General features: G+C 39.2%; 2 protein-coding genes across 5 annotated transcripts in view; both read right to left on the reverse strand.

Moving 5' to 3' along the window:
- Positions 1-6,035: 6,035 nt before the first annotated feature.
- On the reverse strand, positions 6,036-90,371 carry DPYS (dihydropyrimidinase). 2 transcript variants are annotated; one of them, XM_032251519.1, is made up of 10 exons: positions 89,985-90,371; positions 75,205-75,363; positions 71,420-71,599; positions 68,715-68,904; positions 54,589-54,745; positions 53,020-53,161; positions 49,312-49,454; positions 19,275-19,482; positions 7,818-7,935; positions 6,036-6,433 (listed from the first exon to the last, which is right to left on the reverse strand). In XM_032251519.1, exons 1-9 carry the CDS (start codon positions 90,246-90,248, stop codon positions 7,819-7,821), a joined length of 1,560 nt encoding a protein of 519 aa, XP_032107410.1. In that variant the 5' UTR covers positions 90,249-90,371; the 3' UTR covers positions 6,036-6,433; position 7,818. The 2 variants fall into 2 exon arrangements, with proteins under 2 accessions (XP_032107410.1, XP_032107420.1); XM_032251529.1 differs by having other exon boundaries at positions 7,805-7,935.
- An 18,191-nt stretch (positions 90,372-108,562) lies between these two features.
- LRP12 (LDL receptor related protein 12) overlaps positions 108,563-144,179 on the reverse strand; it is a 98,079-nt gene continuing 62,462 nt past the window's right edge. For 2 of the 3 annotated variants that reach the window (XM_032251558.1, XM_032251548.1), the window contains 5 exons: positions 129,341-129,476; positions 119,092-119,294; positions 116,731-117,835; positions 114,390-114,522; positions 108,563-110,881 (listed from right to left, as the gene is read on the reverse strand). In XM_032251558.1, coding sequence (XP_032107449.1) covers positions 110,015-110,881; positions 114,390-114,522; positions 116,731-117,835; positions 119,092-119,294; positions 129,341-129,476 — 2,444 coding nt within the window. In that variant the 3' untranslated portion in view covers positions 108,563-110,014. Of the gene's footprint in view, positions 110,882-114,389; positions 114,523-116,730; positions 117,836-119,091; positions 119,295-129,340; positions 129,477-141,772; positions 141,803-144,179 lie in introns of all 3 variants that reach the window. The other variant, XM_032251541.1, reaches the window with a different exon arrangement.

Genomic DNA, 144,179 nt, shown 5'->3' on the forward strand with positions numbered 1-144,179 from the left:
TCAGTCAGGGAACCCACAAAAGTAAGCAGGAGGATAATAATCTATCTCTAGGGAACCTCTTTGTCTGAAGGGTTTATTTTGCCTTTCAGCTTTGGTTTGTAATTGTACTATTGAGCAGCAGTGGCCATCAGCTGTGACTCAGAGGAGACTGGAACTTTCTAAGATGACAGCAGATGGTTTTGTCCTGCTTTGATGCAGAGCAATAATGCAGTCAAGCTCAAAGGAATAATAGTAGCTGTCATTGATTGATAGCTCGCTTTGTGCTCAGGACAATGTTCATTGCTTACGTCTTAGTTTCTCCCCCAAACCCAGGGGGTAGGTTAATATTATTCCCCTATTTTACAGATGAGACCTGTGAGGCTGAGCAAATTTAAGTAATTTGCCTAAGTTACACATGTGGCAAGTGACAGAGAGAAGTTTTGAACCAGCTAGTTTGATTCTAGATTTTGTGCTCTTCACCCTTCCCTACATCACAGCTGCACCTCCTCCCGCAGAGGTGAAGACAGGGAAGCTCAGAGCAGAGCTGTAACTTGCAGGAGCCCTACAGGCAAATAGTCCAGAGTGAGGACTAATGCCAGGTTTCTGGGGTCAAGCCAACTCTGCATCATGGTAAGTGCCCCTGACAGAGGCTCTGATGGATATGGGACAACCCAGTAATGGTGTGTCCTCATTGACTCTGCTTCAAGTTCAGTTTCCAAATGACTGGAGGGCCAGCATGGCCAGGCCCCCACTGGTCTGTGGTACTTTCTTGGCAGCAGAGTGACCCCCACCTGGAAAAGTAGCCCACTCGGAGGTCATTGGCACTGTGGGTCCCTCCCACCCACCACTCACCAGCCGCCATTTCCCACTTGTGCTCTTGATTTTGTGTTCAAGAGGGGAAAACTTCAAATCTGGACTCCATTCTGTAAAATAAAATGTATAAAAGAAAACAAGACAACCAACCTTCAGACTGCTCCAAGAAAGACGTCCATACCTGAATGCTAGATTTCTCATAAGGAATCAAGCCTGCTTCCATGATAACTGCCACTGATTCAGAAAATCATTTCTTAAGCTTTGGCTTTTTGTGCATTAGTGATTGGAGAAAGTATTTAGCAGGACTGTAGAGATGAGATGATACCCTATCACTGGTATTGTTAGGGGAGGCTTGGAAACTCTTTTTACTGAAAATGGTTAATACGCCTTGGAAACTCCTTTCCATGTCATCCTGTGTAGCCTGAAAAGTTAAGTTAATGGACCTCCCTGTGCCTCAGTTTCACCATGTATAAAGTGAGGATAATCTCAGTGCTTGCCTCCTATTGTTGTTGGAAGGATCACATGAACTAATGTTTGTAGAGTGGTTGGGGCTCATTAGGCGAGCCCTTAATGATTGTGAACTCCTGATATTTTCTTCTGAGCTCTAATGATGTTCAGGCAACTTTACATCATTCAGGAGTGGGTTCTTTCCAAACTCTTGACTAAGAGATACATTAGAGGGGTGTTGTGGGGTCAAATGGACCAGAATTCATCTCCTGGGCCACCCACTGACCTGCTGAGTGCCTCTGGGCAATTATTCAACCTCTCTCAGCTTTCATTTTCTCATCTGTTTAATAATAATAATTAATAATAATATTACCCTCATAGGGCTGCAGAGAGAATTAAATAATGGCATCTATACAGACCTTAGCACAAGTCTGGGCACTTAATAAAGGTCTAATAAATATTATCATTAAGACTCTATTGAGCACATTTATAGGTTTTATTAAAGAAAAAGCTAAGGTCCTATGTTCTTGTGAAGACTGCATTCTATCATAAGGCAGAAAAACAAAAACAAAAAAACCACTGCTCGAAAAAGCCCTGAATACTTTCCCACTCCTGCAGCTGGTTATGCAAGCTCGCCTAGGCCCATAGAGTCTCAGAAGGCCACTCCCAGTGCCATTTATATTTTTACAATCACCATTGACACTAGGATGGCTCTTAAGACAAATGCAGTCCTGACCCCTGGACACAAATAATTTGTTGTAGTGTTACTTTTCATTCATGAATTATTCCTCTCCTCCTCCTCTGTCACCTGCTGTTCCCAAGATTAATTCACTCCCTCATCAAGGATTTACTAAGCACTGTTCTGTGCCATTCCCTGTGCAAGGCATTTGAGGAAGAGTGGCAGCTGAACTAAGGAGTTTGCTTCTGTGTTTTACAAACAGCTGGTGTTTAATAAATGATGGGCACGCTGCTCTGTTTCTTTTTTTTAAACTTGTCCACAGATATCCTCCAAAAAGAAGTACAGGGAGAAAGTGCATTTGACAAAAATAAACCTAATTAAATATTTGCCTTCAGGGGGCTCTGTGTGGGATAGATGGGTACGAAAAGACTGACAGTTGTCGTGGGGCAGGAGAAGGAGACAAGGCTGACTGTCTACCACTGAGGGTGAGTTGGGGCTTTGCATATGCCATCCTACTGGGTCCTTTCAATCATCCCGTGAAAAGGAGGAATTATTAATTACTCCTACTTTTTCAATAGAGAAACTGAGGCTCAGGAAGTTTATCTATCTTGCTCAACTGGTTCAAATCCAGCTCTGTGACTTTAAAGCCTCTAACAAGCTCTTGATCATTTCCCTACAGAATGCTGCATCATGCACAGAGAGAACAGAGAGAAAAAGGTCTGCCGTAGTTGTCCTGGATACTGACATTGGGACCTGCTGCACCTGCATGGGTCACTTGAGAGTGAGGCTTTACCCGCCCCCCTATTTCAGCCTGTGCTCCTCCTCACACATCTCACAGTGCTAGCGCCTGGGCCCCCTGCCCACTGACCCTCTCCAGGCCCGCCTGACACTCTCACCTTGTGCCTGGGCTCACTCATCCTTCCCATTCTTGGCCATGCTTCTGCAGCACCAAAGGAGTTGGAACTACAAAGCATGCTGAACTTCTCCACAGAAAGAAGAACTGCCAAGTCAACTTTGGCAGTCTTTGGGTAGCACATCATTTATTAACTCACCGCATGGCTGTTAACCCAGTAATCACAGCTAACACTTGTTGACCATACAGACTGGCCTTCGTAACCCTCACAGCGTCCTTCTATATTGGGCAGACACCCTTATCATTCTTCTCTTATAAATGAAAAAATAGAGGCTTAGAAAAGTCAATTAATTTCCACAATGAAAAGGAGCTCAGCCTCATTAGCGATCAGGAAAATGCAAATTCAAGCTTCAATAAGATCCCTTTTACATGGATCAGAATGGCAAAATTAGTAAATTGGACAATATCTGATATTGAGAAGAATGTGGGGCAACAGAAACTCGTACACTCTCTTAATGAGGGCATAACTCCCCACTTTGGAGGGCAATTTGCCAGCATTTCAGTGAGGAGAGAAAGGGCCCACCTTAGGATTCACCAATCCCACTTCTGTGTGCATGTACCCTGGAGGAGCTCTCAGACTTGTCCACAAGGAAACCTGCACAGAAATGCCTATGACAGTCTTGTTTGTGACAGCAAAAGAATGGAAACAATCTAAATGTCTATTAAACAAGAGAATGCGTAAATAGATTGTGATGTAGTTATTACCATGGGATCCTACATAGCAGTAAAATAAATAACCAGAGCCAGGCCTGTGAAAACAACTCCCAAACATGTTGACTACAAAAAAGCAGGAATCAATACAATACATACTATGTTGTGCTTTTATAAGATTTCAACAGTTGCCAACCTTTTGGGCACCATGGACTGGTTTCGTGGAAGCCAATTTTTCCACAGAATGGGGTTTGGGAGAGATGCTGTCTGGATAAAACTATTCTACTTCAGATCATCAGGAATTAAATGCTCATAAGGAGCACGCAGTGTAGATTCTTGGCATGTGCAGTTCACAATAGGGTTCATATTATGAGACTCTAATGCTGCCACTGATCTGACGGAGGTGGAGCTCAGGCAGTAATGCTCTTCCGGTGCTCACCTCCTGCTGTGCAGCAGACCGTTGTCCAAGGGTTGGAGATCCCTGACATAAAAAACAATGCTTAGAAATATGTACATACGCAGCAAAGGTATAGGCTGGGCGTGGTGGCTCGTGCCTGTAATCTCAGCACTTTGGGAGGCCGAGGTGGGCGGATCACTTGAGGTAATGAGTTCAAGACCAGCCTGACAAACTTGGTAAAATCCTGTCTCTCCTAAAAATACAAAACTTAGCTGGTCATGGTGGCAGGAGCCTGTAATCCTACTTACTTGGGACGCTGAGGCACGAGAATCACTTGCACCCAGGAGGCGGAGGTTGCAGTGAGCTGAGATCAAGTGACTGCACTCCAGCCTGGTTGACAGAGCAACTCCGTGTCAAAAAAAAGAAAAAGGCACAAATGATGGACACAGGAATAAAACAGCAGATCAGGACACTGGTTATCTTGGAACAGGACAAATCACAGGGAGAGAAACACAGGGGACTTCAACTGTATTGGTAAAGTTTTTTCGCACTGGGTGATAGGTTCAGAGATGTGGTTGTGTTAATTTTGATGCCTTTCGTATGTTTCAATAATCTCATATTTTAATTTTAAAAATTTCTCAAGGCCTTGTATTTAGTAAATAGAAGAGCCAAGTTTAGGGCCCACACTAAACATGTGATTCCCTCCCAATCCACCACAGTACCTAGGGAAGGAGGGAGGCAAAGTAAGATGAATACAGAAGGGGAATGTTACTCATTCCACCTATTCTTTGTGCGGACCTTGAAAATGCAATTGTTAATGACAGATCTTTCTTTGTATAGCAAGGCAGTCTTGAAAACTATGGTATTAAATATTAATAGCTTGAATCATGTTTTTTCCATTGCTTTATATTACTATTTAGACCTGTCTTTCCAAAAAAATGTTGCGATAAAATCTAATAAAAGCAACAAAGGGATTCCCACATTCATTTCTAATGTCCTTCTTGTTCATAAAGAATCCGATAGCTATTTCATTCTCCCACACAGATCTATCAAATAGATAATGACCTATACATTCCATTTAAAGCAGCCTTACACTAAAATGCTCCACAAAGTTTGTCCCTATTTTGTCAAGAGTTCTTACTAACTTCATCTATGTGAGTTTGAGAACTGAGCAGAAACTCCTTCACTTCCTCCCTTATCTGAATATTAGTAAATATCCATTGAATACCCATCAATTGCATGGCACTCTGCTAGATGCTGGTGAAATAATAGTGAACCAGACAGGCCCTGCCCTGAAGAAGCTTTCAGTTTCCTGCAGGAGACAGACAAGTAGAGCAAGTATTATAAGGTGCAGCAATGGGTGTATGCTGTATGTGGGGCCTTCTATGGAGGAGCATGTTGATCTGGGTAAACCTCTTAGTGGGGTGCTATTTCAGCTGAATACCAAAGGATGAGTGGAAATTGACTTCAAAAGCAATTTAAATATTTCTTTTGAGAGGATTCAGTAGTCTTATTGTAGAGTTTCCATTGTCAGCCAAAGCAGAGGAGAGAAATAAGTGTTTTAAGGTATCTCTTAACCTGAAAAAAAAAAAAAAAAAAGAGCTGTAGTTTGAACCAGAAGGATCTTCAGGTGCAGCTCACCGTCCTTTCTTTGTGTGCTTAAAACAAATCACACCTGGGTAAGCTGAATTGCTACTATCCTTTGTTAAATGCACAAATATACTCCTAAGTGAGTGTGTTGGGGGCACATGCATCTGCAAGGAGAGCATAATTGCCTCGATTTTATTCCATGTTTTAAAAGTTCCTCTTGACCTAGTTACCCAGGAGAAGAAATTTTAGCTTCCCTGCACACACAGAAGGGTCATACCATAAACTGGGAAGTGTAGGAGAAGGAAGGCATTAATGCAGCCTCTTTCAGCCATGCTGATTCCATTTAATTCTCTCAAATCCTGCATTCATCATTGTGATTGGTTAATTTGCCTTGGACTTATTTTTAACTTGGGCATCTAATTTGATTAGGTGGGATTTGCTGAGACCAGGTTTCCAAAAGTTGTGGAAGAGATGCGGCCAGGAACTCATGCTCTCAAATGAAAACCAACCTCCCAGAATCCCTATCCCACTAATTAGGAGACACAAATAAATCAGATAACACGATATAAAATAAATATCTCAATGTTTATTAATTGCAATGAAAAGTAGAATCACAGAGCTATTTTAAAACTAATGTAACCATTTTTAAAAAGAAACCATTTAAACAAGAAAATGATTTTTTTCATTCAAAGAAATCTAGTACAAGCGAAGATGACATTTTAAAGTATCATCAGTGAATTTCAACACAGTCTTTCCATCACAATAATATAAATTTGTACCTTCAATCTTATGCAGCAACAAAGACACAGTGAGAAAGATAGCAATTGCTTCTGAAAGAAAATCAAAGAAGCCTGGAGCGGTGATTTTTTTCTAAAGGATCCCGGGGAGTTGAATAGGGCCTGCTTCTCCATGGGCTGATGTTTGGCTGTGAAGGGAATGCCAGCCACCTTTCCTCTGATTTTACCTTTGAAGAGAATGAAAGGAACTCACTGTAACATCTTCCCTCACAAAGAGATGCAGAATTCAAACCTAACCCCCAAGAAATGCTATAATCAAAGTAAACACTAATCCTGCCCCTATAAATGTCATTAACAGCATGTTATAGCATTCAATCACATGTCTTTCTCTTGCTAATCTTCCCCTGAATTTTTAACAAAATCATCCTGGATTAGAATAATTCCGGTACTCTGAAAATGACAAGGGGGTGAGACTTTGGGCTGGATGGCCTTGTTAAGGAAACAACATTCAATAATGAAAGAACAACGACATGTAGCACAGAGGGCTTTGCCATTCAAGCCCTCATTATCCTAATCCCTGCAGGAACAGGATTTATGCAGAAATCAGAGATTGTGAAAATGTGAAAAGGTGCAGCGCCTGAATATGTAGAAAGCCAGACCTTTGTCAACCCATGCCTCTCATCAACACAAATGTCTAACCAGGTCCATTAGGTCAACCTCTGGGGTTAAGTCTTGTGCAGATGGCCACGTGTTAAATGTCTGAAAACATATCACACGTTAAAAAAAAATTAAGAGTCTAGTAAAACTGGCAAAACATGTAGATTTCATGAAGTTACCGGAAGCGATGGGTTAGGAAGATGCTAAAGTTAAAGCAAAGCCACTGTTAAATGGGGATCTGGCAGAGCAGGACTAGAAGACAACTGAAGAAAGAAAATTGATGAGGATGATGATACTAGGCACTTCAAAAAACACAGACCTGCATGTCAAAAGACAGAGAAAACTGATGAAGTGCTCAATACTTTTGCAGAAATGACTGTATCAGAAAACTGATGAAGTGCTCAACACTTTTGCAGAAATGACCGCATCTGTAATATTATTCCAAAAACTAATTGTGAAATAGAACTATCAAAGAATTTTCCCGAAGGATTATAGCCCTTGAAGCAACACTTTATTCATTTTTCCTTCATTTTGAATTCTGGAACACAGTTCTATTTAAAATATGAATATCCATTTTTTCTAGATAAAGTCCTAATCCATTTATAAATTCTGACCATGAAATTGTACTCCCTGTCTTAAGTAGTTCCCTCTGTATATCACCAGCCTCCTGACTGCATCTTGCTCATAGTTGATTCTCCAAGGTTGTAACTGAACGTTTCCTAATATCTCAAAGAATGACTCTCTAGCAAGCCCAAGGCCTTCTACAATCTGGAAGGCTTATCTAAGTGCTCTGCTTTGATCAGTCTTCCCTTGGCTCAACTGCCCTTGAGTCTTCAACGACTGTTAAGCCTCTGACCTTGTTCTCTTCAACTCTTATGAAGAGAGATGTTAATTTCATATGCTTTCATGCAGGAATACCTTTCTTGCCCTCAGTCCTTTACCGACAGCACACACTTCAGGGGTGGGCCTGTGTCCTGGTCCCTGCTGTGGCATCTTCCTTTGTCACTCTGGATTTCAGTGTGGTGACTTCTCCCTTATAGGGTGCACGCTCCACGGGGGTAGGTGTGCAAGTCTGAAAGAGAAGATATCATTTCTCTCTTGTGATTTATTTTCTTGAGTTCAAAGTGTAGCTCCCTTATGAACTGTGAGAGCAAAAAATAATCTTGTAAATTTATCACGTGCCTCCCCATCCCCTTGCCCTTTCACAGAAATTCCTGGCAAACTTGAGCATCTGGATTGTTCCACTTTTTGTGGGTATTAATCGGACAAAGGACCAGGGACCCTCATCGGGGCCTCTGCCATACCCTCACGCCCCTCTGAGTCCCACAACGTTCTCCTATTGTCCTTTCCAATATCCTTTTCTTCTAGTTTCAAACCTACTCGCCTGAGTTTACAATGGTTCTTTGTACCTTTCCTAACACTCTCAGGGCAATTGCTTTAGGTTCTAGCAATTTGTATATGCTTTCCACTTTCCTGACTGTCTCTGTGTATTGTGGATCTTTCACAGAATCTCACCTCTTCGGTGACTGACTATGCAGCAGAACCCTCTGATGGATTCAGCTAGAGCTGTCAGTGCTTGAGCAGTTTTGAAATTTAGACACACACACACACACACACACACAGAGACAAATAACAAACTATTGTGGGTCGCATTTTGACCACCAAAACTAATACATTGCAGTGATCAACAGTATGACCTTTATAGTGAGACAGATCTAAGTTAGAATTCTCCATTTGCTGTTTACTACGTGTAGGAAACTGACAAGTTAATTAATACCTCCAGGCCTACTTCCTCATCCAAAACCTGTCTCTCAGATATTTGAGAATTTCCAGAGCCAAAGCATTTTCTTCACTCATTCAGCAGATATTTACTGAGCTCACACAGGCCCAGACAGTGTACCAAACACCGAGGATACACACAGAACAAGGCCACAGCCCCTGCAGCCACAGAACTGGAGGCACAGCGCAGTGTGCACTGGGCGCTCAGGAAATGGAGGGACCCCTGCCCTTCCCTCACCAGGCCAAGGCTCTGCCCACTTTCTGTATCTGTCTAAATGCTTTGCTGAACTTCCATTTTGGCTCACTGTCTGCTCAGTCCTTGAGCTCTGTCGTCATTTTGAGGAAGACAGACATCATAAATGAAGTGCCAGCCTCCCATTTCTGCCTTGGACCACCACATCTGAAATCTTAAGCTCACCTAGTACCCCACCCTCTGGCTGCATCCTCCCTTTCAGGTCCTTGGTCCGTGTGTGTGTGCATGTGTGTGTGTGTGTGTGTGTTTTCTCCTGGCTTTACTTTCCAAGCCCAGACTGCATGATATATCACTTAAACCTGGGGTGACTGTGCAATTTATCATCCAAACTAGGACACTTCTGAGAGTGAAAAGGGCACTAAACATAATTAACATAAGTATAATCCAGGCCTGTCCGAGCAAACCAAGATTATGTCCTTCTTTCAGCTCATTCCTGCCTGTCACCTAGAGGGGCTTGCATTCTCCCTGCTCCTCTTGGCATGTGTACTCAGCAAAGCCCATGGCATATTTCAGTTCAATCTTCAGGGTCTCCTGCAGTGAGCACCTCTGGCGCATGTGACCTAAGTGAGCAGACTTTTGTGCCGCCCACTGTCCGCTGTGCTGCCCTCCTCAGGTTCCCACTCCATCTCCCTCTTCCTACAACACTTCCTTCTATCTACACTACTTGCGCTTTTCAGCTGTTCACTTTTTGTCTCTCTTGGACTCCTTCCTGGGAAATGACTGCCCATGCCAGTGACTCAGGTGGGGCCATCACACACAGGGCCCGTCCTCCTCACTCAGGGCTGGACTTGCTCTACAGGCTGCTCCATCACCAAGAGGCTGCTTCCCCAGAACCCAGCCTGCAGGCTCTGGGAGCATGCACCACCCACACCAGGCACATGGGAGCTTCCTGGTAGCTTCCGGTCAGGGCCATGCTTTTGCATGGGCTGGGCTGCTGCTCTCACTTTTGTGGAAATATCTCTGACTTCTCTTTTATCACTCAGCTCAGCTAACCATCAGTCTAGGAAGCTTTGGCCCTCTGTGCCGTATCCACTATCTCCCTTACCCCAGGTTTCTGGAATGATCTGTTCACTTGTCAGTCTCCCCCAGCAGAGAGAGGACCCCTGTGCTGCTCTGTTTCTCCCTTACAAACCCTCAATAGATATGGGTAGAAGGAAATTTGGGGGAGGGAGGTGTGAAGGTGACTTCCCATCTAAGCTTGCTTTCTTCTTTTTATGGTTTGGCCTGGCCTGGGCTGACTCAGTTTCCCTCACGCTCTTTTGCTGTGCTGCATCATTTATCCGTTCTCCAGGCTGTATTTTTCCTTATCTTTTCTTTTTATTTTTGAGACAGAGTCTCACTCTGTCACCCAGGTTGGAGCGCAGTGGTGCAATCTCAGCTCACTGCAACCTCCACCTCCTAGCTTCACACGATTCTCTTACCTCAGCCTCCCAAGTAGCTAAATTACAGGCGCACACCACCATGGCCAGCTAATTTTTGTATTTTTAGTAGAGACACGGTTTTGCTACATTGGCCAGACTGGTCTTAAACACCTGACCTCAAGTCATCCACCTGCCTCAATCTCCCAAAGTGCCGGGATTACAGGCATGAGCCACTGAGCCTGGCCTGGGCTATACTTTTTCTGTGGCCGGCTGTCTATAACTGCTTTCTGGTTGTTCAGTCATGGAGCCAGCCATGACTGGCTTGTCACCCTGGTCACGCTGACCATCACATGTCTCTGATCTGACTGGCTGGGGTCTAACCTGTGCACAGTCTCTCTTGCTTGCCTCTGAGGCTCTGGGCAGACCAGGTCTGCTTTTCTCTCAAAATGGCCGTGGTTAGGAGCCATGCCTGCATGCACGCCTCAGAAACAAGCAGCCTCCTCTCAAGAGTCGTGTGCTGTCTCACACTCCACAGTCTTTCCCTTTGATAGATAAGTTGATGGAAATCAAAGATAACTTAAGTTCTAGTCTCAAGCCTCTCAACCCTTTTCACCTCTTAATATTTGCTCATCCTTAGAAGTGGTTTACATAAGCTCTATGATGGCTAGACTCACTCCTTCTTCGCCTTCTTCATCTTTGTGTTACCTGTCGCCCCTGGCAGTGTTCTCTGGGCATGTTTTAGGACATCACTAGATATTCACTGTGACAAAAGGGAAGAGCGATGGCACTCTTTCTGCAGACTCTGAAACCATCACTGCTGTTATTCAGAAGTTCAGCTGCACGTTTGTTTTCTGAGTAGACAACCTACAGCTCTTAGCAATCCTAGTCTTATTCCTTCTCTCTAATGACAATGGCAAACCTCCGTCTGAAGCATGAACTGCCCAGCATGACGCAGCCCCCAGCATATGGCAGAGCCCTTGCTTAATGCATGTAGTTGACACTAGCAGTCAGGGTAAAAATAAAATGAGCCTCTTTCTCTGGCATCCCAGATGAGTATGGTGATAATAAAGACTCCCTGCCTATTCTCCTGGCTAAAAGCATGCTAATTCTTAGAGGACATTTATGCAGCATAAGCACATAGAAAAACGAAGATGAAGAAACAGAGTATTCTGGGTTGAACAAAGAGAGCACGTTTCTTTTCTCACCTTTTGGGACTCCATGTTCTCCTGATGGTCTTCCTGCCTCACTGGTCAGCCTTCTCAGGCTCCACTGATGCTTACTCTTCTCCACCTCTGAAGGTTGGTGGGCCTAGAGCTCTCTCTTAAGCCCCCTACCTTCTCTAATACAGTCTCATTGGTGACCTTAGACTCGCAGTTTTAAATCTATATGTTATGATTCCCAAATTTTACCTCCAGCTTTAATGTCTCTTGTTCTCCAGGCCCCTCTATCTCCTTTGTGCTCATTGACTACTGCACAAAGAGGTGTACAATTGTCTGAAACACAACTAGAGCTTAACCACCATGGATCACAGTTGAAACAGGTAGAACATGAGCTCTTCGTGATTAGACTGCTGTCATATTAATGCCTGTATCCTCAGCATCTAGAATAGTGCCTGGTGCTCCAAAAACATTTGTTAAATGAAGGGAGATTTCTTGACTGTAGGACTTTTTGAAACTTTTTTTTTTTTGAGATGGAGTTTTGCTTTTGTTGCCCAAGCTGATGGCATGATCTCAGCTCACCACAACCTCCACCTCCCAGGTTCAAGCAATTCTCCTGCCTCAGCCTCCTGAGTAGCTGGGATTACAGGCATGTGCCACCACGCCCAGCTAATTTTGTATTTTTAGTAGAGATGGGGTTTCTCCATGTTGGTCAGGGTGGTCTTGGACTTCTGACCTCAGGTGATCCACCGGTCTCTGCCTCCCAAAGTGCAGGGATTACAGGCGTGAGCCACCGAACCCTGCCAAAACATTTTATGCTATTGGGTGATTATATCACCTGAGGGTAACATCATCTAAAATATTTGACAGCTTTCTCAAGAAATACTTCAGGAGACTCAAGTCCTGTTAACATGCTATTGGAAGGCTAATCTGATTATGGCATCTTTTTTTCCCCTAGTACATGCTGGTCAAGATTAGTTATCACACGTTGACAGCACTTATTTCCATCTTGACAGTATCACAATCAAATAAAATGGCTTGAGGGTAAAACCACAGGAGAGGCTGTTGCTGTGGTTTGACTGTTTGTCCCCTCTCAGACTCATGTTAAAATTTAATTGCCATTGTAACAGTATTAACAGGTGAGACTTTAAAGAGATGGTTATGACGTGAGGGCTCTGTCTTCATGAATGGATTAATGATGTTATCTTGGGAGAGGATTCCTTATAAAATGACAAGTTTGGCCCTTTTGGCTTTCCCTCTTCTCCTCTCTTTGCCCTTCTGCCATGTGATGACTTCCTCTGTGGGATGACACAACAAGAGGGCCCTCTCTAGATGCCAGTCCCTCATTCTTGGACTTCCTAGCCTTCTGAAACGTGAGCCAATAAAGTTGTGTTTGTTATAAATTACTCAACCTCAGATATTCTGTTATAGCAGCACAAAAGGAAATAAGTAATACAGAAGACATAGATGATGCCTCAACTAGCAGGCCATTGGCGGTTTACTTTGGTAGATGAGAGTTGAACTTGAATTCTCAGTATTTGATAATACTTGTCACTGTGACAAGTTAACAGAGAGACAGAAATGAGAATTATATAATATGTGGTTCTATAAATAAACAATTGCAATTATCCTTACACTTTCATAACTGCAGAAATGCTTTTTGATGAGGTGACCAACAAAAAAGAAAGACATAAGTTGACAGAAAATTTAATCATATTGAGCTGGGCACAGTGGCTCATGCTTGTAATCCCAGCACTTTGGGAGGCTGAGGCAGGCTGATCACTTGATGTCAGGAGTTCAAGACCAGCCTGGCCAACATGGCTAAACCCATCTCTACTAAAAATATAAAAATTAGCCAGGTGTGGTGGCCTGCACCTGTAGTGCCAGCTACTCAGGAGGCTGAGACAGGAGAATCACTTGAGCCCAGGAGGTGAAGGTTGCAGTGAGGTGAGATCATGCCACTGCACTCCAGTCTGGGTGGCTGAGTGAGACTCTGCCTCAAAAAAAAAAAAAAAAAAAGAAAAAAAAAAATTAATCAAATTGACTGTCAAAATAGAATGTGCTGGGATGCTAAATTTTCTTTTTTTCTTTTCTTTTTTTTATTCTTTTGAGATGGAGTCTCGCTCTGTTGCCCAGCCTAGAGTACAGTGGTGCAGTCTCAGCTCACTGCAAACTCTGCCTTCCAGGTTCAAGTGATTCTCCTGCCTCCGTCTCCCAAATAGCTGGGATTACAGACGTGCACCATGACACCCAGCTAATTTTTGCATTTTTAGTAGAGAGGGGTTTTCACCATGTTGGCCAGGCTGGTCTCGAATGCCTGACCTCAGGTGATCCGCCTGCCTCAGCCTCCAAAAGTGCTGACATTACAGGCATGAGCCACCATGCCTGGCCAAATGCTAGATTTTCTGAGAATAGCAAGATCAACAGAGAAGAATCTCAAAGATATTAATGACAGAATGCTGTTCATGGAGGCTAAGATATTAAAATATCAATAAAGACAACAGAGCTTCCAAATACCAAACAGCAGATGCTGGTCCAACAGCAAACAGACCAAATGAGCAGTTACCCCCTGAGAATGAAATCCACAGCTGGCCAGGTGAATTTAGAGGGCACTCACTACACATTCAACTGAGATACCCAGGGGTCTGTGACTCACTGGTACATGAGCAAGCCCTAGGTTTAACAGAGGTGATCTATAACAATGAAAATTTGCATTTTGATGTGGTTTACAATTTACCAAATATCTCAATTTAATCCTTAAAATGTCCTGGCTGGAGTTGGAGAGGGAAAGATTTGAAGCAATAAATAGATAAGTAAAAAAAAAAATTCTGTGAGCTACTTTTCAAGGACAGTGAACAAAGCTGGGCTCTCTGGCTCCTCGGGTAAATTTGCCACTCCAAGAGGAAGTGAGCCCCCGGTGCAGAGGGGAGATTGAGGGAGTGATATCCTGAGAATGGGGAGTGGGTGACCATGTGTTTGAGCAGGGACTAAACTTTATGGTTAGCATACTGCAGTGGTACAAGTTAAAGAGATTGGCTTTGGAGGCAGACAAACCTGGGTTTGAGTCCCAACACTGCCACTGAGTAACTATGTGAGCTCCCTGAGCCTCTATTTCTTAATCTCTAAAACAGGAATACCACTTACCTCCAAGGGTTGTGGTAAGAATTAAAGTATGCTTGGAACATAATTGGTGATCAATAAATATTTACTGAATGAATGTTGACTGATTAGATAAAGCATGAAAAAGAGTACTTAGAAAGTGTCCTGTGAATAGTGATGTGTTGGTAAATATTAACAATTATCTCCACTTTCCCTTTTCCTCACCACTCTTAAAGATCTAACTTAAAGCACCTGCATATTTCTGTGGTGTAAATAATTCTTCCCTGGCTGACTGCAAGCTACTAAAGGCACCACTGAATAAAGAATTGGGCAGAGATGCATACGTAGGTCTCTTGTGAGCCAAAATGAGCCAGCTCCAGCATGTGTATTACCTTGTATTGGTGGTAATTAATCTGAAGAAATTAGGATTATATGGCAAGTGATATGTCTTACATTATTTTCTCTGAGCTACCACCTCGAGAAAGACATTGACAAATGGTTATTTCAGAAATGGAGAATACGCATCTCAAGGACCAAAGCAGCCATCCACTCAATTTTATCTTATCAATAAGGCAAATTATGCTTATCATTGCAAAGATACAACCCAGTTTAAAAGCTTTGGCAGCAGTATTCTAAAACTATACGTTACTCCATGAAGCTATTCCTATTTCTCTATAAAATGCAATGTGACCCTGATTTTCCAGAAAAGGTTGGGGTTCTCTATTACTGGAAAAAAAAAAGAGAAAAAGAGATGGCTTAACAAATGTCTATACTTTCACATTTTTTGGAACTTATAACACTCTAAACACATAAAAATTTCAGAAACATAATTCATTTTAACTTAAAGAGCTATATATTTTTTGTAAAGAATTAATAATATATAATTTTGCTGTCAGGATTCTCTTGAACACCCAAGTTGCTGTTACCTTTTCCCCTCCCTCTTTTCTTCAGAATCCTCAGGGAGGATTCTTCCCCTCCCTGCTACGTACCAACTACTGGCAAAAAAGAATAAGATGCTGCCCTGAAAAAACTAACACTCTAGCCAGGAGACCAGATGAGTTCAGGGACTGGCAAATGGTGATGTGACTCTGTACGCTGTGCTTTGGGAGTCCAGAATAGGAAGTGACTAGTTTTCTTGGTAGGGATAACAGATAAGCAAAGAAATAGTATTTGTCATTCTTGCTTGCCCTCAACCTTTTATCCCCACTCACAAAGAAATCTGAATATTTGAAATGAAAACCAAGCAAGAGTTTTGATAACCTCATGTCAGTTTAAAAATACAGAGTTTGTACTATTCTTTTTCTTAGCCTTCATGTGATATTTTTATCCTATAAGTTATCTTTACCTAATGCCTTACTGAACCATCTCCAGACAGTTCCCAAACCTCATTTCCTTCTATCTATTTTATTTAATATCTTTTCCATACCAACATTTTTTGAATAAGGCATTCTCCATGATTTGGGTTTCATGACCATTTTCTTCCTTTTATTTTATTATTATTATTTTTTGGTCTCTACAGAGGTCCAGTGGTACAATGGGAATAAAAAAGATTTTATCATAAATCCTGGCTCTTGTGTTTACTTACTGCTTAACCTAGGGAAAGGTACTTAATATTACTGAGACTCAGCTTTCTATTCTGTAAAATGGGAATGATAATACCTATCACTTGGCTTGCTGTGTGGATTAAGTAATCAATATAAACCACTTAGTACAGAGCTTGGCAGATAGTGCTTAAAACAACACATTATAACCATCATTTGCTGGTATTCTTAAAACAATGATGCACTAAAATGCCTAAACATTTGATATCAGAAAAAAATACTAAGACACTAAAATAATTCACAAAATTGATAGTGAACTCATAAAAATTACAGTTGGCATTAATTCTGCCAAAAAAAATCACAAAACAATTTCTGAAGAATCGATGAAACCAGTGATTTGATGATCTCTGCTGCCTCAAAACATTTTTTCTACAAGAAGACTGAGGCAAAGCCAAGCATTTAAATATGGTCTATCAGGATTCCCTGTTAGTCTAGCACCCCTGTGGGAAGCAACTGGAACTGATGCCCAGATTGGCCCTGCCTTGGATCCACTTCAAGTGTCATAATCTATCACCCAGTTCTATTGCTTTTACCACTTTATAATATCCTTACTCCACTCTCTCTCTCTTCATCTCCTAGATTACTCCTACAGTCTCATGAATGCACCAGCTGCCATCAGTGCCTCCAACTTAATTTTTCCAGGAGAGACTTTTTTCCAAAATGGATGCTGAGTAACTTATCCTTCATTACTTCATTTAACTCAATCTTTATAATTTACAGAATCAATTATTACTTAAGGATAAAGTTTTTGGAATCAGATAAGCAGGGTTTATATTCCCCTGCCATACACTTGCTTGTGTGATGTGGACAAATTCTCAATTTCTTGAAGCTTCAATTCTCTAACTTTTTTCTTTTTCTTCTCTTTTTTGAGACAGAGTCTCACTCTGTCACCCAGGCTGGAGTGCAGTGGTGTGATCTCAGCTCACTGCAACCTCCACCTGACAGATTTAAGCTATTCTCGTGCCTCAGCCTCCCAAGTAGCGGGGACTACAGGGGTGTGCCACCACGCCCAGCTAATTTTTTGTATTTTTAGTAGAGATGGGGTTTTGCCCTGTTGCTCAGGCTGGTCTTGAACTACTGAGCTCAGGCAATCTGCCTGCCTCGTCTTCCCAAACTGCTAGGATTATAGATGTGAGCCACCATGCCTAGCCAGTTCTTTAATTTGAAGTGAAAATAAAATACCTCCCTCCCTCCCAGGGTTTTTGTAGTGACAGAGACCTTGGCAGTGTTCCTTGCATTCAGTAAGCACTCTCTAAATGTTGGTGATGCTGTTATTTATCACATACATCTTCAGAAACACCTAGGATCCTAGGATTCTTATAGTTAACACCTACTCGTCACCCATTAGTATTAACATTTATAAACGAGCTCCCCAGAAATATTAACTGTAACCTTAAACCATCTATGTTGACTGAAATACAGCATATAAAGAACTGTGGCATTTCTAAGAATTTGAAGCACACTAGAACACTTGTTTACCCAATCAAAGCCTTAGGAAATGTTTGAAAATGGATAAATCTTGGGTAATGGACTCTGGGATTCCACAGGTAAAAAATTTTCATAAGACATTAGAGGAGAAACGGAAGAGCCTACAAAATCCAAATGAATTGAATAAAAAAAAACAAAACAAAACCAGCCAGAGCACTCTGGAAAAGGAGATGTGCATTTGAAAAATGGAAAGAAGAGAGCCAAACCTTAGAACCAGTAGAAGGGTTGCAAACACTACCATCTACATGGCCAGGCAAGTAATGCGTGAAGCCTTCTGAGTGAAAACCGGAAATGCCTCCTAGCTGGGTGCCTGCCATCCAGCTCTGGCCTATTGGAGTCATGTGGGATTGAGAACACAGGATTGCCTCCCCTGACCCCCAAATCCAGAAATCTAGATTTTTAAAATCTAAAATTCCCTAATATTTTAGTGTATTTGGTGTAGAGAATTTTAAAAACTATTTCAAACTCTGTGTGAACTAAACAAAACTTGTGTGAAAGCAAGCCCAAATATTTCTTTTATAATAACAGGGGTTTTTTATATAGATTTGGCTGTCAAAAGGGGAAAGCAAAGAGACAAAACTGACATTTATTGACCTCCTACCTAACTGCTGCCCAGGCTGGAGTGCACTGGCATGCCTGGATAATTATTTTTTATTTTTAAATTTTTTGTAGAGATGGAGGTCTCATTCAATCGATTGTCCAAACTCCCAGCCTCAAGTGATTCTCTCACCTCTGTCTCCCTAAGCGCTGGGATTACAGGTGTGAGCTACTGCTTTCGGTCATGCCTTTCATTTTAAAAACCCATTTGATTGTCACTGTTTGTCAGGACGGAAACATTGCTGTCATTTTCCAGATGAGGTAATTGAGCCCACGGAGGATTGAGAAACTTGCTCAAGGCCACACAGCTAGGAAATGGTGGTGAGGGCAAGACAGAATTCATATTTAGATCTTCTCCACCCTAAAACTCCACATTGCTCTGGTGGGCATAAAAACGAACCTTGCAGATCTTCAGCTAATGAGAGTGCAGTTTTTCAAGGGGCTGGTGCTGAGCTCTGAAATCCATTATACTTTTGCACAGAGGTTACACCTCCCACAGTGGTTCTCAGCCAATGACTGGGCCTGGTCTGCAGCTGGGAGATCTGAGACTTGGCTCAAGGACTCCCTAAAGGCCTTTCTCAGCCTCCCCTAGACTGTAGGGTATTCTAATATGCTCCTACACATTGTCTCTCTTTCTTTTCTTCACCAGTGTCAGACTTAGCTTGCAATCTGAGGGCTTTCCCAATCTTTTCCAGCCAACTCCTGGTTTCTTTCACAGATGTTTCCCCTAATAAAACTCATACCCTTTATCCATCTGGTTGTCTGCCTCTTGGAGGACCCTGACTAACACAATTGCCAAAAGCCCCCACCAAAGGCCCTGAACGTGCCTGGGAAAACGTGACCTAGTTCATCTGGAAATCCCGAATAGACCTATCAGTCTGCAAGGGGAAATGCATCCATCCAATAACGATCCTTTCTCTAAAAACTGCCATCCGTAATCTCTCATATCAGTTCTGACATCCCAGGGATATATTAAACCAGGTGTTATGTATCAACACCACCAACAACAACCAGCCAGACATCCAGGAGCAGGTGACAGTCCGACCTGTGGCAGTAACCCACTGGGGCACACTCACCTGGTCACGCTGCTTTACTCGTTTGTAAATATATTCAGCAAATGGTTTTCGAGGAATAAACTTCCCATCGCCTGCCGTGACACTGAACACTCCAGCTTCATACACCACTTTGCCTCTTGAAATAGTCACAAGGGGCACCCCGTGGCAAACCATACCCTCGAAAATGTTGAAGTTAACAGCCTGATGGTGAGTTTTTGCTGAGATAGTCCTATATTTGTAAAAACAACAAAAAAGTTCTGGATCATCACCAGCTCACTTGATGAATATAAAATATCAAAAGAAGAATGACTTAGAATAAAATTTAGCAACTCTATTAAGTCATAGCTTCATCACCATAACAAGTGACTTTAAGAATAGAACATAACATTAACATTTCATTACAAAGTAATTACATTTTTCTGGGAGAAAAACCCAAGAGATCATTCTTTAAGGTAATTAATGAGGATGGAGTGGGTGGAAGGAGGGCATTATCTTTTATGTTCAGGTTTTAAAATTATTTTTATTTATATGCTGACAACACATTTTTTTCACTTTTAAATTATAAAATATTTTTAAACGCAGATGACTGATGAACACAATGACCCCATATCCAGCTTTATGAAATTTTAACTTTTTGTAGATACAATGGAGGCGTATTTAATACCCCTTCCCAAATCCCATGCCCGTTCCTGCCTTCCCAAAGGAAATAGCTATTTGATAGTTATCAAACCGGATTTGGTAGTTATCAAGGAAAATTATGTATAGAATTTCTTTCATTGTCTGCAGCAAAACTAGAAATTTGAAGATAATAGGAATAACCAAATATGTTGAAATATAGTATCTTAGCATATTCTATGTCATACATTTGTCATCATCCTCAGTAGTTTATTAATACTTTTCAATCTTACACAATATGATTGACGATTTCCAGGCTGGGTATTTGAAAACGCTACATGCCTCCTTTCTTAAATCTCATTAAATAAAAAAGAGAAAAAAATGGTAGCAGTGAATCATACGAGCATAATCTGAGTCCTTTTTTTTTTCTTTTAAATTTTTTATTTTCATCGGTTTTTTGGGAACAGTGGTGTTTAGTTACATGAGAAAGTTCTTTAGTGGTGATTAGTGAGATTTTGGTGCACCCATTCCCCGAGCAGCGTTCGCTGAACCCAATGTATAGTCTTTTATCCCTCACCCCTTCCCACACTTTCCCCCTGAGTCCCCAAAGTCCATGGTGTCATTCTTATGCCTTTGCATCCTCATAGCTTTGCTCCCACTTATGAGTGCGAACATACGATGTTGGCTTTCCATTCCTGAGTTACTTCACTTAGAATACTAGCATAATCTGAATTCTGGTAGAAGGTTCTACAATCCCTCTCAGGATTGGATTGAAGAGACACATTTTGCTAAAATCCTCAAGGCTGAGTGAGTCTAAGGGGGAGCAGCCCAAAGTCCCCCCAGCCTTATTTAGAAGGACTGAAGAGGAAGCCCTGGCTGCTGTGTGCAGCAGTCCTAGAAATGAACAAGATAACACTGGCCTAGTCCGTGGTCCGACGGCTTACTTGGTTTCCAATCCTAACATGCCCAGTCAGAATTCTTGACTTTTAATGCTGACCACAACCCACCTACTCGAGTTTGCTCCTCCCTTGAGTTCTCATCTCAGTAAATGACATCACAATCTATCTTTCCTCACCCTTCAAACCAGCATCAAGTTACTTTGTCTTACCTCCTCCTAAAATAAATTCCTTCACCTCCTCTCCATGGCTCCCACTGGAGTCTGTACCATCAACTTTCACCTGAACAACCCCAACACCTCTTACTGGCTTCTTTGTTTCAGCTCTTCTGCATTTCTTACCACTCTCCACAAAGCTGCTCAAATTATCTTTTAAAAATGAAAATCAGATCATGTCACTTTCCTTCTTGAAACCCTCAGTGGCTCCAGGCTGTTACCCAAGAGCCAAATAGCTGTAAAAAAGCACGGTGATGATAATAATAAAAAAGAATCTGCTCCCAGTGAGAAACAGCCTTCATGGAAAAGAGAAAGAGGAGCATCTAGTATGTCAGGGGGATCACTTATAATATCTCATTCCATCTTTACAACTCCTCTCTAAGGTAGAGAGGATTTTCCACATTTTAAAGGAAAAGTAAATTGAGATTTAGAAAGGTAATTTCACTTACCAAAGGACACATGACCAGTTTGATGAAACTGGGGATTCTTTATTTTTATTTATTTATTTTTTTGAGACAAGGTCTTTCTCTTGTTGCCCAGGCTGGAAGTACAGTAGTGCGATCATAGCTCACTGCAATCTCTACCTCTTCAGCTTAAGCGATCCTCCCACCTCAGCCTCCCAAGTAGCTTGCACTACAGGCACGTACCACCACACCCGGCTAATTTTTATATTGTTTTTGGTAGAGACAGGGTTTTGCCATGTCACCCAGGATGGTCTTCAACTCCAAGGCTCAAGCAATCCACCCACCTTGGCTTTCCAAAGTGCAGGGATTATAGGCATGAACCACTGCTCCTGGCTAGAAACTTAGACCTTTTTATATTTTTAAAATTTTTAATAAAAATGACTTTTTGGTGTACATTTCTATCATTGTTTACACATAGATAGATTTGTGTTACCATCACAACAATTAAGACACAGAACAGTGCTACCACTCCTCCAGACTCATACTATCCCTTTGTAGTCATGCCCTCCCCCAATCCCTAACACCTGGCAACCACTGATCTATTCTTCATCACTATAGTTTTCTCTTTTCAAGATTGTCATATAAGTGGAATCATAGAGTAGGTGATCTTTTAAGATTGACTTCTTTAATTCCACATCAATCCTTTGAGATTCATCAAATTTGTTGTGTGTATCAACAGTTCCTTCTTTTTTGTTGCTGCATAGTATTCCATGGTATGAACATACTACAGTGTGTTATACATTCACTCACTGAAGACCATTTGCGCGGTTTCTAAATAGTTTTTGGATGAATGTGAATAGAGCTGTTATAAACATTCAGGTCTATGTTTTGCATAAGTATTTCTCTAATGGAAATACCCAGGAGTGAAATTGCTGGGTCGTATTTTAAGTGTGTGCTGCAGCAAAAAGAGCTTTCAGTGACCTTAGGAACCAACTTACTGATACAAAGAAATGTTAAAGAATCACCAAGAAGCAGGAGGCAGGTACAAACACAACAATAATTTCAAACACTAAGGAGGAGGGAAGGGTATTAATCAAGTGGTAAGTAATGTCATTAAAACAGAAAAATGAAGAAAATATTTAAAAGAATACTAAGTATAGAATGATTTATGTTGAATTATGGTAATGAAAGGTACAAACTCAAAGAACATAAAGCTGGAAACAATACAGAGGGGCTTCAGACCTTCAGGGTGAAAGGACTTTTTATGGTCATTAAAATCTGCCAAATATTTCCATAGCCTGAGTTGCTGCATTCCTACACATCACAGCTATATTGATGGCAGGGACTCTTGAGATTGTATTACAGCGTGCTATATAAAGATTTTTGGACTGATGCATCAGTAAGGCTGTATATGAAGAAAGTGAAATGAATTAAAAATTTGTGCTGAAATGGTTATTTGAAGTACATGAATCGGAGGAAAAAAGAAATTCTTAAGAGTTAATGAAGCTCATAGGAAAAACATCTAACAGAATAAATAAGCTTTATACACAAAGATTGTCATTACAAGGTTGCCTAAACTATTTAAAAACTGAAGCATAACTATTTTCCAATGTCTATCCTATAAATATTAGGCATTTATGAAAGACTAGAATTAAAAATACTCTGGGAAGCAAAAACCCTGACAATTATGTAATATTAAATGGAAAAACAGTGATGTACATTATGTCTACCAGAAAAATTGATATGCATATGGGCAAATACAAGAAGGAATATACAAAGTAGCTTTTTGTGGGCTAAGAAAAGGAAGATGGCGGATTCCAAGTATTTTCAGAGTTCTTGTTATTCTGTTTTCTTGATGTAAGTTGTGATTTTAAAATGAGGTTGACACAGCAAAATATCAAATCAGATTTCTTTGCCTCATGCCAAAAAAAAAGGGGGGGTCATTACTTTGACTTTCTTAGCCTTGGGGTTAGCAAGATAAAGAGGACAATTAACAATTAGTCAACATCTAAGAGATTCTTTATAATAAGTCATTATGGAAACGAAGTCAAATTAACACAAAATGTAAATCTGAGGCATTATCACCAACAGCACAAGGAATGTGCTTCCACTTTCACATTGGAAGGTGTCTGACAGGGTGTCATTCGTCACCCAACTTTTTCCTTCCAGCTAAAGCTGTAATTCTCCAATCTTAGGAGCTTTCACACTTCTGAATCCTTGCACATGCAGTTCTTTTTTCCCTAAATGTCCTCCTCACTTCTGCCTTCTCCCTTCCCTAAAACTCCACCCAAGAATCCTGGTCCCTAGGAGCTGACCTTAATGACTTGGGGTGAAACTGAGCATTTTCCTCTGTCGTTTAGCATTATCTGAATGTATTACAATGATCTCTTGTCAAGGCTCTCTTTTCCTACTTGGTGCATACTTGAAGACACAGACTAGGTTGGTTTAGCTTCGGCATATACTAAATGCTTTATAAATGTGTGTGTGATGATCAAATAAAAAGATTGCGTGATTGTCCTCCTGTTTAGTCAGGTCAGTTTAAATTCCTGCTTCCACTGAACTCAGACATGACTGTGTTCTGGAAATAGATCACTGAAGTAAATGAGAGGTAAACATCCATTCCATTTCTGTTGGGTACCCAATATTTCTAGCATACTGTGCAGGTTAATTAGCAATGAATAAATAAGTAAACTTGGTATAACTATTATTCTTAGTGGCATCTTAGCTTATGTCAAATACTTGTTCATTAATACCTGCAAATACTTGGCAATTCTAATATTACCAACTGTAATAAGCACATAGCTCAGTATTATTACTTTGTTTCCCAGATGATAATGCTGAAATAGAGCTGTCTCAGAATTTGCCCAAGGTTCATATAGTTTAATATTGAATGAACTTTCAACTTTTGAGAATGCTGTAATATTTGTAACCCTGCCATAATAAAGTTTTAAAAATTGTGGTACATTTTCAATATTTAATTATAGACAGTTTTCAACATAAAAATACAATGCAATATCGTCACATGATTTATCAGATTATTACAAAACATTATTTAAAATCCATGTATTTGTCATACAGTATGGGAGACGTGGTCCATTATTGGAACAAACGTTTCAGAGTCACACATCTTTGTAAGGACATCTGTCGTTCCTTTGAACACACTTCCTCTGGGGAATTCTCCCCACAGTAGAAGCCAAAAACATGTCTTCCCAGCCTTCTTTTCAGCTGGGGCCCAGCCATGTGACCTGGGCTCCTTTGAAATGATGCCTTAGCACCAGACTTTGTCTGGCAAGTTGGTAACACAGGAAGCAGCTACCACAGGAATCCATGTGGAAGATAGAGACGGATCAATCCTGGGTTTAGGGCCAGCTGTGACAGAGATTCTAACAGTAGGATTTGAGCTCCACCTCAGTAAGGTGATCGGCAGTATCTGTGCCTAGAATCAGGATCAGAGCTCTTTGATGCCCCGCGGCATGCCTGGGGCATCGGTCCTAGCTGTTTGACCTCTCAGCTTGGTCCTCCGGCCCTTCTGGAGAGTCTATGAGCCACCCAGTATTCTTTGACACATTCCCTTTTTGTCTAACTATTTAGAGTAATTCCTCTTGATTGCAGCTGAGAACCCTGCCTGACACAGCTTTTTCTCTCAATTCTTGCAATGTGTCTATGGGACTTTTAGAAAAATCTTTTTTGATAATTTGAAAAGCACAAATTTGAGGCCTTTCTTGACTGTGAAGGCTGAGCCCAATTGCTCTCCAGGCATTGTCTCTAAGAGAGGACTTGGACAGAGGTGAGTGTTTAGCACAGTATCTTAATACCCATCTAGGGCCATTGTCATAGAACACATGGGAACAGGCCCATCTTTTCAAAACTCACCCTGTGCCTTAATTTCACTGCAATGAAACATCCCCCAGGTTGTTGCAGCTTGCCCAAAGTGGCTTCTCCTGACGCAGCTCAAGTCCAGGTGTAAAGGCCAAAGTCAGACTCATATAACCTCCCCTGCAGAGCTGGTGGGCCTCATGTCATCTGATGAGCAGGCAATGCTTTGAAGGCTTCGAGAAAATCTTGGAAGAAAGCAAGAAAACAAGCCAGGCACAGTGGCTCACACCTGTAACCCCAGCACTTTGGGAGGCTGAGGAGGGCAGATCATTGAGGTCAGGAGTTCAAGACCAGGCTGGCCAAGATGTTGAAACCCCATCTCTACTAAAAACATAAAAGTTAGTGGGTCATGGTGGTACATGCTTGTAGTCCCAGCTACTCAGGAGGCTGAGGCAGGAAAATCAGTTGAACCCAGGAGGCAGAGGTTGCAGTGAGCCGAGATGGCGACACTGCATTCCAGCCTGGATGACAGAATGAGACTCTGTCCCAAAAAACAAAACAAAACAACAAGAAAGCCCACATCCAGGCTCTGACTAAGAGGGATTCAGCTAATGGACTAATACAGTGTTGTCATCAGGCGCAGTGACACTATGAGACATTTGGAGCAGACGTTGTGTATGTTTACATCATATTTTAGCTTTTAGGTGGGCCCCACACACTATCCCATCCTGAGACATGTCGGATAACACGAACTGTAGTTTGGCCCCTTGACCTCCATTCTCCCATCATCTGGTGTCAGCACCCCAGTTTTTCTTTAAGAAACTACTTTCCTGCTTTGGAGATCATCTGACAAGACCCTTAAGCATGGTTGTCTGCTTTTCCCTAACCAAGAGATGGGCAATTGCATTCTCTTTCCCAGGAATTTAGAATCTTTTTCAGAGTGACAAAAATAATTAAAAGTGATTGGAGGGTACATCCATGAGCTCAGACTAATTTCTGCTGCCAGCTGCCTGCGGCTGCCCTGGGCTCCATCCATTCCATGCTGGAGCAGGGACTGTGCTGTCCATCTGTGGGCTCCCCATGGCCTTCCCACAGAGTGTGTTTTTACTGAGGTAAGCACCAGTTAGTTACCATGGTTTGCAACCAAAGTCCCTAACTGATAGACACGTTGTTCTATGGAGAATAATTCCCTTAATTAAGAGCCCATGGATGTTTCTGAAGCAGAGTTGAAAAGGTCTGTGACTCAAAAAGAACCAAGAAGATATTTTCAACTAAATCTTTCAGCAAAACAGATGCAGATGTGGGGTGATGTTCTCACTCCGTTTGAAGGCAAAAGCAAAGAGCTGCAAGATTCATTACTAAATAGTTTTCAAATTTACCAAGTGCAAAGCAGCTCAAGAGAGTGGCAATTGTGTGAAATACCTTGTCTCTAATGACTAATTGGACCTCTAGGATTTTGGCCTGCTCTAGCAGCAGCAGGAAGGATGCAGAATGATGAAAGCCTGACCATCTAGGGAGTGAGGCTGAGTTCCTGGCAGCTGACTTCATTAGCAGATTCACAGAAAGGGTGTTCTTCATGGTCACTCTGCCCCAAGGCAAAAGCTGCTCTTTGTCAAGCTCACTGTAAGCCTATATGCATGTCTCACTGCAGAAGGGTGTCAAGGTTGTCTTACTGAGTCCCAATTATACAATCTCCAAGGCAGAAGCAGATACAGAAGCAGAAGCCCTGAAAACATTAAGCTATTTTCCAACTTAGCCAATAACTTTGATACCACTCATATCACAGCTGCAGAAAAAACATTCTATCCCTTTGCGAATAGCTTTCTGTCAAAGAGCCATGTGCTCTTACAGATGAGGGAATCGCTGAAGCAGAGCCTGCAGGAGACGGCAACACCACCCATATGCATTCAGAGGGAACACTGTGGAGAGGAAGAGAATTTCTTAGAGTAATGTGGGTCTCCCCAACCCCAGAGAAATGACTTGTTTAGGTAATCTGTTACATTCTCTCTTACTCAGGCACTTTGGCCTTGGAACAGATTGATTCTTACCAGGTTGCCATGAGAAACAAAAGACAGTTAATAGAATCATGTCAGGATTATTAGTGGCATCTTTAAAAATATACCTCATCGGCCAAGCGCAGTAGCTTATGGCTATAATCCCAGCACTTTGGGAGGATGAGGCAGGTGGATCACGAGGTCAGGAGTTTGAGACCAGCCTGGCCAATATGGTAAAACCCTGACTCTACTAAAAATACAAACATTAGCAGGGCATGGTGGTCCGCGCCTATAGTCCCAGCTACTCGGGAGGCTGAGGCAGAAGAATCTCTTGAACGCGGGAGGTGGAGGTTGCAGTGAGTAGAGCTCACGCCACTGCACTCCAGCCAGAGCAACAGAGCAAGACCCTCTCTCTCTCTCTCTCTCTCTCTCTCTCTCTAATATATATATATATATATATATATGTGTGTGCATATATATGTACATATATATATATATATATATATGCCTTATCTCTCTACGTTGTGTTGTGTGATGCCTTATATATTCAATGTGAAACACAATAATCATGACATCTTCCTATGAGGTAGGTACTAGTATTATCATTCCTATGGGCTAAATGAGGATGATGAGGCACAGAAAGATGAATAACACTCACCCCATGTTATACAGCTAACAAGTTCATGTAGCCGAGGTATGAATATGATGTAGGATAAACACCTGGGCCTTTGGCTTCAGAGGTTGTTCTCTTAACCCCTAGAAAATACTGCCCCTCAAAAGCTTTACGGGAAGCTTCCTGGAAAGCATGCTGTTAATGAAAACATTTTTAATCCACCAGAAGATAAATGGAAAGTAGCTTGTTCCATACTCCATGATGTTTCTTGGTCTGTTTTCTGTTTAGGAGTAAAGGATTTAGGATGCTATTAAGAATTCCTTAAGCCAAAATTGGCCAGTCATTCTTGATGTAATCACATAGAGGTTTGTTTTTTTTTTTTAAAAAAACGTGTGTTCTGTCTATTTCAAACTACCTCTTCTGTCAATTTCTTAGATGTGACAAGTTATATAAATGGGGAGCAATGCAGCCACATCTCTGGAAATGCTAAATGGTGCTAGTTCAAGTACGTTGTCATTATTAAGCAAAGTTGGCACTCACTGCACCCATCAATCTTCCACCCTCTATTCAGACTTCTGTGCCCGCCACCTACAGAAGAGAAAATGGGAATTGCTTTAGCCACGTTATTAAATCTAAATTGGACAATAACCTGGAACTCTACTGGTGCTCTGTGGGTGACAAAATATTTAATGCAGGTTTATAAAAATGCTCCCCAAACATTGACTTAAAGGAATAAAGTTCACTCTGCTATTTTGCCCTTGGAGGTATGTAATATAGGTCATGGATGGTGGTGTAGATCATGGTGAGATAAACTGGATTTGGACATGAGCAAGCTGACCTTGGATGTAGGTACCATGCCCTTCACCTCTTATGCCTTACACAGTACTGAGCAAACAGAGGCATTTTATATGTGTATTTGTTTATCTGCAAATAAGTTACTAGCAAATTTCTGGATTACTACTTAGCATAAATATTCCATGTTCTATATGGTAGTTTTTAGAAAGTGGGAAACTAAAAATAATTTAGTGTCTTTAAGGAACAGGAACTAAATGTGAATCAGCCAAGCTAGCATGATTCTAGGATGTATGTCTTATGAATATTAAACAGATAAGTGCTTATAGGTAAGGTATGATTATTAGCTTTTGGAAAGCTATGCTATTGGCCTGACATACTGGTAAGAGTTAGAAATAACTTTCTGGGGTGACGTATGGACTTGGTCTTATAATTTTACTGTCATTTTTTCCGGGGAGCTGTCTTGCCTTTGGCAAGCTGACATTGCTTGACAGACTACGGGCACAACTTAAGCAGGAAAAGATGTCAGTTTCCAATATAAAAATATACTGGGTAAACCTCACACAACATCCTTCCTGAAAGTACACAAGAGGCCAGGGACTTATTGGTCTGTTCAGTTCTAGCTCCATATTTTAGGAAGAAAAAGGAATGACTAGACTATGAAGGGAAGGCAGGAAGGAGGGCTCTGAATTTAAGGGATGGAAAAGAGAAGCTGGATAACAGAAATGTCTGGGGGACTTCTAGACTTTACTCTTTTTTTTGAAAGGAAGATTACCTACTTTCCCTCCATCCCTACTGAGGGACATAAAAGGAGTTAGTAAGCATAAATGCTGACAGATGAAACGTAGTTTGACACTGGAAAATTACTTCCTGACAACCAGGGAGTGAGGTATGTTAGTAAAAGAGAGAAGGAAAGTCTATGGTCAAGCCAGACAACCATGAAACCCAGGACACTAAGGAATTGTGTGAAATCCACAAAAATAGGCTGCAGCACCCCCTTTAAAAGTCAGAAAGAACTTCATGTTCCGCAATCCTAAGAATCAAGACCTGGCCTCCAACTTTCCTGAGAAGGTAACAAGGCAAACAGAAACATAAATGCCCCATGATTTGATACCCAAGTCACAACTGAAGGAGCACTCAGAAACTCCAAAGCTGTCACAAATATATTCTTAAAAAAGGCATAACAAATATTTATGGCCTCCTTGCTCTGAGCTAGGCATTAAAAGCATTATCTTTAATCCTCACAGTAAACATACAATATCAATATTATTATTATTATCTCTATTTTATAGATGAGAACACTAAGGCTGAATGAGGTTAAGTTGCCTAAGATACAGTTGGCACATGGAAAAACTAGATCTTGAACTCAGATCTGTGAAGTAAAAAGGGTTCCCAACTCATCTGAACCTCTGCAGGGTCTGTTAAGTTCTTTTGGAAGTGGCCTGTGACAGTCAGTAACCATGCAATGCTCACTGTACTAGCACTAAGCTTATATATTTCTGCCAAGTCTAGGAAGTTTTACCTAATGCTCACTGCTCAAAACCATCAGTTAGTTTTGAATTGATGAAGCCACTTATGATCTAAGTGTTTAAGTGGAATTTGTCTAGAATATTCTAAACTTAAATGAGTGAACAAAGTAACACTTGCGAATAACAAAGTAACTTCCTGCGTCACTGTCTGAAGACTGCAGCACTGCGGAAAAATAAGGCAAAAAGCCTTCCAGTTCCTTGGTGTGAACTGGAGATCAGGGCGTCCATCTGAAGAGATGACCTTGGATATTCAATGAGAGGAGTCTGCAGTCCTCAGATCTCTAAACCAGGGGTTGGCAAACTATGGCCCATAAGCCAAATCTGGCCCACAGCCTGCGTTATAAATAAAGTTTTACTGAAACACAGTCACATTCATTTACATATTATCTGTTGCTGCTTTTGCAGTACAACAGCAGAGTTGAGGAATAGCAACAGAGTCCCTATGGCCCACAAAGCCTAAAAAAATGTACTATGTAGCTCTTTACAAAAAGTTTGCATTTCCTCTGCTCTGAATGTCTTTAGTGGCAAAAACAAATAAACAAACCAAAAGCAACAATAACAACACAAGCTTCCTGAAGAGTAATTGGAAGACCTAAAACTTGGTGTGAGAGAGCCACAAGTGAGAAAAAAAATGACAGGCAAGGACCTAAAGGTAGTGAGAAAAAAAAGGGATGGGAAAAAAGAAAAAGTAGCCACAAAAAGTTGCAGTGGCAGTGGGACACCAATGACTGTCCCCACAGCGTCAGGTGTGGCCACTATCCATGAAGCATCTGCTGTATTCCAAGTACTTTCAGGTACATTGCCTGATGGAATCTCTCAACAATCCACATTTGTATTGTCATTTAACAGATGAGAAAACAGAGACTCAGAGAGCTTGAGTAACTTGTCCTGAATCAGCAGGGCCAGAAATCAAACTTAACAGGCTGATGCTGAACCCACTCCATTCTCCTGCCCCAGTACTCCAGCCATCAGTGTTCATCCCCTGCTCAAAGGATGAAAGCACTATACTCTTCATTCATTCAAATGATTACCTGACACTGGAATTTTAATAGTAATTATCTACTTTCCATCTGGGTGAAAACTTGGTCACAGCTAATCATCTCTTTCAGCTATGGTGCATGCTAGTGTTTCACTGACACTCCTGAAATAGAGCATCTTGGAGGCTCTGTCAGAGCTAGAAGCTCAGCCTCAGGGTCCCAATTAGCAATTAAGTTGTATGGTTCGAGCTTTGCCCAATCTAAAAGGTGTCTGCTTCTAGGAAGCACGATCAGCTGGTGCTAATGTAGTCACTGTAATATCACCTCTCTCTGCCTGGAGCAGACACAAGGCTGAGTCCAAGGTGGTGTTGCTGAAAAGCTGCAGAACTGCAGACCTTGAAACTGACTCAGCTTCACCACGGAGCAAGCCTGAGGGCAATCATGCAGGAGGTGGGTGGGGAGCAGCACCCAGGAGGGCACAATGAGCTGCCTGCCACGACCAGATGCTCTGGGATCTTCTGTCTTGCTCAACCAAGTTCACGGGGTGCTTAAAGTTCTGGGCACTGTTGCAAAGAATTAACATATATCAACTCTTAGCCTTTGATATGGGTATTATAATCATTCCCCTTTGACAGACAAGGAAATTGAAGCAAACCAAGGTGAAGTAACTACCCCTGGGTTACACCGTCAATAAGTGGAGGGACAGATTACAAACCCAGGCAGTCGGGCTCCTGAGGCCAAGTATGAGCCCCTGTGCTGCAAGTGCCCCTTCCTTCCCTGCCCTTCTAAGGGGCTGTAAGCTCTGCAGTGGTTAAGAGTCTAGATAGGTACAGCAGTCAACCAGGCCTGCTCTGAATCCCAGCCCTGTCCTTTCCAGATGTGTGAACTGGGGCAAATGATTTAACCTCTCTGAACCTCTGTAGTTTTCTCCTTAAAATGGTTGCCTGCATTGACAATGGCATCTACACCTAGAGCTCTGGTGGAGGGTAGAAGTGACGCAGCAGCCATTTTGCACACATGATACTTGCTGACTCATCTCGTGGTGTGAGAATGCAGTCTGGTCTGCAATGTTCCACCTTCCCCCTGGATCCTCCTTCATCTGCTCTGACTCCTGGGCCAGGGGTGTGAGGGTGGCCCCGTGACAAAAGGCAGCCACCCACACCACATACCAAGGGCAAAGGCAATAAGAATGGACGAGGGTCTCCATCTTTCCCTGCGGGGCTCCAGCTCATGCTTGGGGCTTCACCTAGTCCTTGCTCTTCCCACTTCACCTCCTTCTTCCCTTCCTGACCACCTGCCCTTTGGCCTGCAGGCTGCAGCATCAGACATGAAGGTAGCAGCCTTGCAGAGAGTCCAGGCCCTGTGACTGTGGAAGGTCAAGTCATACATATGCATGTGTATGTGTACATCTATGCATGTATATATGCGCATATATGCATATGTATAAACACACACACCACCCCCCCACACACACACAAACACACGTGGATCCACTTTTCTGATTGAACCCTGACTAATATATCCTGGCTTGGTTACTTCTGGAATAGTTTGCTGATTGTTCGCTGTGCAAAAGCATTCATCATTGACATTTTCACTTTCTTTTCTTAATAGCACTTCAGTGGTTGGAAGCCATGACCAAGGCCATCTATGATGAATATGATGCTAATGAGTAAAAATATTCCATTGCAGCTTCCATTTACTGCATGCTATTAAACCCTAGGCGACAAGTTTTTCATACATTATTTTATTCAATCCTCATTATTTGTTAACCCTGTGGAAGTAGAGTCTTTTTTAAAACGTATAAATAAAGCAATAGAGGCTCCAGAAGCCAAGTAACTCACCTCAGAGGATAATACAAGTGTATATGACTCAAATACAAAGTGCTTATCACTTATAGCATCTCTCGCTATAAGTGATCCATCCAGAACACAAGTCTAGAGCTAAATGCACATTTATGTAAAACTTTAACCCCTCTTCTTCCAGAAATATTAAAGCACTTTAAAAGGAGAATATAACAAGAGGTAGGATAATTAGGGATAAAAATAGAACAGGAAAAAATTATAAAAAATAGATGGTACCAGGTACCTGTGGGTTGTGTAATTTAGGTCTACATAGGAGATTATACTCAGTAGCCTAAACTCCTATAAACAACCTTTCCCCAAAAATAGGCAACCAAAGAATGAATCCATTTAAGGCATGTTGTCATGTTTTCTTTTATGCTGTGCATACAATTTATTCTCATAGGTAACAGAAAAGCAATAAATGAGGTATGAGAAGAGAAGAAGGTTTGCCATAGTTTAGGAATTGGAAACGCTGCTATATTAAAAACAAAACTACAACTTGATCTTTTATCATTGCTAAAAATCATTTGTGGATCATTAAACTCTTCTTGTCTCCGGTTTCTCTCTTAAATGAGGGAGAATAGTATACTAATTAGGCTTAAAATGTTACCATAAAGAAAGCTAGGTTCCAAGAAATGGGTTTCCTATGTCCAGAATCTTAAGACCACTATTTCATAGCTCTAGCCTATGAAAACTGTACACAACCCTATTCACTTCTGGCTTGAGACAGAAACAAACAAACAAACAACTCATCTTGATGGAAGAATGGAGAAAATCGCTACCATTCAATGGGTTTATCATACATTCATTTATTTAACATGGATTTATTGATCACCTACTCCATGCCAGGCACGGTTCTAGATACAGAGGATACAGCAGTGAACAAAGATAAAAATCTGTGCCACCATTGAGCTCACATCCTGGTCATGTGATTTCTGCATTTGGAAGAATCTCTTTATTATAAATATGATTCTGACATACCTTAGTGAACAAAGTCAATGTTTCAATAATAGTAACATGCTTGTAGTACTTTACAGCTTATACAGAACACTTTCATGTAACTATAGCATTTATTTCTCAAAAGAACCTTAGGGAGTTTGCAAGAAATGTGACAGACCCTTTAAATAAAGACACAAATAATATTATGTTACCAAAAGAAACATGAACAAAGGGGCATGAATAGATATTTCTTCATAAGAAAAAAAACCCAATGACTAATAAACATGAAAAAGTTTTCAATTTCCTGAGTGCTCAGGTGCATGTAATTCACAGCTGAAAGGTAAAAATTTTTACCTGCGAAAGTAGGAAAAATAAAAGGAAAAACAAGAGATTGTGCCGTGTAAAAAGATTGGACCTTTTGAAACAGTAATTTTCTCTTAGTAGGGAACAATCAGAAATTTGGTTTTAAGTTTTAAAATAGCAAAAATTTTTAAAACTCCAAGTTACCTATTACTATGAAACCTAAATTAAGGACCTAACATTAAAAAAATTATATAGAGAGACTTTCCTTGAGGCCACTAGTCCATGCTGTCAGGCAGAGTGCCTTTAGAATCAAAGGATTCTAAAATGTATTTGGATCCTCCAAACATGTTTAAAGGCCCTGTGCAATGAAATGTCTAAGGGGCATTCTACTAAAATTGTGGTTACCACTGTGCCTCACCAACATGTCAGTTACAAGCTAAACGTGCAGGGCCAGGCATGGTGGCTCATACCTGTGATGGCAGCACTTTGGGAGGCCGAGGCGGATGGATCACTTGAGGCCAGGAGTTCAAGACCAGCCTGGCCAACATAGTGAAACCCCATCTCTACTAAAAGCACAAAAATTATCTGGGCGTGGTGGTGCACGCCTGTAATACCAGCTACTCAGGAGGCTGAAGTAGGAGAATTGCTTGAACTAGGGAGGCAGAGGCTGCAGTGAGCCAAGATTGTGTCACTGTACCCCAGCCTGGATGACAGAGAAATTAATTAATTAATTAAAAAATAAAAAATCTTTAAAAAATACAAACTAAATGTGCAGGACAGGAAATGTATAAATAGGGATGAAATTGTAATTGACAACAAACTGAAATTTGGGATAATTGTTGAATTTTTCTAAGCTTTTTTTCTTAGAATGCCCCATTATAAAAGTCATTTACTTTGGTATCTCCCTACTAGTTTATAATTCTCTAGTGCTTTATCACTATATACATGATCATGATATTAATATTTTTTAAAGTCCTACTATATATCAGACACCATATTAAAGGTATTAACTTCTCACCAAGCCCCAAAACTTACTACAATTATTATCATATCTACATTTTACTGGGGAGGAAAGAGGCTTGAGGAGGGGAATAACTTGCCCAAGGTCATGCAGCCGGTACTGGCATAATTGAGATTTAAATCCACTTGCCTAATTTGGCTCTAAATGCCATGTCCCTTAACCATTAGGCCTAATCTTTTACCTTGTATTATAGTCATTTGAGTTATTTGGGGTATCTCTTATCTGTCTAATTCGATCCTAAATTCCTTTAGCATAAATTTTTTCACTCAACTTTGAGTACAATATATTGCATCCAGCTGGCACTCAATAAATGCTTGGTTCATACATGAGCAAGGCTGCAGTTGTTTTGAAGTCATTTCTGACTCCTTTCTTTTACTCCATTTCCAATCTTTCACCAGCCTAAATGAATCCCTTCTTTTTCCCATTTTCCAGGACTTCAATTTGTTTGCCCTATTCTTGTCTTATCCCCTCAGGCCAGACTCCTACAACAGCCTCCTGACCCTTCTCCCTGACTCCAATCCATCCTATACGCTCATCACCCTAAAATACGATGTAGTCAGATTTCCCCAGCAGTTGGTCCTAGACACAAGACTAAAACCTTCAGCCCTAGAGTGATCAGGTATGGGTAGAGCTCCTAGACCAACACCTTTGACCAAAAGCAACCTCCTATAGTGACGGTCAGTGTAAGCTCAGACTGAGAGCGTTTCCAAGGACATGGGAGTTTCAGGGCTAAAACTGGGAAAGTCCCTGGCAAACCAGGGTGAGTTGGTTATGCTGCATCCTCCACCCTATCTCCAAAGCCCCTTCTCTCTACAGCCATGTACTCTACAAATAACACCATTTTCTACTGGTGCCAGGCAGATTGGGAAGCACAGATTCAGATAAATTCAAACCCTCATTCAAAGACATACAACAGCTCATGCTGCCTCACGTAAAACCCGCTATACTTCACCTAACATTCAAAGCCTTTGGTAGTCTGACCAGGTCGAACCTCATCTTCAACTCCTTTCCAACCTGACCCTCTGCTCATTCTCTAGTTTTTGTTACCCCGTGACGATATCTTTCCCATTTTACTCATTTGCCGCCAATTTCACCATCTGGATGGCTTTACTGTTCCCACCCACCTCTCCAGAGCCACCTTCAGGGATTTGGTTAGTGCAAAGCCCCTTCCAAGCCCAAACAAGTTTTCTATGAAGTCTTCGCAGACGACCTCAACTCAGGACAAGTATTTGGACCACCCGTTTGTCAAGAAGACAAGCACATGAGGCCCCTTCCACCTCTGGTACTGATGTGTTGAGCTGATATTTTTCTCTTCCAAAACTTAGTTATCCTTTCCCATGTTTATGTCTTTGTCTCACCAAAATGCAACCTCTCTGATGACAGGTATTACATCTTATATTTATGTCTCCCACGGTACTCAGTAACTTCTCCCATATTTCTTACACACAATGAACATGCAATCAATATATGTTTTCAGATAACTGATTAATACTGTCCTCCTCACCCTCACCCCAACCGTGTGAAGAATTCAGCAATCCTTCCACACAGATAAATTCTCCATTTGTTTTTCTTGTGGGTAAACTGCCTTCTCGTTATTCTGCCTCCAGAAACTTAGCTCTCTTTAAATAAACGCCTGGTAGGAGGACAGAACTGAGAGCAAAATACGAACATTTCCCTTCCCTGGTGAGAAGAAAAGGGCACTGTCATAGCGCAGGATGATAGTGGGGGACTCACGGGAAGAAAATATAACAAAAACGTAAGAAACCACCTTTAAGAACTTTTGGAGAAGGAAAGAGCATTGCAAATATAGAGAATGATAGAGAAAAGGTAGGGAGAAAAGAACTCACAGGAGAGGAAAAAAACAAAACAAAGCTATCTGTTAGAAGACAGCCAGAGAAACAGAGTCCAGCACAAATGCTCGGCTCTACCCTGGGAGGAGCAGCCTTGTGACCCCCCTCCAGGAGGCGCCTCCTCCATGCAGACAGCATGCCTCGAGAACACATTTGGGGAGGCCCTTCCTTGCCCAGACAGCATGTGGCCCCAGTTAACAGGCTGAAAGCAGGTAGGGTGAGCCAAAGGAAAATTTCCTTCAGGCAACATAACCTCAGCATTTGTCTCTCAGCCAAAGAAATCAAGTTAGACAAAGGAAATTAGGCAATAAGTTTAATGTGACTCCAGTTGCAACTGCAAAATAAACCTAATGTACTCTGACTCTCCTTCCCATGTGCTATCTGGTTTGCACAGGCCACTTCTTTGGGAGGGTATCAAAGAGGTGTTCCGCAGGTACGTGAAATCTTTTAAACTTAGAAGTCAACTGCCCGCTGGTGTTCAAAGAAGCCCCACCGCCAGCAGGATATGCTCAGAACTGATGTCCAGGAGTGTTGGCAGATTTGCAGGGATGCAGGCCACGCGCCTGCCAAGTGCACACTTGTAACCAGTGACAGAATGCACAATCTGTTGCCCTGGCGCAGAGTGAGGAAGCACTGACCTCGGACTCTCAGGTTCTATGTGATGAGATCAGGAAATCAAGGGCCAATGTGAATGTTTGTGAAAACGTGTAGCTATAAAGAGAGGTCCTGATTAACAGGAAACAGTTTTATGTCTATGTACATGCGTCCCGGGTGGGTGCCAATATTATATATTTCAAGCACTGTGTGTGCAGTTAGAATGATGAAATAGGTGCAGACTCAAGTCACCAAATAGGTGAACATTTGGCTGTGTCACCTCAGGGGACCAGAAGGGGTCCTGAGCCTGTGTTGTCTCCACTTCCTCTCCCACTCACATTCCAGCTCCAGGCCCACCCCTGCCAGGGTTGCAGGGCCTACCACCTTTGTTTCTGTGGCTCTGGTGTGGTAGATCTGGCCAGAGAAATTTCTGATTGGTGAGCTTACTCTGGCATTGAGAGCAGTACCGGAACCATCAGAATCACAATTCAAAACACAACTGGGGCAAAAAAGCAAAAGGCACCACCTATCTGCTGGCGATGCCTTTACCACCTGGTAAAGAATGGGATTGTGCCTAATCACTGTCGTCACTACCTACTATGTCTCCGGCACACAGCAGGGCCCAAGATATGGTTTGTAATGACTGAACAAATAAATGTGGAACAAGATAAAAGTGTAATAGAGACAAATGAAAATTTCTGCATTTGGTTGCAAAGATCCAAAATTTATATGTTTCTAGTGGAGAAAATGTGCTAGCATTTCATAGAAAACAAATCAGGGGCCAGATGAATGCCCCAGAGAAACTGTCACACATATATACAAAGACATACAGTGTCTGAAATAAAAATTACAAACCACCTAAAAGTCCACCAGCAAAAGAATATATCATCAATTATAGTATATTCATAAAGTGGAATACTATAAAGCAGTGAAAATGAATAAAACAAACTACACATTTCAACATAGATAAGTCTAACAATTATAATATTGAGAAAGTTGCATAATACACATAATACAATTCATATAGAGCTAAAAATACACAAAAATTTTATATATATTATATATCATATTATATATCATGTAAATATATATGCATGCCTTAGAAATGCATCTGTATATAGTGAATAGGAAAAAATGCATGGAAATGATAAACACCAAATCGGGTAGTTGTTGAGAGGGGAAGGAGATACACAAGTATTAGCTATAGTACTTTTGTTACCTTTTGTTTATATTAAATATTGTACTTTATAAAAAATTATGGACATTGTAAATTACTATCTACTCAAACAGACTTAAAAGTGTAACACAGGAAGCAACTATTTACTACAATCCTAGTCTTTTTAGTGACACTGATGTTTAATCAAGAAAGATCCAATATAAGGTTTTTAATTACTCACTGAATAAATGTGGTAAGATATTAAAACCTCATGCAATTGCTCACAATGACTATTTCTGACACACAAGCTGTATTCAAGGAAAATGTTATTTAAAAAATGCAAAGTTTTGCATTTACTTATAAAACTAATCAGCCTTAGATATTCCTGCTCTGATGGTTTTCCAGGCAGGAACATGTCTAGTTCTGGGGCTCACATGTTTGTAGGACATGGACAAGCATGTGTCAAGAGAAGGGTGGGTACAGAATTGGTCAGGTCATTGAGATTTTGCTACTCATGGGCCTAAGGATGTGGTGAAGAGCCTGGGAATGCTTATCTGGTATTAAGAAGGCTTACTTGGAGCCAATAACTTTCTTCAAACATTTGAATGAATAAGTGAAAGAACTATCATATGAGAGTGTAGATCTATTCTGCATAATTCCAAAGGCTAAACATGTTAATGGCTAGGAGGAGGTAATTTTTAATGCAATAGAAAGAAGAATGTCCTCACAATTACAGGCATCCCAGAAAGAAATGGACTGTTTGTTTAAGTAGTAAGTTCCCTGAATTAGCAATAATCAAGCAAAGGTATAGAGAACTCCATTTGGGGATGCCAATTGAACTTTTTGAGTCCCAAAGTCTTATCTAATTCTATGACTCCAAACCAGTGTTTCTCAAACTTAAGTGTGTATCAGAAGCCCCTGGAGGGCTTGTGAAAGCCTAGATTGCTGGACCCAACTCCTAGAGTTTTTGAGGCAGCAGCTCTGAGAGTTGGCATTTCTAGCAAATTCCCAGATGATGTTGATGTTGCCAGTCCAGAAACCATACTTTGAGAACCTCTGCTCTTAAAAAAATAAAAAAATAGTTAATCAGAAAATCTTGGTTTTTTTGGTGTTTTGGTAAGGCCATTAAAATGCAGGCTCTTCCACTTACTGCCTCCAAATAGACTTCCACTGTAGTCTTCTAGAGGGAGGTGATCATTTTTATAGATGATTTCTTGAAAGGCCTTTGTAGGAAGCCAAGGCTCTTTGCTGTACTTCAAGAATATAAGGACCCTGGGATTCTTTTGAGATACTGACATTAAATTTCTTTTGAACCATTTTCACATTGTCCTCTATTTTCTCCATAACCAGTGGCCATAATTTTAAAATAGCTGGTCAGAATTAGAAATGAGCCTGGGTCCAAAAAACAGAGTTGTTTGACCCACAGAAGGATATGACCTGGTATAAACCACATTCACGGAAAGGCCTGGTGACACCAACTAGCCACTGCGTCTGGAATGCATCTTTGTCAAGCATTGCTTTGGGGAAGAAGACGGAAGTGCTGAGAATTCTCTTCTTTTCAATTCAAAGGGGAAAAAAATGTAAAAGATGGATCTTGAACCAGTTCCATGGGCAGATAAAAAAAAGTTTAGACAAAAATGTTAAATCACACATTTGTCCATTAGTATCTGCTTTCTTCACTCAACAAATGACTATTGAGCTTCTATATATACCTGGAGCTATGCTGAAACCTAGGGATACAGTTGTAAATAAGACAGGCAAATGCCAAAGATATAAAGGCATATAATCTATGTCAGCTAGGAAGAAAAATACAGCAGGTGCTTAGTTAGAAAAGCCTATGTCTTTCACACAACCTCACTTGGTGCTTATTTTTTGCCCAATGCTAATGCTGAAAATAAACTGCTTACTCTGGCCAAGGCAAATGATCAATGATAGAATGGGTTACTGTGATTCACTTCTAAGCTGCTTTTCTTTTATAATTTGGGGGGGGAATGCAGCTATTAGTAGTAAAGTCCCCACAAATCATTTCTAGCTCACTTGAAAGGTTCAGTTGCATAAGAACATGTTTAAATAAACAACTTAGAATACAGAGTGGTTAAAATTGTATGCATATGTAATCAGCAAAGCCAGCTTTTTTCATGCGTAGCCCAAACTTGTATTTTAAAGTAAATGTCTTCTGAAGGCCACAAAATGAATCTTAGGAGGTTTGTTTGAACAGTTTCACTGCTAATAATTTTTTTAAAGTGTCAGTTCTTGAGGCTTAGGCTATCTTAGCCGAAATAATCCATCTAAGCTTCCCAATTTTAGTCATTCTAAAATTTAGTGATGAAAATTAAAGGTGTGCAAGAAATCTGGGAGACAGAGTTTTTGTATGAAATATAATTCTAGTAACTTTTGGTGCTGTCTGAATTAAGTCATTATACAAAGATTTCTGACTCACAACTATAGCTAATAACATCTCCCACTCATTCCACAAACTGACCACCTACTACTGGTGACCATCTTTTACCACTAACTGACCACCTACTACATGTCAAGTGCTACTGAACACTATGTACCAAGCACCTTGTGACATTGCCTTAAAACTCACAGCAAAGCTAGGAAATAAATAGCATCATCATGCCCATTTTACAAATAAAAAAATTGAAATTCAGAAAAATTAAATGACATACCCAAGGTCATGTCACTCAACTCGTAAGTGGCAGACTAGGAACTTAACCCCAAAGCCTTTCTCTTTACTCCATGGTACTGCTCCCCCGTAGCCCAGATGGCAGGTTTGATTTTGTGTGGATTAGTGAAAGATGTTTGTTCCTCAGGGTGTTTTGCTATCATATGCTAGAAAACTGGCATAGTTGCTACCCGCATCTGTATCTATATCTAGCTTCTACCTATCCACACATATCTGGTAACTATGATGAGAAGAGTGCCCCTGTAACTGTGCAAAGGCACAACTTGAACCACCTTAGGCAGCAGCCCTGATACCATGTTGCAGCCCTGATACTGTGTTGCAAGACATCACAATGACAAATCATGGCATACATCATAATCATTTCTACTCATGCACCCAGGACAAGACCCACACAATGCACACTGGGATGCTTGTGGGTATGGGGAGCCGTGGGGGCGTTAGTGACAGACACTGTTAGAAACAGGCATGAAAAGCAGCGTCTTCAGGCCAATCAACTGTTAATGAGCAGGATCACAGGCTGCTGTGCTGGTGTGTGTGTGTGTGTGTGTGTGTGTGTGTGTGTACGTGCACACTTTCTTTGAGGAAGAGGAGGAGGATTATAATGCACAAATTAGAGGATACGCAATGTGCAACTTCAAGGGAAAATGCCTCATAGCTTCTACGAAACGGTCACTGGTGATGTAGCTATCCTAATAAGCCACAACCATCACTCTTTGCCAAAGGGCACCTGACTCCTCCTTTCTTCTCCCTCCTCACATCCTACAATCCGCACTACCCAAGGATGACAGTCATTCTTCCCCTGCTTTATACAGAGGCCCCCTCTAGAATCCAGAGAGACACATTCATAAGCTGCAAGCCATTACTCTTTACTGAATATAAAGTTAAATTCATTTATCTCTATGTTCAATGAGAAAGGAAAGAAAGTTAAGCAGGAATGATGGCACAATGGCTTCAAGAATGGTGTATTCAAGGTCAAAACCTGCCATAATTGAGTTAAAAAATAATAAACGAAAATATGCCCGCTCTGCAGAATACGGTCCCGCTAGAAGTCTTCATTAAATGTTCCAATGCACACAATGCGTTAGCTGTGTGTTTGTGTGCTTGAGATTCTGTGAGATATCCTGTAGCTCATAAATACTGAAAAGGGACAGTTACCATAGTAACTAAGTGCTATTTAATGAATACCAAAGAACTGAAGCTCCAAGGATGGTTTTAAATTGCCAAAACATGAGTTACTGCTGCTGCTGTGGGCTTGCAAGTAACTGACATGTTACTCTCTCTAATAAGATTTTTAACAAGTTGGCCAATTTGGCTGATCTCTGTCTTGACCACATGATACCACAAGATTCTGTCTTAACGCCACATGAAAAGCATGTTCCTGATTTCTTCCCCTGACTCTAAGTACCAAGACATTCTATAGAAATGGGTCAAACATTCAGATAGGGAAAACGTCCTTAAATTTGAAGCTTTGACCCAAGTAGTGAAGCACTAGGACACACACCTCCGTCATAAGCAATAGACACTGGCTCAATGAGCCGTCAAGCTGAATACAGCAGGCTCTTTTATTCCCGAAAAAGGTGAATGCTCCCTTTACATTAAACGCAGTTTGTTCTTTATTGTGCAATGGCACGGAAGAGCTATTGCAGTTGATTTTTGCAGGAACTTTTTACAGGCTAGTGACGTCTTAGGTAATCTTTCATCAGGATGTCCAAACCTTCCCTACTACGCCCACTCCCAATTCTCTCTCGCCATCCATCACCATATGTCAAATTCCTCACCTTGGAATCATCTGGCTTTTTACAGATTTAAAGGGAAAAAATAAGCATGGCTGCCCTGCTTTTCTTTCCACTGGTCTCCCCTGGTAACTTTAACATGGTCCATTTTTAAGGCTACAGATTGTGTGGCAAGCATACTTACGTCTACATGCCATTAATAAGTAACAGGAATTTTAAAAATGAAAACATCTCTGTACCACGAAGCCAAAAATCATTAGCGAATGCATCCGTTCTCCAGAGGCTGGCTTGTTCTTACATAACCAGCAGCTTGAACGGCCTGGCTGGAGCCAACCGAGCTCAGTGTGGGCTGTGGGCGCCCCCTTCAGTATCTAGGGTGCAATGTATGTTGCTTTCCTTTTAGAAACTAACGAGTCAGCTGGTCAATCATTTTTGCTAAAACAGTTTAAGGAAATTTTGTAGGAAAATTTTGGCCAACATCTAACGGTATGGTGAGACAAAAACCCTACACATTGCCAGCCTACATTTAATGTTAAAATCAGGCAGGTAAAATTTAAAAGGGAAGGCTTTCTTGCAAGAAAAAAAACCCTATGGATACATTCATTTATTCAGTTGATTAAATGACACTTCTGTACCAGGTGAACTCTATTTAAAATTGCCCCTGTCTGTGATAAACACAATTAAAAGTGGAGACAGCACACAACCTCTTCACCTTCTCATTTCCTTCTACAGCCTGAACCTGTCCCCTCTGTCGTGCAATGCCCAGACTTAACTGCTTCTTCCCAGAACCCCCAATCAATGCCTTGGTTTACCTCATCTCCATATTTAGTCCTAACTCACAGGGCCAAAGACTTTATTTACTCGCCTCTCTTGTCCGACTTCATGTCGATGAACCTCTCTAACTCCACCATGATCTTTCCTCTTTTAACTTCTGTGGCATCTTGTTTCTGCCTCTTGTGTGATATTCTTAATATCCCTTCTGAGGCTGAGAATATTTGACTTTACATCTCCTCTCATAGACAGTCAGCTTCTTAAAGGTGGGGCGTGGCTGTTGTATAAGCTTGACCCTCAGCGTGCGGCTTGCCAAGGTGCTCCTGTGCAGAGTGAATTTGTGAATGAAGGAGCACACAAAGGCGACTCCTTTGGCTTCATTTCTTCTCCCTAAGAGCTCTGCTAACAAACGCATTGCTCCCAACCTCAAAAATGAAGGGGCACCTAAAGAAAATAAGACCAGCGAGATAGCTCTTCCTCCTCTCCTTGGAAAATCCTTTCTACTTATATTCATCTTTATCCATTCATTCTTCCAACACAGTCATTTACTGATCACATGCAGTAAGTAAAAGGCATGAAATGGGAAGATGTTATTTTTGCTTTTCCTCTCACCATAGCTGGTGCTGAATAAAATCTTTCTAATTTTCCTTTATGCCATTTCTTAGTCTCACCGACCTTCCATGCTGTGTGGAAGGCTGCATCCTTCTCATTCACCTATTTAGCCACATTTACTGTGCTTCTTCTCTATGCTGAATTCAGCTGGGCCTAAGTCATATAGGATCAAGTAAAACAAAACTCGAGAGCATAACTCCTCACTCCTTGAGTAAGGGCTGCACATAGTGACTTCCTTCCCAAAACTACAACACGGAAAGGGGTGGGGAAAAGCTGTATGGTGGAGAAACCTGGCAAATACTACCTCAGCCAATTCCTCCAGGTCAACACCAGTAGTGGTAAGTCATGCTCACAGTATGTCCCTTGATGCGATGTGATGAAAATTGTTCTTTACTTCTGTGGTTTTCCTCCCCCAAACCCACAATCTGAGGCTTATAATGAGAAAAACATCAGAAAAATCACAACAGAGGGACATTCTACAAAATATCTGACCGATATTCCTCAAAACTGTCAAGGTCATCAGAAACAAAGTCAGAGAAATTGTCACAAGTCAGAGGAGCCTAAGGACACATGACCATTAAATGTCATATGAGATCCTGGAACGGAGAAAAACAGGCAAAAACTAAGGAAATACGATAAAGTGTGGATTCTAGTTAATAATAATGTATCAGTATTGGTTCATTAATTGTGACAATGTACCATACTATGGCAGATAATAATAGTGGCAACCAGCAGTGGAGTACATGAGAACTGTCTTGTACTATCTTTGCAACTTTTCCGTAAATCTAAAATATTCTAAAATGAAACATTTATTTAAAAAATGGAACTAGACCTCAAGAATATTAATGAGGAACAAAAGGGAGGCAGATTGTGGTACAGGATTGTAAGTGGGTTTGCGGGATTCAGCAGAGCTCAGGCCGCCAGGTGAGAAAAGGCAGACGGTGGCGATGGTAGGGCAGTGTCTGAGGACAGTGGAAAGCTATGGATGATTCATGGACAGTAAGAAAAGGCTAAAAATATTATTGCACTTCAGAAAGGTCCTAGTTGAGGTCATCAGCATAAATTTTGGTCGGGAACAGCCAGCGCAGATGAGCAACTTTCTCATAACAACCAGGCCAAGAACAGAGAAAGCTGGTGCTGCGATCGACCCAGATAAGGGCTCAGTAAACAGTTTCTGCAACAATCTCTCTCTTTTAACATAAACCACAATAAATATTCTTTCTCCTTGAATTCTTCCAGATTCATTATTCTATGAAGCCTGCTCTTCAACAGCCTCCTCTCATTTTTCCCATATTCTGCAGTGAAAAAGATGAATAATGATAGTGCAAAAACATTCTGATGATGGCTTAGAGAAAAATGTTAAAGGATTAAAGAAGCAAGATCTAGAATAAGTCAAAGGAATCCAAAGGAGGCTCAATCAATTCAATATACTCGGAGAATATTTTTCCACTTCTCAAATAAATAAATAAATAAATAAAACAAGAAAAGAACAAGAAAAAGGTCACCAGCTTTTTAAAAGAAACTAGAGTCAGAGAAATAGAACCCCATGGTTTGTCTGCCTTCCGACCACCATAGGCAAAAAAGCTAAGGACACCTAAAAATGAAAATGTCCTGCACAGAATGAAACCGGTCAAACTAGAGAAATAGAAAATAACCATAATAATACATATCTTGTCTTTGTATAAAACATTTTTAGTTGACAAAGCATTTTCACATGTATCTCATGTGATTCTAACCAAAACTTTGTGAGGTAGGCATAACAGTTGTTAGTGATTTCATTTTACATATGAGAGAGTGGATTTTCAGAGACTTTAAATGGTCTTTGATAGACCTGGGACCAGAACCTACACATCAGGCTCAGGGGCCTATGCTGGTTTTCCTTATGTCTGGCACAGAGGTGTACACAGTTGGCAGACATAGATAAAGAAGAGCTCATACTAGTAAGATAATGCAGAATATGTGTCTTTCCCCCAAAAGACACATATACAAAATATAAGTATTTAATTTTCTTTTATCATTATTGTGATAAATATATTTGATCATTAATTTGATAAGTAATGTCCTTCATAAAGTGAAGTATGGAAATCATACTAGAAATGTGAAAGAACTTATGAGAGAATGCCATACAAAGAAATGTAAAAACATAGAAGCTTTTTAGATTGACCTTAAGTTATTTATTCTTAGACTAGAAATGAGGGAAGCTAAGCAGGTAATATATATAGATCCTTAGAAAAAAATATACACATCTGGATCATTATGTGCTATTCTGAAACAACTGAATAGGAAAGGAAGGACAAGACAATGTTATAGAAATTAGTAGCAAAACTTGTGAGAAAGTGGGCTAAATTTATATAGTCTAAAAACATGACTCAAAGAGACATAATCACAGCCTATATATATCTTCCAAGCAGCAATATGTGGTAAATAAAGTAAGTGAATTATTCACAGCCTTAGGTTCAGGTCATCTCTCTTTGTCCAGTTGTCTAGGGAAGACAGTGCTCTACCCCTGAGCTGGTGTCATCCTTAGAAATTAAAACAACAGACAAGGGCTCGCAAGGCTGGGCCCTGCTGGAGATACTCAGGGGTAGGATTCAAAAGCAGCAGCACATCGAATGGCCTCCTAAGACTCTCCATATCGTTAGGAATTAGACTGAAGAGTCTCACCACACGATGAAGTATTTTCATTTTTTCCCTCACCTTTGATAAAGAATGACAGAGAATGAAATCAAATCCAAAAATGCTTTTAGTTATTGGCCCACCTGATTGGAAGACAAAAAGGAATATGAAAAATCAAGAATATTGTAAAGTGCTCTGCTTTGCTATCAGCAGATAGCATAGTACTGAGTCTCATGAAAACACAGCCAAGTTTATGAAGTCAAAGTCACTAGGTCAGGGTTCTCATAGCAAACCTGTCACTTACACTGTTGTACAGCTATCGTTTTCTCATTGTCATAAGGTAATCAGTAGTTGTCTCTCCTGGTAAACCACATTTAAGACATCAAAACATTTAAAAAACCCACTGAGAGCTGTGACGTACAAATTATTATTGATGATTAACATTAGTATGAGGATCCCTGATGTTATGCTTTAAAAACATCACTTTTCACAAATATTTCTTTCACAGAATACTTTTCTCCCTTTGGAAAATTTCTAAGTTTTCAGATAAAAGCTCATGATCTCCTTCAGCCACAAGTTATTTCAAAAGGTCTGCATGGTCCCAGCCCTTGAAGTAGTCTAAATTGTTTGAATTACAGCCAAGATAGCCCTGGGCAGGCCCCTGCTGGGTGTACAACAGCCCTCTGTACAGTGATATTTTAAATATCAGGAGTTCTCTAAACACAGCATGCTCAATTCAGCCACAGAGCAATCCAAATCCAAGCATTTTTTTTTCCTTTGCCTTTCCAAGCACAATTTTTCTACCCTTGGAGAGAAGCTGCCTACATTCGGTTTTATTTGCCTTCAGTTTGTATGCAGGGAGAGGGACATAGATCATTTGACAATCAGATATTTAGTCCTTAAATAGGTAATACATCCTTATTAACATAAGAAAGATCTTGAGCTGTGTCTTGTTATCTTAAGATATTTATGAAAATAAGATATTTATAATACCCTTTATGGCATCGCATGGATTGTACCCAGCGATGAGGTGATACGCTGAAGTGTTTCACTGAAGGCTGCCTGCTTGCTATGACTACAGCCTGCCGACCATGTGAACTGGTCCCTGGGTGGGAACAATGGGTACCCACAGAATGTCAAGCAGAAAAAAAACAAGTATTTTCTATGGGAATATCTGGGACTTGTTTTTAGGCTTACACCAATGGTAGCTTAGTGCTTCAAATGGTCATCGTTTCCCCACGGGTAACCCACAAGCACTTCAATTGAAGCTGGGCCTTTGTGACAATATTAGCCCAAGAAACTGTAGACTTTTGCTTACTGCAAGAGAAACCCTAATAGACTTTGAATAAAAGCCCGTACAAGGAGGCAGAAGTCCATGCGAGCACACATACATGCAGACTATTAAAGCATATAATGGGATCATCTCCACTATAACTGCAAAGTTCATGAAAAACACTATCCGGCTGCAGGTGCTGCCTGTGCTAACATCCTCTAAGGAGACAATAACAGAGCTCCAGCCTCTATTGACTGCTTTCCTGAGTTGGTGAAATTTGCCATACCTACAATATTAACATAGAATTATGGAAATTGGAAACAAAAAAGCTGGAGTCTACTAGGAATGATAGGCTGAAGATGAACTCAACTGGAAAATTTGGCTAACTGAAAGTGACATCCTTTGTGCTGGAATTTTGCTATCTGAAAGCTTTAAAAAGGCTGTAATTATTTTGAGTTTTCAATTCAACCCTTTTCAAACTAAGCCTTTTATTTCCTTTGTTGCTCTGTACCTTTCTTCCATGTGAACTCGGGAGTTTGCCAGGCACTGAAGTGGTAAATTCATATTGGTTTTATATACAGATCCATTGTCAGATAATGCAACACAACTTCTGCATCCTCTATGCCAAGAAAAACAAAGGAATATTTGCACATCAAAACCTTTATCTTGTGTACAGGCTCAAAATACCTGAGCACAGCCAAGTAAGTCATCTAAGGAGAAATGGCTGATTAATGTCAAAGCATTATTTCTTTGCAAGTTAGTACATTTTCTCCACGATGAGGCCAAGGAATACAAGAACTTAGACTTACCTTGTGGCTTTTGGGTCCCAAATCACGATGTCAGCATCTGATCCTACAGCTATTCTTCCTTTTCTTGGATAGAGATTAAAGATTTTGGCTGCATTTGTGCTTGTGACTGCCACAAATCTGTTTTCATCCATTTTACCACTATGCTGTAAAGCAATTCAAAGAATCATTCTAATTATCAAATATTAAAAAGTATCCTATCAATGAAATGACAAGACTTGCATCTCTTAAACAGAACTTCACCTAATTTCTTATATTGTGGACCATCTGAGGATGCTGATAAGTATTAAACAGTCAGAATGCTAACGATGGAGATGATGGGGTAACACATGGAAGCCTGAAGACGACTTTTCAAAAACCCCACTAATTAGCATCCCCACTAATTCTTCCCCTTTATCCTAGAATCACACAAATTGTTATGGGTGACAGCTAAATTTTGGTAATAGTATTTTCAGTTCTCATTTAAAGTTTGACATCACCACATTTATGATCTGGCTTATTTATTACAGATCTAAGATTTATGAGATAATCATATAGGCATTAAATAGAATATTATGGAGTGAGGATAGGTGACAACACTTTTTTTTTTTTTAGGTGGAGTTCTGCTCTTGTTGCCCAGGCTGGAATGCAATGATGCAATCTCAGCTCACTGCAACCTCTGCTGCCCAGATTCAAGCAATTCTCCTGCCTCAGCCTCCTAAGTAGCTGGGATTACAGGCACGCACCACCATGCCTGGCTAATTTTTTGTATTCAGTAGAGACGGAGTTTCACCATGTTCTTCAGGCTTGTCTCAAACTCATGACCTCAGGTGATCCATCCACCTCGGCCTCCCAAAGTGTTGGGATTACAGGCGTGAGCCACCATACCCAGGTGACAACTCTTTTAAATCAGCTGACAATGCTTTTATTGTTTTGTTTTTAAAGAATATTATAGAGCAAAGATAGGTGACAACACTTTGAAATCAAGTGACAAAGCTTTTATTTTTTTATTTTGAGACAGGGTCTTACTCTGTTGCCCAGGCTGGAGGGCAGTGACGTGGTCATGGCCCACTGCGGCTTTGACCTCCCTTGGCTCAGGTGATCCTCCCACCTCAGCCTCCCAAGCTTTAGGTTGGTGCAAAAGTAATCGCAGTTTTGTCATCACTTTTAACGGCAAAAACTGTGATTACTTTTGCACCAACCATTAGCTGGGACTACAGGTATGCCTTACCATGCCTGGCTAATTTTTGGTAGATATGGGGTTTCACCATGTTGCCCAAGCTGGTCTGGAACTGTAATCCTAACAGTTCTGGAAGCCAGGGCAATCCACTTGCCTTAGCCACCCCAAAGTGTTAGGATTACAGGCATAAGCCACCACACTCAGATTCAACCCTTCTGAAAAGATTAAAAAATCAACTCAAGAGGTTCAATTTTATGGAATTGAAGTTTTACATGAACCAACAATTATGGATAGTTTATTGCAGGATATTTTAATACAGACAGAAATCAGAGCGATGTGGCTCCTCTAAAATAAAAAAAAAAATGTTAGGGGCTTATCCCTATTTATGTGGTAAGAGGGTACTTAAGGTTTATTTAATAATCAAGGAGTCCTTGCTTTAAAAATGACTAAGAACCATGCCCTGAAAGTAATATTCCCATAAGTAAACCACATTAATGTTTCATAAAATAACATGGTTTTCTATATATTATTAAGAACTATTCAGTCACTATAAAGCCATTTATGCTCTTGGGAACTATATAGATTATGAAAATCTGCTATCATAAAGATATTCATTGTAATAACACAAGTTCAAATGGAAGGTTCAACTGTTATCAAGAAAATCTAAGTGAAGAGAAGTCAACTGGGATAGTTCGAGCTGGGGTGCAGGAAGAGGGGGTAAGGAAAATAATCAGCAGAAGATGGGGCTATAGAGGTGTTTTGAATATCTAATGGAAGCTAATGATTCAACTATCATACAATAAGTAATGGAGACAAGTAAGGGGTTTTTGAGAGAACAATAGCACAAACAGAACTTTATTTTTGAATGAGAACTCCCATTCAAAACCTATCCTCACTCTATAATATTCTAAACAAAACAATACAAAACCACAAAAGCATTGTCAGCTGTTCTCAGTACAGAACAAGTGTTCTTGTCCTGGAGTAGAGAAGATATTGTAGCAAGTGAGACCCTGGAGACAGGGATGAGCTGTGAGATTACTGCAAAGGTCCAAACAAAATATGAGCCTCCAACTAGAATAGTAGCGATGAAGAACGAAATAAGGAGGTGCTTTGGAAATAAAATTGACAAGACTTGGTGAATAATTCATTAGAGTTAGAAGCATGTGGCATGTGTAGGGTAAAAGTAATCAAAGAGGATTCTGAAGTGTGAGATACAATTAATGTATCATTTGAGGGAGGCATCCTAGGATATGGGTGAGAAGGGCAGGACAATGGGGACCGGAAGTCTAACCAGGCAAGTCCCCTCTGCTGGTCTTCACAGCTCCACATGTCAACTGGCTGGACAAGTTAACACATAGACATTTAGTCATATGATTCTTCTTTTAGTCATGCACATTTTAAAATTCCTTTTTCACAGACTTTAAATTATTATTTTTGCGACGTCATACAGAAATTTTAAAAATATGATATCCATGGGTTCTTTAAGAAATGTCATCAGGTAGGGTACGGTGGCTTGTCAGCACTTTGGGAGACAGAGGTGGGTGAATTACCTGAGGTCAGGAGCTCGAGACCAGCCTGGCCAACACGATGAAACTCCCTCTCTACTAAAAATACAAACATTAGCCTAGCATGGTGGTGGGCACCTGTAATCCCAGCTACTTGAGAGGCTGAGGCAGGAGAATCTCTTGAGCCCAGGAGGCAGAGGTTGCAGTGAGCCAAGATTGCACCACTGCACTCCAGCAGCTCTGGGCAACAGAGCAAGACTCCATCTCAAAAAAAAAAGTGACATCAACAGAGATTTCATGAAAAGGAAGTATAAACAGAATGAATCTCCTTCGTGTATTATTTTATTTATTTATTTATTTTTGAGACAGAGTCTTGCTCTGTTGTCCCAGGCTGGAGTGCAGTGGTGTGATCTTGGCTTACCACAACCTCCGCCTCACAGGTTCAAGCGATTCTCCTGCCTCAGCCTTCTGAATAGCTGGGATTGCAGCCATGTGCCACCATACCCAACTAACTTTTATATTTTTAGTAGAGATGGGCATTACCATGTTAGCCAGGTTGGTCTTGAACTCCTGACCTCAAGTGATCCACTCACCTTGGCTTCCCAAAGTGCTGGGCTTATAGGCATGAGCCACCGCACCTGGCCCCTTCATATATTTTCTATCATTTCAAATATTTGTACCAGTGACACATGAGGTATTGAAATTCAAGAACATGAGAAATCAAGAAGATGGGCTATGTCATTTCAGAGAATTCAAAAATAACCCTCTTTGTACAATCTTAATTCATCCCCTAATGTCTCTGTAAAATGGTGCAATGCATCCTCTAAACTAAAATAAACTATGCAGACAGAGAAGATTATTTCTTTGCTGATGCTATACTGAGGGGTGGAATGGTGGTGGAGGTGATAGTATTACATTCCTAATATCCTCCCTAGTAAAAACAATCAAAAAGCTTCTGTATGAAAATTTGTGCCACTCTGGTCCTCAAACGGGCAGGATCCTGGCTAAAGAACTAGGCAAAACAAGGTTGGGATGTGTGAAACCCACCACGCCTTTCTCCCATATTACTGACATCCGGTCTTCAACACCATTCACCCCATTGGGGATCTTGGTAAAATCATCCTTCCCAAGAGCTTTCTGGCAAGTGTTGAAAGTACAGTGATCAGTCCCTGTTGTGGTTAGATCACCACTGTAAAATAAAAAAACATGAGAGTGATGGGGTGAGTATACAGAATACATTAGGAGGAAACTGTCATAAGCTTTCCTAATCTCCTGGCTCACTTCTCAGCTGTAGTCAGAAAAATGCAATGGAGAATGAGCAGTTTTTTCAAGAACATATTTCATACCTCTCGTGTCTCTATTCTAGGAAGCACCTTCAGAAGACACACTGATAGGAAACATGGTACAAGACGGGTTAGGAAGCATGAGTTCTAAGCTCAGCTCCATCAGTTAGTAACTGTGATATGCGCTTGTCTGAGACTCTGTTTCTCACCTAGAAATGAATAGTTACATGTACTTGATGAAGATAACTTCAGAATCACCAGCAATAATATAAGAGAAAATTCCTCGTCAGCAGAATACTCCACAAAGACATCACCATGGTGATCTTCATGAATGGAGGGCAGTCCCTAACCACATGGCCACACTGGGATGAACAGAGGGTGAGATTAGCTGAGGATGCTAAAATCACCAGGGACAGGAACCCTGCTTTGACTTGGGAGTAATCTTGGGGATGCTGAATCATGAAAGAGGAAGGAAGCTGAAAGAAACGGGTAAGTGAACCCTTGTATGGCCTGTCATGATACATTCTTAGCATGAGACTGACTATCTGTGAATGGCAAGTGTTGGGATGTCCATTGGGATGATTTTCTTTTCTCTTTCTTTCTTTCTTTTTTTTTTTTTTTTTTTTTTTTGAGACAGAGTCTTGCTCTGTCACCCAGGTTGGAGTGCAGGGGCACAATCCTGCTCACTGCAACCTCTGCCTCCTGGGTTCAAGTGATTTTCATGCCTCAGCCTCCTGAGTAACTGGGATTACAGGCATAAGCCACCACGCCCAGCCAATTTATATTTTTAGTAGCGATGGGGATTTGCCATGTTCGCCATGCTGGTCTTGAACTCCTGGCCTCATATGATCCACCCACCTTGGCCTCCCAAAGTGCCGAGATTACAGGCATGAGCCACTGCACCTGGCCCAGGAATGGTAGAATTTTCAAGGAAAATGATCATACCTTCCCAGAAAGTAACAGTGTTACGTACACAACAACTTAGTCCCCACATTATATCAGCTTACAAAATTCAACAATATTCTGAGAAAAAAAAAAAGGCATAATGAAGAGCCCTGGCTTTGGGCAACAAGAGATGAAAAAAGTCAGAAAAGAGTAAAGTTTCAGTGAAAATGATCTGATTTCTCTGAGTCCAGAAAAGGCTTTGACAACATGTTACAGCATAATTAAGTCAGTGTTTTTTGCTCTGCAGATGAGGGGTATCCAGGGCCTGTCAGGCCAAGTAGAAGAGAATATTGGGAGGTCAATGGAGGGTCCAGATGGGAGGACGAGCTCCCCTCCACCCAAACCTTCTTTTGGCAATATGCTTCCCAGTCATCTGCAAAATGATTACTTAGCCAATAGATTCATGAGGAAGTCGGGCGTTGAAGGGTCTGGTCGCAAGGGTGGACCCATGACATGGTGGGCTGCATGGTGCCATTCTTTATTCCAGTAGTGAGTGCCATCTGTGCCGAGACTGGCTGCAATGGGTTCTCCATAGACCACCTTCCCTGGAAAGATTAAAAGAAGCATTCATCACTTTAATTCACTCTTAAGAAGACCATCTAACAAACACAGAAAAATTAGACTTCTCTGCCCTAGCAGAGGGTAATCTCTACAGTTTAGCAGAATTCCAAACTATAATTTACTTTTGTGAACAGGATTTAAAAACCCACTATGAACATAAATATGAATGAGAAAGAAACCTCTGTAAGTGTAAGCTGTTCATATTTTAGATCCATTTTTATTGCCATATAGCTTAGCAAAAGCTGGCCGGTACAAGAGCCATTCTAATGAAATCTTCTCCAAAACACTACCAGATAAATGCTATTGTTATCTCCATTAAAAGATGAGAATAAAGCTATGGAGCGACAACTTCTTAACATTTACATCACATACACTCCATGTGGCGTGGCGGAGGTAGGATTTGAACCCAGGCATATTGACTCCAGTGGTCCTAACTTTTATGCTTTACTACCCTGATGACAGATAATTATTAGTTAGGTCATATGGAATTCAACCACAGTATATCTCTGCTGCAAATCAATTGATAACCTTTTCACACCCTTGAAAAAAAGAACTTCTCAATAAACTTGTATTAAATGAAAGAACACTCAGATAATAAAGTCTTAGCCAGAAATGCATATTTTAAAAATCATGCAAATGAGGCCATCAAGAAAAAAAGCGTACAATGTTAGAAAAGTTAATAGTGCACAGTGAATTTGAATTTAAAATCAGAATCCTATCTCTGATTAGCATTTGTCAGAATAATAGGTTTGCTGGCATCAACCTGATCATATTCAGGCAATCATTAAGGAGTGTGCACAATAAAGAGATGCTGGCATACCAAATTAGTTCATTCTGGTTCATCAGATGATGAGTTTTAATGAAAATCCTGATATATAACTGAAATTAACAGATTTCCTCAGAGAGCACTGACAGTGGATGGCCACCAGTTTCCTGAGTCATATCAAATTGGAACGTGGCACCCTATTATTTCATAGATCCTTCTCCAAACTAGCCATCTTCCACTGGCTAGCTTAGGAATTTGAAAAATCATGAAAGCAAGGCTCACTGAAGCCTAAGAACTTCATTTCTTAAGTAACCAAGTATCAGTAAAAGTTCTCCCCTAGGGACTTAGCTAGATAGTACTCTACTAGATAGTCCTGTCTCCATCTGGATTCTTACTGCCCTATTCCCAGAAAAGGAGAAACATCATTATCAGCTCTTTCTGAATACAGAATAAGCAGCAATCATTTTTAGTGGATGAAGAGGTAATGTACTATCTACAGGAGAGCTGGGAAGATGGATGCGATATTTTATTTGCAAGTATGAAGAGACCTTCCTATTCCAAGGGAACGCCTTACAGATGCTTGGACAATGAAAACTCAGACTTGATCTGCAATCACTTTACAAGTTGCTGACTCAGGATTTTCCACGGTGCTTTATCATTGAGGAAAGATCCTTATCACATGTTCTATTCAATCACTTGGCCCATCAAGGTGATATGGGAATATGGTTCCAAAAGTTCTACAATTTTAACAGCACTCAGGAAAAATTGAAAGTGTCAGCATCTACCGGGAGTTTGCCAGGACTGCTTTGAACCAGATGACAGGTAATTTCCTTGGAAGGGCTTAGCTCCTTTAAAATGTGACAGGCCACTTTAGTGGTATATACAACAAGCTCTTCATTAACTGGGCTATTTTCAACTTACTCCCCATTTAGTATCTGTTAATATCCAAAGTAAAATTTAAAAGGTAAAATTTCTTAACTGCATATTCTATTTCCTATTTCACAATTTCTAAGGCATTTTCAAAGGACTAAAAAGCAAGCAAGAACTAAAAAAAGGAAAGGAAACAGAAGTCCTGGATAATCCATAAATTGGATAATCAAACTGGATAATTCAGCATAATTATGGGTTCTGTTAGATTTGGGCTAAAAATAAAATAACAATAAAAATAGCTAACACATGCATACCATCCTATAGTTTGCAAAGCTCCCAAATACAATCTCATTTGACCTTCATAGCCACCTTCATGCTGATTTGACAGATGAAGAAATTGATGATCAATGAGAGTAACTAATGTGCCCAAGACACACTGGCACTAAGCGGCACAGCCAGAATTAGAGTCATAGTATTATCATATCACATGCACTATGTTACTAGGAAAAGTGCCGTTTTTTATTTCTTGGGAAAGAGCATGTATTTCTAAATGTTTAAGTCAACCGCAGGCTATTTGTGGATGTGGCTGAGCAATTTTCCAATTTCACTTACTGGTTTCATTTACTACACTTAGATGACTGGCAATGAAAAGTGCTCTGTCTGTCCGGAGCCTGGTCCTATCCTGATTACATTCACAACTGGAGGGTTTCAATAATCCTTAGGAGATAAGAACATCTTCATCATTAATCTCCTACCACTGTCTTAGCAAGCTTCACATTAGGTTATAGCTTGTCTACCCATAGATGTTCTCTCCTTATTTCTCCATTTTTTGGCTCAAAACAAAACAAAGAAAAGACTGCCCTTTACGAGGCAACCTCCCACTTAAATGAATTTCATCCTTTGAGAGATTCTCAAGATTTCCCAGTAATGAAGCAGGTCAAACCAATCCAAACTCCCCACTGACCAGACAACTCATTTATTAGATGACGGTGATAGAGCAGATGTTAACACATTGTCTGGATCTGCAAGCAACGCTTTATTGAGTCCTGAGATCTGCTAAAGAACGTTGAAAGAAGCAGAGAAAAAGCATAGGCATCCAGGAGCAAAAGCACTGGCCACCAAATAGGAAACCAAACATGTTTATAGAAAGAAATCTTCCTAGGCAAAAGGATAGAGCCAAACTTTCCTGGACTGTATTTTGATTCAAAACATTACATTTACAAAGGAAAAAAAAAAGAATTGAGAAGGAAAATACACAGAAGCAGCTTGGTAGAATGGGTAATACAGATCTAGGTTCAAATTCGGATTTTGTTACTTTTTAGCTGGTGACATTGTGCAAGGTAAGTCATTGCTCTTAGCCTGTTTTTCTCATCTGTGAAATGGGATCACAATGTCCCTCTAGTGTAGCAATTTTGTGAAGGTCAAATAAATGAATATTTATGAAATTACCCAGAATCTTCCTGGTACCCTGAGTCATTTCATGTTATGGGCTAAATTGTGTCCTCTGCCCAAATCCACATGTTGAAGTTCTAACCCCTGGTACCTCAGAATGTAACTATATTTGGAAAAAGGATCTTTATAGAGGTATTGAATTTATAGTGAGGTCATTAAGGTGGGCCCTAATTCAATAAGACGGTGGTTCTTATGGGGAGAGGAAATTTGGACACATACAGGGGAAGATAATGTGAAGACACAGGAAGAAGATGGCCATCTACAAGCCAAGGAGAAAAGCCTGGATCACATCCTTCCTCCACAGCCCTCAGAAGGAGCCAGCCCTGTTGTCACCTTGGTTTTGAACTTTGAAACTCCCGAACTGTGAGAAAATAAATTCCTGTTGTTTAAGTGGCCCAGTCTGTGGCACTTTGTTACAGCAGCCGTAGAAAAATCATACACTCCACAAACATTAGTTTCCTAATAGCCACCCAATTCTATTTAAAAAAAAATTTTTTTAATGGCCAGCTTTTAATGTCTATGTAATTGGATATAATGTAAATCATCTTGTTCTAAATTTAAAGGACCATGGGATGTTCTTTTTTTTTTTTTTTTGACACGGAGTTTCACTCTTGTTACCCAGGCTGGAGTGCAATGGCGCAATCTCGGCTCACCGCAACCTCCGCCTCCCGGGTTCAGGCAATTCTCCTGCCCCAGCCTCCTGAGTCGCTGGGATTACAGGCACACGCCACCATGCCCAGCTAATTTTTTGTATTTTTAGTAGAGACGGGGTTTCACCATGTTGACCAGGATGGTCTCGATCTCTTGACCTCGTGATCCACCCGCCTCGGCCTCCCACAGTGCTGGGATTACAGGCTTGAGCCACCGCACCTGGCTCATGGGATATTCTGATGTTCATAGGCAAGAAAGAAGAAAGGCAGCCTGGCCAATATGGTGAAACCCCATCTCTACTAAAAATACAAAAAAATTATCCAGATGTGGTGGTGCACACCCATAGTCCCAGCTACTTGGGAGACTGAAGCACAAGAATCACTTGAACCCAAAAGGTCGAGGTTGCAATGAGCCAAGATGGCACCACTGAACCCAGCCTGGTCAACAGAGTAAGATTCTTTCTCCAAAATAAAATAAAAAGAGAAGAAAGGAAACTTGAGACTCAAAACCACTTTGACTAAGTGGCACATTGATTCTGCCCACAGCACCGGTGCCCAAGCGTCAGTTCGTTGCATGTGAGTAAATGAAATTTGGTGTATTCTTGTTCAACACTGCCAATCAGGACTCAGTGTGACCACTTGGGGAGAGAGGAGCCACTGTGTGGATTTTTCTCCCCATCTTTTAAAACACAAGAGAAATATAAAGGGGACAGAGTTTACATAAAATGGAAAATAGGAATTCTAAAGCCTCTGTTGATAAAAAGAGTCAAACTCTGTAAAATAGTTGAAGCGATTTATTCTAAGGCAAATATGAGTAAGCAATGTCCTATGACACAGCCCTCAGGAGGTCCTGAGAACATGTGTCCTAGGTGGCTGGGGCACAGTCTAGTTTTATACATTTTAGAAAGATATGAGACATCAGTCAAATACATGTAAGCTATACATCGTTCTGGTCTGGAAAGGCAGGACAGCTTGAAGTGGGGGCTTCCATGGTATAGGTAGATTTAAAAATTGTCTGATTGGCAATTGGTTGAAAAAGTTATTATCAATAGAAAGAAATGTCTGGATTATAATAAGGGGCTATGGAAACCAAAGTTTTATCATGCAGATGAAGCCTAGAGCACAGTACCTAGCATGCGCTTGGCATCCAAGAACTTTGTTGTTTATGAAAAGCATAAAGCAAATATTTGTTAAGTTCAAATGAAAATCATATTTTTATTATAAAGACAGGAATGTGGACATGAAGTAGAGGTAAACTTTATTAAGACAAGCTAAAACAAGTTTAACTGCAAACCAAAACAACAGCAAAGCAGAGCATTAACCATTTCAGACAAAATGGGAAACAAGTACTGACAGCTACATAGCGAGTAGAGCACCAAGTTAAATTGCTGTGAGAAACTGCCATCATTCTAAACAAATCACAGAAAGGTATTGAAAAGCATTGAAAGCAATGGCAAAAAACGCAATTACTTTTGCACCAACCTAATAGTTCCTCAACTTGGACTAAAAAACACTTAAGCATGAAATGGACATTCTTTGCAAACTGTCAAAGGAGCACAACTTTCAATGGCTTGGACCATTGAAAATTTTCTTCTCTTTCTAATCTGCTTTTCACTTTTTATTGCAGAATGCTTAAAGAAAATATCAAGGCATGATCAAAAAGAAACCTCAGGCTTTGGATGCACTGAACATACATTCCCACCTCTTCTTTCCCAGTTCACATAAAAATCCTGGTGAAGAGAGACAAAAAGGAAAGAATCCACAGTTTCACTGGGGATGAAAGAAGAATCATGGTTGGCCAGGGTTTTGGTAGATTTTAGGTATATGGAATGCAGATGGGATGGTAATAATTCATAAAGAAAAGTTAAGGGAATGACAACCTGACTGGAAGGAGTCGAGGGAGTCATGAAACGCTTTCCTTGTGGGGCAGAAAAGGCAGTGAAGGGGAGGGGAAAAGGAGGTCTGGGTCTCTCAACATTCACCCTCAAGTCTGCTGGGAAATGAAGCCTCTTAGTTGGTGTTGATGCTCAATTGAGACCCCCGCACCTTAAACTGAAGCTCTTCAGTGACCATGCCCCACTTGCGTTCACACACCAAGTTCAGGAAACAGACATGCTTGGTGGCAGAGCAAATCCATGCCCATTCCCACACTGACCAACTGAACTGTCCTGTCAATATATGGACAGCCAAGGATCTCCAGATGTTTGAAGAAAACACAAACAGCGTGCGCGTGTGTATGTGCGCGCGCGCGCGCGCGCACACACACACACACGGGCCAAGAGTTTTAAAAACTGAAAAATTGGCTGGGCGCAGTGGCTCATGCCTGTAATTCTAGCACTTTTGGGAGGCAGAGGTGGGTGGATCACCTGAGGTCAGTAGTTCAAGACCAGCCTGGCCAACATGGCAAAACCCATCTCTACTAAAAATACAAAAATTAGTTGGGCATGGTGGTGGGCGCCTGTAATCTCAGCTACTCAGGAGGCTGAGGCAGGAGAATTGCTTGAACCTGGGAGGTGGAGGTTGCAGTGAGCCGAGTGCCATCTTGGGCAACAGAGCAAGACTCCATCCAAAAAAAAAAAAATCCTGAAAAACTGAACCAGAAAGAAACAGAGCAGCAAGAGAAACAGAGTAACCAAGGAAACAGAAGAGAATTTAAAAAAAAATCTTCATTAGTATTCTTAGAGAGATTAAAAAGATAGGCTGGACCCAATGGCTCATGCCTTTAATCCCAACACTTTGGGAAGCCGAGGTGGAAGGATCACTGGAACCCAGGAGTTCAAGACCAGCCTGGGCAACATAGTAGTACTATGTCTTTATATAAAAATGAATAAACAAATAAAGTACAACTCAAAAAAAAAAAAAAAAAGAAGAAGAAGAAGATAATGCATCTGTTGAAAGAAAAACATTAAAAAGAATAAGAAACCATGGGAAAAAAGAGTGCTTAGAGAACAAGAATGTTTCCTTGGAAATAAAGGCATGATTACCAAAACACAAGTTCAATAGAAGGGCAGGAAAAAGTAAACAAAAGCATTTCCTAAAATGTAGAACAAAAATTCAAAGATTTTCTTAGAAAGCTGAAAATAGTTAAAGGACATGGAGGATTATGATGGTGTCCAAGGAATAAAAGAACAGAGGAAATGAATATAGAGGAAAATTTAGAAGAAACTTTTTCAGAATCAAACCTCAGTCATCAGATTGATAAAGGCCTCTGAACATGAAGGTGAATTTTTAAAAGGCCTACTGCTAAATATAGCCTTGTCAGAGGTGTTCCAACCAGAGCGACTCCATCTTGGAGAGGGGATGGGTAAAATGAGGCTGGAACCTTCTGGACTGCAGAAACAGGATGCTGTAAAGAAGCCGGCCAAAATCCACCAAAACCAAAAAGACACCGAGAGTGACCTCTGGTCATCCTCACTGCTCATTACACACTAATTATAATGTATTAGCTAAAAGATACTCCCACCAATGCCATTACAGTTTACAAATGCCATGGCAACATCTGGAAGTTACCCAATATGGTCTAAAAAAAGGAGGAACTCTCATCTCCAGGAATTCCCTGCCCCTTTCCTGAAAAACTCATGAATAATCCACCCCTTCTTTAGCATATATTCAAGAAATAACCATAAAAATAGCCAATCAACAGCCCCTGGGGCTGCTGTCTTTGGAGTATTCATGTTTTTGTTTCTTTACTTCTCTAATAAACTTGCTTCCACTGTACTTTATGGACTCTCACTAAATTCTTTCTTAAGCAAGATCCGAGAACCGTCTCTTGGAGTCTGGATTGGAACCCTTTTCCAGTAACAGTGAAATTTCTGAACATCCAAAATGAAGAGTAGGTATAAAAATCTTACAGAACATGAAAAGTTTGTGATAAAAAGACAAGACATTGTATTGGCATTTGCCTGTTACTCAGTAACACTGGATGCCAGCAGAGAAGGAAACTGTACCTTCGTAATCCAGAAGGAAATGTATTTCTGAACCAAGAATTCCACTCCCATCCAAATCAACCAACAAGCCTGAAGACAAGGAACTGGAAAATTTACCTTTTACACACTTTTCCTTAAAAATTACCTGAGAATCTTCAAAGTAATTCAAGAAAAGGGGAGATATGGAAACCAGGAATCAGTATAGCCAACCCCATTATCTCAGAATGACATCTCTACTGCAGGCTTAGCAAGCAGCTATCAAAAATGAAAGGGAAAGTCAGCAGATTCTCCTCCCACAAAGAATCTCTGCAAGTAGAGCTCATTCTATTCAATAGAAAGCATGATGAAGAAGCTAGAATTCTTCATGATATGGTAAAGAAGGCATATCTTTCTTTTCTCAATCTATTTTTTAAAAAGCTTATTGGAAAAAATTCAAGAGAAATGAGAAACTTTACAAGACAATAATGGTCTAAATATGTAGCAAACTAAAATGAGGCATGCTTTTGAGTCCTGTTGGACTAAAGAAAACTTACTTGACCTTGACACTTGGAAACTGTTTCTCTGAGAGTTAATTTGAATAACACTAACTTGCACCCCAAGTTAGTGCTATAAATTTGTCTGAAGTTCTCTTCCCACTAATTATTTCTACAGAGATTTCCATAATTTTACACTGTGACAGTTCTAAATTTTAGACTTAACCTATAGACGAAGCATGGAAGACCTAATTATAGTTACAGAGCCAACTGTAATCTGTAAACCCCATCTATGTAAAGATAATAATACAGGTGGTTGACATCTGGAGGAGGCAGACAGAGAGTACTTAGGGTCTCTAAGTTTCTTTTAGCCTGTAGAGAAGAGATGTCTGGCCGGGTGCAGTGGCTTACACCTGTAATCCCAGTTCTGTGGAGGCCATGGTGGGAGGTTAGCCTGAGACCAGCCTGGGCAACATGGCGAAACCCCGACTCTACAAGAAATTTAAAAATTAGCCATGTACAATGGTGCATGCCTATAGTCCCAGCCATCCTGGAGGCTGAGGCAGGAAGATTGCTTGAGCCCAGGAAATCAAGGCTATTGTGACATGTGATCTTGTCACAGCACTCTAGCTCTGGTGAGATCCTATATCTTAAAAAAAAAAAAAAAGTAATAGATAAAATACATAAAATTAAATATATCATTTGAAGTGACATTTATTACTGACAAAACTCAGGGGGTGAGAAGTTTACAAAATTACTCATTTTTCATAGTTGAGAGCCAAGTGATACTGTCAAAAATTATAAATCACTACAAACTTATAGTTTAGGATTTTAGAGGCTGCCACCAAAAACTAAAGATAGATACATTTACATCACAGGCTCTAAAGAATGAGCTGAGGGAGATAGAAGATATTTACTTTCCATTTAATACTTCATCATTTCCACTCCCGGCATTTGTTAATCTTTTAATAATGACAAAAATAGCGAAATGATGATAATGTCTTAAATAAATAATTTTAATGTAATGCCAAAAACTAATTAAAAATTTTAAAGCACCAAAGCCAGCAGGACATGATGGCTCACTCCTGTAATCCCAGTGCTGTGGGAAGCTGAGGCAGGAAGATCACCCAAGGCCAGGAGTTCAAGACCAGCCTGAACAACAAAGGGAGACCTCATTTCTACAAAAAATTTTAAACATTGGTTGGGTGTGGTGGCATACATGAGTAGTTTCGGCTACTGGGAATGCTGAAGTTGGGAGAACCATCTGGGCCTGGGATCTTGAGGTGGCAGTTAGCTAAGATTGTGCTACTGCACTCCAGCCTGGGTGACAGAGGGAACCTGTCTCTAAAAATAAATAAATAAATAAATAAATAAACCCCAAACCCATTAAACACAAACTTGGTATCCAGGTTTTCCCAACTTTAATCAATTTCTCCTTTAACAGAGTGGAGAGTGACAGAAAAAGTTTGGGCTTTAGGGCCACATAGAATTGGATTTGAATTCCAAGTTTAGCACTTACTAATAAAGTGATCTTTGGCTTAATTTACCAATCTTTCCCAAGCCTCAATTTCATTCAGTCACAAAAGAGTGGTAAAATTGGGCATGAAGCATTATTACGACAATTTTTTGTAAGACAATGTATATTAAAATACATTGATAGGAATCTAGTAAAACCTGAAATGAGATAAAAGAGATTAAAATACTACTGTGTGTCAACAACAAACTGTTAGTTGTTATCATTACTATCCCGCTCTTCTGGGTACAGAGCTGGCAACTGAACAATAAAATCAAATTTAATAGCATTGTATTTCTAGGCTACCACAATAGAAGCAATCAATAATTGGATTTCCTCTGTGTCTCCTGGAGCCATGATTCTCAGGCTTTCATATGCGTATGAATCACCTGGGGTTCTAGTTATAAGTGCACTTTCTGATTCAGGAAATATGGATGGGCCCTGCCTGTCTAAGGAGCTCCCAGGCAATGTGGAGGCTGCATTCTAGGGACCACACTGTGAGAGTCAAGGCCCTTGAAGATAGAATGGGCTCCTGACCTCAGGTGATTCACCTGCCTCTGCCTCCCAAAGTGCTGGGATTACAGGCGTGAGCCACCTCAACCAGCCTGGCCAACATGGTGAAAAACAGTCTCTACTAAAAATCCAAAAAAATTAGCCTGGCATAGTGGTGGGCGCCTATAATCCCAGCTATTCAGGAGGCTGAGGCAGGAGAATCGCTTGAACCCAGGAGGTGGAGGTTGCAGTGAGCCGAGATCGTGCCACTGCATTCCAGCCTGTGCGACAGAGACTCTGTCTAAAAAAAAAAAAAGAAAAGAAAAGAAAAGAAAAACAACAACAACAGAATGGGCTGGCAATGGTATTTACAGATGGGAGATTTTCATATTGTAAATGTGTAAAACCAAATGATTTCTTATTTAGATCTACCTTGCTCTTTTACATTTAGAAATGATGTTGTATAATAAATGAGTGCAGACAGGGTAGATGCATCTTCTGTAAAAGGTCAGTGTGGTCCAATAGCTCTTGTCCCACTGCACTCCCCAGGGATCTGTCCTTTGGTTTGCTGATGCAGTCACCATGTGAACAGCTGGGCACAGTTTATGTCTGACACTTCCTCTTTGGGTCCCCGCTTGATCACAGGCCTTGGTCATGGGATAGGGAATCTTTCAGACTATTTTATTCTGGAGCAATGTTGACTCTTTGACAATTGTGCATGAGGGTATTTTCACAAGTATTATACTGTCACAGTAAGTCTGACTCAACTACAATGTTTGGGGTGGTATTTTAAATATTTCATGTTTACAATTCCTTGGGGAAAGTATGAGCAATATCCCCAAAATTACGTATGCATTTACTCTTTGAACCAGCAATCCCACTTCTAGGAATCTACCCTCAAGATACCCATTTTGTGGTGGGCAGAAAGATGGAGCTCAACAGAGGTCCACATCTTAATCCCCATAACTTGTGAATATGTTACTTAATGTGGCAAAGGGATTAGTAGATAATGATTAAATTAAAGTCCTTGAAATGGGGAGATTATCCTGAATTAATCAGGTAGGCTTAATATAAGGGGCCCTTAAAGTGAAAGAGAGAGGCAAAAACATCAGAATAACGTGATGTGAGAAGATCTCAACCCATTGTTGATGGGGCTGAAGATGGAGGAAGGCAATAAGCCAAGCAATGCGAGGGGCCTTGCAAAGGCACAAAAGGCAAGGGCTTCCTAGGACCTCAGAAAAGGATGCAGCCCTGCAGACACCTTGGCTGTAGCCTGGTGAGATCCATTTCAGGCTTCTGACCTCCAAACTAACGTGTCTTCCACAAATTGAAATGGCTTATGCACAAGGCCATCAATGTGGTTTCACTTGAAACAGCAAAAGATCGGAAACAACCCAGATGTCCATCAATAGGGGACTCGTTGAATAAAAACAGTAGCATATTCTGCAATTGCAAAAAAGAATGAGGGAAATCTCTGTATCTAGTGTGGGCTGACCTTCAGAACATATTTTCAAGTGGGAAAAAAAGCGATGTGTAGACAAAGCATATAGTATGCTACCTTTTATGTGGGAAAGAAGCAATACATTCTTATTTGGTAAAGAGAAATGTGGTAAAGATAGGTTAGAAATAAATTAATAAAAATCATTACTTATACTGTATGGGAAGAAGACGCTAAAGAAGGCAAGTAAAATTTCATTGAACATTTTTATGTACAATTTTGACTCTTGGACCAGGTAAATGTTTTACAGATTCAAGAAATAATATTGAATTTTAAAACAATTTACAGCAAAATTAAAATGTCCGTATTTACTAGTTTTCTGCCTATGATCCGTATTCTAAAACCTTCCCTAGGCTTTTACTTTGCTCCTAGTGGAATTCCATCCCAATGCAAAACAAATACCCAAGATCAAAATACTGCTTCCTGACAGAACTGTCAAAATTGGAGCTTGAGGGTGGGTTAGAAGTGAAAATTTCTGCTGATTTCACTGTTCTTTAAATAATATTCTGACATTATGGACACGGTACACGACTTACCAAGCAAATAATTATAGACCAACTAACCTCATAGAGTTGGCAACAGCACCATCTGGTGGGGAAAACCTATAATCTTAAAATTGCAGCACTTATGAAGGGGTGAAGTTCTTTTACATGTGAGGGTAGCAATCAGAAATGGTTAGTAAGACATTATTAACGTCTATGTGAAATAAGCTTACTCTTAAGACAAGATATTGATGGATTACATTTTAAAAGTGCACATAGCTTGCACAAAAGCATTACTAAACCTTAATGCAACAAGAAGAAATTTTGACAACATTTATTTTGTTATCAATTATATACATGCCAAAACCATGCAGTGGGTCATGCTTATAATCCCAACAGTTTGGGAGGCTGAGGTGAGAGGACTCCTTGAGCTCAGGAGTTCAAGATTAGCATGGGCAACATGGCGAGACCCTGTCTCTACAAGAAATTAAAAAATTAGCTGGGCATGGTGGTGCATGCCTGTGGTCCCAGCTACTTGGGAGGTTGAGATGGGAGGATCACTTGGGAAGTAGAGGCTGCAATGAGCTGTGATTGCACCACTGCACTCTAGCCTGGGCAACAGAGCGAGACCCATTATTTTTATAATGAATCTTACAAAAATACAGCCAGTTTTAATTAAAAAAAAAAAAAAAACAACAACCAGCAAGGTTGAATTATAAGACTGTCTCTGATTATCTGTGTTCCTAAAATTGAGATGACAGAAGCTACCATGGGCCTAAAGTCATTGAGTAAAATACACCTTATTTGTTTTTCATCCTTTCTTTACCAGTATTGGCAAAAGAATTAAATCATTTCTTTGCTCAATGCTTATCAAAAATAGGAGATTTTCTCTTTCCTTTAAGATGAGTATTTACATACTAAACTAAACTAGGGAACTGAGGCAGTTAGGCAGTTTGGGGTAAAAGTAACTTGGGTTTTAAAATCTTGAAATAACCATCATAAAAATACCATTTGGATAGTTGCTTCAATTGCTCCAACACCCAAGTAGCTGTCAGACAAATCAATTCAATTCAAAAGAAATTTATTGAGCATGTACTAGGTGCCTTGTCCTGTCCTGATTCAGATAGTGGGAGGGGTAGTGGAGCTGCCTAAGAGATAGGGAAACTTCTTTAAAATTAACTGAAGAGGGCTGGGCATGGTAGCTCACACCTGTAATTCCAGCACTTTGAGAGGCAAAGGCAGGTGGATGATTAGCAGTCAGGGGTTTGAGACTAGCCTGGACAACATGGTGAAACCCCGTCTCTACTAAAAATATAAATTTTAGCTGGGTGTGGTGGTGCTCACCTGTAATCTCAGCTACTCAGTAGGCTGAGGCAGGAGAGTCTCTTGAACCCAGGAGGCGGAGGTTGCAGTGAGCCAAGATCACACCACTGCTCTCCAGCCTGGGTGACAGAGCAAAACTCCATCACAAACAAAACAAAACAAAAAACAAAACCGGAGAGCTTTGCATTTACCTATCATATTTAAAAGTGGCTGCTAGTGGCATTGAGGGTGGAGCCATGTAGCTAAAGGAAATGTCCTGGGGTCCTAAGGATGGAGATAAAATAATAAATAAAACCTGAAGGCAGAGAGGCAGGGATGAAGACAAACAAAAGGGGGGAAAAACAGACACACAGAAGAATAAGTGAAAGCAGGAGGCTGATAAAAACGGAGCAAGAAAAGTTGTGGAAATACACGTGCACTTTCTCGTAAACGGAACCAGAGGTTACAGACATTGACTTTCCTCTTCAGCTAACACTGAGTTCTAAGTGAGGTTACATTCAGGAATTACCATCTCTCCTTGCATCCGCTATGACCTTAGCCGCAGACTTGCTCATCACATGCACAATGTAGAGAGGACAGTTCACAGCACTGGCTATGGTGATGGCTCTCAGCGTGGCCTCTGCCTCCACTGCCTCTGGGCGGCACAGCTCGTGGCCCTCAGGGCCTGTTATCCCAAGAGCCAACATCTTCTTTGCTCCCTAAAAAGACAGCAGGAATGTGTATATGTGCAACGAAGATTTACTAACGACAGACATCATTATTTTATCATAAATTAAATGCAGCACCAGGCTTTTGATTTGTTAGGTATAGGGCTGTGTGTGTGTGTGTGTGTGGGGGGGTGTCCTTGTGAACATGTTTGTGTGGGTATATATATATACATATATATAGCATGTGTATTTGGTAAAAATAATTTTAATATTCTAATCGTATAAGTTAATTTCCATATGCATATTTTGTAATCATATTTTTTTAATTGGAATGGGGAAAAAGCAACCAAAGCAAAAATGGACAAATGGGATCATGTCAAGTTAAAAGCTTCTGCATAGCAAACAATCAGCAAAGTGAAGAAATAACCCACAGAATGGGAAAAAATATTTGCAAACTACCCATCTGACAAAAGATTAATAACCAGAATATATACAAAACTAAAACAACTCTACAGGAAAAAGAAATTTAATAATCTGATATAAAAATAGGCAAAAGATTTGCATAGACATTTCTCCACAGAAGACATACAAAGGGCAAACAGGGATATGAAAAGGAGCTCAACATCACTGATCATCGGAGAAACATAAATCAAAACTACAACGAGATACTGTTTCACCCCAGGTAAAATGGCTTATATTAAAAAGACAGGCGATAACAAACGCTGGTAAGGACGTGGAGAAAGGGAACCTATATACGCTGTTCGTGGGAATGTAAATTAATAAAATTGCTATGGAGAATAGTTTGGAAGTTCTTCAAAAAACTAAAAATAGAACTACCATATGATCCAGCTATCCCACTGCTGGACATATATGCAAAAGAAAGGAAATCAGTATATCAGAGATATATCTGTATTACCATGTTTGTTGCAGCACTGTTTAGCCACGATTTGGAAGCGGCCTAAGTGACAATGAACAGTTGAATGGATAAAGAAAACGTGGCACATACACAAGGGAGTATGATTCTGCCGTAAAAAAGAATGAGATCCGTCATTTGCAACAACATGGATAGAACTGGAGGTCATTATGTTAAGTGAAATAAGCCAGACACAAAAAGACAAGCATTGCATTTTCTCACTTATTTGTGGGATCTAAAGATTAAAACAATTAATCTCATGGAGATATAAAATAGGATGTTTACCAGGGGCTGGGAAGGGTATTGGAGAGGGATGTGGGGGGAGGTGGGGATGGTTCCTTTGTTAAAAAAAAAAGTTAGAAAGAATGAATTAGATTTAGTACTTGATAGCTCAACAGGAGGACTATAGTCAATATTTGCACCTTTTAAAATAACTAAAAGAGTAAAATTATTTGTTTGTAAAATAAAAGGTAAATGTTTGAGGGGATAGATACCCAATTTTCCATGTGATTCTTACGCGTTGCATGCCTAAATAAAAATATCTCATATAGTCCATAAATATATACACCCAGTATATACCCCACAAAAATAAATTTTAAAAAGAAAAGGTGAAAAAGATATGAAGTTAGTTCTAATCACATTCTTTGAAAAACAATATCTGTATTTAAGACTTAATATTGATTAGGACAAACAAAACAAATATTATGATCCTTATTGAAGTGGTTCATTGTCATACTCTGTAATCAGTTCTACTTTTCTTATGGACTGATCCTCTTCACTTGCTCCCCAATCCAACCCATTAAATGGTATTCAATCTGTCATCTCTCTTCTTCAAAATGTTATTTCTTCCTTAAAAAAGGGGCATGAAGTCAAGACTCAGAGTGGTAAAAAGACTTCCTGGTGTCATGAAACTATAGAATAGAAGAGTCTGATTTAAACCCTGGTCTGTTTTTTGTTTGGTTTGGTTTTTACAGCTTACGCTCTTTTCTCATTATTCCTCTCTGCCTTGTGGCCACTGAACCTCAATCTCACTCAGTTTAATGGGAGCTGAGCCTAGGGAGACAAAAAAAAGTCAGCTAATATAAAGAGCAAGAGACAGCTCTTTAAATCTTGCAGATGGTGTACCCTTCAGGCATTAATAATGGGACTAACATGAGAAATAAATATCATCTCGATTCCTCCAGAGCACATTTTAATATCCAGTTTCTGAAAAGAGCAGGGCTTTAAACAGCTACCTAATACACTGCTGAAGTCATAAGATGACACTGATGTTGTCCACGCTTTGGTATTCTGAATCAGCAGCCTGAGCTTCTGAAAAACAACAACAAAGCCAAAACTGTGCTGGAGGACACAAAGAAAAGTATTTGCGTTTTCATAACAGCACATGTTTGAGATCTAAGAGCTGGTTTGCAAAGGGGAAATTCTCATTCAAATGCGTATACTACCTGCATAAAGCTGAGAGCAGGGACTCCAGTAAAGGAAGTTGGGAGTTTCTGAGCCACAGAAAATCCATTTCAGAGTCACAGAAAATCCATTTCTGGATTTCTCATCTTCCAATGCATTAAATGAGTTTACCTATGTAGACCCAATCATCTTCACCTTAAGTTATGGCTGCTATCATTTCTGTAGAAGCTTTGGAATGCAAATGCTTACCTCTGCAATTAAGTCTCCATTTTCTGCATGGACCTGGGCAATTGCTCCAATCTCCTTGCACTGAGAGAAGGCTGCGTACAGCTCCAGGTCTCTCACCATGTACAGATCTTTATAGGCCATAAACATCTTGAAAGAGTTAACACCTTTATCTTGCACAAGGATTTTCATTTCTTCTTTAACCTAAAAGGCAGCAGCAACCATAATAACATGTTACTCTAATTTAAATGATAATCTCAACATTCTCTAAAACGTTGCATTTGGAAGAGAAATAAGTAAAATACGGACAAGAGTTTAGTTCCACAAAAATGCAATCAAGGCCTTGCTCTTTCTCCCAAGTTATACCCCATTTCATCTGATAAATTGCTGCTGCTCTCATACTTTTAAATCATGAAAAAGCAAAGAGCTTTTCCCAAAGTACTTTATTTCTGTACTTGGATATAAAATTCTCTGCATCTGTCTCCTGGTTCAAGGAAATTACTCTAGAAAATGAGCATGAAACCATGTTGGCAGCAACAGAAGCAACCATAGATCCAGCAGGAATGAACGTTAATGTGAGGTAAGAATTCCAGTTCAAATCTGAAAGCCGCGGGTGGAGTTCTTAGAAGGAGGAGGTAAAAGATGCACATGGACTCAGGCATGCCCGAGAAAGCACGACCTCAGGTTTTAGCTGTAGAGCCAGCCATGGCGGGCATGGAGACCCATTGGCAGCTCCTCAGAGGTGAGAGCTGGAGACCCTGGACCCATTGGAAGCTTAGGGGCCTTCAGGGTTGCCAAGGGTCAGGATCAAGTTAATGTCAAAACTATCTCAATAATTGCCTTTTTTTTTTTTTTTGGACAGATTCTTGCTCTGTTGCCCAGGCTGGAGTGCAGTGGTGTGATCTTGGTTCATTGCAACTTCTGCCTCCCAGGTCCAAGTGATTCTCCTGCCTCAGCCTCCAAAGTAGCTGGGATTACAGGGGTGCGCCACCACACCCAATTAATTTTGTATTTTTAGTAGAGATGGGGTTTCGCCATGTTGGCCAGGCTGATCTCTAATTCCTGGCCTCAAGTGACCCACTTGCCTTGACCTCCCAAACTCCTGGAATTATAATTGCTCTTGTCAGTTAGATTCAAACCTCAATAAGGGTCAAAAATTTCAAAGGAAAAAAGTATAGATTTGACCAAATAAGACTGTTTGAACTTCTATATGTTAAAACATATACACACACATAATGAAAAACGTAAAAGCATAGGATTATTGCTCTTAGCTAATAAAAGTTCTTTCAACTCGATAAGAAAAACATGCTGAAAAATGTTGCCAACAATTCAGGGAGGAATTATAAATGACTAATAACACATGCAAAAAATAAACTTCCTACTAACTCAAAAGTACAAAATAAAGCAGTGTAATCTTATTGAGTCAGCAAAGTTTAAGAATGATAATATTACACATGAATTTACTCACTGCTATAACTGTTTATTCCCTTAGTAATATTCCTCCCTTTTCTTAGTGGTGCTTATCACCTGGCATAGCATGTTCTTACTTGCTGATCACCGTCTGCCCCACTAGGATTTCAGCCCCACAAGAGAAGGGTCCTTGTAAGATTTGTCCAGTGCGATATCCTGGAACAGTGCCTGGTGTGTAGTGCCCACTCAGTAACTATTTATTGAATAAATTAATTACTAATTAACTAATTTAGGAAAAAAGCACCAAGATACTGGAAGTGGGCAAGTGATGGAATGTGCTCCAAGTTAGGTTAAGTGACAACAGCAAGGGACAGAACATGAGACAGTGCCCCTCATTTTTCCCCCTAACAGTTTCAGATTTTTTACAGTGGGTACTTTAGCTTTACAGCCAGAAAAAAAAAAAATGCTTGAAACAGATGGGCTTCTAAAGGGGATCATGATCTGCATTGCTTACACAAAATATCTTTTGGTCTCTGAGTAGAAGACCCCTCAGTAATCATCCCTGCCATTCACATCCATGGAGGAGTCTCATTATACAACTTGCAAGCATATTAGCTTCAGCCTTGCTCCTCCAAAAGTGTGGTACCTGAACCAGCAGCAGCAGTGTCACCTGGTTGCTTGCTAGAAAAGCAGAATCTCATGTCTCACCTGCTTCTAACCTACTACTATGGGTTGACTTGTATGACCCCAAAATTCATATGTTGAAGCCCTAACCCCATGTTTGGAAATAGGCTATTTGCAGATGTAATTTGTTAAGATGAGTTCATGAGCACATGGGCTTTATCCAATGTAACTGGTGCCCTTATGTGAAGTGGAAACTGGGACATACACCTGCCACAGGGAGAACATTATATGAAGATGAAGGCAGAGAATGCCAAAGGTTGCCAGCAAACTACCAGAAGTCACGAGACAGGAACAGAACATGTTCTCCCTCAGATCCCTCAGAGGGAACCAACCCTGCTGACACCTAGATCTCAGCCTTCTGGCCTTCGCAAATGTGAGATGGTAACTGTCTGTTGTTTAAGCCATTTTGTTTGTGGCATTACAGCAGCCCTAGCAAATGAATAACCCCCCTGAACAGAATCTGCAATCTGCATTTTAGCAAGGTTTACCAGGTGACTTTTTGCATACTTAAGTGTGAGAAGCACTGATAAGGACAAACACCATTACCTTTGCTCCATCTTATAACATAAGGAGAATAGGAAAAGGAAGAGAGGAAGGAAGGCACTGAGGGAAGAGAAGAAAAGATGGAAGGAAGGGAGGCAGGGAGGCAGGGAGGGAAAACAAGAGGAAAGAAGGGAGGGGGGAAAGGGAAGGAAAGGAGGGACTATCCTAAAAGCATAAGAGTTCAGATGAGTCACTAAAAATGGCACGTTTGGAGAAAAATTAACTTTAGCTATGGACTATAAACCTTGCTATTATGTTTGCTGAGCTATCTGTTACAGAATATTTGTTTTAGATTAACTTGGTGTCTAAAGCCTGAGTTTGTGGGGAGATGGGACTATAAGTTACTCAAATAAGGTCCTAATGGTGAACTCTTTCTGGTAAACAGATTTCTGAATTAAGTTCAATGTAGAAAAACATGTTGCAATTTAAATTCCAAGTAAAAGTTTCTTCCAAAATTCACACACAAATTTATGTGGGAAGAAATCAACATATTTTAACATCTCTCAAAACTGTCTTATCTATCTAAATCATGTTATTTCTGCCATGGGCTGGGTAATTAGTGACATGGAAGGTTGCTTTAAGCTCTGTTATGAAATGATCTGACCAGGTGGTAACAGCAGAGCAGGAAGATCACTCGGTCAAGATACAGCTGGGAGAAGACTCTGGAAGAAGTCCAGGCCTGTCCCTTCTTCTCTAAAGAAGGCTCATGAGTGGGAACGCAGGCTTCTAGTTCTAGAGAATTCTAAATTTAGAATTTCCTTGATTTTTTTTTTTTTGAGAAATTAAACATTTTTATTGAAGTTCTAACCTGTGGGAAAATGTTGTTTAAAAGATTCCAGGGATATTGAATTTAAGAAAAAGAGAAATCAGTATATTAAACATTACACCTAAAGCATTGATGGTTTGTCGATTAAACATTAGGAGAAGCTGTTATGAGTGAGCATAAAGATGGATCCTTTTGTCTTTATATTATTTTTTAAACTTAGATTTTAAAATGGATAATACTTTGCAGGATTAAAACTCAGAAGATACAAAAGAATATGCAATGAAAAGTCTTCCTGCCAGTTTGTCCTCCAGCCATCAAAGAAGCAATCAGTGTCACCAGTTCCTTAGTCTTGTGCAGCGTGAGGAGAAGAGGACAACGGGAACACTTTGGAATCCAGGTGCGTTACCTGCTCACTCCACCACGTCACTGCCACATGAAGGCTGTAGTCGCAGCAAACTTTGGGATCAGCCCAGCTTCGCCAGGTCTCAAAGGCTTCAATAAGGGAGCCACCTTTCTGAGGAATGGCGAAATCAAGGATCATGGTGGTGCCTCCTGCGAGAGCAGCCTGGAATCATATGAAGGTTTCAGCAAATCAGCCATCAGTTTCCTAGTTAAGTCATTTATCATCTTGAACAATGTGCATTTGTAAGCACTTGGGCAAACTCAATGGGTCCAGGAAATTGCCAAAAGATGCTGCCTATTTAAATGACCTAGAAAGGCATGAATAGACTTTTCATAAACTAAGTTTAAAGTATTAAAACTGCTGGAATTGCTTCTGCAAAAGGAATGCCGTATCTGATAAGATTAAAATGGCTTTGACTCAAAGAAAACAGAGTGAGGACTGTAAAGAAAAATCAAAATGGAAAAGTGAAAAAAATGCACACATTTTTCTTCTTGAGAAGCTATTTTCATTATTATAAAATTCCATTTTATCAGAATCCATTCTGATGAACTGTATCTCTAACTTCCCTGTGGTCCTCTTGGAATCCTGGGAGACTTACATGGTTCTAGCCTTGCCTGCATTCCCAGAAACCTACTGGAGACCCGTTCATCTTAGATTTGCACCTGCCCTTCTGTCCACTGCCACTGCGCTGGTCTTAGTTCAGATTGTTCTCATTTCTCACCTTAACTATTGTAAGAGTCCTGACTGATTTTCATCTCCCACTCCCTCCAATACAAACTCCTCATTGCAATGTGAGGGATATTTCCAAAGCATAAATGTGACCACTTCACTCCAAAGATGAAAACTGAGTGTTTCTCCTGGCCTCTGCACAAACTGGAATCTTCATAACGTGGTCTATAAATCCCTGCATTCTGCTTCAACTTGCAATGTACCCCTTGGCATATTATATTACGTTACGTCATGACTAATTTGAAAACTGTTACTACATCATGTGACTTTGACTAATTATTTAAATTGATTTCATTTAAACTAAAATCACAAGATGGTTAATTGTTTTTAATTATATTCAAACAATGCAGGTGAAGAAAACATAGACAGGTAGAATGCTAGCACAGTGCCTTAGACCATGGACCTGGGAGGCTCATGCGCACCAGGGTACAAAGGTAATCGTCATTACTTATTCACTGTGGTAATCTGAGCAATTTCTTAACCTCTGTGTGCCTTTAATTCACCATCTGCAAAATGAGGACAATTGTACCTAAAGCATAGGCTTGTTAGGAGGAGTAAACAGGTAATGTATACAGAGTGCTTAGGGTCAGGTACGGTGGCTCATGCCTGTAATTTCAGTACTCTAGGAGGCTGAGGTGGGAGGAGTGCTTGAGCCCAGGAGTTCAATACCAGCCTGGGAAACATGGTGAAACCCCATTTCTGCAAAAATGTAAAATTAGCCAGGCATGGTGGCACATGTCTGCAGTCTTAGCTACTTGGTAGACTGAGACAGAAGGACCTCTTGAGCCCAGGAGTTTGAGGCTGCAGTGAGTTATGATTGCACCACTGCATGCCAGCTTGGGCAACAGAGTGAGTCCCTGTCTCAAAAATAAACAAGTAAATAAAAAATAAACAGGTAAATACAAGAGCCTAGTACAGAGTTAGATTCATGGTAAGTACTTTATGAGTTCAGCACTACTATTTCAGGATTAGGAACTTTTCCATCATCTCTATATCATGTTATCTTATCACCAGAAATGTGGTCATGTTACAACACAAGAGGGCACAGTGCCCCAGCCTCTCTTTCCGGCCCCCATCAGCCTCCCCCCATGGCGTCCAGACACACCAGATGCCCCCATGTCCTACCTGGTATGCCAGCTCTATTCTACCCCACTTTTCTTGCTTACTTCAATAGATTTGTATTCTTCCTTAAGTTACTTGGCCCCACTCCAATTCTTTTTGCTCTCAAAAATTACACTTTTTGTACAGGATCCTGTACATTGTCTCCACCTTTAAAAAACATTGCCTTATCAGTGGCAAAACAATACGTATTTGCATTTCTTAAGAAATCCCTATTGATGTAATAAAAATACTAGGAAAAAATTTCCTTGGGCTTTGTATTTTTATTTGAATACAGATTAATCTTCTTACCTTCTTCCTTCTTAAAGTGTCTTCCCAGTATGACAAGACATCCCTGAGGACCAAGGACATTTTTCTAATAGAATGTCCTGTTAATTAAAGCGTTGGAAGAAAGTCCTCTTTTAGCCTCTACTGAACTAGAAAATCAAGCTTAAAGAACTATTATTTCTATTCTTTCTCTATTAAAAGTCTACCACACACAGGATGTGGAGAAACTAGATACATGGCTGGTGGGAATGTAAACTGATACAGCCACTTAGGAAAACCGTTTGGAGTTCCTCTCATGGTTAAAGATAGAGTTACCGTAGGACCAAGCAATTCCACTCCTAGGTCTATAGCCAAGAGAAATGAAAACATGTTCTTGTAAAAACTCGTACACAAATATTCACAGCAGCATGATCCATGATAGCCAAAAAGTAGAAACAATACAAATGTCCATCAACTCATGAATGGATAAATAAAATGTCATCTATTCATACAATGGGACAGTATTTGACCATAAAAGGAAATGAGGAACTAACACACGATATGACATGGATGAAGTATGAAAATATGATGCTAAGTGAGACAAGCCAGTCATAAAGATTATATAGTGTGTGATTCCATTTATATGAAATGTCCAGAAGAGGCAAATCCATAGAGCAAGTGGGATGGCGGTTGTCTGGTGCTGGGTAGGATGAGGAGAGTCCAGGGTGATAGCTAAAGGGTATGGTGTTTCTTTTGGGGGTAAAAAAAAAAAAGTGTTCTGGCTGGTCACAGTGGCTGACGCCTGTAATCCCAGCACATTGGGAGGCTGAGGTGGGTGGATCACCTGAGGTCAGGAGTTCGAGACTAGCCTGGCCAACATGGTGAAATCCCATCTCTACTAAAAATACAAAAATTAGCTGGGTGTGGTGGAGGATGCCTGTAATCCCAGCTACTTGGGAGGCTGGGGCAGGAGAATCACTTGAACCTGGGAGGCAGAGGTTACAGCGAGCCGAGATTGCGCCATTGCACTCCAGTCTGGGTGACAACAGCGAAACTCCATCGCAAAACAAACAAACAAAAAAATGTTCTACAATTGATTGTGGTGATGCTTGCACGACTCTGTGGATATACTAAAAGCCATTGTCCTATACACTTTAAATGACCAAATTGTATTGTCGGTGGATTTTATCTCCATAAAACTGCTACCAGAAAAAGTCTACCACATGCGAGTCATTATATGTAGTGAAGGAAGTGGGAGATCACACAAATAATTAGACAATGTAGGCAACGATTCTGTCCTCAGGGTGTTTATATGAGAGAAATATGAACAAATAAATATAATAAAATAATTAGATTGTAATAACAGATAGAAAGTCTACTTTTATAATAAGCAGTAGCATAGAAATTGCTAAAGGGAGGTAAAATTTGCTAAGCTCCCTAGAAGAGGTACAGACAAAAGATGACTGGGAATTCAGAGGAGAGAAAGGTAAACTCAGAGATCAGAGACAGCTTGGATTTTAATCAGGATTAGGACATACACGTGGAAGTTTTCAATTAAGTATAATAATATCTGACTCACAGCAAGTGCTGTGATGCTGTTTCTGTGCACCCTGATGCTCTAGGAACTATTCCAGTGTTTTGCATATTTTAAACATGTCAAGAGCTCTGCAGCAGGTAGTATTGTTAACTCCACTTTAGAGTGGTGAAAACTGACTACAGAAAACCTAAATGATGGGCTGACAGGTGCAGCAAACCACCATGGCACATTCTACACATGTATCCCAGAACTTAAAGTGAAATAAAGAAAAAACAAAACTGAATACAGAACCATCAATAACTTGGCCAAAATCTCACAGCCAGCAAGGGACAATGGCAGGGGTGGAACCTGAGTCATCAGGCCCTAGAGCCTAGGCCTCCAGGAAACATGAACTGCATGAGGGGAAGCTCTGAGGAAGAAGATCCAGGGGAAGAGATAGCAGCTCAGCAGAAAGTGGTAAAGAGCAGAGTTAAGGCGACTGTGGACCATATAAAATGTTGGTCCCAGAGAAGGAAGACAGGGCAATGGTAGTTTTTAGGCACAAAGGGAGTCAGGTGAGCTGATTTGACTGGGATGATTGAGAAGATGGCAGGTGAGTGGACAGAGGAGGAGTGTGATCTGCACCTAGGAGGCACACGAGTGAAGTGGAGAACCTCCTGAGAGTGAGGTGCTTGGGCATGTGTCCACCTGGTGGTAAGTGTGGACAGGGAGACATACAGACCTGATTCCAAAGAGCATCAAGACTAGGAGAAAAATGTAGGAGTGGCCTGGTAGAGGATGCCAGAGGGGTCCTGAGGCTGGCCAAAATGGCCAGGGAGAGAGAAGCCAGACATGACAACATGAGCCACAATAACGTGCTTCAGAACATACCAACACTCTCCATGAACACAAAACCGCACTTAGCTAAGACAAACGTTTAAGTGGCTAGTCCTGGGTGGTATTATTCCAGGTCATTTAAATTTTACCCTTGTTAAATTTTATTTTCAATATTATCTAAATTTTCTATTAAAAATCATAATTTTTATAAGAAAAAATATTTTACATAAAATACATGACACAAGGCATATATATGCACAGTCATGTGCCATAATGGTGTTTTGATTAATGACAGGATTACATATATGACAGTGCACAGTACCATGGTTCTACTGTACCTATTCTATGTTTAGCAATGTTTAGATATACACATAATATTATTGTGATTGCCTGTGGTATTCAGTAGAGTAACATACTGAACAGGTTTGGAGCCTAGAAGCCTAGGTGTGCAGTAGACTATACCATCCAGGTTTGTGTAAGTACACTCTATGATGGTCTCACAGCCACCGATTTGCCTAATGACACATTTCTCAGAATGTATCCCTGCTATTAAGTGGCACATGACCACATATAGTGTATAAATTAAACAGACAGAGCTGTTGATGGTCTTCTTACCAGACTGAAGATATGATAGTCAAAGGGCCACTCTTCTAAAACTAAAGCAAATGAAACTTCTTGGGGCTACAATTTGAAAGCTCTTGAATGAGGGTTGATCACAAATCGTCCACCTTCCTAATGAACTAGGAGCAGGAAAGAGAGGGAAGAGGAACAGCCTCTTAACGTTTCGCTTCTTCTTGTTCTGTTTCTTATCCCCATTCTTATTTTCCTCTCCTCAACCCCAAACTGGGAATGAACTTGGAGAAGCTATATTGAATGGGAAAGGATGGCTGGGGCCGAATTTCTCTCAAATAGCGATATGAAGCCTAGTTATTTCCTTTGTTATTATTCCGGATTGACTTCTTCCCATTTTTATTTGTCAACTAGCCAAACGAAATGGGTTTAGCTTTTCTAATCTTGGCTCACAAATCAATTATTTCAGCTCCTAATTACTTTCACTGTTCTTCCTTGTAAACCTTCCAGTTTACCTAAAAAGTCTTTTGGGGGACAGGGAAGCCCATGCTGTTTTCAGAAGAAATGCAATGGAACAGAAATTGAGATAAACTCTAACAGTGGGTCATAATGTTACACAAGATTTTATTTAAGAATATTCATTCCATTGTAAATCGTTACTGAAAGTACAGTAGTTATCCCTTATCCAAGAGGGATACATTCCAAGACCCGCAGTGGATGCCTGAAACTGAGGATAGTATTGAACCATACATGTGCTATGTTTTTTTCTTATATGCACATACCGATGATAAAGTTTAATTTATCATTGGGCACAGCAAGAGATTAATAGCAACAACTAATAAAAAATAGAACAATTATGACAATTTGCCAGCATTTCTCTTGCACTTTGAGGCCATTATGAAGTAAAATAAGGATGACTTGTGGGTGGCCACAAGCACTGTAATACCATGACACTTGACCTGATAACTGACCCAGTTACTAAGTGACTGACGGGCAGGGAGTGTCTATAGCATGAATGTGCTGGACAAAGGAAGGACTCATGTCCCAGTCCCAGGCAGGATAGAGCAGGATGTCTTGAGATTTTGTCACACTACTCAGGATAGTGCACAATTTAAAACTTATGAATTGTTTATTTCTGGAATATTCCATTTAAGACTCTGGACTACAGTTGACCTCAGGTAACTACAGATATTGAAACCATGATTCGGGGTACACTACCCTATCCAAATGCATTTTCTTCCTTTTTGTAGTGCCACTAAATTTTTATTTCTAAGCTTATCCTGAAACAAGTGACTTTGTTCCACTAAAATCCGTCACAGAACATGCACCACCCAAATAAAACAAAAAGAAATCCAACAGTATGTTTGAGCCTTAGGGAGAAAAGCTCTTGGCTGAATTTCCAGCTCTCTCACAATCATTGAAACCTATGAAAGCAAGCTTCATGATCCCAACGTATGTCCCAAATCCAGAAACACATTCAGCTTTGTAAAGTTGTCTTGCACATTCCTGTCTATGCTTGGCTTCTCGCCTCCCTGTCTGGAATATTAATCATACTATCCTCCATCCCACCAAAAACCTGAGTCACCCCTGACACCTACTTCTCTTCTCCCCTGAATCCCCAAATCCAATCCATGAATAAGCCCTGGAGGCTGTCTCCTATGAACTCCAGGAGCCTCTCCACTACCGCATCTTCACCTCTACTGCCTGGTGCCATCTTCATCTCCCACTGGACTGGCACAGTGAAGAAATGAAAGGGAGGGAAAACAGAAGGGAAGAGGGCCATAAAGGGGCCCTCTTGAGTTAATGAGTAGGTTACCACTGTGAGCAACCAGAGTTCAATCCCCAGAGAATGCTCAGAGTAACAATGTGAACACGACTCCAAGGTAAGAGTTATACTTGCTATATGTCTACCCAGCCATATCTGCCATTTCCAATCTTTTATTGACTTCTCTTTGCTCTTAAGATGAAGAAAAAACAATTGTTGTCCATCCCATAATGTCCTTCATGACCTGAACTTTAGCTTTCTCCAAAGCTCTCTATTAAGTTGTTTCCTCTCAACTCATTCACACCACTCCAGTGACACTGTCCCTTGGCTCTCTTAGGGGACCTGAGTTCTTTCCCATCTCAGAGAGAGACAGCACTCATGTTCTTCCCTCCTCTACCCATTCCCATGCTGAGTCAAACCAATTCTTAACCCTGGATCATGCTGGAATCATATAGGAAGCATTTACCCCATACCCTAGAGATTCTGATTTAATCAATGTTGGTTCATCTCTGTACGTTCTGTGCCCATTACAGTGCCTGGCACATAAATATTCTTAACACATTTGAAGGGGAAAGGAAGAGAAGGACCAGTGAATTTCCCCAAAAGTTATGAGATGGAATAATTATGATTCAGTTTTCCAATAGCAAACTGGGAAAGCTGTGTAAGTTGCATGTTAGTGTGAAATGTCATTTCCCAAAAATATTGCTAGTCCTAACACTGTAGTTTCCTAAATCCTTCTATGAAAATGTTAATATGGAATGTCAATGCTGACCACATCAAAGGCTGAATGCTTAGTTTTTCCAAAGTTCACTACCAAATCAGTGTTAACTGGGACTTGAACAAACACAATTATAGTTTATTTCTGTATTTATGCCTCAAATAATTTCTTGACTTCTAAAAAAGATTACATTTTGTTTTACTTTCACGTGAATGTTAAGGTCTTTGCTTTTATGTGCTTTTATATGATACTCAGGCTCAGGAACTCATCCATGACTATCACTATATAATGCAATTTCCCTGTTAGATGCAATGAAACATAACAGCAAATTTGAAGTGTCCTCCCTCAATTTGTTACTTCACTTGTGAGAAGAAAGCACAAAACAGTGTTGAGGTGTAGATGCTGGGCAGTTGCCCAGGCTCGCTTGTCAGCCAAGTAAGCAGCTCAGAAACACAGCCAGGTGATGCAGGTCAGTGTGACTGATGACTCAGCCAAAGGGAAAATGCCAGGTGTCACTGACCTCACGTGTTTACACAAAAATTGTGACAATCATCAAAGAAAAGTCTACAAAGCCCAAACTTACTATATAAAATGTCTTGTCAAAGTCCAGACAGATTAGAGACCCATATGCCTCTAGTCTGCTTACCACTGAGAACAAATACCATGGGTTTCATCTCTAGAACCTCTGTACCAGCCACAATGCCTGGCACTTAGTGGGTTTCCAAGAAATACTTGTTAACTGAATTCATGAAACCTAACAGTCAACTTGAAAAATCTTTAGTTTGGCATTATTCCATATGAGATGGCAGTTGAAGCTCTAGAATATGCCACAGTAGCATAAAGATTATTTTGACCTCAAGATATTTGAGAATAGGTGTTTTCTTTTTTTTCCCTGAAGTCCCAAATCTGCTATAAAGCAAAGACTTCCCAAAGATCTCAGTTGTCATCCCCTCTCCAGGGGTTTCACAACCAGGGATGATTGACTTATCTCTAGAGACTTGGAAGCTAACACCATACCTAATAGACATTGTCACAAAATTATCGTATGTCCCATATTTCCTTCTAAGGGCCCATTTACCTTTTCTAAAGTCATTTGTTTTCCTATGTGTCTTTTCTCCCCACGACTGTCCCCTATTAAGAAGTCATTTGTTTCTTTGTAAGTGCCTGCTCTGCCTTCCTTTATTCTGTTAAGATAATGTATAACCCCCAAATTCTAGCCCCCTCCTTGAGTCACATTTTTCTGTGAATTCCTACATATGTACGTGAATTTTTAAAATTTGTCTTTTCTTTTCTGAGTCTCTCTTTTGTCAGGCTGGGTACAGTGGCTCACACCTGTAATCCCAGCAGTTTGGGAGGCTAAGGTGAGTGGATCACTTGGGCTCAGGAGTGTGAGATCAGTCTGGTCAACATAGTGAGACCCTGTCTCTACAGAAAAAAGAATTCAAAAATTAGCTGGGCATAGCGATGTGCACCTGTAGTCCCAGCTACTAGGGGATTGAGGTGGGAGGATTGCTTGAGCCTGGGATGTTGAGACTGCAGTGAGCTGAGATTGTACCACTGTACTCCAGCCCAGGTGACAGACTGAGACCTTGTCTCAATAAAATAAAATAAAATAAAATAAAAGTCATTATCCACCATCGACCAGAATGCAATGAAATTGGAATGATAATGGGCACATACACTGAAGAGCAGTCTGAATGCATGTATTAAACTCCTTTAGGATGTGTCTAATACTCATGGACCCAGGCATTTTATTCTAAGGGATGATTTCTGAGGCAATCATCAAGCATATGAACAATAATTTACATATAAGGACGTCTGTCACAGCATTGCTGTATATTGGGAAAAAAAAATGGGAAATCACCAAAATGTCCATCATGAAGAAGATGAGAGCTGAACCATTAAAGTTTGGGAAACAGGAAGAAAAATGAGTTTGAAACTTGGAGGAGAGGTCACATTTAGTTTGGAACATGCTGAGTTTGAGGTGCTTCTGGGATATCCAGGTTGCGATATCCAGAGACAGGCAGAAATTGAGGCGTGAAGCTTAAAGAATATGGAGGCTGGAGAGAGAGATCCAAGACTCGGCCTCAGAGAGGATAATGGGGACACAAAATTACATTCTCCAGTGGTATTTAAGGATGGGGTAAATGTTAAAGGAACAAGGCTGACTCCAATCAGTATCCCCAATTTGGTAAAAGGAAACAAATGTTTATATGTCCCCACCAAAAAAGAAATATCTGGAAGGATATGTAGCCAAATGTTAAAATTATAGGTGATTTAAATGTTATTTTTCTTTATACTTATCTGTATTTTTCTTGTTTAAAAAAGCAATTGATTCATTTAACTAATGTATATTGAGTGACTATAATGTGCCAGCATTTTCTTAAGAGCTGGATGACAAGTATATACTGTTTTTATAACTTAAAGAACTCTTTTGAATTGCTCATCTAACCATTGCCTCATTTCACAGATAAGAACATGCTGATAATCTTGAGAGAAGAAATGACCTGCCCAAGATCACAAAATCAGCCCACACAGCTCCTGAAGCCCAGCCTGGAGCCTCGGACAAGCAACAGAAAAGGGGATTTGATTTGCAACCAAGGTTTCTGAAGCACAGCTCTTCCACAAGTTGCGGAAAGCTCTATAAATACAACCGTAAATGTGTGGTGTGCTTAATCACATGCCTTGCACTGCCTTGTAAGTAATCACCACAATGGCATTTTACCAAAAATTTCAAAGCAAAGTGTAATTTCCTTTCTCAATAATTTTGAGAACTTTTCATCCTTTACAATAAAGAAGAAGAAAAGAAAAAAAGAAAAATGTGTTGCATGGTTTCCCATATTTTAAAAAGATGTTTCTCCTGCCAGCTACTGACACCACCCGGGTTTTTAATACAATTCCACTCACTCCGACCTGCATATACCGATGAATATAAATTTATGTATATTTGAAAACTTACCAAACTCTTATAATTCATTCTCTTATCACAGGATGTAGTAAAAGCAAAGTCACAATTCTTCCAAATTTATTAAATTCATACCACCCATTGAATAAAACATTCCATTGTCCTTCCTCACAGTTATTGAGTTATCTGAAGACCACTACACATCTGGTATAGACCAATAAAATGAAATATGATTTCTTTAAAGCAGACCATTATTTCCATTAGTTACTTCAGAAAGCTTTTACCTGTAATTAAGTTAATCAATTATAGGCTTTAATCCAATCTCTGACATGAATTAGATTTACAAGATAAATAACCTTTAGTTAACCTATATTCATTTTTAAAATTGAGTCCCATACAATCCAGTGATCGATAAATAGAGTACCACGAACAATATCCTTTTCTATTTGTCAGGTATTATAAATGATCAGCCTGCTGGATGTAGAATGCAAACAGCTATTGGCCTAACCTTTTGGGGCCCATCTCCTGAAAGCATAATATATCATTTTTACTTTATGTTTTTTCTATACTTAAGGTTCATTTCTCTACCCTTACAGATGATGTGGCTATAAATGTATGTATTATACAAATGCCTTATAAACCTAATACCTGCAGTGTATATTTATTTTGATAACCTTAACTGCCTCCAGCTTTAGGAAAGTGAGGAGCTACTGTCTTTTCTAAAGATGGCTCTGCTCCATTTTCGAGAAAAGCTGCCTTGCATTAACATGCAACTTACATGGCTTTGTCATCTATCACTTGCTACCCTGACAAATCTGAACATTAGATGTTTTTTCAAAAGAATAGACACTAATAGGTAACAGCTTTAGCAATGGGGTCAGGCAGTACTGAATCTGAAGAGCCACTCAGTCAGTTACAGCCCTAGATGTACAACCTTAAGCAGGTTACTTAAGCTTCAATTTCCTCAGTTGTAAAAAAGTAGATAATGGCATCTAGGATTTTTGGAAGATAATGCACAACTTAGGGCAGTGCCTGGCATGTGCTTGATAAAATAGATGTTACTTAAATGTACTAATAAGGAGACGATGTTTTTCAAGTTTAACATATCATACAGCCAGTATTTACAAAAGGCCTATCTCTGTCTCTAGCTCCCCAGAACGAACACCCACCAACTTTGCTTTGGGGATTATTGTGAAGGCCAGGAAAGAATACAAAATAACTCTCTAATGCCTTCTTCCAGAACTCAAGCAATACTGTAATGTTCATGTTTATCTATATTTCCCCATCTGGTTCACTTTATGAAGCCTCAGCTGTTTCTGGGGGTGGGAGTGGTTATCTCTTGGGATCCAACCTACTGATTCTGAAGTAGACTTTTGCAGCACAGCCCCTTTGTGAGTACTGTTTAATATTCAACAGGAATTTGGTATTTGCTAAACCTTTGACCTTAATATCTCTGACCATATCATTTTCTGTTTAAGATCCTAAGCTCATGAAGAGCTTGTTTTTGTTTAATGTTTTTGCAACCTTTAAGTACAGAAATGCTTAGAGAATCAGCTGGTGGATAAGTCATTTATGTTGACAACAGACTATAACGCATAAGGACCTACATTCTCAGCTAATAATTGTAAATCTCTCTAAATTAGAACCTCTCTAAACTAGAATCCCAGAATGGCTAAAGAACAGATAGAAGACCAAGAACCCCCTCCCAGGAGCTTGCAGCACGCATAGATAATCTTGAGGAAGAGAGGGAACGCCCCTCTCCCACATAATTCCAGTTCCTCTTCTTTGCTGCTTCATCTGGAACCCTGATGGCAGAAAAAGAATGAAAGCTACTGTTCAGCTCTAAGAGGGAGAATGATGCTAGTGGGCAACTCGTGGTCAGCAATAGTAGCTCCCCACCTTGCAGACGGGCGTGTTCAATGGGATGCCCTGCCATCAGCAAAGCACTTTCTTAATAATAAGTCTGTGAAAACAGAAAGGGCTTGCACTATAACTGAAAACTGCAAGTTATGATATTTTAAATACAGGTGTACACATACACATACATATAGACACATGCACAATATGATTTCAATTATGTAAAATAGAGTATATTAAAAAGCATAAAGGCAATACATCAAAACAATGGCTGTCACTGAGACGGAGAGTATTATTAATATTTTTCCTTTTTACTTTCCTATTATTTTTCCAATGATTCCTATAATCATATATTGCTTAGATAGCTAAAAAATTATTTTAAATATAAAAATAAGTTCATTCAAATTCATTTTCCCTTTTTTAGCAAAAGGGAAAAATGAATAATCAAAACAAAGTTTGCTAATTTTCAAAGCAGACAATGATCTGTCCTACAAAATACTTTATTGACATAATGATAAAGGTTGATAATTAGTAACCAGGGAGAAGCTTTCCAAATGGCGGTTTGAGCAGCCTGCCCAGATCCTTCTCTCTGGGTCAAATCTACCTGCCTTTCTTTTTTTCTGTTAAACATTTCAGTCAATCATAGAGGACTGGGGAACTTGGAGAGGGGAGGTGTAAGGAGAGCAAAACTGTCAGAAATCAGTATATGAACGAAGCAGCTATCATCAAAACTGCTGTGAAAGACTGTCAGGTTGTCCATAGTAACAGGGAAGAGAAAGGCAGAGAGAGAGGAGTGGAGGGGATCAGGGGAGGGAAAAAAGGGAGGAAGAGATGGAGAGGGAGGGAGGAAGAAAGCCTACTATATGCTGGACTTAATAGCCCGACTTGTTTCACACATCAAGGTGTGGTCCAAGTGAAAAGCCAAGGCCTTGAGGATATCAATACATCTTCACTTTGGAAGGTGCCATTTCTCTCACAGCAGCTCAAAACACAAGACTCAGGAGGGTGTGGGCTTTACTTTAGCCCAAGTGTTGAGAGTAGAATTTTTACACTTTTTTCCTGTAAAGCTTCTCTGTTAGTCTCTTGATCTTGTGTTGAGAAGCTTTGGGGAAATTTTGCAGGGGTGTTCAATCTTTTGGCTTCCCTTGTCTTGGACCATACATAAAATATACTAACACTGGCTCACGCCTGTAATCACAGCACTTTGGGAGGCCAAGGCAGGTGGATCATGAGATAAAGAGATCGAAACCATCATGGCCAACACAGTGAAATCCCGTCTCTACTAAAAGTACAAAATTAGCTGGGCGTGGTGGCACATGCCTGTAGTCCCAGCTACTTGGGAAGCTGAGGCAGGAGAATCGCTTGAACCGGGAGGAAGGCAGAGGTTGCAGTGAGCCAAGATCATGCCACTACACTCCAGTCTGGCGACAGAGTAAGATTCCATCTGTAAATATCCATATATATATATATATATATATACACACACAGATTTATAGATTTGCAGAGTCCATCTATAAATTGCATGTATATATTTATAGAATATGCTAATACTAACAACAGCTGATGAACTGATGAACTAAGAAATTAAAATTACAAAAATATCTCATAATGTTTTAAGAAAGTTTATGAATTTTTGTTGGGCTGCATTCAAAGCCATTCTTGGCTGTAGGTTGGACAAGTTTGGTTTAAGTTTCTTTCATTGACTTAAACTTCTAGGCCTTTGTATCTAGAGAACCCAAGCCTACCTCCACCCGGGGAGTGGTGATCTGACTGCCCTCCTGCAACATCAGTAAAACTATGGGTACCCCAGTAGCAAGAATGTTGTGTCCCAGGGCAAGTGGGATGGAGAAGAGATAAGGTGAGGCTGCCTTGGAGTGTATGAGAGTATAAGTGTTACGAGGTCATTTCTGGAATACTTTCTCTTCTAAACCTTGGTCAGAGCTATATTTTTTCTACTGGGAGTGCGAGTAGGGGCAGAGGGCAGGGAACGGGAACGTGCACACAGTGGGCATCTAGCCCACCCAGACGCATCACCAGCTACACTGCTCACTTTGAGTCAAGGCTGTAACTACCAGGTGAATGGATTTTTTCATTTGGTTTTAGCTGGGGATGATGGATGGGTCGAAACGGTTGGGAGAAATGGCTGGGAGTGCCCACTTTAAAACAAAGACTCTAAAGAAGGTATGAAAGAGTTGAGACTTCCACAGTACAGCAATCAAAACGGGGTGGGAGGGGGTTTGGGGAGTAAGTGGTATAGGGAAATCAGGGTGAGGGGATGGCCTTAAAGAAATTAACCAAAGGGAAGAGTCTGGGGCGTCTGGTTGATCCAAGGCTGCTGGGCTGCTGCTGAGAAGGGGCGCCAGGAAAGGACCGCAGCCAGGAGAATCTGACACCCGCCGGGGCTGCGCTCTTTCCCGCCCACCCAGCCCCTCAGCGCTGCGTTGCGCGAGGCGGCCCCGCTGGGGGCCCGGGACGGCTGGGGAGGCTGCTCGAGGCTCCGTGGGTGCAGCGGGGCGGGTACCTTGGTGCCCTGGTGGAAGTCGTCGATGGACCGCGAGCCCATGAAGGGGAACTGCATGTGCGTGTGCGTGTCGATGCCTCCGGGCAGGACCAGCTTGCCGGCGGCGTCGAGGACCCGCAGCCCCGCGGGCGCCCCACCGGGAGGCAGCAGGTCGCGCCCGAGCGCTCGCACCACGCCGTCCTCCACCAGCACGTCGGCCACCTCCGAGAAGTCGTCGTTGACCACGCGACCCCCGCGGATCAGGAGCCGCGACGGCGCCGCCATGGCGAGGGGCGCGCTGGGTCCTGCCGGGCTCGGGCTGCGCGCAGGGGCTGGGCTGGGCTGGGGGGACTGGGGTGCCCTACTGCAAGGTCCCCACCGACAGCCCCGGAGCTCCGGCTCGGGCCGCAAATCCCGAGTCCAGAGGCCTGGCCGGTTTCTGACCTGGCCGCATGGGCGGCTCCTCCCCCGGGAAGGCTGGGCTGGAGCCCAAAGGCCGGGAATGAATAGGTCCGCAGGGTCCTCGCACACTCAGACCCCAGGTGTTCTGCGCCCTGAGTCTAGGTATCCACCCAGGTTTCGGAGTCATTAGAAGGGAAAGACCTTGGAGTTTTAAGAGAAAGGGACAAGCGTTTTCTATCATAAGACTAGGCTCTTCGAGGGAAAGAAATCCACTGCACCCTTTCCCGTGGCTGGGGGTGTGTCTGTATCAAAAGACGGACCCAGAGAAAGAAAGAAAGAACCATCACCGAAAGCAGCAACAAAAATACCCAAACCCATCCAAGCCAGAACAGAGTCACTCATCTGGGTTTCCTTTCAAACGTTCTTAAGTGAGGAGCAAGCCATAAAATCCAGTAACTGACAAACACAAGGAAAGATCAGAGTTAAATATTTAATCTATTTCAAAGAAAACGACTTGGTGTCAACTATTCTCCACGTTTTAGTGATGCATACCAACAAGTTTTTCTTGGAAAATAACCGGTACTATAACTCTAAAGATCTAAGTTCCTACTCCCAGTTTTTCCACAAAACCAGCTTAGAGATCTTCAGTTAAATCTTTTATTCTCTTGGTTCCTCAGTTTTCTCATATATAAAACTGAGTAATACTTAGTTATCTTCCAGATTTGTTTTGAGAAGCAAATACAATAATGGATGTGAATACGCCTTAATAAAGTGGGAAGCGCCATGCAAATTCACTTAACTAATAACTGGCTTTGTAAGGACTACAAAGCTTACCTGACTAGGGGGATTGGCTAGAGGGCTAAGTGAGAAAGATAAGCCACATTTCCACCCTCAAGTAGCTAAAAGCCAACAGTGACACACATACATATTTCAATATATAAAACAGAAAATTCTATCTTTGAGAAGGGATAAAGATAAGAATTTAGAGGAAAGAGTGAGTTTATTTCTGGCTTAAAGATAATCACATATGGAAGATTTGTGAAGCGGTATTTGAACTAGGATACAGAGGATGTGAACACGCAGAGGTGAGTGGTGGGAAGAGGACAGGCAGATGGAACAGAGTTCGTAAAGGCACAGAGCGGGTGACAGAATGCACTCCCTGTGTGTAGGCTAGGAGGGATAGGCTTACACTGACCCCTGGACCATCCCTTACTTATAGGGGAGGAGGAGGAAGAAGAGACAGAGTGTTCAGAGAGATGGTCTGTGTGATGGAAGGCAAGAATGCAGAATTTCAAGAAGGGCAACAGGATGGAATCTTGCAGAAGGGTTATGAACGGTTTTGGGGGGTGGGGTGGACATCTGCTGACCAGGCATGTATTCTCATTCTTATTCTGGGGACAGTCACTGTTGTATCTATGATGGGAAATCCTCTGCCTGCAGTCTCAGGACACTTGTCTTTGGAGAAACTGATGGGACCTCTAGCTGGGTGACTGAGCTCTCACCTAGCCTCTTCCAACCATGGCAGGGAATCCTTAAGCCACAGTGATGATACAGGGATGGGCACATGCTCCAAGCTGACTTTCCAGGCCCAAGGAGTGAGTGCAGATCCCAAGACTTTTTAGGCTGAGCAGATAAGAGGCTTGTTCTTTCCTCTTGGACTTGAATCCTAGGGAGTGTAAACAAGAGGCTTCTGGGAGCCTTCTAGACAACACAGAGAAAAAGAACTTCTGTAAGCAGAGCCACACCAAGAACAGGAAGTAGAGATGGAGAGAAGCTGGGCTTTGATGACATTGCTTGAGTTCCTGAATCCAACCATGCCTAAAGCCCCCTCCCCTAGACTTTCCATGTTTTGCTTAAGCTGGTTTATTTTGAGTCTTTTGTCATGTGCAAGGTCAAATGACAGACACTGGGAAGATACCTTCTTCAGGTTTTGAGACAAGGTGATCACATGTGATCACGGCGGTGGCATTTTCAATAGTGGAATGCAAGATATTCTTATTGCCAAATTTCCTAAAGCTTCAGCTTACACAAACCTCAAAATAATAAAAAAATTAGAAAGCATCAATAATTTAAAGTTCCATAGATTTGGCTGTCAGGCCAGGAACAAGAAACCCAAGGAGGTTATGCAATTATTGTCAAGGGACCTTTGTGTAAAGGTGAAAGGGGTAATTATAAACACAATGAAATTTCTACAAGCTGTACAAGTAAGCATCACCTTAGGAAAATAAGATTGGATGTCCGTGGAGTTGTGCCATCCTTTCGGAAACTGTCCAGATTAATGATTTCAAAGGTTCCTTTTATCTTAGACACTTGACATGATGAAATGCCCTGTAACACAACACAAAACAAACTTCCAACATTTAATCAACTCAAACATTTATCAGAAAAGGAGTCTTGTAGAATGTCACCAGAGTGGGAGGAAATGGCTCACCGAGATTCACTGACAGCAATGAAAGACTGGGGGGTAGTTTCAGGGAAGAACACTAGCTCACAGAACAGAAGGGGCTTTGCTTGTTTCTGACCATCATTGCCACACACTAGCTTGCAGGGCAGGTGGCTGAGCCTGGACAAACCTGCTCGGCGAGGGAAGCTTGTTCTCAGCACACTCCAACCTTCATTTTCTTTGTCCTACCCAGCCACCTCCTTACCCAGACACTCCAGGCCCTCAGTGGGCAGTAAACAAGAATTAGGGGACACAATGTTGGCACTGGGGGAGAGGCGGGACGCAGAACTCCTGCTGTTCTTCATTCTTGCTGGGGAGAGTCAATTGCATTGACAATGTTATCAAGCATGTCTGAGAACACATTACTCCTCAGAGGAATAGTTTTAAAGAAGCATTTTACAGGATGGTTACAAAGATTGTCAATGTTTAACCCATGAAAACACATCTGTCTGGAAGTGTAGGTAAGGTCGATTTGTCAGGAAGAGCCTCCATCCCTGCTTGATGGTCTACAGGGACAGAAAGCCTGGAGAATGTGACTTCCTTCACTGAGTGGTTGAGATTTTGAGAAACAAGTCCACCAAGTTCAGTCGTATCTCAGACTTCAGCTACCCTGGAGGTGACAAGTTTGCTTTCCTGTTTGTCTTGACCTTCCCCACTCCTACTAGAGGCTCCTGTGGCCCAGGAGAGGTTTTTAGGCTGCTGTTTCCACCCGATGGAAGAGTCCTCTGGGGCACAGGAAAGGAATGGTGAGGATGGGTAAGTGAGACTGAGCAAGGAGAGTTGGACATCCCAAAGCAGTGCATGTGCACCAGCATCTGTGGAAACTCCATTCCCTGGACAACTGAGAGATATAATTCCCTGGCAGGGTAATGTATTTATACTTGAATCAATGATGAAAGTGGGAGTTGGGAAAGGTAGATGGCATGGAAAGTGTGGAAGAAAATAGAATAAGGAAATAGTAATCTAATCTAATAGTAATCTGATGCCGGCTTCTGCTGTGAGCTTGAGCAAGTCACGTAATGCTCAGGGTTCCTGCCTCCTTCCCAGCTAGGTTGACAAAATCTTGCAAGACCCATCCTCCCCACTTTTATAATTTTATGATTCTGTGGATGGAGAGTGCCTGGTGTAGTCCTAGAATGACACTCTTTCCAGATTTAGATGAGCGAATTGGGAACCAAGTAAAACTTGCCATCTAGATTCAGAACTATTTTATTTCTGGTCCTTCCACTGGGGCCAAAGGGGATCTCCTTGGAAGGGATCTTCATACAGAGTGTAAAACCTACAGTCATGGGGATGGGGTGGTGATGCTTGGTGGGACTGGTTTTAAAGTCCTGGGACTGAAGAGCAGGTATGACATTTTAATTACTGCTCAGAATTAACATGCAAGATAGGCAGGGATGGCCACCCCTGACTCTGGAGGGGCATAGAGAAAGCTGGCCCACTACACAACTCCAGCTGGTACTGTCCCTGAAGCACCACTCCTGGGCAGAAGGAGAAAAGAGGTAATCCACATAACGGTACCAGCGACCGTAGCCAAGGTTTGTCCAGCACTAACATCAGGTTAGTACTGGGCCAAGATTTTTTACATGCATAATTTTACTTAATCCTCTCAATTGTTTGAGCTAAGAAATGTTTTTCCCTTTAACAGGTGAGTCTTTTAAGGTCAAATGATTTGCCTAAGATCACATGGCAGTCAATGCTGGAGGCAAGGCTTTCCTTCTGGAACCTGTAATTTACCATTATGCAACTCCACAGTCCAAAGCCAAGTCCAAATCCTGCCTGCACCTGAACCGCAGATTATGTAAGTGAGTCAGTGATGGTCTAGGAATGAAATCTGACATCGCGGACACTATCTTCAGACCTCTATCACTTCTGTCTGCTGCTTCCGAGCTGGTTCATTTAGTCATCTCAATATTGTAGAGCCAGTCTATGTATTGGCTCAGTTGATCAATGTCATCAGTGTTCAAAAAATTATAAAGCAGGCCTTTTTGTAATAAATTAACAAATTTGGTGGGACCAGACTCAACACACCAACACTGAACTGCCTGGGGGAAGAACTTTCAGATATGCTATTGTGTAACTCCAAGAAATTCAAGGAAATACTTATTTCAAAGTTCCTATTTCTAATACTGTATGGTATTACATGGTGGTGGTATTATTTTTTGGTGGTTTGCTTGTTTTTTGGTAAAGATATTATGATGCTAACCAGGCAGTTTCAAGCACATCCTGGAGAAGCTGGCTCCAACAGTGTACAGTAAGTCCTCCCTGATCCTCAGGGGACACACTGTGGATAGTACCAAAATTGCAGATAGTACCGAACTTGATTGTCATCAGCTGGAACATGTTTCTGTTCAAATCTTCAACAAACTTAATGTCTTTTCCATCTTAACTAAGCACTCATCACACACTGTGGCTGTAACTCTTGTAGTCTGAGGAGCAACAGCAAAACTAGCACTAATTTCTTTTTCCTTGTTCACAATTTCATGCATAGAAGTTTGGTTCTCACCATAGATCTCAGCAACCTCAGTATATGATTTTTTTTTCTTTCCTTATTAAGTGGAGAACTTTTACCACTTAGCTTAAAGAAAACTCTTTTCTGCTTCTCTTTAGCGTATCAGAATTGCCAGTGTCACTACTCTTGTGCTTTGGGGCCAGTATGAAGTAAAATAATGATGACTTCAACACCAGCATGGAGATACTGGAACAGCCAATCTGATAACTGAAATGGCTTCTAAGTGTCTAGCAGGTGAGGCACCTCTACAGCATGGGTATGCTGGACAAAGGGAGGATTACCATTTTCAGACCCAGGCTAACTATGGGAAATAAAACCTTGGAAAGTGAAATCAGGGATAAGTGGGAGGACTAAGTATATTAGTCTTATGGCTGCTGTAACCACTTATCACAAACCTGGTGGCTGGAAAGAACATACACTTATTTGCTTACATTTATGGATGCCAGAAGTTCAAAATTAGCTTCAGTGGGCTAAAGCCAAGGGGTTAGCAGGGCTGGTTCCTTCTGGAGGCTCTGAATGGAAGACTCTCTTTCCTTGACTCTTCTATCTGTTGGTGGCTGCTGGCACTTACTTATAGTGGCCACATCACTTCATTCTTCCACAATCACATTGTGAACTCCTCTGTAATCACATTGCCTTCTCCTCTTCTGTGTCAAATCTCCCTCAGCCTCCTTCTTATAAAGATGCATGTGATTACATTTAGGGCCCACCTGGATAATCCAGGATAATCTCCCCATTTAAAAAATCCTTAACTTACATCTTCACATCTTGGAAGTCCCTTTTGCCATATAAGGGAACATTCACAGGTTCCAGGGATTAGGAGCTAGATATCTTTGGGGGCTATAATTTAGCCTATCATACTGCCTAGCATTGTTCCCTTGAACAAAAGGATGCTGACTTCTTAAGCAATGACGAAGAAACACCAGGCTCTGCTCAAGGGTTTGTCTGCCCATCCTGCCAGCAGCATTCACTTGTACACACAGAAACCCTCCTACTCATTTAACTTACTCATATTGTGTCACAATTTCCAAGTTGTTTTGAGCTTTCTTAGCAGGCTTTATTCCAGCAATATAATAAAGTTTAGAGGAATAATGGAAGTATTCCTTTGATTAGAAAAAATATAATAAAGCAAAATAAAATTAATAAATAGGGTTGTACTTGGGAGCCAGACTGATCTGAATGTGAACTCTGACCTTATTATCTGTTAATCTGTGGATTATTTGAAAAGTTTCTTAACCACTCTTAAGCTCTTGTTTTCCCCTTAATGGTGCTTCCCATCCACAGGGTGGCTGTAAACTTTAAATGAGATCATTCATTTAAAGCCCACAACACAATGCTTGCTATGTATTATTAGCAAAACTATGTCACTCCCATACTTCAGCAACTTTCTTTTCATTAGCAGTTATAACTTTAAATATGAGACACACACGTTTATAAAATGCTTATTCTGATCTAGAGAATTATTTAAGGAGCAAGATTATTTTAGCATTAACAAAATACTTGGAATTTTGCTACATAGATCAAATAGAGTTTGGATATCATATTATATATTTTGATTTTTCATAAAAATAGACTAAAATACATGGAGTAAAAGTCACCTTTAAGAAGCATAGAGTTCTATGAATCTTGACAAAAAAAAAAGTTATGTGACCACCACCATGATTAAGATGGAGACTATTTCCACGACCCCAAAATAGTTTCCTTGTGCCCTGCTTAGAATCAATCCTCTCCCCCGATCCCACCAAATCCTGGCTCCTGACAACTACAAATCTGTTATTTGTATTTTATTTTGTTTAAAAAGAAAATTTAACTTTAGGCTTGGATATAAAGCAAGCTGCAGGATATCTGCAGAGGAAGAGATTACCTACTTTGGTTTTAAATGTTGTCTGCGATTTGGCAGCACGGTTTCTGTCCCCTAAATATAAAACAAAAACCCTTAATGACGTCAAGGTCCAAAGCAAAAGGTGGACCTCACTGGGATTCACTGCAACTTTTTCAGGATCCCTTGGAGGCCCTAGGCAAGAACCACAGCTAGGGTTGGAGCAGGGAGAGCAGGCTCTGTTCCAGAACCCTCATTTGTTTGAGTTATGTAGACAAGACGCTGGTGAGGATCTGATGACCCAGATTATGGAGGAATCACAGAGAGAGGCAGTGATGGTGTGCCCCTTTTTACCTTCATTTCTCCCCACTCTCCCTGAAATTAGAACCTTCCTACCTCTGCATCACTGTCTATGTAATCTCATTTCACTACACTTGTGTTTCTCTAACATAAATGGAAGGTAATGGAGTTACCTTCCTTCATGAAAAATGTGGTTCACATTATACAAATACTTCTGGAGAGAAAATTATTTTTGCTGTAAGAGATATTCATTTATAAACATACATGGTAAACACAGTAAGTATGTTGTTGTGGGTCAAGAATAACACCTAACTACCCATCTGTTACATAATTATGTACTTAAGGGCACTAATCTGTGAACTTCTGGGAAATAAAACTATATCATATATTTGTTGTATTCAAAGACCTACAACCTATTGAAACAGTAGTGCAAAAAGAATAACTCACTAACTTTTCATTTTCGACCTGTTAACATTCCAGTATGGGGCTCTATAATAGGATTTCAGCATTCGTTCTGTATTAATAAGGACACAGGTCAGTTTTCTTTTTTTTTTTTTTTTGAGACTGAGTCTCAGCAGCCTCAACCTCGCAGGCACAAGAGACCCTTCCACCTTAGCCTCCCGAGTAGCTGAGACTACAGGTGTATTCCACTGTGTTTGGTCAATTTTTAAATTATTTGTAGAGACGAAGTTTCCCTATGTTGCCCAGGCTGGTCTCAAAATCCTGGGCTCAAATGATTCCCTGACCCCAGCTTCCCAAAATGCTGGGATTACAGGTGTGAGCCACTGTGCCTCACCCAGGAGTCTTTTTTTAAACTCCTTTGGAACTCCAAACTCAGCTTAAGTATCATTTACTTTTCATTTCAAGGAAGTTCAACTGAGTGTTACAAAAAACAAGTTGTTGAACAAATACTGTTGTGCAAACTATGTAAGTGTGATGATGGAATTAACCACTAGATGGCTTCTTGAAAAGACTATTTTTTTGGATCAGCAATTTGTCATCAAAAAAGTGTCACTCCTGATGACTTTGTATCTATATTAACATATAGTTGTTATCCTTTCTTCATAACTGGAAAGGAAAGTGGAGTCTTTGATCCCTTTGAATATGACTACTGCATCCTTTTGTGCATATCTGTAAGTTATAAGTCCAGTTTTGTATTGTAAAAGTATAACTTTCTAGATTTATACAATGCATTATTCACATTAAGCAAAGTTTTCACATCGTGATTTAAAGACAATATAGATCGAGCATATTATTCACCTCAAAAAAGGTTTACTAATGGGATTTCCTTAAATAACAAGCTTCCGTCTTACATTTCCAATATTATGTAGTTTACATATGCTTGATTTACATATTCCTATTCAGGCATTTAACTTTCTCATCGATTATACTTGAATACATTGATTATACCTGATGTATGTAGACTTGAAACATTTAGGGAAATATCAAAATGTTAGTGACACATCCAATAAGGAATTAAGTAACCACCTTTATTTAGAGATAGAGAAAGGATAAAGTTATTCCATCAGTGTCTATGAAATATTTTTAAAATTCTTCTTTCATTCCTCCATCTCACATTTCCCCCCCTTTTCTTGACATCTATTTATTCCTATGTACATTTTCCTCTGGGAAAAGATTACTACATATGGTACATAGGGAATCTGAATAAATGACTTTTTAAAAAATAAGGTATTTTTATTCTTATAAACATTTTGATTTTCTTTGCAATGAGGCTTTTATGGGAACAAGAAAAAATATAAATTAGTAATGAAGATGCATAATTATTCAAGGCAATAATTCTTCATTTATTGTAGTTGAAGTCAAGCAGTATTCAAGGGGAAAGACAAACTTTCAGGGCCATAGCTTTGTACTTAGAGCTAAATGGGCTTAAGCTTTAAGAGAAAAGAAAAAGTTAAATGCACTCTAAGTATTCTTCTAGTTGGCAGAAAGTGTTTTTAGTAATATTCATTATTTGTTTTGGATATTGTCTTATCCTCAGAGTGAGAACCTGCCTTGCCCCTCATATTTGCAGTGCTCAGAGCAAAAATGTGGATGGAAAACATTTGTCCCTTCTCTTCCTATCCCAGGTCCTGTCCTGCACTGTGAGAAGCTTTGTGCTTATGCATTGGGACACCACAGCCTGCCTGGCCACAGTCCATTCACAGCTCCGCACTCCCCCTGGGGCCTGGGATACTCATGCCAGGGGTTCCATCTAGCCCCAGGAAGATAGATCCCAGGAAGACAACAGGGAGGTCCCGCATGTGGATTTAGGCCATTTGGATGGGAAAATCTGGGATTCTGGGTACCAAGAGTGTGGTCTAGAAGTGGAGGGAGAAAGAGAGCACTCATGTCTCCATAACTCTTGTGAATTCCTTTCCCCTTAGGGAGGCATGTAGTGTGGAGAGCCAGGGAGAGGCGCTCTCAAGCTGGGCTCCAGTGCTCAGGTCAAGAGTGGTTACTCCCGAGGCGGGCAGATCACGAGGTCAAGAGATCGAGACCATCCTCGCCATGATGAAACCCCGTCTCTACTAAAAATACAAAAATTTGTCGGGTGTGGTGGCACGCGCCTGTAGTTCCAGTTACTCCGGAGGCTGACGCGGAAGAATCGCTTGAACCCAGGGGGCAGAGGTTGCAGTGAGCCGAGATTGCACCACTGCACTCCAGCCTGGCAACAGAGCAAGACTCCGTCTCAAAAAAAAGTGGTTACTCATCAGAACAATGCCTGGCATGTGGCATTCCCCCCATCAATGTTCATGGAATATCAGTTTTCATGGAACATAGTTATTGAATTTGAATATGCTTGGCACTGGACTATAAGGCCCTTGCATATATGATTTCATCACTACAGGAACTCCATGAGGTAGGAAATACTACCTCAATCTTACAGATGTACAAGCTATGGCTCAGAGAGGCCAAAGTAATGTTCTTTGGTCAGATTTTAATGCCAGTGGTACCTATAACCACTATACTATGTTGTTTTTTGTTTTGTTTTGTTTCGTTTTGAGATGGAGTTTTGCTCTTGTCGCCCAGGCTGGAGTGCAATGGCATGATCTTGGCTCACAGCAACCTCCGCCTCCCAGGTTCAAGTGAGTCTTCTGCCTCAGCCTCCCAAGTAGCTGGGATTACAGGCACACGTCACCATGCCCAGCTACTTTTGTATTTTTAGTAGAGATGAGGTTTCTCCATGTTGGTCAGGCTGGTCTTGAACTCTCAACCTCAGGTGATCCACCCGCCTTGGCCTCCCAAAGTGCTGGGATTACAGGTGTGAGCCACCTGTTTTTGACTAAAGGAAGATGAACGGTATTTTCTGCAACTTTATTTATTTATTTATTTATTTATGAGATGGAGTCTTGCTCTGTCGGCCAAGCTGGAGTGCAGTGGCGTGATCTTGGCTCACTGCAACCTCCGCCTCCCAGGTTTAAGCAATTCTCTTGCCTCAGCCTCTCGAATTGCTGGGACAATAGGTGCACACCACCACACTCAGCTAATTTTTGTATTTTTAGTAGAGATGGGGTTTTGCCATGTTAGCCAAGATGGTCTTGAACTCCTGATCTCAGGGTGATCCGTTCACCTTGGCCTCCCAAAGTGCTGGGATTATAGTTGTGAGCCACCCTGGCTGTCCAGTGTTTTCTATAACTTTAGTTTCACAAAGCAACTACTTTTTTCCTGCAGAATAAGCAAGGTTATTTACAGTGGAATAGCTAGCTCTAATTCTAAAAGCAAACAGAAAAAAAGGGATATTATTTGTATTTTTGTTCTCTGATCTTTTAAAAACAGCTTTATTGAGCTATAATTTACATACCATAAAGCTGACCCATTTAGGGTGTACAATGTAATGGTTTTTAGTACATTTACAGAGTTTTACAACATACATTTGATCTAATTTTAGAACATTTTCATCATATCAAAAATAAACCTTGTATCCATTGGCCAAGACAGCACTATTATTCCCCTCAGGCTGACTATCCTATAGACAAGTTTCTTCCTGATTATAGGTCCCTGACCTTCCTTTTCTTAGAGCATTTACTTTAGAAACTTGTAATTGAAAATTCTTTGCCCCTTTGAAATGTACATAGATCCTCTTCCACCTTCTTGCCAGTTTAATAACTGAAGAATCACTTTCTCAAGGACCTGGAGCCATTCCTTTAAATGTAATCAAGTTAGCTCATGCCCCTATCTCCCAGTCTCTGTGAAAGGGCAGAAGTCTAACTTCACTAAGTGCAAATTTGCAAGTACAGATGGCCTCATTACACTGACCAACCTCCCCTACCACATCCTTCAGGACTTTTCCACTGGCTCACCCCACTACTTCCAAATCTGCTCACCTTTTGTTTCAGCAGACTTGAGTTTGATCTCTCCCCTTATTGCAATAGTCTTAGAAAAGTCTTCCTTGCCCGTTTATGCAGCACAATGTTCCTCTGATACCCACCTCCTTCTAAATTCCTTTCACCTTCCTTAGCCCTGAGCAACTACTGATCTACTTTTTGTCTCCATAGATTTGCCTCTTCTGAACATTTCATATAAATGGGATTATACAATTTATGTTTTTTTGTTACTGGCTTTTTTCACAGAGTGTTTTTGAGGTTCATCATGTATCAGCACATCAGCATAGCATTCCTTTGTCACCAAATAAGATTCCATTGCATGAATATATCATTTTGTTTGTTCATTTATCAGGTGATAGACATTTGGCTTGTTTCCACTTTTCGGCTCTTATGAATAATGCTGTCATGAACATTTGTGCTCAAGTTTTTGTGTGGATATGTTTTCATTTCTCTTGGGTATACATCTAGGAGTGGAATTTCTGGGTCAATATGGTAACTCCACATTTAACTTTTGAGACACTGCCCTAGAAGAGCAGCTGCGCCATTTTAAAGTCCTACCAGCATTGTAGGAGGGTTCCAGTTTCTCCACATCCTTGCCAATACTTATTATTCCCTGCCTTTTTTATTACAGTCATCCTAGTAATTTCAAATTGATTGTTTTATAATATTTTTATATTTTGATTCCAAAATAAAACATAAATCCTCATTATGAGGCTATAACATTTAAAATAGAAATTAAATCCTTCAATTATTTTCAGTGAAAATATAAGAATTAGTTCAACTTCCAGGAACTAGACTGCTTCCACTCTCAATGACGAAGGTACTTATTGATGCTTCTGCAGCTGTTTGTGTGGATAAGAACATCCATCACATATTTGTTCTGAGGATTAGAAACAAAGTACATAAGGCATCTAGCATGAGGGTTGGTACTCAGGAAGTACCAATAAATGCTTATGTTTATTCAAAAGCAAGGAATTGGTTACACACAGTTGCTTTGCACACTTGACTAACAACTCTTTTTAATTAAAACAAGTTTTTTTATTCACAGGCTTTGCTCTGTCACCCAGGCTGGAATGCAGGGATGCCATCATAGCTCACTGCAGCCTCAAACTCCTGGCCTCAAGCAATCCTCCCATATCAGCCTCCCACTGATTCATGATCCCAGGAATAAGCATGCATAAGAAATGAAAAATGATCTGTTTCCATTTCTCTTCAGAAACCACTATTATTTTACAACTTTTCATGTACAATAGTTCATTTAAATGTAAGCTTCAGAGATTTTTTTTTTTGACGGAGTCTTGCTGTCACCCAGGCTGGAGTGCAGTGGTGCGATTTTGGCTCACTGCAACCTCCACCTCCTGCGTTCAAACGATCCTCCCGCCTCAGCCTCCCGAGTAGCTGGGACTACAGGCATGCACCACCACACCCAGCTAATTTTTTATTTTTAATAGGGACAGGGTTTCACCATGTTGGCCACACTGGTCTTGAACTCCTGACCTCAGGTCATCCGCCCACCTGGCCTGTCAAAGTGCTGGGTTTACAGACATGAGCCACCGCACCCGGCCAGATGTTTTAACATTTAAACTATGACAACGGTAATAGCAAACAGTTACACAGCACCTACTATGAGCCAAGAGCTGCTATATATATATTACAATGCTGCTACAAGTGCATTATGTATATTAATTTAATCCTCCAGTAGCCCTATTATCCCCATTTTACAGATGAAGAACAGAAGTACAGGGTGATTCTGACTTCCTGAAGGACAGATGCCAGTAAGGAGTGGGGTAGAGATTAGAATCCAAGCAATTTGGCTCCAGACTTCTACCCTTTTATACTGTTGCCTCTAAGCAATTTAAAAATAAAAATTTTATAGGTTATAACATGTTGAAATATTAATAGAAGTTATTTTAAATGTAGTTAATAACTGCTAATCTTTAAATTTTACGAACTGCCTAAATATGTCTAAAATTGCATCAATGCTGTGATTTCTGACTGAATATGCTAAGGCAAATTGTTTTATCCTTGTATTTGTAATAAACAAATATGAGATACACATACATGCCTGACACGACAGTGGAGCTGAGTTAGTTTTATATCCTTTTAGCAAATACATTTCTAAGGCTGTAAAACTTTTTCTACTTAAAATATTAATAATGGCAACTTAATGTTTCTTGCTATGTATAAGATACTGTGCTGGGGTAAAGATGGCATGACTTCTCTGCTATTCCTACTATCTAGAGGTGAGTCTATTTCTTTTCTTACCAAATCTGGGTTGGCCAGTGATTTGACAAATAGAATATAGCAAAAGTATTAGGTTGGTGCAAAAGTAATTGCAGGTTTTGTCACTACTTTCAATGGCAAAAACTGCAATTACTTTTGCACCAACCTAATAACATTTTAGGATGTCTGAGACTCGGTCATAAGAGCCTTGCAGCTTCTGCAGAGGTGTACTGGAACATTCATTCTTGGGTCCAGCTTCCATGCTGTAAGGAAACATAAGCAACCTTGAAGATTCCAGGCTCCTGGCTTAGCACCTAACCAACAGGCAGCAGGAACCTGCTAGCTGTTCAGGTGAGCCCTTTGGGGAGTATATTCTCCAACTCCAGCAGAGGCCAAGAAGAGCAGAATGAGCCAATATCACTGAGCTCTGCTCACATTAATGATTTGTGAGAAAACTGAATGATTGTGGTTGTTTTAAGCTCAAAGTTTGAGGGTAGTTTGTTATGCAGCAATAGATGAACAGAACAAGTGCTAAGGCCTTTACAAATGGTATATTTATTCCTCACAATGATCTCATAAAGAAGCTGTCATCCTTACCTCAAGATGACAAAGCTGAGGCTCAGTGAGCTGGCATAATAATCCAGGTCTGTCAACTCCAACTTGGTATTTCTCCTGATAAATCTTACTTCACTTTATGATCCATTATTCACAACTGTTGAGTCAGACATGACTAAGGTCTGCCTTATTGGCTATATGCCCTTAGATAAATAGAAGACAAGTTTGTTATTCCATAGGACTGTGAGATACCAAGGATACATATAAAGAACTTAGCAGGTGATAGGCACTCAACAATGGGCAAATATTTTTCGCTTTGAAAATTCCTATAATGCACAAGCAGCTAGTGGTAAAAGGCTCAAAGAACGGCATTTGGTGGCATTGTGAACATGGATACACACTCACATTTAGGAGCAGGCACGTGCAAAAATGTCAGAAAAAACCTATGACATCATATGATGGTCAACAATGTATGCATACATGGCTTATATTTACCTGTATGAAAATATAATATGGGTAGATTTCTTTGAAGTCTAGAAAATTCTTTACTAAACAGCTATATCTGTTACTTTCTCATTTCAAGATTCCTTCCAGCTATAAAATTCTGTGAATTTTACTTTGCCTTGACTACCTTGCATGTTGATTACCTTAGGGAAAAAATGTAATCACAGCCATCAACTCATGCTGACATCTATATGCAATTTGAAATTTGTATGCTATTCCTGAACAAGAGTTCAGATATTCAGAGAAAAGGCCTTTCTCTCTACTGCCTGCTTTTACCTATTTTTAAACAGGGATCTTCCTGAGTAAAACAGGTCCTATCGACTTGCTATCATCTTCTCCCTTGGAATTCGGGGGAAAGCTGTGAGGGAAAGGTTGAGAAGTTGAAAGGAGGGCAGCTGTAAAATCCTGTGAATGTTACGGGGTCTGTTGTAGGTGCTCAATAAATACTTAATTGAATGAACTTGTTCTTCCTTTATCCAATTTGGCCTGTCATACTCACTTATTCCCAGATTAACAGTGGATGACGGTGGTAAGCAATAGTTAAGAACTAAAACCTCAACAGCTTATCGAAAGTGCCCTTCATCCTGTACTTATGTTCTTAGTGCTACAGTATGACATGAGCCAAGACCAGGGCTTCTGGCCCACAGAGCTCTTCTGACACAGCTCCTTTTGTTTGCATTCTTTTCCCTACTAATATTGGTGCTGTGACTGACAAGACAAAGGACTGTATCCTGTTGAGACGATCTAAACAACAAACCTGAGTAACTACTACTGAAATCTGTATCCTGTAAAGACATAACATTTTTTTTTTTTTTAAGTGCTGCTAGGACATTTGAAGACTGAAAGACAGTAACTGCCCCCCGCAACACATACATTATACCCTTAATGTTCTGTTTTTGATGCCATCAAATGAAAAGAATCAGAAAACAAAACTACAACTCACATCAAAAAAATTCTCATTATCTAGAAAAAAACAAAGAAAAAATCCTCTTTCATGAAACTTTTGGATTAAAGAAGGTATCAAAACTGAAACTTAAGAACATCTAGAAAATAACAGTAATGACAACACTAATGCTGCCAAATGATTCACCTTAAGCGGTGCTCACACTTACGTCCATGTCTTAAACTCTTCTTAAGAATTAAGAAGTAAAAATAAATGAGTACATGCTAACTGAAGGAGTCAGAACAAAAAACAACAAAATAAGCCAAGCAAAGCAAAATGTAGAAAACTTATTATGATAAGTGTAAATCAATTAGCAAGAAAACATTTAACAGAATTGACATCCAAGCAGTTTGGGAAAAACAAAAAATACACAATTAGAACAGTAGGTAAATTGTTAGTTATCTTCATCAAGAAAATAAGGGAGAAAGCATAACACAAACTAGGGTAATAGCCACACACATAGAAGGGTTAACATTCCTCAACTAGGCAAATAAATTTGAAAACTTGGATTATATGGATGGTTCCTAATCCAGATAATATATAAAAACGACAAATTACCACATACGATATCAACAAAGTTGTCAAAAAGCTACGTGCCACTAGACCCAGATAATTTCACTGAAATGTTAAGAAACAGAAAATTCCAATGCTATTTAAACTGTTCTAGGGTGTTGTAAAAGGAGGGAAGTTTCCAAATCCACAAGCATAAAATACTAAACTTCTCAAAACGAACACGTGTATGACCACACACGCAAACTATAGACTAGTTTACAAGTGCAAATATCCTAAATAAAATACAAAGTGCTGTCTAGCAATATATTTAAAAAATATACACGGCCAAAAAGAATTTATTTCAGGAATGTAATGATAGCTCAAAATTACAAAATATATTAGTAAAATTCATCTTAAAGGTTCAAAGGAAAAAAAATCATATGATCATCTCCACAGATGTTGAAAAGGCATGTGATAAAATTCAACATGCAGCCTTGAAAAAAATGCTCCTTAATATGATTAAATCTATCTCAACCCAATTTATTATAGCCAGCTATTGAAGATTATGTTAGACATTCTAGACAATGCAATTAAGATACAAAGAGGAATGCAAACTGTAGTAATGGTTACATTATCAGTGTTTGCTTATAACAGGATTGTATAGTTGGAAAACACAAAATAAGTGAAATAATATTACAAACAACAAAAAAATGGAATCAGGTAGTTGGGTAGAAAATTAACATAAATAATTAGCCTTTATATACACTAAAGTTAGGCCAAATTATAAAGATAATTTTGTTAATAAAGGCAACAAAATGTAAACATTTTTAAAAAATAAACTCAAACTCTATGGGATCTCTGTAACAAAGTGCAAAATTCAACAACAAAAGACAAATAAATGGGCATAATTTTTAAATAGTGCATCATGGTTTAAATAAAAAGCTTTAACATAACGATGATGTCAAATTCCCCTAAATTAATCTATGAAATTAAAACTGTCCAAAAAGAAAAGAAAAGTACCCATGGATGTTTTTTGGAACTCAACAAACTGATTCTGACATTCAAATGGAAATATAAGAATAACTAAAACATTTAAAAATCAGTTATTTTAACAATAAATTGGTACAAAAAGAGAAAAGCAGATCAACAGAAGAAAATCGAGTCTAGAAACATACTCAAGTAATATGGAAATGAACTATATAATCAGTTCCATTTCAAATTAGTTAGGAAAGGATCCATTATTTAATAAATAGCTCTGTGAAAACTAGGTAGTCATCTGGAAAAAAAATAGTGAAGTCCTAAATTCAGGATAGATCATGATTTAAATGTAAAAAAAACCAAATAACAGAAATGCTCAATTTTACTTTTAATATTCAAACTCTAATGATGTATTTTTTTCCCTTTGAGAAAAGGTCCAAAAAATGTATGCACAGTATGATACAACTTGCATTACTATATATGGCATTTATATGCCTATGTACATATATGGTATTTCTGCAGTGACATACAAGGAACTGGTACTGGTATGTGTCTCTTTCAAGGGAACTAAAAGTTGGGTGTTTGGTTAGGAGAGGGATTCACTTTTTACTCTTTGAACCAGGAAGATACATTAGTTAATTAAAATAATAAATTAAAACATATGCTAGAAAACAAAACCAAAACCACTATACTTGATAGTATATTAGTACTAGGGCGTAAAAGAAGATTATTTGGTAACCCAAATTCTGCCAGTCGAATATACTATAGGGGTCTAAAGTGTATGTGAAAGCAATTTAAAAAGAGAAATAATCGTGTTACTGCATCTTGTGAGATACGTCAATTAAAGGGTAATTAAACTCTCTCATCTTGTGAGATATGTCAAATTGAAGGGCGGTCTCAAAGGCAAAATAATATTCAAGTCCTTAGGAAATTTTACCCTCGAGTACTGGTAAAAGCTACTACTTTACCATAAGATAGTTAAGGAAGTGTCTCCTAATCATTTTTATTCTAGATATATTGCATATTTTGCATATTTTATGGCCCAAATTTGTATATGCATCACGATTCAACAAATAAAGAACAACTTTAATTTAAAAAGTACCTCAAGGCAATAAAAAAAAATCATTTTAATTTTTGATACATATTAAAACATCTTAGTCAGTTCCTCCTGACAGCATAACACAGACAAATACACAAGACCTCAAACATGCTTTAAAATGACATTCAGCAAAGTACTTAAAATTTAATAAATAGCAATAATTACACACAAATACATTTTTCATACTCAGTCATTAAACTACTAAAACAGACAGCTAAAGAATAAATAAACAGCAACTGACAATACAAAAATATGTTGGGTTTTGCAATTCACTCTACTTAAAAAGGGGGGATGATCCGAATGATTTCTTACTTTTCTTTTCTTCAAGAGTGTAGCATGATCCGCCCACCCCCCCACCCAGGAATAAAATATATTGAAAAAAATCACTCTTACAACAATAATGTATTTTTTAAATACAACAAATAAATATGAAACCAGCAAAGCAATTTCAAGTTGTAATAAAAATGCCTCCCCCTCCCCCGACCCCAGCCAAAAGCTATGGAAATATATAGTCACTGTGGTAGCAAATAATAGTATTTAAAGTGATAGTGCTTGTGCACTAAACTCATCTGAGACCTTGATATAATTTTAGTGCAAATCCCTAGGGTCCAATACAAGCGCAACCCTGTATCAGGGAAAGACATTACCAGTTGGAACTTATCTTGTACAATTTCTGTACATATTTTATAAAGTTCAAGATTTAATGCATAGTAGAATATCTTCATCCACTTAATTCTGTCCCTAAATAGAGATGAAAAAAGAAATGACTTGGGATTTTACCATTTGGTTTGTACCATGTTAGAGTATTAAAGTCAACATTAGAAAATCTATAAAAGAGTTTTGTTTTTGCCATTCATTTATCTAACTCTGCCTAAATTTCACATCACTGTATTTTAAACATCAGAGAAAAATTTTTAGACAAAGTTTGTTTCCCTTTGACAAGTTCATATGATAATGAAATCCAGTAATAGACAAATGTTAAACGAAAACGCAGGTGAGTATAAGGGTTTCTTTTGTATATTAACAACCTTAACATCTAGTATATGAAGTTACAAGATGTGTTGGTAAAAGCATAAATGTTTCAATTAAAATAAGGTATTATTTAGTATAAACAAACCATTTAACATAAGATAGATAAAATGACAATCAAATGAGTTTCAGCAGCCACATTTCTACTGTGAACTACAGTATCAGGATGAAAACAATCAGAAACATATGAAAGGACATTACTGAACAATATGAATATGTAATAAATTTTTAGCTGCTAAAATAGTAAACTCTAAGTTCATAGAGTTACAAGTTGTTGATTTTAACCATGCAGGCTAACATATAATAATACGAAATCACCCTGCATTTTTTTTTTCTTTTTAAACTAAAACTAGTTTAACTGTAAGTTACAAAATAATAAATGGATATTGCTCCAACTTGTATACAATCTCCCTTATGTGATTCGTACCTAACAAAGTAACAAAGCCTCATCATCACTTGTTTCATTTTTCAGTGTTACTTCTAAGCAAGTGTCTGGTATCTGGGCAGTGTGGACAATACCACAGCGCTCACAGGGGCCATCTCGATTACTTGGCCTTACTCCAGGGTTTGTTGCACTATATGGTTGTCTAAGCCCTTGTCCTTGATCTGAGGCAAGATCAAGAAGAGGTCTGGAGCAGTCATTCACATCAAAGTCTGAAGCTCCATCAGAAATTGGAATTAGCATTTCAACATCATCATCATCTTCTCTTCCGCTTACTCCATTATCAAGTTGTCTCAAAGGACTCTGGTTCTGACTTACGGAACTTGATCGTCCTAATGTAAAACGCACCCAACGTAGCCCCTGAGTCACGCGACTGAGTGCACTTGTAAGCTGGTGACGTGCTGGACTCACACTTGGGGGTTCCACATTTGTCACATCCCTTCCATTATCTGCATGACCACCTCGGGTACTCTGAGTTGATGAACTTGCACCTGCTCCTACTGTCGCTTCTACAGCCGTTGTGGGAGGGACTTTTTGTGGCAAAGGAGCTGCAACCCCACCAGATGCTCCTGCTGTATCTCTTCTCTCATTTTCTGTGTCTGTATCATCAGACTCCACGGAAAACAAACTTCTGTGAGAATGATTTCTCTCAGGTTCTCTATTGGTACTCTGACTAGGGACAACCTCATCTCCATCTGCTGAGACCAAAGCCAATGACCCAGAATGATGTGATCTTGCAAAATTAAAAATACGGTTCCAAATGTTGCTTGATCTGCCTGCCATAGGAAGCCTGACTGAAGTAAATCCAAGCTGAGATCGAACTGCTAGCCTCAGATTTTCCAAAACAGAAGCCTACAAAAATAAGAAAATATCTTAAGATAGTTAACAACAAGGTACTAAGATAAAAACATACCTCTATTAAGAATGTGTAGTGGTTAAAAATTCTGTTGCTCATTGTTGCTTGGGTCTAAGGTGGAAAAATTAAATTCTCTTACATATGTAGGTTCACTCTACTCAGAATCTAATCTACTCGTTGCTGTTTAAAATTCTGATATTCTACTTTATATATGCAACTTAAATACAATATTTAATGTCAGTTATAACAGACGTTTCAAAATCTCATAGTAATCCAATGCTAAAAGTGTACCAAAGCTAGAAAATAAAATTGATGCTTCTGTAACTAGGAACGTAGAAGAATCTCTACCATAATTGATGAAGTGACCAAAAGAAGTTTGTGCAAACCAGGGCTTTTATCCGTTATTTTTTTTTTTAATAGAACAAATTAGATTTAATTTACAAGGCTGAACTTATCCAAAACATGTGAAAACTGTATTTCACAGAGTTGGTTTTCAGGGATTTGCTGAATGAATGGATACTGAGGATTTAATTATACTGTCACAAATAAAGGAATTATATTTGTGATACAGCACAGAAAACAACAAAAAACAAGTTAACCTGTTTATATCATTACTCAGTGGTATCTAGACATTTAGATTTCTTCTCAATCTTTAAAGTTTTATTTTCTAGAGTTTAGTATTAAGCATAAATTATCATATCATTATTCTTTGAAAACTGGTGAGCTATAATTAGTGTATAAGAAGGGCTGCCCAACTGAAAGAAAAATCTATTCTGTTTTCTAGATGAACAAGTTTAGAGTTTATTTTTAAAAGTATATAGCATTATATAACATAACTCTTTAAGCTCCATCTAGTGGTTATAAAAAGGAGTATTCAAACTTGAAACAGCTTTTATCAACCTGGCATTTAGTATTTAAAATATATATTTCCAGGAAACAATGGCAAATTAATATACTATCCTTCAAAGGATAATACAGTCTCCTTCTGCCAAAACTCACACCTCTTCCTTTTCCCCTCACAAAAGAAAGACAGAAAATAAGGAAGATGTTCCATATCTCTTTGTGACTAGTATTGCACTTATTTATGATTTCCATATAGGTCTTTCCATAGTGTCATGAACATAACTTATGGAAAGTTAAGAAGCTACTATGGTAGGAATACTTGATAGGCTAGCTTTAGTAAAGCAGAGGTTGTTAATAAGATATTTAGATATCAGCACACGTGGATTTGTTATACAGACAAGATTTTTCACCAATTAAGAAGTACCTAACTAAAAATTAAAAAACAACAAAAAAAGAAAAAGTGGTTCACATTTCTAATGAACTTTTCTGCAGATATGCTCCTCAACAGTGAGCATGCAAGTTGTAAGGCTTTGTGTTGTGCACTATGCTATTATGTCCAACAGTGAACTAAAGACTCCTCTCCTAAGGTCCTTCTCTGTTGTGCTGCTAATTAGCCATCAACATCAACAATGCCTTCAATATACTTTAACGTGGACTTTAACATTCTGGTTTGTCATAGTGACGTGAAACTCTCTACTTAAAGTCTGCTTAATTAGGATTGCCAATCTAACATTAGATTTTATGAGGGGATCTCATGAATGTTCTAGGAATAATTTCATATACTTCTTCAGTTTATGAAGCAGAAAACATTCCTCAAAAGGCATTTCTATTTTGAGTGAGATGATGCATTACATCATTACTTATTTTTTCAAAAACTGCTATGAAAATTTGATAATTTGTTACCAAAAGCTTCAAACTTGAGAGTTTAATCTCCTTAAATGAATGAAATCTAACTTACCACCCATAAACATATTTAATTTTAAAACGTTGAAGTAGAATTCTCCCACAAGGGTAAATATAACCTGAGAAACTGGGGTAGTGTGAGGTAATAAAGAATTTATCCTTACCCAAAGCCTCTGTCCATGGCTTCTGGTATGTGATCTCTAAGTCCTTCCACTGTCTTGTCTGAAAGAAGCATCTCTGCCTGGGGGCCTTGGACCAGCCAAACAGTGAAAGTGATTTAGTGTGAAAGCTCTGAGCTACATCAACAATGTGATGCAGGGTGAGGGCTTTGGGTCAATCAATCTCTGGATAAGACTAGAAATTGGGATTGGCCACATGTATAATCAATCCTGCCTATGTGCTAGTGCACCAGTACAAACTCTGGACACCGAGGCCCGGGTGAGCTTTCCTGGTTGGTAACATTCCATGCATACTGTCACACATCTGTGTTGACAAGGTAATGCCCTCCTGTCTCTATGGGGAAAGGACAACTGGGAGGTCCAAGTTTGGTACCCTTCTGAACTTTGTCTTATGCATCTTTTCCCTTGGCTAATTTTAATCTGTATCCTCTCCCTGTAATAAACTAATTGCAAGTGAGTTGCTTTCAGTGAGTTTTTTGAGTCTTCCCAGTAAATTAACAAAACTGAAGGGGATTTGGGGAACTCCTTGAATCTGTAATTGGTGTCAGGAGTGAGGGCAGTCTTGTGGGGACTGTGTTCCCTCTAACTTATGGGGTTTAGGGATGGTAGGTGGTAGAGAATGAAGTAGGTATATGAAATTAACCATGATCTGATACTTATCTAAAAACAAATTTCCCTATAGCAGGGCTGATAAACAGAAGCCACAACTTAGGTTTTTCCTACTTTGCACACAAAATTCCAAGCAGTGGAACTTCTGAATGATTTACCTAGCAAGTAACATATGGAAAAAATGTTTTGAAACTACAGATTCTCACTGAAGATTTCCTAAAAGATTCCAATAAGGTGACAAACTATAATCACGAATCACATTTACCAAAAAGGAAATGGTATTCTATTTTGAAAAGAATTATATTACTAGGAAAACAATGTTTACCAGTTTTAATTCTAACACTGGGAACAATTTTTATAAATGTTTCTGAATGAATTTACAATTTAAATGTATAAATCCTTATGCCTACAGTGAACAACAGCATTTTTAAGTACTACAAAAAATTTTTTTAATTGCTGAGAAATTTAAAGAATTCAGAAACATATAAGGAATTACTATATAAACAAAATGCTATAAATTGTTGAACACTATAAAATCCTGCTTGAAAATGTTTTTCCTGAGGGAGAAATGTTAACTTCATTTCAATTACTTTTACTTTTAACTGGTTAATGTAGCATGTTATATTACTAGCATATTAATTTTAGTGTTCATTCTTAAATCTTCTAGATGTTCAGGTCAAGTAAAAAATAATTTGCCAAGCTTATTGCTTTTGAATTATAATGCACTAAATTATCCTAAACAGTAAAATGCTTAAGAATTGCACAACCAAATCAGTGGAATGAAAAATATACTTTTGTAGTTTGTAGTATTAAAATATAATGAAAACTATGACTTCAAATTTTCCATACATTTAAATCCTTGACTTGATTGCAAAAATTCTGACAGTGAAGGGTCTTTGCTTTATCATATATACAGGCACAGATTTCATTTTAAGAGGAAATGTAACAGATATTACACATTGTAATATACCTGATTAGGTGAACAAACAGGGAAATCTTCAACTGGTGGAATTAAACCCTGAGCAATCAATTGTCCGTAAGAGGGAGGAGCTTCTCTTCTTAACAATTCTGCTTCCACTCTTGATAACTGTGTTTCAAATGATCTTTGAAAGTAAATGGAAATAAAAAGGATTAAAAAGGAGAGCAAAGAAAAAGAGCAATTTTCTATTATCAGTAATTAAAACAATCTGAATCTTGGCATATTTGATCATTTTAAAGCTTAGTCATTTGACCAACATTTACTGAATATATGTATTACCCCTGCACTGGGAATACAAAGCTGAAGCAGGCAGTCTCTCTTCATGGGGCTTTACACTAGAAAAAGCCTGGATCACTGAGTTTTACTGAATGAAAATCCCTGTAAAAGGTAAAGGGAGAAATAACACAAAATTCTAAAACTCCAAAGAATACTGGGGAGGAGACGCTCTAGACTTTAGGTGATAGGATTTGAAAGCTCTCAGAAGACACTTTATTTATAAAGTCCAACACATTTATTCTGTAGATGAGAGTGGGATTAGTCACCAATGTACTTTCTAGAATAGCTGGCTCTTGAACTTGAGATCTTTTTTTTTGAGATGGAGTCTCGCTGTATTGCTCAGGCTGGAGCACAGTGGTTGGCAGCTCACTGCAACCTCCACCTCCGGGGTTCAAGCGATTCTCCTGCCTCAGCCTCCTAACTGGGATTACAGGCATGTGCCAACACGTCCAGCTAATTTCTGTATTTTTGGTAGACACGGGGTTTCACCTTGTTGCCCTGGCTGGTCTCAAACTCTTGACCTCAGGTGATCTGCCCGCCTCAGCTTCCTCAAGTGCTGGGATTACAGGTGTGAGCCACCGTGCCCAGCTAGGATCTCTGACTCTTCATTGTACTCTTTTGTTGCAATGTGGTGAAAAGTTTTCTGGTCATTTATACTTGCCCAAAGAAAAGGTGCAGTGGCCGGGCGCGGTGGCTCACGCCTGTAATCCCAGCCCTTTGAGAGGCTGAGGCAGGTGGATCATGAGGTCAAGAGTTCGAGACTAGCCAGGCCAACATAGTAAAACCCCATCTCCACAAAAAATACAAAAAATTAGCCAGGTGTGGTGGCAGACAGCTGTAATTCCAGCTACTTGGGATGCTGAGGCAGGAGAATCGCTTGAACCCAAGAGGCAGAGGTTGCAGTGAGCCAAGATTGCTCCACTGCACTCCAGCCCGGGTGACAGAGCAAGACGCCATCTCAAAAAAAAAAAAAAAAAAAAAAAAACAACACACACACAAAAAAAGAAAAGATGCAGTAATGATTATTACAATACTGTGCATCTGTGTGCCATCTATTATCTTAGCCATCTGTTACATAAAAAGTTCTTTGTTAAATCTATTACTTGTAACTCTCCTGGGACTGAAGGTCATTGTCTCTACAGTTTTCAGTATGATGCAGGATAAATGGGGACCTGTTTCTCCCAGGTCCCATTTATCCTGCATCATACTGAAAACTACTCACTCTGAAGGTCACCCTTTAACAGTTAACCATTTCTTACTAAACCGAGAACTCTAAAGTGCTGCTGTCACAGAACTCTACAGCAGGACATTAGTCTTGTGTTCCAATCGTACCTCCTATTTCGTATCTGCATTTCATAAGCATCCTGGGCTCCAGATAAACTGAACCATATGCTTACTTTTTGAGCAATGCTGGCATTCTTATTTCTATATATTTTCCCAGGCTATTACTTTAACAACACCTTTTCCCCTATCATATTCTACTCATACATTGCAAGTGGCACCCCTCCAATTAAAGCCTTTCTACATCCCTCCTTCATCAGATTAAGTATTTTTGACTTTATACCATTTTGTTCTATACCTCTTTACAGCATTACACTTCTGTCATCTTACTCCATGCACCAACTCCTTCCTCCTAACTGCAAACTTCTTATAATACTATGCCTTATTCATTTCTCTATTTACCTGTATGCTTTAAACATAGTAGGTTCTTACATATCTGGAATTTTTGAATTAGGATTTATAAAAATACAGGTTAAAACACTAAAACTGAGAGCTTGAGCTTACAATATTCCTATAAAACAGATTAATCTGAAAACAGGAGCTGGTAAACAGATGGGCTTTTTCTCGTAACTCTAAATATTTAGTTTGTAATGTGTTTGACCTTTTGAGTCTTGGGCTTTTCTCATAATTTTAGATATCATCAACAATCTTTATCCATTTCTAAACTAATATAAAATAAAAATCCACTGCTAATCATTAAAGTACTTATTTCAAATATTTGGGCCTGCTTTTATTGTGGAGAGCAAAACCTCTATAGTTCTGTCTTGATACTGACCTTCGTTCAAACATTCTCAGAGAATAAAGCTTACAAGTACATCCCAATGCAATGACGAGTAACAGGCCACAGATGAGGCTCCCTATGACGGCAGCAGTGATGACTCTTGTAGGTACAATTACTGGGCAATTCTCTTCATCGCTGCCATCACCACAGTCATCTTGAGAATCACACACCCAACTTTCAAACACACAACGATTGTTTTTACAATGGAAATTTCCTGGCTGACAAAAAAAGCAGTTTTTTTCATCTGAGCCATTTGGGCAATGATTCTGGTAGTTGCAGCGATCAGAACGAGGATAACAGACACCATTTCGGGAACATGGAAATTCTTCCTTCTGGCACATGGTACAGTTGATTTCATCCCTTCCATTTGGGCAATGCCAATACCCATCACATCGCTGCTGCTCAGTATAACACCCCCAGTTACCTCCACAGGGTATTTCCCATGGCAAACAGAACCCATCTACTTGGTAAGTAGCATTAAATCCCCTCGCAGCGTTCACTTTGTCAGCACAAAAATGTACCCTTATCTGTCCGGAAGAAGAAACAACTGTAAGAGGTGCGTGAGAATCAAAAGCTGTCAACACACGCAAAAGCTTGTGTGGATTCTCCTCTAATCCATCATATATTTTGACATAATCACCATAACCAGTACCATCAAGTTTAAAGTCAGTGAAGCGTAAAATAACTTTACGATGATCACCAGTGTCTATTAACCAGGTGCAATTGCTTCCAGGAGGATAAAAGTCTGGGTAATTGGGAGAGTTAAAAGTACCATAAAAATATTTTAGCCATTGCCCACATGTTGGCACATCACAGTCTATCTCATCTCCTAGGTCAAGGCAGTCAATGTTGCCATCACATTTTAAAGATTCGGGGAGGCAAGTATAAACTTTGGTAAAACGAGATAAACACTGGAACTGGTTGTAAGCACAGGGTTGAAAAGCAGCAACAGTTGGAGGATTCGCTTCTTTGGCACAGATCTCTTCATCGGAGCTATCTCCACATTCATCCATGTTATTACATTTCCAGGCTTCTGGTATACACTTTCCATTACCACAACGAAACTGATCACAAGCACAGTTTGGTTCCTCAGATTTCCCTGTGAAAATGTGAGTAGAAGGGAGATAGAAAGAAGAGACAAAAATGTAATCTTTAAAAGATACAAAACAGTAAGTGATATTTTTATAATAAACATTGATAAAGCCCAAGTGATAGTTTTAAACAATAGGTTGGGTTCTTTTTTATACATATATATATTTTATTGTTTATTGTTTTTAACTTTTGGGGCACATGTGCAGGATGTGCAGGCTTGTCACATAGGTAAACATCTGCCATGGTAGTTTGCTGCACCTATTAACCCATCACCTAGGTATTAAGCCTAGTATGCATTAGCTGTTTTTCCTAATGCTCTCCCTCCTACCCTGCCCTCCCTTGGCAGGCCACAGTAAACGTGGGGCCTGTGTCCATGTGTTCTTGTTGTTTAGCTCCTACTTATAAGTGACAACATGTGGTGTTTGGTTTTCTGTTTCTGAGTTAGTTTGCTGAGGATAATGGCCTCCGGCTTCCATGTCCCTGCAAAGGACATGATCTCGTTTCTTCTTACAGCTGCATACTATTCCATGGTGTATATGTAGCAACACTTTCTTTATCCAGCCTATCACTGATGGGCATTTGGGTTGATTCCATGTCTTTGCTACTGTGAATAGTGCTGCAATGAACATATGTGTGTATGTATCTTTAGAAACAGAATGATTTAACAGGTTGGATTCTAATGACAAATTAGTACTGGCACACTTACTTAACTGGCACACTTACTCAACAATTCAATTTGTTAAATGCTTATTATTATTCCATGAAGATCTTTGCATTTTGATCTAAAAGAAAGGACTAATTCTGAATTATTCACATTTGTATCATCTGGTCATGCTTTTTAGCCACAGCTTAAGAAAAGAAATAAGTCTTTTCTTCTGAGACTATAAACTATGAAGGTGAAATTTTCTTTGGAGGTATGAAAACAATGAAAATTATCACAAAAATACATTCCGAAGTAACTTTCTTTATATGAGTAAGCACTTGAGAGAGAAAAGGCTATTCTTAGAATAAATGTATTTAAGTTGTTTAAAAAGAAAATCAACCTTAGTGTATATGAAGTTAATCATTTTGTTAGAATTATACAAAACACCTTTTGGAGACTCAGCTTTAGGGCATCTGACTTTAGCTTCTAATCCTCAATCTCAGCTGCTTTGAGGACCTACTCCTAATTAAATAAACATTTTTTAGAAGACTAGCTCCAAAGTGACAGAACAGTTACTATCATAAAATTCAGTTCAATATCTTTCTTTTGTAAAAACACACCTGAAAAATATGCCAGTCTGAAACCCTTTCTAGAGATGCTGTCATCTGAATGAAACCTGATCCAGATGTGGTCTTGTGAAGAGATATATGGAGGTGGAATTGTGGAACCACAAGCTCTGTAACTTTCAATATTCTTGTATGTCTCTATTGTCAACCAGTCCAAACTGCACCTTCTGGACCCTTGAATATCAAAATCCTGAAAACTGGAAAAAAAAAAATCAGAAATGTCTATTAAAAACGCAATTTTGAAAAAAAAATTTCTATTATAATGTAACAGAGGATATTATTATTATAAGTCTCCATATACTGACTGATTCTCAGCCATACAACCATATTGTTAGCAAATAATAACATTTGGGTTTTCCAGGCATACAACCATATCGTTAGGAAATAATAATATTACGTCTATGCTCCTAATATTTGTATTTCTTCCCCAGATTGTAGAAAACTACTTCTTCACAAGTAATGCCAGTTTCCAAAATAATGTTAAAAAAAAAAACAAGTGACACTGGCACCTTTTCTTTTTCTTCTGTGTGTGTATGTGTGTGTGTGTGTGTATGGTTGGGAAAGACCACTTCTAATTCAGAACATCCTAAACTGTTCTGTGTTCCAACCAGAATCACGTCTCCCCAATCTGATGAACTGAAGTAAACACAGAGACACTCAGCCTTCTCTTGGATTAATACTTGCTTAATGAAAAGTCTGCAGCAGACATTTTTAGGAGAGTAGCACAAATCTGAGCACGGTAAAAGATTTAAAAAATGAACACACGAAAAATGTTTTCGGTGAAAAGTTTCTGCGTTTGGGAATATATTTTTACATAAATCAATTTATAGCCAAATACTATCTTGTAGTTAATAAATTATGGCATAATTTTTTTTCCCTTTTTAATTGCATTTTAAGTTTTAGGGTACATTTGAAGAACATGCAAGATAGTTGCATAGGTACACACATGGCAATGTGATTTGCTGCCTTCCACCCCTTCACCTATATCTGGCATTTCTCCCCATGCTATCTCTCCCCAACTCCCCACTCCCCACTGTCCTTCCCCTATTTCCCCCTAACAGACCCCAGTGTGTAGTGCTCCCCTCCCTGTGTCCATGTGTTCTTATTGTTCAACACCCGCCTATGAGTGAGAACATGCGGTGTTTGATTTTCTGCTCTTGTGTCAGTTTGCTGAGAATGATGGTTTCCAGGTTCATCCATGTCCCTACAAATGACACAAACTCATCGTTTTTGATGGCTGCATAATATTCCATGGTGTATATGTGATGGGCATAAGTTTAAGACAAAAACATCAAATAAAAGCATACAGAAAATTAGTCACTGGTTATGAAAAAAGAAAAACCAAAATATAGTTTTACAATAGCTGAACATGTCTCAACAAAAAGTGAAGATCTGATTTTATCTTACTGATTTTGCCTTAAACTAAGCAATAATAAAGTTAATTACCCAAGGATTATTATACCAGAATGTTTCTTCTTTAAGTATTCTGAATAACAAAATGCTGATACACAATTTGATTGTTTCCAGTTTTGCATTATTATGAACAATGCTTTAAAAACTCCTGGCTGGGTGCAGTGGCTCACGCTTGTAATCCCAGCACTTTGGGAGGCCGGGGCAGGTGGATCATGAGGTCAGGAGTTTGAGAACAGCCTGAGCAGTATGGTGAAACCACATCTCTACTAAAAATACAAAAATTAGCTGGACATGATGGCTCGTGCCTGTAGTTCCAGCTACTCAGTAGGCTGAGGCAAGAGAATCACTTGAACCCGGGAGGCAGAGGTTGCAGTAGGCCAAGACTGCACCATTATCTAGCCTGGGAGAGCAAGACTCAGTCTCTTAAAAACAAACAAACAAACAAACAAAAAAAAACACCTCCTTATACATATATGTATTTTACACACAAGAACAAGTATTTCTCTAGGACAAACCGTTCTAGAACTAGTATTCCTAGGTTAAAAGACATAATTCCTCTTTAAATCTGACAGACACTGGCAAAACATGTTTATACAAATTTACAATTCTACCAAGTATGTACCAAAGTACTGTACACCACACGTTTAGCAAAATGACATTCTATTTTAAAAAATGTTTTGCCAATTAGGTAGACAAAGGAGATTTATCACTGTTCTATTTTGCATGTCTTTATTTACTGAGATTGAAATACTTCTCCAATTTTCCAATTTACTGGTTATTTCTATTTCTTTTACTGTAAATTGCCTTGTTATATCCTTTATCCATTAATTTATGTTATGTAAGAACTCTACATATTATAAACATGAACTTATTTGGGGGCACGTCTGTTATGTAAAACATGTGCATATCCACCTACATCCACATTCTTTCTCTCCAAGAGTCAGTGTGGGCAGTCTTTTTCATTTTAGTCATTGGTGGGTGTGGAATGGCATCTCTCATTGTGGTTTATGTGCACTTCCCTGAAGACAAATTTGTTGAACATCTTTTCTGTGATTATTGGCCATTTTTATATCTTCTGTGAAGTATCTGTTCATGTCTTTTGCTCATTTAAAAAAAACTTAGTTATAAAAATCCTTTTTATATTCTTGACCGGGTATGGTGGCTAACGCCTGTAATCCCAGCAGTTTGGGAGGCTGAGGTGTGTGGATCACTTGAGGTCAGGAGTTCGAGATCAACATGGCCAACGTGGTGCAACCCCATCTCTACTGAAAACACAAAAATTAGCTAGGTGTGGTGGCGCACATTTGTAAACCCAGCTACTCCAGAGGCTTAGGCAGGAGAATTGCTTGAATCTGGGAGATGGAGGCTGCAATGAGCTGAGATCGCACCACTGCACTCCAGCTTGGGTGACAGCAAGACTCTGTCTCAAAAACAAAAATAAAATCCTTTTTATATACTGGATTCAAGTACTTTGTTAGATGTGTGTATTTCTAATATTTTCTTCCAGTTTATGGTGTGTCTTTTCATTGTCTTAATGGAAGCTTTTAATGAGAAGTTTTTAATTTTAGTTTTGATGAAGTCTGATTTACTATTTGTGCTATATGTTTAGTGTGTTTAGTGTCCTCTCTAAGATATCTTGCTGTTTCCAAAGATCTCCGAGATGTTCAACTATTTTTTAAGTATTTCAGAGTTTCAGTTTTTACATTTATGCCTGAGATTTATATGAAATAATTTTTGTATGTTTTCAAGTAGAAAATAAGATTTTCTTTTTTTTCTTACATTTATCTAGAACATAGAAGATACTAATTTTTGTTCTATCACACAGTTAAATTAGTCTAATGACCCTAAACTTATGGAGGTTTGGTTTTACATTTTGTTTAGAGTGAGTTCATTTCTGCTTTGCCCTTAGTCTTAGGGAGAATTCTTAGTTTAAGGACACTGTCTTTACTTGTAAAGTATGACACAGAGTTTCAATAAAAATCTCAAGGCATTTGTGAAGCCGTACACTCAGTCTCCCCTGTGATAGAAAGGATTCAAACTCTACATGCTGCCTCAGCTGTGGGGCACAGCAGCTGAAATCCTTGGACAGTCTTTTCAGCCTTCCCGCTGTTACTTTCCAGGGGGTTCCTTGGAGACTTCTTTAAGCACGTACAATTCATGCATCAGCTAAGGATTCGAGAATAATTTAAATGCAGTTACTTTCCAGCTTGTGGCTCTCTCCAGGAGTTACCTTATTAATTAAGTTCCAGTTACTGTTGCAGCCTCAACTGAATCCTGACACCTAAAACTGACAAGACTATGGTGATCTGCTTAAGTTCCAGTTATTCCATGCTACGCAGGCTGGCAAGAATCTCACCAAGTGTGGTTCCTTCTTTCAGGGGTGGAATTCTCTCCAGTTTTTGCCAGTTTCTTATTACTCTCCAGTACCTTCAAATAGTTGGTTTTAGAATATTTTATCCAAACTTGGTAACTCTTGTTTATGAGAGGCCTAGTCCCATTCAAACTAGGGAATCTCTCAATAAACTTTTAGTTCACTAAACATTTAAGACTCATGAAGGCAAAGGCTGGGAGCAGTGGCTCACAACTGTAATCCCAGAACTTTGGGAGGCCGAGGCGTGTGGATCACCTGAGGTCAGAAATTCAAGACCCATCTGGCTAATACGGTGAAACCCCATCTCAACTAAAAATACAAAAATTACCTGGGCATGGTTTTTAATTTTAGTCTTGATGAAGTCTAATTTATTATTTTTGCTTTATGTTAGTGCGTTTAGTGTTCTCTCTAAAATATCTTGGTATTTCCAAAGATCCCAAAGATGTTCAACTATTTTTCAAGTTATTTCAGAGTTTTAGTTTTTATCCACCTGTAATCCCAGATACTCAGGAGGCTGAGGCAGGAGAACTGCTTGAATCCGGGAGGTGGAGGTTGTAGTGAGCCAAGATGGCGCCACTGAACTCCAGCCTGGGTGACAAAGCAAGACATAGGTCTCAAAAAAAAAAAAAAAAAAAAGATCCATTAAGGCAGGGAACTAGAATAATAAAAATCTGTTCATGTATGCCCTATTTGATTTAGTTTGCTAATTCATTTAAAGTTTTTAAATGAATAAGTAAAACTACTTTTTAGTTTTTTAAATGTTTCATAATAATTTTTTTCTTTTTTTTTTTTTGAGATGGAGTTTCACTCTTGTTACCTAGGCTGGAATGCAATAGCATGATCTCCGCTCCCTGCAACCTCAACCTCCTGGTTTCAAGCAATTCTCCTGTCTCAGCCTCCCGAGTAGCTGGGACTACTACATACAGGTGTGTGCCACCATGCCCAGCTAATTTTTGTATTTTTAGTAGAGACGGGGTTTTACCATGTTGACCAGGATGGTTTCAATCTCTTGACCTCGTGATACACCTGCCTCGGCCTCCCAAAGTGCTGGGATTATAGGCGTGAGCCACCTCGCCTGGCCCGTAATAATTTTCACAATAAAAGCACTGTTGACATATTTGTGCCCTGTGCCTATTTAAAATATATTGAGTCACAGAGAGAGTTTCAATTTCTTAATGTTTTTGGTTTAATCAGTGTTTTTTAAACTTTTGATCATTTAAATTTTCTCAGAAATTAATTTTACGTTGATAATAAAATTTATTACTACAAAGCTCTGTACACAGTACTTTCATACAGTTTAAAGACATTTAATACAATTTAAAGACTTCTTCTTTCCTATCTGTGCTCTTAAGTTTGCTTTAAACTGCTTAAAACAAACATGTAACTGGCAAATAAAAGTTATCTCTTCCTTTCCATTTTTGTATATGGCTATTTTCTACCTGTGGCACTGACTTGAAATTCTAGCATAACCAGTAAAAACACACATTCTCATCTTGGTCCTTGGTGCTAAAATTAACTTTGACATTAAATTTGCTTTTTAAAATTTTTAAACAGACATCCTTTACCAGGTCAAGGAAATTCCTTTTCTATTCATTTGGCCAAACTTGCCTATAAAACTAGTTCTAGAGTCTTATTTTGAATGCTGATTCAATTTCTTCAACAGCTACTGATTTCATCAGTTTTCTAATTCTTCTTGAATCAATTTTAGTAACATATATTTTCTAGAAAATCATCCAATTAATCTACTTGCACGAAAGTACTAACATAAAACTACTTAAAAATTTCTTATGACTTTAAAAAATTTTATGTTTATAATTATACACACTTTTGCTCTTATCTTCTCTTTTTCTTCAGTTTTGCTTTGAGTTTTGTCTATTTTCCTGAGTTTTTCAGAAAGCCAGCTTTTTGTTTTATTGAATTTTATTGCTTACTTTTCTAGTCTTTATTTCTACTTTAAAACTCACCCTGTAATTCTTTTCCTTAACTCTTGAGTTAAATGTTGAGCTTATTTATTTTCTAATTTTAAAATCAATGCATTAAAGTTGTAAACTTTTCTAAGTATTCTTTCAATGTATTCTAACAGTTATAATATATATTACTTTCACTATGGTTATTTAAAAATTATGTAGTCCCACTGTAATTTCCTCTTTAATTCAGGAGTTATTTAGCAATGTATTTCTAAACATACAGGTTTTGTTATTTTTTTCCTTTATTTTAATTGCACCATGGTAAGAAAACACAATCACCGTGGTAAGAAAACACAATCTGAATGATGTAGAGTCTTTGAAATGTATTAAGAGTAACTTTGTGATTTAAAACATAATCAATTTTTATAAATGTTCCACATGTCTTTGAAAAGAATGTGTATTCTTTGTTGAAATAAGTATCAAAGGTGTGTTAAAAATCTCCCACTGCAATTGTGGATTGGTCAAATTTGCTGGGCAAGTCTCCACATTTTGTTTTGCATGTATTTTAGGCTATGTAGGTACATGAAATTTACTGCTGTTTTATCTTCCTGCTAGATTACCACAATTCTTGCTAGTATTTTGTGCCTTAAGCACAATTACAACTGATGTTAATCTTCCTACACTAGTTTTCTCTTGATGAGCAGCTCCAAAGCTAACCTTTTCTATCTCCTTGTTTTGTTTTTATTTTTGAGACAAGGTCTCACTCTGCCACCCAGGCTGGAGTGCAGTGGTGCATTCACGGCTCACTTGCAGCCTCAACCTCGTGGGCTCAGGTTATCCCCCTCCTGAGTAGCTGGGACTACAGGCAACATGCCATTACACCTAGCTAATTTTTTGTATTTTTTGTAGAGACAGGGTTTTGCCATGTTGCCCAGGCCAGTCCTGAATTCCTGAGCCTGCCTCAGCCTCCCAAAGTGCTATGATTATAGGTGCAAGCCACGGCGCCTGGCACATCTCCTTGTTCTTAGACATTCTGTATTAGTTTGGTTTTCGGTGTGTTACCACCTTTCTAATTGAGAGAGTGTACTCATTTTCCTTCTTTACTTTTTTTCTTTGAGACAGGGTCTCACTCTGTTGCCTAGGCTGAGGTGTAGTGGCACTTTATCTCGGCTCACTGTAACCTCCACCTCCTGGGTTCAAGCAATTCTCATGCCTCTGCCTCCTGAGTAGCTGGGATTATAGGCACACGCCATGATGCCCAGCTAATTTTTGCATTTTTAGTAGAGATGAGGTTTCGCTATGTTGGCATGCTGGTCTCAAACTCCTGACCTCAAGTGATCTGGCCACCTCGGCCTCCCAAAGTGCTGGGATTGTAGGCATGAGCCACCATGCCTGGCTTTCTTTTTTTGAATATATTTTTAAAGTTCCATTTCCTGTCTTAAATGCTCAATATTATTTCTATTTTTAATCAGTGGCTAACTTTTGATATTTTAATTAAAAAGCTAAAACACACTTTTTTTTTCTAACAAAGAGTATTCAGCGTTTCTTCTGTCCCCTCAAAATCACAAATAAGATGGAAACAATTTACAGCTTTATTTTCACTAACCTCTTACTAAAATTTAACATTTCCTTCACTTAGAAGCAACCAATCATGACAGTATTTACAGTACCTGCCACTCTACCACTATTCAAAATCGGAGATACTTTTATGTTACATTTCAGTTTTTACAGATATTTAAAAATAGTATTTACACTTAAAAATTTTATTTTGAAATTAATCATCACTTGATTTTGTTAATGTGCTAATAAATATGCATATATTACTATATTACAAATACTTTTAAAATCTGATAGCTATAATTCTATATATATTATGAATTTAAACATATTATTCTGGGAAAGAATACATAGGGTTTACCAGACCGGCAGGTGTTCCTGGCATAAAGAAAGTTAAGTAAAGACTCCCTGACAGAATACATTTTAAAATGTCTGGAGTAAATTTGAGTTTCAACTTAATTTTGTATGACTGTTTTTCTCAGCATTCAATTTTTTCACCCATTCTACAATTTTGGTTTATAGGTTTATTTTATGGAATTTTTTTGGGCTTTCTTTCTTTTTTAACCCTCTTGTCCTCTATATTCCCCTACTTGGGTCTACATTCCAGAACATGTCTAAATGATGGTTCAGAATATTACAGATCCTGTCATGGCGTCAGTAGATGACACAGTTATTCATATTTGTTAGGTTATGCCCTCTCAGCTCTCAGTCCCATATAAAATTCAGGCTGTGGTTTGTGAAAGATTTTTCAGTCTCTTGTATTGAGCAAAATTGCCTGTCCCTAGTCCTTAGCTTCAAGCAGAGTGCTAGGATTCAATCCTCTCTTCCCCATGGATAAGGTGGCCTTTGCTGATTATAGTGGGTTCTGAGGGAGATAAGTAAAAATATCTTTATTTCACCATCTTCAACAAGTTTTATACAGATAGCTCTCAGTATTGTTTGTACTCCATAACTTTTGTTTCCCTCTTCTATCCAAATTAAAAAAAAATCTCTACTTCCATTTTACTAAGAATTTGAAATTTTTATTTTAAATTCAGGAATGAATGCTGATTTTCTTTTTTACCAAAATGCTTTAAGGCATCTATGTACACTAGACAATGATATACTTTTTGTTTTCACTTGTTAACATGGCAAATTAATATTTCCTAATACTGATGCGTTTGTATGTCTAAAAGAGCTATTTAATTATGGCATATATTCTTTTGAATCATTTAAGATTAGTATCAATAATGATATAGAAAACTTGTCTTTGTGTATATGCATGTATGTCATCTTTTTCAAGTTATATGGTATTACCATGATAATGACTTCAGGAAAGAATTTGAACAATCACTAAAATCTATATAAATACAAATTCATCCAAATTCATTGCTCCTTTCTAGAATTCAGGAAATTTTTCTTTAGCTGAAGGGTTCACTTCAATTTTACTCTGCATTTCAGTATTGTCCTTGGTTTTCAGTGTATCTTTGAAATCTCAAGGATCCAATCAATACATGATCAAAACCACATGGCAGTATTTCATGCAATTTCTTCTGTGCTGGTAAGATTTTCAAGTTTTACAAAACTAAGCTATAAGCTGCAAGTTTAATTTTTAGGTTAAAAGATAAAGTTGTCTATAAATTCTAGTTTTATGCTAAAAACTCTAATATGTGGTAAAAATGTTATTTTGTAAACACATTTATACTTAGTCATACTACAAGTAACAGAAAATAGATACATTATTTACATTCCAACACTGACACTGTTGCAGAAAGATAACCTTAATGGTGCATTCTACCACTCAATCAGGCAAAAGAAAAACCCTTTGCATGGAGGAGAAAAACAACAGCTTCTGTATGTGCCAAACTCCAGGGTTCCAGAAGAGGTAATGTAGGGTAGAGAAAAATAAAAGGAAAACAGACTATGGCCCCTGTTTATGGCTTCCACCAAAAAAGGGGACAGATGACAATTATGCTCCTCAAAAGAGACTGGAGTTCCCTCATTAGTTAATAAATACAAAAAAGGAAGATGAAAGAGATGAGAAAGTAGACTAAATGTATAAGCTTTATTTTGAAAACCTAAAATGAAAGAGTAAGTTTATGATCTCCAAAGTCTCTTCTAAATCTAAAATTCTATGCCTCCTATCCATACAATGTTACACATGAAAGCAGGCTGAAGGTGCCTTTGTACTACACTCTTTCTGTGATGGAAATGACATTCTTATTTGTGTTTTCATTCCAACTGCAGTTCTTTGTTCAGGCACACTATATTTTTCCCCCAGTAGGTAAGCATGTTTTTCCTAATAGCCTTGATACAATTTTCCTAAGCAAGCAATATCTAGTTCTACTAAACATATTCTTTACTGTCTTATTCCCGTACCGTTTTTCTCTGCAAGTAATTTGCTAAATGTTTTAAAATTTAACCTTAATCTTCCTTATTTATGTCACATTTATTCCTAGAATCTTAAATTTACAGTTATTTCCCCTAAGAATGCCTTTCACTTTGTATTCTTAACAAATGTTCTTTTGTTTTTTATAAAAACAGATTTTTCTAGATGTATTTTTCCATTATCAGCTTGTTTCAAGTTTTATACATACATACACATATACAGACATGCACGACAACCGTGTTTTAACTAATTTAGGTAGAAGGTTCTACTAATGAGACCAAGGTTACGGGCTAGATATCCAAGTGAATTAATGAGTTTTGTTTATTTGTTCTACTGCCAAAGATTATTCTTGATCCTAATAAGGTATTTTGCAAGTGTGTATCTTTTGTTAAAAACTAGCTTAGAAGAATATAGATGATTCAATGCAAATACATTACCACCCTTAGAAATACTCAAAACACATACCAGATGGGCTGTTATTCTTACTCTTAAGATGACACCAATAGCTATTCTTTATTACATTTCCTTAAAAACCTTTTTATATTACTGCATGTTAAGTGATAATAAATGAAAATGGAGTTTGTGTTTTGTAATAAATGATATAATAAAACGGAAAGGTAGAATTACCTTATAGTAATGATTTCGCCTGGGTTTGCCCTTATGAACCAGCTACAGTTGATTTTTGCAGGATATTCAGAAGGCCAGCCTGGGCTTGTGATTATGCCACTTGGTGCTCGAATTTGCTCTGGAGTCTCTCCACAAGCTAGAAGATAGCCAAAGCAATCTTTGCTTATAATTATACTTTTAAAATAGTAGTAGGTAAATCAGTGTTTATCTTTTAAAAACCAAAAAACTTTACACATCAAATAATATCCAATAAGATGTGGGAGTATCAACTTTAAAAACTTATTATTCTAATGAGGTATTTCAATTTCCTCCCTTCTAGACAAAGGCCCTTATTCTAATTAAATATAGTAGTCCCACTTATTGGACATTTTGCTTTCCATTGTTCAGTTACTCTCAGTCAACAGTGGTCTGAAAATACTGCATAAAAAATTCCAGAAATAAACAATTCATAAGTTTTAAATTGTGTGCTGTTCTGAGTAGTGATGACATCTCTTGCTATGCTTCTCTGTCCCTCCTGGGACATGAATCTTCCCTTTGTCCAATGTGTCCACACTGTATATGCTACCCACCCATTAGTTACTTAGTAGCCATCTCATTATCAGATCAACTGTCACAGTATTGAAGTGCTTGTGTTCAAGTCACCCTTATGCTGCCATTATGAATGGCCTCAAAGCACAAAAGCACTGATGCCAGTAATGTGGATATGCCAAAGAGAAGCTGTAAAATGCTTCCATTAAGTGAAAAGGTGAAAATTCTCAACTTAACAATAGAAAAAGAAAATCATATGCTGAGGTGGCTGACCTCTAAGGTAAGAATGAATCTTCTATCCGTGAAATTATGAAGAAGGAAAAAGAAATTGATGCTAGTTTTGCTGTCATACCTCAAACTGCAAACTGCAAAAGTTAATGGCCATAGTGCCTACGTGTTTAGTTAAGATGAAAAAGGCATTAAATTGGATAGCAATCAGGTTTGGTACTCTGCAGTTTCAGGCATTCACTGAGGGTCCTGAAGGTATCCCACATAGATAAGGAGGGACTATTGTACATGTTTTGAGCAGGCAAGGAAATAGGATGACTGAATAAGAGTTCTGCATTGCTAGCTTTGGCCATGGAGACTGATCCATCCACCCATCCACATTTTTTCAAAAATCATCTTTCAGATTTACTTTCTTTATTATAAACCACCTTTTCAATATTTACTAACCTACTTTGTTTAGATCTTTAGGAGCTTCATACTGCTTTTAGGGTACTCTAAATAAACCTAACATCAAGATGCTGGATTGTAATTTCTGTTAAGAAGTTAGTGGGTGACTGAATAAAGACAGTAAAACATTCAAAATTACTGTAAAGCAGTTCTTCAATTTATTCCATTGATACTTCCAAGCTATTTATTACAGGGTTATGAATGATTCCTAAGTTATTTAAAAATAAAGTCTTGAAATAGTGCTTTAAATATCATTGTGATTAGATATCTGCATATCACAGAGGAAAATCTTCATGCATATAGAATTGATTAAAACTAATACCAACACTTTCCTGGATTATTCTTGCATTATCCGGAACTCTTGTTGTATTAGTTAACACTATTCAGAATTCAGTTGATAATGTGACAATTTATTCTTTCTCAATTAAATACGTGATGTTTAAGCCTTTAGTGGAATTTAACATCCTAGAATCTCCTATTTAATACAATTTCAACAAATTAGATTATACTTGATTTTTAAACTAACAGCAGATTAGAAGCAGAAAATTAGAAGTGGGGAGACTAGCTGCCAGGGGTACACAGTCAGTTATCAGAAGTGATGAGTAAATTTTCAGAAATACAATAAACACTACATACTAAACTCAATAACCACGAGCTCATAATTTACACATTATTGCCCATCTCTCAAAAGGTAAGACTGTCATATTATATCATCATAATAAATTAATATTCATACTGATCTAAGAGTTGCTGAGTTAAAGATGAATCAGTACAGGTAAAATGACTGGTATAATACATGGCCTGAACTTCCATGCTTTTTAAGTTCTGCTGTAGTTTAAAATCAGGGAACCCAAGAGATGGCCAAATATTGCTGTTACAATTGTAATTTGGAAAACGGACTTTTTTTTTTTTTGGAGACTAAGTCTTGCTCTGTCTCCAGGCTGGAGTGCAGTGGCATGATCTTGGCTCACTGCAACCTCTGCCTCCTGGGCAAAGGCAATTCTCCTGCCTCAGCCTCCCGAATAGCTGGGACTACAGGTGTGTGCAACCATGCCCAGCTAATTTTTGTATTTTTAGTAGAGACGAGGTTTCACCATGTTGGCTAGGATGGTCTCGATTTCTTGACCTTGTGATCTGCCTGCCTTGGCCTCCCAAAGTGTTGGGATTATGGGCGTGAGCCACCACACCCGGCCTTTTTTTTTTTTTTTTGAGACAGAGTTTTGCTCTTGTTACCCAAGCTGGAGTGCAATGGTGCAATCTTGGCTCACTGCAACGTCTGCCTCCTGGGTTCAAGCAATTCTCCTGCCTCAGCCTCCAGAGTAGCAGGGACTATAGGCAGGTGCCACCATGCCCAGCTAATTTTTGTATTTTTAGTAGAGACGGGGTTTTACCATGTTGACCAGGATGGTCTCGATCTCTTGACCTCGTAATCCACCCGCCTGGGCCTCCCAAAGTGCTGGGATTATACGAGTGAGCCACCACGCCCGGTCCTGGCATTTTTTAAGAGAGAAGTTCTCACTATGTTGCCCAGGTCAGAGTACAGTGGCTACTCACAGGCACTAGCATAGAACACTAATAGCCTTGAATTCTTGGGCTCAGAAGATCCTCTTGCCTCAGCTTCCTGAGTAGCTGGGACTGCAAGGAACATGCCACCATGCCTGGCAATTTTTTTTTTTTCTTTTTGGTATCAGAGGTTATAGTCTGTTCAATTTAGGTTAAGAATGCTAGGAAGTATACTAGGTAATTTAAAGGATTTTATCCATATGATCAAAATAAAATAAGCTATATTACTTAAATTCTTATTTCTATAGAATAACCTATTCCCTGAAGAAAACATGCAATCAAAGCTTTAAAAGTATATTATACTGCAGAAAAATAGTTCATACCTAAAATGGATCTGCCCAAGAATTAGGGTGCACTGCCAAAGGGATCCTGTTTCAAATCGCTTTCAGAACAGATTCATGGCATACAGCACAGAGATACATCAAGGGCTTAGAATTCATCTCATTGCAAAGGCATAGTCAAATCTCCTTTTTTTTTTTTTTTTTCTGTTGCTGCTGTCTCATTAGTAATCTCCCTTACCAAAAATTTTTAATTTTAATGAATAAGTTTTAGCAAAAGACTAAATGTATGCAAATGTAATTCTTTTTAAGAGTTTATTAATAATAAACTACCAGAGTTTGCTTCCACTTTGCTCTGAGTTATCATTACAATAATTTAATAAAAAGATAGCTAAGTTATTTATAAGACCTTCTTTTTCTCCTGGCCAACATGGTGAAGCCCCGTCTCTATGAAAAATACAAAAATTAGCTGGGCATGGTGGTGCGCACCTGCAGTCCCAGCTACTCGGGAGGCTGAGGCAGGAGAACTGCTTGAACCCGGGAGACGGAGATTGCAGTGAGCTGAAAGCATGCCACTGCACTCCAGCCTGGCGACAAAAAAGAAAAGAAAACAAAACAAAACAAAAAAACACCTTCTTTTTCATTATCTCCTACCAAAACATTCTGCAGTAGTACGCTAAAGGAAACCTTAAGTTCATGAAAATATAAATAAGCATATAAATAAACAGCCAAAAGCAATCATTACCCTTTCCCAAGAATATGGAAAATTATTCATTTTTATTAAAAAGATTCACCTACATTCACCTACAAGAAAATAATGCAATTTTGAGTTAAATTACGTTTAACTCAGAATTGTAATACTGTACTAGCATACAAGTATTCAACTATTTATTAAATGGTTTAACAGCAGTGAGATACAGCCAAAAACAAGGTGGGAGTAATCTATGACAAAGCAGAACCTTCCTAACCTTTGACTAAATGGATAGACTAATTATAGGGAAAACCTAGAAAGAATTTTATTAAATTTTGTTTTAGGAAAAACATTTCAAGTACATGAGAAACCCATAGGTGGTGCTCTTATACCAAAAATAGAAGATTCTAGTATGGTACTCAAAAATACATTTTGTTAATATTTGATTTCCATAAAACTGCCCAAGGATAAGACATACCACCTATAAATAAGAATGGTTATTTTAAGATTCAATATTTATATTTCTAATTCAATATGTACTTTAATAATATTATTTTAAAATATTGATTCTTCCTAATCAAAAACAAAACTATAATATCATAAAGTTTCTTCCTGAATTGGTTATAAATACGTATATTGATTTAGTTATGCACATTTCCAACATGACTGAATTTGGAATTTGGCTCCAGATCTAGTCAGTGGCTTTTTATCAACATATTTTTGCATGTACAATATACTGAGTATGCAGACAAATGTACTCCAGCATAGCCATAATGTATTCCTTTCTATATCTAAGAAAGAATACATTTGAAAAGCCAAAAGAAACCATTAAAGCAATTTTTAACTCCCCCAATTTTTAACTCCCTTTTGGGTTAATTAAGAGTTTGCCTATGTATACTGGCAGATTTGGAATCGGAAGACTTATATGCTGTCTGTTCTATCTGCCACTTACTGGCTTTGCATAATGTAAATTACTAAACTTTTTGGGGTACTATTAATAATTTTCTCGTGTTAAAATAAAGAGTTGCTATCTGAATACCTCTAAAGTCTATTTCAGCCCTCAATCATGCACCTCTTCCCACTATATTTCTGAGAGCTCATTGGGATACACTGATAAATTTTTCACTTTCTTTCTTTGCATTTTCCCTCTGACCCACTGAAATAGACTTTCAATTCCGACCTTATTTCCACAGAAACTATGCTAGCAGGCAAAGGCCATCAGTGACCTCACTGCTAAATACAATGGACTCTCATCCCCAAGGTACCTGATCTTTCTGGAGCACTTGGCACCGACTACCCAGACTTGCAACTATTCTATCCAGATTTTGTGGATATCACCTCTTCTGATTCTCTTTCAAATTCTATTCTGTGTTAACTTTCTAGCACTAGATCCTCTGTCCTTGGCCAGCCAGCCAGCCCGACACTGGTTTCATGGTTAATTCCAAAGCCCTCTGCTCTTCTTACCCTCAATGGAAGATTTCATACATTTCTACAATTTCAACTATTGTCATGAGTTTAAAATTTTTAACCCGGAGGCTTTGCATAGTCAAATGCCCACTGGACATTCTAACCTCAAATTCAACATGATCAGACCTGTGTATTTCCCAAATCCGATTTCAGAATATCCTATATTCTGAATCTATATTGTCTTAGGCAGCATTTGGTTGATGGAACAGGTATGTAAGTAAAAAGAAACTGAAGAATACCACAGATAATTTGAAGAATTTTCAGGAAATAAGTTAGGCCTTACAGAGATTAACACTGGAAATTTCAGTCAGAAATTGAGCCGGCCCCTTCACCACTTCTTAGGGAACCAAGGCCTGTTTTATCTCTTACACATCTGCCCTGACGTTCCAATGGACCTCCTCTGGGTCCTCCATTTTTTCATTATTTCAGTGCTTTATAAATGACTTCCCAGTTCCAACTTATCATTAATACTTCAGCTCCAGTACCTACTATCACCTGTAATTTCATTTTTCTTAGTTTATTAAATTTATACTACTGTTACTCATTTTATATTATGGATTTGAGGTGACTTATTATTATAATATTGATAAATTTGATAAAACCTGAGTCTCAGGTCAGACGCAGTGTCTCACGCCTGTAATCCCAGTACTTCGGGAGGCTGAGGCAGGTGGAGCTTGAGATCAGCCTAGCCAATATGGTGAAACCCCATCTCTACTAAAAAGTAAATAAATAAATAATTAGCTGGGTGTGGTGGTGCATGCCTGTAATCCCAGCTACTCAGGAGACTGTGAAAGAAGGATTACTTGAACCTAGCAAGCGGAGGTTGCAATAAGCCGAGATCGCACTACTGACTCCAGCCTGGGCGACAGAGCAAGACTCCGTCTCAAAAAACCAAAAACAAAACAAAACAAAAAAAATCTTACTCTATTTCCTCACTTGTAAATGGGGATTAAAATACTAGTACACAGGGTGTTCCAAGGACTACATACAATTATTTTGGTAAAAGACATGGCACACTGCTTGCATATAGTAAATTATCAGTAAACAATATTATGTGATAAGTCAAATCAGATTAGTTGCTAGTAATGTCTAGGATGCTGTACTGAGATGGCAACTAAGGCTGCGTTCAGGCTAAGTGAGAAAGAGGACAGTGACTGAAAGAGGACATGTGACTGTTTACTTAGTAACTGCTGGGTACCATTACGCACTGGAAAGAATGAGAAATTCTGTCGTGATTAACTGCTTACCTGACACAGATAAAAGCCACGGGAAGGATAGGGTTTGGACACAAACTCACAAAACTTTAGGAACTAAATCTCTTTTTGTTTGAGATCAAAATCTTTACATGGTTTAGGTGGTTTGAACTTCGTCTTTCTACATTTTGACTATACTCTCAGTTTAAAATACAACAAGCATGACCTTCTTTTGCTTATATTCATTCTATTCATACCTTTTCTAATGCTTAAACATAGTTATTTCAACTACGGTCTGGCTAATTCTTCCTTAAGAATTAGTTTATACGTGATTGGCAAATAAAGGAATCTTGTCGGTACAATGCAAAATTGTGTAAGATCTTATTCCCGGCATGCCAATGATTCGAAATAACCAGATGTAGAAGTTTTCAGAGTTTAAGAAAAAATATGAAAACCCTATAGAAGCTGCCTTTCTTAACTGCAAAATGTGGTTATATTTTTGGGCTTAAATAACTGCTTGGCTTTTTTCTACATTAAGCTACCTTGGGAAATTGCAAAATGCACATGGAAATGTGAAGACATCACACTGCTATGAAAACAAAACACCTTAATTGATGAGGAATATGCCTGAAGTATATTTTTTATTATTGATTAAATTGATCCCTATTAGAAGCAAATATTGTTAAGGGGGGGAAGCATAAACCTATGCATATATGGCTGCAGAATACAGATTGATTCTAATTGTAAATGTCCACAGGCATTTGACTGTGCGCGTATTTGGACTGATATTTTATTTGCTAGGGTTGTACTTAAAAGGTATGTAGTCATAAGTGATCTACGCCAACACTACTTTTCCCAGAAATTCTCTCTGTTCATTTTGCTTCTTTAATATGTCTTTTAATTACTAGTATCAACTTTTTAAATTTACTTTTAAAATTTTTCTTTATAGAGATGGGGTCTCCCTATGTTGCCAAGGCTGGTCTTGAACTCCTGGGCTCAAATAATCCACTCTCCTTGGCCTCCCAAAGTATAGGATTACAGGTGGGAGCTACCACACCCAGCCAGTATCAACTTTTTGTTTTGCAAAAATCATCTATCTAATTTACTTTGGTCAGTTATCTTTAGATATAAACAAATATTCAAGTACTTTGGATAATAACGATCTACATCTCTACCTTTTATAAATTTCCCATAACCTCAGAAATAGAAATCCCCAAATTAAAGAGGTCCTAAATGTTTATTCAAAAGATAGCAACTTTCAAACATGGATAGTATCTTCTTAGTAGGAACATATAGGTTATCTGACTAGCGCTCCCAAAAGCCTATTTAATTTACACTGGATCTAGTGTATAGGACATCTGAAATGAAAAAAACAAAAAAGACAATGACATTATCATAAAGCTAATGGTTAAGCCCAATGGAAAGATAAACTGAATACCTCCTTTTAAAATCTATCAAGTATGCTGTCAATTGAGAAAGGGAGAATTAACTAAAGAATCAATAGGTAGATATTCGCTGATGGAGTTCTTAACATTTTGGTATTAGTTTTCTGGTTTAAAATATAAAGATCTCATTGTGTAGTTTAGAAAATAGGGCTAAATTAACTGATAAAGAAACACTCATCGGCCGGGACATGGTGGCTCACGCCTGTAATCCAAGCACTTTGGAGGCCAAGGCGGGCGGATCACCTGAGGTCGGGAATTGGAGACCAGCCTGACCAACATGGTGAAACCCCGTCTTAAAAAAATAAAAAATATGTAATCCCAGCACTTTGGGAGGCCGAGGTGGGTGGATCACGAGGTCAAGAGATCGAGACCATCCTGGTCAACATGGTGAAACCCCGTCTCTACTAAAACTACAAAAAATTAGCTGGGCGTGGTGGCACGTGCCTGTAATCCCAGCTACTCAGGAGGCTGAGGCAGGAGAATTGCCTGAACCCAGGGGGCGGAGGTTGCAGTGAGCCGAGATCGCGCCATTGCACTCCAGCCTGGGTAACAAGACCGAAACTCTGTCTCAAAAAAAAAAAAATAAATAAATAAAAAATAAAAAAATAAAAATAAAATTAAACTTTAAAAACACTGAAGACCTCTTCATGTTTATACTGATGCTATGTTAATAATTCCACAGAAAAGCACAAAACTATGGTTTCAAAACTAGATTAATGCATCATACTTATTATCTTAAAATCAATTATTTAAAAACTTAGAAGTGCTCAAACAACCTCTATTAAGAGGACACATGAAAAGAGGGAGGATCACTTCAAAATAATGTCAAATAAACTGCCTTGCAATTTGAGATTTCAGTTTCAAAATAAGTAAAATGTTACGGAAAAAATACATAAGATAGTCATAATTAGAACTGAACTACTGTCAAAGAAAAAGCACAATTTCCTGTTCCACAGATGAAGAACTGGGTTTTTCAAAACTGACAAGAGTTGATACTTTATGACAAAAAGTAGTTGAGACTAAAAGTTATGTGAAAACTTTGTGACTTTGATTTTAATAAATCACAAAACTGAAATATAAGTAAATATCAGTTATGTTTTCTGACCACCTAACTTCGTAAGAAGGGCACAAAAGAAATAATGGGAACTCATGCCCTCATGGAAATTATAATTTTATAGCAATGATAAATGCTTTTTAACTGAATCCAAGAAGCATATAACAGTTAATATGACAGCATATCAGATAATAAAGTACTACATGATACAATGCATAACAAGTAATTTCAGGCAAAGTATCACATGTTCAGTTAAACATGAGGTGTTATTAAATAGTAAAAAAGGCCCATCAAAAACCTACATTATACAAATATAGAACAGGGAAGGTTATTGACTATAAACAAAGGATTTCCTTCATAGAAGAGAAGCTGGTAGACAAACAGTAAAAAACATTCTTTAAACTAGTTAAAAGAATTTAATGATTCAATTTTATAGACATGAGTCAAGCCACAGTAGACCTACTACAAAAGGAAGTGATGTGATCCAAGTATTTTGTAAAGGTTACTGAAGGAAGAGAAACCAGTGAGGCAGAGATCACCTAAAAGACAATTATAAAAGCTCATCTTTTTGTACCATTTTACTTTATGAAAGTTTGAAGATAGAGCATGCTCACTGTTCATAAGCAAAGCATAATAGCATATATAGGTAACAGTGGTCACTGTCATTTGGCCATCTCATTTTTCAGAGTACTGTATAGAGTGTCTTATAAATAATATTAATTCTATTACGGCTGATGAGCACAAAAGCAATTCCAAGTGTTGAAAACTATTAAGAATGATTTGATTCCAATGGAAATAAATGTACTTACAAAGCCCCATCATCTCCAAAATAAAAATTTGGTAAGCAAATGGTATCTGTTGAATGGCCATATGAAATGAAAGTAGGAATTATTCTGAAAGTTAACAAGTGAATCATTCAATACATGGAAAATATTATGCTTCTGCAAACAACAAAAGACACCAAAACATGGAAAATTTAGAGTATACAGTTACATGATTAGCATGAAAATAAGATACCTCCTGGCCTATTGTTAATTTAGGAAAATAATAACAGTTTGAAAACTTAAAGGCTAAGTATGTACGACACATAGTGCTGAGGATAAGATTTCTGTTTCAAGTCAGAAATTTATGGTTTCTAAGTCTGAGGACTATAAGTATCATCAAAGTGAGGCATGTATGCAGGCTGGTGGATCCATGGCTGATGATAATGTTATAAAATTACCTAACACTTACTGAACTCTTACTACCTGTCAGATACTTCCTTTTCTCATTTAATATTTATTATTATTATCCCCATTTAACAGATAGGAAAAAAATGGAGGCAGAGAGAAATTTGGTAATTTTCCTAAGGTCACAAAAAAGCTGTGTCAGAGCTGGGACGGAACCCAGGCAAGGGGCTTCATAAAAGCTGTATTCTTAACCACTAAGGCAAACTACTGCCCACTAATGAACTCCCTATGGCATCTGGAAAAATTTTCAGGGAAGTGAAAGGGAGTCGCTTCAATAGCATTTAAATAACAAAAGTGGTCTATTCTGGAAAAGTGAACTGTTGGTCCTACATTAACAAGGATAGAAAGGATACAGGATCTATAATAACACAGAAAAAATAAGTACAGCTAGTTTTAAAGCTTCTCAAAATTGATTCTTATTTGCTACATATTATCTAGGAACTATAGGGAGGACCGACCAGCTTCTTAGTATCTTTGGAATTTAAAAATATTTCATAAACAGCATTCTAAAATCTACTTTTAGTGGTAAGAGAACATATATACATATAGTTAATTATGGGTAAGATGCTTGGGGCAAGGAGTAGAATAATAGCAATAAGGGGAAGAAGTGGAGTCTAAGGGAGACATTTCAAAGGAAATAACAATGGACAGATACTTAATATTGGACAGTCTGTAAAGCATGCATGTTCAGCACAGTCTATGGGCCACTTAGAATACAGGGCAAGTGACTAACTGTTAGAATCTGCAAGAAGAATAACTTAAAGTACTACAGCTTCCCTCTGTTGGACTGTCATGTATAACATAACTGAGCCCTGTAACTTGAACAGGAAACATAAGCCAACGGCTAGGAAGAAATGATGTTGATTCCAAAGTCCATTTCCTATATCTTGACTGTGTGTGTTGTCTATATAGCGTCTTGATTTCTCTGACCCTCCAGACTCCTTAAATGGGGTTTTCTGACTCCCTGGTACCTGAGCCAAGCTGCATCATAATGGGAATGGCAGAACAGTCAACATTCTGAGGATGGAAAGAGTTGGAAAGGGACAGAGACTGGACATGAGTAAGATTTTCTTAGAATTATTCCAAATTTCATTATTTTTTTAAAAAATAGGTTAGAAAACTGAACTTCTCCCTGTATGGAAATAATTACTAGCACTCGAACATAGGTTGAGTATCCCTAATCCAAAAGCTTAGGACCATAAGTGTTTTGGATTTCAAAATTTGGAATATTTACATATATATATTGGTTGGGCATCCCTCATCCAAAATCTGAAATGCTTCAATGAGTATTTCCTGTGAGCATCATATCAACACTTTTAAAGTTTCAGATTCTGGAGCATTTCAAATTTCAGATTTTTAGATTACGGATGCTCAACTTATAGCAATATTTACTAGTCTAAGATGGGAAAGGTTTTAATTATGATTTAAAAGGCCAAGAATCAGGCAAGCAGAAAAAATTATATTAACCCATCACTCCCACTTAGGACTCTCATTACTCTCAGACCTATTATTAGAAACCACAAGTGCCTCTGGCAAGTAGGAAATCTTACATCCAGCTGTTTATAATTTAAATGAATATTCTTCTGGATTAGTACTCATATTTAAGACTGAATGCAACCATATATTTATTCATATTATTCTAAGCGACATTCTTTAAGAACCAAAACATTTTACTTGGCTATCAGCTGTAATCGAGGCAAGTAATTCTTTGGCATCTTGAAGGTCACTAATGTTCAGAACAAACAAACTATAATCAAGTGTTACATGGCAGCAAAATAAAACATAAAGTCAGAAGAGGCAAAACATATAGATAAAGACAGGAGGAAAAAATAATAACAATAAAAAAACAGGGTCATAGCACAGTATGAATAAAGATGAGGAGAGCAAAGAAACTGAATATACCCACCTAAAATGGAACTATCTAGCCAGCTTCACCCTGAAATTTCTTTAAGAGTAATTTAGGATTTTGCTAACAATGCATAAAAGATGAATAGAGGAGATTCATCCTTTTATGTCTTTTTAAAAGGGCTTATGAGGGCAATTTTTTTTTTTCCTGCAAGGGTATAAAAATTACTGATATGGTACCTACATTTTCCAATTTTAAGCACTACAGAAGACTAAAATGCTAAAGCAAGCTATTCTATTTCCCGAATGGGAAAAATTAATAATTTTTGAAGGTTACTGTGACTCTGGCTAGAAGCATACAGACGTAACGCAGAAATCATCACTTAAGCTAACAAACTGGCCTTGGAGTTCATGATTTTGTAACCCATCTCTATCAGCTTTGACATAGTTTTTGGTATACTCACATCTTCTGGGAATGTTCCAGTTGTTGTGTCCTTTGTCAAGGGTGGTACCCAGAAATAAACAATACCAGAGTATGTTAACATGAGAAGTAAAGAACTATCATCTGCTTGGTTCTGGATACTATATTTCTATTGCTGCAGTTTAAGATCAAATCAACCCCTTACTTATATAAAGCTATTAGTCAACTGAGACCCAAGTACAGTTTGCTCATCCACCAAGTGACTGGCTTTTCCACAACAGTCTCACAGTATATCCAATTCAAATTCATGCCTTCGCAAAATTACAGATAACTAACATGGTATCACACTTGTAAGAATTATTCCCAAAGTTACAGATCAGAAAAGAAAACATTAAATGTTTGAACAGAACTTGCCTTTTTACCTTCACTAGGTTTGGCTCACTCAATGGAATGGATATATCCATCCAGATGAACTTCACTTCTACCATGTAAGCACTGCACACTCTGTCACAATATAACCTGTTCTGGTATAGTTCTGGTACTCACACACGCTGTTCTAATGCTGAGGTTATTGTTTATTATAACACACAACAAATATTCCTTATCTACAGTCCTTGGGACCAGAAGTATTTTGACTTTTTTCAAATTCTGGAATATGTAGAGATATATACTTACTAGTTGAGCATCCCAAACCAAAAATCTGAAGTCTAAAATGCTCCAATGAGCATTTCCTTTGAGCGTTATGTCATTGCTCAAAAAGTTTTGGATTTTGGAGCATTTCAATTTTTGGATTTGTAGATTTGGGATAGTCAACCTGTAATGTAACATAAATAATGTATAACTATTTTGCTATAAATACATAATTATTCAATAAATATTTGATATATAAAATAGGTTACAAATATGTAAGATAAAGATGTTGAAATAAGACACTGGCCATAAGATTAAATTATAGAGTATATAATACGGAAATAATACCACCATTAGTTTCCTTTCCAAAGCTTAAGGGGAGTTCTGTACTTTAAAACTTTTAAGTGTCTTAGCAGTAAATTCTCCAAAGGTAGACAATGACTTTAAAAATTATTAGTGTCCTATAGTAATGCTGTGTATTTTTTTTTTAAAAAGAATATACTGTGTCTCGTATTCCCCACTCACTTTCTTCATATGAAGGATAGCTTCTTGGGTTCACACTATGTTCTATTTTTATATTCTGAAATCCTAAAATCCCTAGTGTATTATTAATCAGCTAAAGTGTAATAAGCCTTCTTTTCTTCATTTGAAACATGGGTGAAAGACATTTTTATAACACTGGTCAAAAGAACTAGTGAAATTCTTCTTAGTAACTTTAACAAGAGGTCCAGGTACCTGATTGAATAATGGTAAAATAATATTAAAATTACATAAGAAAAGTGCAAAGGACCACTTGATCTGCTACTTATTCATGTAACTTTTCTATATTTAAAAAATAATCATAAACTTCTATCAGAGATAATTACAATTTAAGCTTTATTTCCTTTCAGATTCTTTATTTGGAAGATCTTAAACATTCTAAAATAACAAAAGTTGTATCAGACCAGATGTTCTTTCAAAGGAAAATTTCAATATACCATGCTATAATATTTAAGCCTAAAGCTGTGGTTAAAAACAAAAGCCATTTTAATTTAGTGCTCTACATTATTACAAAATGTTGTTAACAAATCTGAAAGCAAATGTATTGCAATTTAGAAAATGTGTCCCTATTATAAGGCCACAACCAAATTATTAGTTGTAAAGGCATACAGGATTAGCAATGTGCTAGGCCTTCAAATATTAGAGTGGAAACTATAAAATGCACATACATAAAAGCAAGAAAGGATGATGATTTTGATGGAATAAAATTCTGACAGCATAAACAATACTTAAAAACTATCTGAAGTCTATTTTGTATACTCTGCTAATTCAGTTAATATGAATAAGGATTAAGAAATGAACTTCCTAAGCAAATATTCTCTCTCAGCTCTCAGAAATGTCAGCTTTGCCTGACAAAAGATTCCAAGTCAAATGCAAAGTAGACTCAAAATCAAGCTAACCTCAGATAGAAACTTCAGCTATCATCAAAAGGTAGGAATATTTGGAAGTCGTATCACTGGTAATTGGAAATACCATGTTAATCTTCATATGTAAAAAAAGCTTCTGCCTGAGAAAGCAGCATGCCCCAGCATCTATTTCTATTAGCAACCAGAAAATCTTTTACAAACTTCAGGCTAGTCTTTGCCTAACTATAAAGAAAAGCAAATCCCATTCTCTTATTCTTTGCAACGTTACAACTCCAGGCCATGAATCAAAAAGAAAAAAACATGATTACTTTAAAAGAAAAAAATTCCAGGAAAAATAAATAAAAGGTTGAGACTTTAATGGAAACATAGTAAGAAAAAAAGTTAAGCAAAAAAAAAAAAAAAAAAAAAAAAACA

The sequence above is a fragment of the Sapajus apella genome, unplaced genomic scaffold, assembly GCF_009761245.1.
Source record: "Sapajus apella isolate SASKATOON/1434 unplaced genomic scaffold, GSC_monkey_1.0 scaffold3, whole genome shotgun sequence".
NCBI classification, from domain to species: Eukaryota; Metazoa; Chordata; class Mammalia; order Primates; family Cebidae; genus Sapajus; species Sapajus apella.

What these genes read in the sequence shown, in the direction of transcription:
- DPYS (XM_032251519.1), bottom strand. Translation starts at nt 90,248, where the DNA reads ATGGCGGCGCCGTCGCGGCTCCTGATCCGCGGGGGTCGCGTGGTCAAC. An exon ending in CTCATGAATCTATTGGCTAA is followed by an intron (nt 53,162 to 54,588) that starts GTAATCATTTTG and finishes TTTATTTTACAG; the next exon opens with TGGTGATCTAACCACAACAG. An exon ending in TGGGACCCAAAAGCCACAAG is followed by an intron (nt 19,483 to 49,311) that starts GTAAGTCTAAGT and finishes TTACAAATATAG; the next exon opens with GACTATCTCAGCAAAAACTC.